The 116,394-nt window shown below is 55.1% G+C and overlaps 28 protein-coding genes and 6 non-coding genes across 34 annotated transcripts, besides 8 other annotated features; 17 read left to right on the forward strand and 17 right to left on the reverse strand.

Annotated features, from left to right (window-relative positions):
• Window positions 1-2,423: 2,423 nt before the first annotated feature.
• CYME_CMA075C (similar to RNA-binding protein QKI) lies at window positions 2,424-4,367 on the reverse strand (the record flags this gene model as incomplete). Its single annotated transcript, XM_005535012.1, has 1 exon — window positions 2,424-4,367. One exon carries the CDS (start codon window positions 4,365-4,367, stop codon window positions 2,424-2,426), a length of 1,944 nt encoding a protein of 647 aa, XP_005535069.1.
• Window positions 4,368-4,698: 331 nt separating this feature from the next.
• Window positions 4,699-5,813: a sequence feature (possible transcribed region).
• A 2,681-nt stretch (window positions 5,814-8,494) lies between these two features.
• CYME_CMA077C (aspartate transaminase) lies at window positions 8,495-9,934 on the forward strand (the record flags this gene model as incomplete). The annotated part of the gene is made up of 1 exon (XM_005535013.1): window positions 8,495-9,934. One exon carries the CDS (start codon window positions 8,495-8,497, stop codon window positions 9,932-9,934), a length of 1,440 nt encoding a protein of 479 aa, XP_005535070.1.
• A 2,305-nt stretch (window positions 9,935-12,239) lies between these two features.
• Window positions 12,240-12,500, forward strand: CYME_CMA078C (hypothetical protein; the record flags this gene model as incomplete). Its single annotated transcript, XM_005535014.1, has 1 exon — window positions 12,240-12,500. One exon carries the CDS (start codon window positions 12,240-12,242, stop codon window positions 12,498-12,500), a length of 261 nt encoding a protein of 86 aa, XP_005535071.1.
• Window positions 12,501-13,115: 615 nt separating this feature from the next.
• On the reverse strand, window positions 13,116-14,876 carry CYME_CMA079C (similar to actin-binding protein frabin; the record flags this gene model as incomplete). The annotated part of the gene is made up of 1 exon (XM_005535015.1): window positions 13,116-14,876. The coding sequence occupies one exon, from the start codon at window positions 14,874-14,876 to the stop codon at window positions 13,116-13,118; it is 1,761 nt and encodes a 586-aa protein (XP_005535072.1).
• Window positions 14,877-15,164: 288 nt separating this feature from the next.
• CYME_CMA080C (hypothetical protein) lies at window positions 15,165-15,863 on the forward strand (the record flags this gene model as incomplete). Its single annotated transcript, XM_005535016.1, has 1 exon — window positions 15,165-15,863. The coding sequence occupies one exon, from the start codon at window positions 15,165-15,167 to the stop codon at window positions 15,861-15,863; it is 699 nt and encodes a 232-aa protein (XP_005535073.1).
• Window positions 15,864-16,747: 884 nt separating this feature from the next.
• CYME_CMA081C (similar to AMP-activated protein kinase) lies at window positions 16,748-19,714 on the reverse strand (the record flags this gene model as incomplete). The annotated part of the gene is made up of 1 exon (XM_005535017.1): window positions 16,748-19,714. The coding sequence occupies one exon, from the start codon at window positions 19,712-19,714 to the stop codon at window positions 16,748-16,750; it is 2,967 nt and encodes a 988-aa protein (XP_005535074.1).
• Window positions 19,715-23,788: 4,074 nt separating this feature from the next.
• CYME_CMA082C (40S ribosomal protein S2) lies at window positions 23,789-24,616 on the reverse strand (the record flags this gene model as incomplete). Its single annotated transcript, XM_005535018.1, has 1 exon — window positions 23,789-24,616. One exon carries the CDS (start codon window positions 24,614-24,616, stop codon window positions 23,789-23,791), a length of 828 nt encoding a protein of 275 aa, XP_005535075.1.
• A 3,505-nt stretch (window positions 24,617-28,121) lies between these two features.
• On the reverse strand, window positions 28,122-29,762 carry CYME_CMA083C (hypothetical protein, conserved; the record flags this gene model as incomplete). Its single annotated transcript, XM_005535019.1, has 1 exon — window positions 28,122-29,762. The coding sequence occupies one exon, from the start codon at window positions 29,760-29,762 to the stop codon at window positions 28,122-28,124; it is 1,641 nt and encodes a 546-aa protein (XP_005535076.1).
• A 182-nt stretch (window positions 29,763-29,944) lies between these two features.
• Window positions 29,945-30,981: a sequence feature (possible transcribed region).
• CYME_CMA085C (hypothetical protein) lies at window positions 30,933-32,567 on the reverse strand (the record flags this gene model as incomplete). Its single annotated transcript, XM_005535020.1, has 1 exon — window positions 30,933-32,567. One exon carries the CDS (start codon window positions 32,565-32,567, stop codon window positions 30,933-30,935), a length of 1,635 nt encoding a protein of 544 aa, XP_005535077.1.
• A 2,286-nt stretch (window positions 32,568-34,853) lies between these two features.
• Window positions 34,854-36,092, forward strand: CYME_CMA086C (hypothetical protein, conserved; the record flags this gene model as incomplete). Its single annotated transcript, XM_005535021.1, has 1 exon — window positions 34,854-36,092. The coding sequence occupies one exon, from the start codon at window positions 34,854-34,856 to the stop codon at window positions 36,090-36,092; it is 1,239 nt and encodes a 412-aa protein (XP_005535078.1).
• A 443-nt stretch (window positions 36,093-36,535) lies between these two features.
• Window positions 36,536-39,658, reverse strand: CYME_CMA087C (hypothetical protein, conserved; the record flags this gene model as incomplete). Its single annotated transcript, XM_005535022.1, has 1 exon — window positions 36,536-39,658. The coding sequence occupies one exon, from the start codon at window positions 39,656-39,658 to the stop codon at window positions 36,536-36,538; it is 3,123 nt and encodes a 1,040-aa protein (XP_005535079.1).
• Window positions 39,659-41,875: 2,217 nt separating this feature from the next.
• Window positions 41,876-43,708: a sequence feature (possible transcribed region).
• A 395-nt stretch (window positions 43,709-44,103) lies between these two features.
• CYME_CMA089C (chromosome assembly complex Condensin II, subunit G2) lies at window positions 44,104-48,309 on the reverse strand (the record flags this gene model as incomplete). The annotated part of the gene is made up of 1 exon (XM_005535023.1): window positions 44,104-48,309. The coding sequence occupies one exon, from the start codon at window positions 48,307-48,309 to the stop codon at window positions 44,104-44,106; it is 4,206 nt and encodes a 1,401-aa protein (XP_005535080.1).
• A 1,684-nt stretch (window positions 48,310-49,993) lies between these two features.
• Window positions 49,994-50,383, forward strand: CYME_CMA090C (NADH dehydrogenase I alpha subcomplex 8; the record flags this gene model as incomplete). The annotated part of the gene is made up of 1 exon (XM_005535024.1): window positions 49,994-50,383. One exon carries the CDS (start codon window positions 49,994-49,996, stop codon window positions 50,381-50,383), a length of 390 nt encoding a protein of 129 aa, XP_005535081.1.
• A 555-nt stretch (window positions 50,384-50,938) lies between these two features.
• Window positions 50,939-53,863, reverse strand: CYME_CMA091C (hypothetical protein; the record flags this gene model as incomplete). Its single annotated transcript, XM_005535025.1, has 1 exon — window positions 50,939-53,863. One exon carries the CDS (start codon window positions 53,861-53,863, stop codon window positions 50,939-50,941), a length of 2,925 nt encoding a protein of 974 aa, XP_005535082.1.
• A 2,649-nt stretch (window positions 53,864-56,512) lies between these two features.
• CYME_CMA092T lies at window positions 56,513-58,447 on the forward strand. Its single transcript, XR_002461198.1, has one exon. It is a non-coding gene; the product is annotated as a hypothetical transcript (transcript).
• A 633-nt stretch (window positions 58,448-59,080) lies between these two features.
• Window positions 59,081-63,892, forward strand: CYME_CMA093C (ATP-dependent DNA helicase RecQ; the record flags this gene model as incomplete). Its single annotated transcript, XM_005535026.1, has 1 exon — window positions 59,081-63,892. One exon carries the CDS (start codon window positions 59,081-59,083, stop codon window positions 63,890-63,892), a length of 4,812 nt encoding a protein of 1,603 aa, XP_005535083.1.
• On the reverse strand, window positions 62,093-64,235 carry CYME_CMA094T. Its single transcript, XR_002461199.1, has one exon. It is a non-coding gene; the product is annotated as a hypothetical transcript (transcript).
• Window positions 64,236-65,225: 990 nt separating this feature from the next.
• On the forward strand, window positions 65,226-66,764 carry CYME_CMA095C (similar to MADS box transcription enhancer factor; the record flags this gene model as incomplete). Its single annotated transcript, XM_005535027.1, has 1 exon — window positions 65,226-66,764. One exon carries the CDS (start codon window positions 65,226-65,228, stop codon window positions 66,762-66,764), a length of 1,539 nt encoding a protein of 512 aa, XP_005535084.1.
• Window positions 66,183-68,196: a sequence feature (possible transcribed region).
• Window positions 67,562-69,597: a sequence feature (possible transcribed region).
• A 55-nt stretch (window positions 69,598-69,652) lies between these two features.
• On the forward strand, window positions 69,653-70,801 carry CYME_CMA098C (deoxyhypusine synthase; the record flags this gene model as incomplete). The annotated part of the gene is made up of 1 exon (XM_005535028.1): window positions 69,653-70,801. One exon carries the CDS (start codon window positions 69,653-69,655, stop codon window positions 70,799-70,801), a length of 1,149 nt encoding a protein of 382 aa, XP_005535085.1.
• A 2,759-nt stretch (window positions 70,802-73,560) lies between these two features.
• CYME_CMA099C (hypothetical protein, conserved) lies at window positions 73,561-75,087 on the reverse strand (the record flags this gene model as incomplete). Its single annotated transcript, XM_005535029.1, has 1 exon — window positions 73,561-75,087. One exon carries the CDS (start codon window positions 75,085-75,087, stop codon window positions 73,561-73,563), a length of 1,527 nt encoding a protein of 508 aa, XP_005535086.1.
• Window positions 75,088-75,536: 449 nt separating this feature from the next.
• CYME_CMA100T lies at window positions 75,537-77,099 on the reverse strand. The gene has a single exon (XR_002461200.1). It is a non-coding gene; the product is annotated as a hypothetical transcript (transcript).
• Window positions 77,100-77,229: 130 nt separating this feature from the next.
• Window positions 77,230-77,898, forward strand: CYME_CMA101C (probable maintenance of ploidy protein MOB1; the record flags this gene model as incomplete). Its single annotated transcript, XM_005535030.1, has 1 exon — window positions 77,230-77,898. One exon carries the CDS (start codon window positions 77,230-77,232, stop codon window positions 77,896-77,898), a length of 669 nt encoding a protein of 222 aa, XP_005535087.1.
• A 2,237-nt stretch (window positions 77,899-80,135) lies between these two features.
• Window positions 80,136-82,625, reverse strand: CYME_CMA102T. The gene has a single exon (XR_002461201.1). It is a non-coding gene; the product is annotated as a hypothetical transcript (transcript).
• Window positions 82,626-82,945: 320 nt separating this feature from the next.
• On the forward strand, window positions 82,946-85,366 carry CYME_CMA103C (Raf-related MAP kinase kinase kinase, theta-type; the record flags this gene model as incomplete). The annotated part of the gene is made up of 1 exon (XM_005535031.1): window positions 82,946-85,366. One exon carries the CDS (start codon window positions 82,946-82,948, stop codon window positions 85,364-85,366), a length of 2,421 nt encoding a protein of 806 aa, XP_005535088.1.
• CYME_CMA104T lies at window positions 84,520-87,509 on the reverse strand. Its single transcript, XR_002461202.1, has one exon. It is a non-coding gene; the product is annotated as a hypothetical transcript (transcript).
• Window positions 87,510-87,650: 141 nt separating this feature from the next.
• Window positions 87,651-89,111, forward strand: CYME_CMA105C (hypothetical protein, conserved; the record flags this gene model as incomplete). Its single annotated transcript, XM_005535032.1, has 1 exon — window positions 87,651-89,111. The coding sequence occupies one exon, from the start codon at window positions 87,651-87,653 to the stop codon at window positions 89,109-89,111; it is 1,461 nt and encodes a 486-aa protein (XP_005535089.1).
• Window positions 89,112-89,825: 714 nt separating this feature from the next.
• Window positions 89,826-92,522, reverse strand: CYME_CMA106C (similar to alpha-glucosidase; the record flags this gene model as incomplete). Its single annotated transcript, XM_005535033.1, has 1 exon — window positions 89,826-92,522. One exon carries the CDS (start codon window positions 92,520-92,522, stop codon window positions 89,826-89,828), a length of 2,697 nt encoding a protein of 898 aa, XP_005535090.1.
• Window positions 92,523-94,738: 2,216 nt separating this feature from the next.
• Window positions 94,739-96,613, forward strand: CYME_CMA107C (probable proline aminopeptidase P; the record flags this gene model as incomplete). The annotated part of the gene is made up of 1 exon (XM_005535034.1): window positions 94,739-96,613. One exon carries the CDS (start codon window positions 94,739-94,741, stop codon window positions 96,611-96,613), a length of 1,875 nt encoding a protein of 624 aa, XP_005535091.1.
• Window positions 96,614-100,647: 4,034 nt separating this feature from the next.
• Window positions 100,648-102,426: a sequence feature (possible transcribed region).
• Window positions 101,530-103,026, forward strand: CYME_CMA109C (hypothetical protein, conserved; the record flags this gene model as incomplete). Its single annotated transcript, XM_005535035.1, has 1 exon — window positions 101,530-103,026. The coding sequence occupies one exon, from the start codon at window positions 101,530-101,532 to the stop codon at window positions 103,024-103,026; it is 1,497 nt and encodes a 498-aa protein (XP_005535092.1).
• On the reverse strand, window positions 102,717-104,948 carry CYME_CMA110T. The gene has a single exon (XR_002461203.1). It is a non-coding gene; the product is annotated as a hypothetical transcript (transcript).
• Window positions 104,949-105,249: 301 nt separating this feature from the next.
• On the forward strand, window positions 105,250-107,937 carry CYME_CMA111C (probable transitional endoplasmic reticulum ATPase; the record flags this gene model as incomplete). Its single annotated transcript, XM_005535036.1, has 1 exon — window positions 105,250-107,937. One exon carries the CDS (start codon window positions 105,250-105,252, stop codon window positions 107,935-107,937), a length of 2,688 nt encoding a protein of 895 aa, XP_005535093.1.
• Window positions 107,938-108,332: 395 nt separating this feature from the next.
• Window positions 108,333-110,131: a sequence feature (possible transcribed region).
• Window positions 109,513-110,263: a sequence feature (possible transcribed region).
• A 154-nt stretch (window positions 110,264-110,417) lies between these two features.
• On the forward strand, window positions 110,418-110,807 carry CYME_CMA114C (40S ribosomal protein S24; the record flags this gene model as incomplete). Its single annotated transcript, XM_005535037.1, has 1 exon — window positions 110,418-110,807. One exon carries the CDS (start codon window positions 110,418-110,420, stop codon window positions 110,805-110,807), a length of 390 nt encoding a protein of 129 aa, XP_005535094.1.
• A 162-nt stretch (window positions 110,808-110,969) lies between these two features.
• CYME_CMA115C (hypothetical protein, conserved) lies at window positions 110,970-111,305 on the reverse strand (the record flags this gene model as incomplete). Its single annotated transcript, XM_005535038.1, has 1 exon — window positions 110,970-111,305. One exon carries the CDS (start codon window positions 111,303-111,305, stop codon window positions 110,970-110,972), a length of 336 nt encoding a protein of 111 aa, XP_005535095.1.
• Window positions 111,306-111,556: 251 nt separating this feature from the next.
• Window positions 111,557-113,680, forward strand: CYME_CMA116C (hypothetical protein; the record flags this gene model as incomplete). The annotated part of the gene is made up of 1 exon (XM_005535039.1): window positions 111,557-113,680. The coding sequence occupies one exon, from the start codon at window positions 111,557-111,559 to the stop codon at window positions 113,678-113,680; it is 2,124 nt and encodes a 707-aa protein (XP_005535096.1).
• Window positions 113,681-116,394: the final 2,714 nt, after the last annotated feature.

The following is a 116,394-nucleotide window of genomic DNA, read 5'->3' on the forward strand; positions in this document are numbered from 1 at the left end:
AGCGTAGATTGCACTATTCGCCTGTGCATGGAATGTGTTGACAGCGGTCGGGAGCAGCGAAATAGTGACTTTAACGCTTACATCAACATCCTTTGACCACAAAAAACGGAGATGGAGTTACAGGAGAGACCGGCAAGTTGAAAGCCAGATATAATAGACAAGGAACAGAAGTATTAGTAGAAAAAGCCGGCCAAATCTGGTGTCGATTACAAGATGAAGAGACCCAGACTTATGTAAATACGTACACGCTAGATGACTGGTTCTGCTCCTTTTGATTCTGAAAGGGGTATAGTTAGGGAGCTGCAATAGGCTGGCGATAGCTCTCGAGAATAGACTATTTGGACAAATTTGTAGATCAGAATATTTCACGCCTCAACATGTCTTCTGTGCTCAGTCGGCGCGCAGTCGACTTCTTGTAGCCCGAATATTGCCCAAGTTATCGTAATGCAGAATGATTCGACAAGTCGATCGGCAGCAGCTGCTGGCAAAGTCTGGTTGGTATCGAGCGCATTCGCTGGTATGCTCAGTGCCCTGTAGCTGAGACGACCTTCGCGTTAGCAGAAGAGTGGTAAGAAAGGTCCTCTTTTTATCCAATGTGCAGACTTTTGTGATCAGAATCCTAGTTTATCCATCGGAATGAGCATAAAATTGCGTTTCGGAGATGCACCGCGTAGGCGCGTAGTTTGGAACGCAGACTACTGCCCACAAACCGATCCGAATACGACAATACTGCGGCAATCTCTGCCAGAAACGCTGCCGACAAAATTTATACATGGAATGGAAAGAGAACAGTACTGTATGGATCAACGAGCGCTTTCCAAAACCGTTTGGCGGCAAATATTAGAGAGCATTGTCGATGATAAATTGGCTCTTCTACAGCGTATGGTTGACGCTTCAGACCGGTAGATTTTGGCGACGAAGCACATCGTTCGCAATGACGACATCCCGTGAAGTGGTTCATTATTATCTGACTCGATCGCATTATTGGCTGATGATCAGACATTCGCAGAGCACCTGGCAACCGTGCTCCGTACTTCAAAGGAAAAACTGCGGTGCGCTTTCGCTTTACGAATTTCAAAAGACGGCAATTTGCTCATGAATTCAGACACGTAGGCAGCGAATGCCAGGGAAGCTATTGAGCACCAGCGGTCGACCAGAGCGTCCATGGCTGTAAAGACTGGTGGGATGAGCGCACCATTTCGCTTGTGCAACGCTAAATTTGTGGTATGCTTGCCAGTTCGAGGACGACATTTAGCTGCTGAGCGACAACTGAGAGTCGAACGCCCGCAAGTTTCGATTCGCTCATAGCTCTAGCGCCATAGTGACATCATGTTTTGCTTTGGAACGAGCGATTGACGGCAAAGCATACGTCTCTGGCAAGAAGCGCTAACTCTTGGCGGCAATCGCCTAGGATTTTCAGGCGTCCGCATACCACTTTGAACGACTCGCAAGTCCTCGACGTTCGAGTAGACTCCGTCCAACGTTGGGTGGCACCAAACGCTTCAGATTATCCCGACACAGTAACTTCATTTACAAGGTTTATTGCGTTGTGTGTATGCAGTGGGCGCACATCGAAGAGCTCCAAGCACGGATGCTGGAACCGGAGTGCCACGTTCGGTACGTCGAGTGGTTCTGCAGAGTGAGGTATCGCTGCGAGCGCTTTGGATACCATTGCAGCTTTTCACGCAAAGAACGGATCACCCGAATTTGCAGTCGAGCTTATCCGGAGCAGTTTGATTCTTTGTCATGGAATCTTGGAGAGTACCAGGTGGCTCTGCAGAGGCCCCTGCGGGTTTCGGCAACTTGCAGGCACGCACGAGGCCCATGGGTGCCGCGCGTCCGAATCTGTGTCCTCGAGCGCGAAGGGCCACATTTATGGTCAACAAAGATAAGTGTATGGATGCCCATATAGAATACAAATTTTGTACATTCATTTTGTGCCACTGACAGCTTCATTCTCGCCTGAGCCTGTCACTGAGCACGGCATCGATTCCGAAGGCCGTTTTCGAACGTGTTTGTTTCGGATGCGATGCACAACGAGCGATCAACCCGGTGCTTTGAACAGCAAAAGCAGTCATGGGGGAAAATAAGAGGCCATGCTCCTTGAAAGATGGGACGGCTTCCGTGAAGTCACGTGCCACTTCGCAATAGTGCATCTTCTATAAAAAAAGGCCCAGGAAACACCGCTCGGAGCGGCACTAATGCCAGCTTTTTCATCACTCACAGGAGAACACAATCACACAAATTGCAAGAATCCTTTCTTTCAAGTATGGTTCTCCAAATGGTAAAAGATCCTTGCACCAAATTTTGATCACGTCGACAAAAACATACGATATGCAACCATTCATATTCGCTAGTTCCATGTCATTCGGGGATCTGGTTACCCCGACTATGCGATACTTTCTCCTCGAATACGAAATTTGTCAACTATTCATATCCGCGAGTCTCATATTACCCAAGGAACCGGTCATACCGAATATTCGATACTCGCTGTTTGTCAGGGAAGCTTCAGCGGATGCAGTTGTGATGGTACCTGGTCGCGACCCCGAAAAAGAGCCCCCAGCTCCAGAGAGCGATCGACGCGATCGCCTGCCTGCCTGAGTACCGGACTGGGCGTCCGAGCCCTGCGTTCCCGCCGAGCCTGACATCGGGCTCGCCCCAGTTGGTATCTCGTGTTCGGTTGCGGACTGACGCAGCGTCCCATTGAGCATGGCTAGTTCCCGAAGTTGTTCTCGTTTGAGGGTATCCCGGTCTTCCGGGACGGGGATCAATAGCAGTTCTACCAGTTCCTTGGCACGCTCGAGGGCGTAATCGGCCTGACTCTCCTCCATCTCTGCCTCCAGAATGACATGGAGAGGCTCACTGAAGACGTGTTCCCAGCCAGGCTTGCCGCGCACTTCATTCTCTTTGTCTTTGCGGATAGAACCCTTCCCTCGAATCATAATCTTACAGCCTGTTTCTTTCTCAAGTTTTTTCAACGTGGCCCCGCGTGGGCCTAACAACCTGCCAACAAAATTGTAGTCTGGATACTGGTCAGCTGGGACGGATACTCGACATCGCTTTTTCACGATGTTTCGGGCAGACATCTTAGTACCTGTGCCCTGGGGAAGCGCATTTGGAAAAGCCGCAGCATCCGACTGTGGTCCACCAATCGGGCCTGGTCGGGTCAGCGATCCTCCTTCAGTAGCATCCTTGAGTGTGGGATCAGACGGCAGCCCCGCAGCACTGCCCATAGCATCACCTCTCGCTTGCGTTGCCGCGAGCGAAGCGTTACCATCGCTGTTGAGGCTTCCACTGCTAGAGCATGCCAAACTGAACTGAGAGTTTCCAGATGAACTCATGCCTTGGCCCTGGCTCGAGAGTGGGCGCATTCCATCTGGAACACTATTAGCAACGCTTCGGCCGGGTGCGAGGGATTCTTCTGATGTGCTCGTTGCGCAACACTGCCGCAGAATCTCCTGAACGCGATGGATTTCTGCACACAGAAGCAGCCAGACTCTTGGCACACGTTCTTTCATGTTCTCCAATAATATTCTCTCTTGTCGCAACTCCTCTAGCACAAGCCTCGCTGCATTAGCGGACAGAGAAGTTGCCACGGGAGCCGCCCCGTCGCTCGGAAGCGCCGCAAATGAAGCACATCGGCGCGGTGGAAGCGGCGCCATTCCGCTCGATGAAGCGCTCTTAAGTGAAGTCAAAAAAGGTCGATGATTCCAAGGTTCTGCCCAACGAGGACCTGAAACACCCAGTGTTAAGTGTGAACCAATATCTCTAGTCTCGCTCCAGATATCTCGATTATCTTCCGCGGGCCACAACTCGGGAGCTCTCATTCCATCATCGTCACGGAACAAGTACGAAGGAACGCTATCCTCGTAGGTCGTTGGCAGCGCGCTAGCTCCCAACGAGCTTCTCGGTACAGGGCCGAAATTGTACGACGAATACGAGGTTACTCTGACGGGTCCGCGGGCCTCTGGCGGCACGTCCACATGGCGACCAAACCCTGATCCCGGAAAGCACGAGCCAAGGCCGTCTGGATGCGGAGCCATTCCGCCTGCGTTTTGAACAGAGACCGCTCGCGTCCAGCCGGTTGCAGCACTGCTTTCGCTTTCCGGCCCCTGCGCAGAGGTACTCTGGCCTAGATTAACGCTCGAGTTGCTCAGAGAAACCGTCGATCCCCAAGGGGTAGGCGCGGGACTCGTCAGAGACAGCTGACTTTGCAGACTTTCGAGTGACCCGGTACGCCCAGTCAGGAGAGCTTCGGGGTCCAGCGCACCAGCACCGCCCTCCCGCTTCGAGTTCTCCACTTGCTCCTCTTTCGGGACACTGTTTACCCAGAGTCCATCGACCCGCGAAAAGTGCGTGTCGTCCATCTGAAAAAGGAGGTTTCTATTTTGCTGCAGCGCGTTCACCGGTAGTGACACAGCGTAGACGCACCTGCTGCTCTCTGCGTCAGGCACGTTGCGCTGCATGGATCTGCAACGCGTGGCTGCGGGGCGCCTGCGATGCCTCCGGCGCGTTGTGCGGCGACGATTCGTCGACGCGCGCGGAGCCTAGACGCTCCTGCGAGGCGCTCTGCTGAAGCGTGCGGATCGCGTACGCAACGGTGCGCGATCGCCCATGCGTGCAGCGAATCCGCCGCCGCCGCCGCCGCCGAGCAGGCCAGACGTGTCCGCTTAGGCGGCAAAAACGGCGTTTTGCTGCAGAGCGCACTGTAGGTACAAGCATTCAGTGAGACAATGGAGATGCTGTCGCGTGGCAGACGTGAACGTGAGGTAGTCAGTTAGAGCTGTATTCCTAGCAAGTTGTTGCCCAACAACGTATACGTTGCGTGAGGCCGCGGCTCTGTCCGTCACGTTAGCGCTGTCCGGTAGCTGTGGCTGCTTACGTTCCCGCTCAGACGGAGAGACGGGGTGAGGCTCACGCCAACGCTTTTGTGCTCCGGGGCCTCTGGTTAGGTTGATGAATATGCCGTCATCAAAAATCAGCACTCGCTTTTCTTTCGGACTGGGACCTAGGACGATACGATGAAGCAGGCGGGCGACTCGGGTTAAGGCATCACCAGTGGGTACCTGTGCGCGAAGGGTGCTGGTCGAGCCGGCGATCCTCGGCGGCAGCAAAGTCGCCTGGAAACACCTGTGCGCCTTCAATAAGCTGATATGGCCCAGATCGCGCTCCGTCGCTCTGTTGATCTTTGTTAGAGCTGAATATTGCTTGAGCGTTGGGAGCTCTGCTGCCCGTTATAGACTTGTGTCCACGTCGTTCCTCCCGAAGGCTTGCGCGCTCTTCGGTTTTGTGAGAACTCTATCACCAAGCCATATGGAGCGGAGACCGTGGTGCATGCAAGAGAACGATTATTTTTAGCAACTGCCTCCAAAACCCTGATCGCCGCAAGATATACGCAAAAAGCTCCTGCCTAGGTATCTTTCCATGGGGCGTTTTTGGAAACGGGTACAAGATCGGATCGCAGCCGTGGAGTCTCGGTGCTGCAGACAGGAAAGCTGCTCTGTGAAGTTCCATGCTTTGAGGTTGCGGGCTACTGCCAATGTGAGATTTCATAGGTAAGAATTTGGTTAATGTTCGTCGGGACGTGCAGTGGTTGACCGCACTTTTGCCGCTGCAGCAAGGTCTGAACAATTGAAACAGCGCACCCTCTTTTTCCTTTTTATTTATTTTTCTCGCAAGTATTCAATAGATGGAATGTGTTCTCAAGTCTCAAGAAAGGCTGCGGAAAGACTTGATTTTGTCCCTGGTTACTGGCCAGAAACGCCTTGGCTTGTACTTCTCAGGTATTCTTCGGTCATAAAGTGGACGAGCCACTCTACCTCGACTCTCTCTTCTGAAACTCGTATATCGAAACAAAGCTTATGAAGCGCTATCTACACAAATGCCTCCTCATCTGAACATTGTACTCCAGAGGATTTTTAAGATGAATTTCAGAAGGAGCTACAGGATACGAAGTTTTCGTACAGTTCGTTCGAACGGTGATGAAGAGACACGTATCGACGTGCAGAAAAAAAGCACGCTCGTATGGGTGATCGTCTCGCCTTGAGCAACACACTACCAATGCCGCCGTGAAACCCGATATCTCATTACGGGATAGAGCGGTGCTTTTCTAAGTCGATGCGACTGGTTCCCGGATAAATGTTAGAGCTATTGAGGGGTCCTCAGCGAGCGACCAATTGGCTGCACTTACAGAAGAAACCAGCGAGAATGACGAGAACATCAGCACTAGCAGCCATTCAAACGAGTGATCGCCTAGAAACCACCAAATGGACGGGATCCTTCAACAACTCATCCTTGGTTAGAGCTTTTCGTGGCTCCTCTTTCCCACATTATTATGACCTCTTCTCAGGAAATGGTGGTGTGAGTCACTTGGAAACTTTCACGGAGTGTGCAGCTCAGCCTGGTGTTGAGCTGCGCTCTCTGCCATCCTATCCGCCCTGCTTCCTCCTGGTCGAAGGCGTCTTCCCTGCTGTTCGACGCCATGCTTATAGTCACGACTCAGTAGATGTGTCGTTCACTCCTGTGAAACCGCTCTCCATCTAATAGTTCTATAATTTCACAGGTCGTGGACAGCTCAATTGCCTCTTTGCTCTAGTGCAGGAAGGAGAGAAGTGACTCGCTTCGTTCAGAGAGCGTGCTCTAGACGGTTCAGTTTGAGAAATGGTACTTGTTGAATTGTGAATACGCGTATCGAGTAGGCGAGATTCAGTCACGCCGTCCACACAGTGCGTCTGAATCCCGGCGAAAACGGATGCGGAGTACTGGGACCATACGGGAATCATCCCGCCAACTAAATGGAACGGACAAGAAAAATCCAGACAAAGAGCCGAAGGATCTTCTCGAAAAGCGGACGAGGAAGGACAGAACCCAAAACTCTCGGAGCCAATTGATCAGTCCTGAATGGCTGTAAACGTCCTACATGAAAACCAATCAACGGATTCAATGTTCCCAAACGTGAGATGCAGGACGCCATCAGGGAACAGGTAGCTCCATAGAGTCTTTCAACTTTTGTTTCTGTTCCAATCAGGTTGCGGTGTTTAGCAGGATATCTACATGACGATGCGATATACCGTATAGATCGTAGATGAATTCCACGTATGATATATACTTTTCTGATCAGTGCCAGCAGGACTGCATCCTTCCTTCGGGTCAGTCATGCCACAGTGCTCAGATGGTTGAGGCACACTGATAGAAACAGGTACATGCGCTCCGTGCCGAAAACCGACATTCTCACAGTGTGTTTGCGGTCAATGGCAGAAAGCGACCCATCGTTCACGTTATGGAGGGTGAACGTGACAACAGTAGCCACCACGGGCGTCTCTGTTTCTCAACATCTTGTTCATGTTGCCCTGAAAACACTAGGATTCAGTTGCAAAGGAAATAACAAATTTCACGTACGGTCATCTTCTGTCAAAGTACCTACGACAGCGTTCATGGAACGTCGCAAGCGTTATGAGGCAAAGGACGTCGATTTGTTTTGTCATTCGATGAGGTTTGTTTCGGACGAAACGGTCGGAGCGTATGCGGGTATTCGTGGAGCGGCGCGCCCGTTCTTCGCACGATCCAACTCGAGAAGAACGACGACATCTTTAGCTGTTCTAGGTGCAGTGGATTCATTTGGCGGCCTCGGATTCGCACGTAGTCAAGGCTTGTACAACAGCATTCACTTTATCGAATCATTGAAGACTTCCTCGACGTCTGGTGACGTCCTTTGGATTAAGCAACATGGCATTGCACCATTTCTTTTTGCATTCATACTTTTGCCGATTCTGTCCGAGAAAAGCTGCATTTCATTCCTCCGTTCTATCTTTGTTTCAACCCAATCGAAGGAATGTTTTCTATCGTGAAGCGTAAGGATGGCTCCACTGGGCGAATCGCTGAAGCGTTCTGCAGACGGTGACACACTGGGAGCATATATCGTATTCCTTCGGCAAGTCTATCCTTTCCGGGAAAATCCTCCACTAAGAACATAAAGAAGCGTGTTCATTTCAAGAATTAAAAAATCCAAGGAACAGGCATGCACGTGAAATTCGAGGATCCTGGAGGTCCGGTGTCGTTGGGTTCGAAAAAACGAAAACCTCCTCTTCTCGCCGACCGTCGAGCAAAGAAGAGAAATTTACGAGGAAGAAGAAGAGGGTACATAGGCGAGAAAAGCTATTTAATTTACAGGATGATGACGAGACTCTAATGACACAGAGGGCTCGAGTCCTAGCAATCCTTGCAAAGGTGAGTCCACCAGATGCAATGCACGCTAGTAGTTCGCAAACTGCGACTTCTACGCCGCCGTCAACATTCGACAATATGCGGTGCTGAAGACGAGGCCCGAGAAGCTTTCGCGACGCGACTTTGTATGGCAGCCTCTCAGACTCGAAGTTTTCAGGGAGAAGCTGAAGCCGATAACAGGTGGCGGGCAAAAAAGGCTGGGAGGCGTCTGCGGCTCGGTATTATTTTACCCCACGGTCGCGGAACAGTCTCGCTCCTTTGAACTTTCTGCATGCGTATCTCTAGACGGGGTACACTTGCTCCCAGAGCACACGTTGATGACCTGGAAGCTGCCTATGGGCAACGTAAGGATGTGTGTCAGATGTGTGCGGGCAGTGTGGGGTATGGACCCGCCCCAGCTGCCCTGCAGGCGGTTTCAAGGCTTGAGGAACACCTAGGAGGTGGCTACGGTCCAGTCGCCGGTGAGTCCGCTTTATTGGCGAATCTTAGGGAAAAACTTTTCCTGCACAATGGGATAGACGTTGACGCACAGCGCGCAGCAGTTCTTGTAACTGCCGGTGCGAACCAGGCGTTTGTGAACGTGCTACTCGCGGTCGCCGATAGCGGCGACGCGGTTATTCTGTTTGCCCCCTACTACTTCTCACACTACTCGGCTGCATTATTTGCCGGCTTAAGACCGATAGTTCTGAACTCGAATTCCCACGAAAGCGTTGCCGGCGCTCTGCAATATTACTCCGAGAACTTGCTTCATTCTGAGGTGCCCAGCGTTGAAACGGTGCGAGCTGTGGTTGTTTGCACGCCCTGCAATCCTACAGGCAGCGTCTTAGATAACGCCGAGTTATGGAAGATTGCTCATATATGCGAAGCTCATGATTGGTGGTTAATCATAGATGAAGCTTATGAGCACTTCGATTTCGAGATGCAACTTTTGGAGCGGGACGGAGAACTGACCCTGACCTCGATAGTGAGCCCGTCGTGTCTCACGGGGCTACCGCAGCGAATTCGTCGTCCGTACCTTATGCATAATCGGTCAATTCATATCTTTTCTATGTCGAAGTCATTCGGCATGGCGGGATACAGAGTGGGCTATATCCTTTGTCCGCAAACGGCCCCTATTCAAGATGGAGCGGATCTGTTCGATGCACTCGTGCGGGTGAACGACACGATCGTGACCCATGCATCCCGCCAGAGCCAACTTCTGGCTCTCTGTGTGCTTCGGGATCCCGCCTGCATTAGCACGCTCCAGTCCAGGCGACTAAGAGTGCTTCTTTACGTACGGGAGCTCTACCAGTTCGCTTTCAAGATGGTCAGAGCCGGACTGATCGAGCTCACACCATCGATGATGGAGGTACTCAGAACATGCCAAAGAAACGGGCGCCCCTTTCGCATTGGCGCCTTTTACCTTTTCTGCCGTGCGTTACCGAAGAGGAATGGCTCCACGCGTGTTGCTCGAGCTAGTGATCTCGAGTTGTGCCATTTTCTCGCAGATTCATATCGAGTGCTTGTTGCACCGGGGAGCATCTTTGGCACGGATGCGCGCGAATGTTGGATACGCGTTTCTGTCGGCGCTTGTTGTTGTAATGATATCCATGGTTTGCGAGATGCGCTTCGTCGTTTAGCAGCCGGTATCGCTGCGTTTCAAGAGCAGAAATTAGCGCGCAAGGTGAGTAGCGTCGATAACGACAACTTGGTGGTATCTACAACGTTTTGATCGTGTCTGCTGCTAAGACCCGTAGCGGTAAAGATCTGGTCAAGAGCATGATCGCACAAGACAAGCCTCGCATGACCAATATCCGACTGCGGCTACTCGATCGAAAGAGCAGTAAATAAGCACATTTCTGAAAAAAAAGCACAGAATGCGCGGGCTCGACGCGAAACCGAGTTAGACGGCAGTGTAACTCGGGACGCAGCCTAATTTACTTCCAAGGTATAGTGCGTACGCTTTCAGCCATGATTATTCCGGAGCAAAAATGAAGCATGTGAAATGCGCACAAGCTGAGGCAGCCGCTCTGTTGGCTAAGCGCTTCCAAGCTATCTAGCTTCGCACAAGATCTGGAATTTTTCTCCATTAAGGCTCGCCTTAGCTCTATGCTCGAGTCTTGTAGCAAGAACTCTGCGCTTCGGACATAGAACGAGCTGACGAAACAAACACAACCTGTTGGCATTCAGAACTGAAATGCAAGACACATGTACTCGCTTTGTTCCTGCCTCGAGATTTGCACGGCCTTGCTTTAAATAAAAAAGCTCGACTTCCGCAAGAAGTAATATGATCTTACGGACACTTATATTGTTTTAAGATTCCGGATGTCTTTTTTGAGTAGCTCTCTTGGCGCTTTTCCGCTGGAAGTGTAACGTCAATGGAATCAATACCGTTCGCGACGATCTCGGACAAAAAACGTCTATCAAGCAACCGATGTCAATATTCATTGCATACGTACAAGCACCAAGTTCTCTCGTTTCATTACTTGGAGCATGCTCAATCCAAGCATGCTTGAGGTTTTCGACTTTCTGCATGGGTGGAACTCTTCGGGAACAGCAATGCGCGCTGCTGGATTGACAACGAACATAACCCGACGTCATCCCTTGCCGATTTCTGCACACGCCCATGCCAAAAGTTCACTTAATTTGTCATATCATATCATAGGTTCCGTTTGAAAGACGAATCCTCCTCTCTCTGTCTATAGAAGCAATAGAATTTGACTTCGGCAGCAGGGTTCCTCCCGTGGGATATGCTTCCAGTCGCTCTCGTCTCTGTTCTTTGCATTTTCAAGTGCCTTGAAGTCGGACGTGAGTCATTACGGGCATCGTTTCCAGTGGACATGCGTCACCGCCTTGTACGAAGGAAGCGCGGAAGACTCGAAATATCTCGATTTGTCTCGGGCGTGGATTCTCCTTCTACTATTTGTTTCATGATGGAAGAAATCGCGTTCTAGAAATCCTCTGTCAAATGCGACAACGTGCGCTCGCATGTGCGGAGGATGGAGTAATGGCTTGGAGATGGTGAAAAAACAAACGCGTGATTGTAGCATATGGCATCGAGCGCAGAGACGGAGAAGAGCATCGGCGGGGAGAGTTCTGTATTGGTCAAGTGTATGTACCTGGCAATGAAACAAGCGCTGACGCATCACAGGGCAGTTCGCAACGGACGTGTGATGCACCTGCGGGAGCCCATGACCGAAGTTAAGTGTCAACGTTGCAAACGGGGCAACAAGTCTGTACACGAACAAGATGAAAATGACGAGCGATGTGTATATCGCGGCTTCCGCCCGGGCACAAAACGCATCGACAACAGCCTGAAGCCGCAAAAGTGGGACTTGGGCGCTGTTATCAACATCATTCGAGTGGAGACAACGGAGCTGGAGTGGCAGGAGAGGCCGGCGTGTTGAAAGCGAGACAAAATTGAAAGGAAAAGAGAGCAGCAAGAGAAAAGCTGGCACGCGCTAGTTTTCATGATAGTGAGAATCAAACCAAAAATTCAGAGGGTCCACCGGAATCAATAACTGGACCCCCTCAACTTAATTCTGATATGGGTGCGTTTTCGTTTAGTTCAAAGAGTGCTTGGCCCCAATCGCTTCGGCCTCGTCGCTCGCACAGCGTGAAGTCGCGAAACATGAAAGCGTTTCCCCCTTTTTTCATGACAGTTGGAACCAGACCAAAAAATCTAGAGTGTCCACCGGAATCAATAACTGGACCCCCTCAACTTAATTCTGATATGGGTGCGTTTTCGTTTAGTTCAAAGAGTGCTTGGCCCAAACGCTTCGGCCTCGTCGCTCGCACAGCGTTAAGTCGCGAAACATAAACGCGTTTCCCCCTTTTTTCATGACAGTGGGAACCAGACCAAAAAATCTAGAGTGTCCATCGGAATCAATAACTGGACCCTCTCGAATTAATTCTGATATGGGTGCGTTTTCGCTTAGTTCAAAGAGTGCTTAGCCCCAAATGCATCAGCTTCGTCGCTCGCACAGCGTGATGACGCGCATTACATTCGGGCTTGCTCATTTCTGCAACGACTTGGTATGTTTTCGAAGGCTGGCGTGCAGAAGCAGATAGGTGCTGATGCCTTCGCTATCGGAGCTTATAAAACTGGAATTCTTCCGTCAAAGAAAACGGGTTGGAGCAGCATTTTCTTTCTCGTAGTTGTTGCGGCGACTTCTGGTTGGTACGGTTACGCTCTTGGTCGCGAGCAGGCACGTCGGACGCTCTGTCGGGAAATTTCTGAACTTCGACAGTCGCTGCAAACTTTGGAAACCTCTCAGGATCGAAATGCTCAGCGATAAGCTGCGCGTTAACAGTTCCGTAGCATTGGTAGGCTATTTTCGAATCACGTAGAACATCTGGACGACCACTGTCACGTGAGACTGCTGGAGGTGTCGAGCGCTCCTCTGCTCGTGTTGAACTTCGGAAAGGGGTTTAACGCCAAGACCAAGTTTCAGTAGATACGAGCAGCTGCATCTTTGAGCGTGTGGCTTCTTTGAAGAAATCACTTCGATTTTTTTACGGGGCCTCCGGTTTGGCAGAAGAAGCTGCAACATACCAACAGTCTGCAGTGAAGGCACAAGATCTCTGTGTGTACGGATCGCGAGGCTTCTGGAATGGCCCGGGGGAACGCGCTTGATGCTTCTTTGGACAATATTCGGTACAAGGAACCACTGCGCCATATAGATCAGACTCGGGCCGACGCCCTGTATGTGTGTTTGTCCGAGTCGTAGCGCTCGTTTTTTTTCTCGAGAATGCTGCTGCCATGCGTATCGCGGAAGGCTTCGGGCATCAGCGCTATCGCACGTAGGTCTTTTGTATGACGCTGCTCCATACCAAAGCTCAGCTATTCGTCGCCCGAGTTCGTGACAATTTTCGATTCAGAGCTGCGGATGCGACGCGTCGCGCTGGGGACCTCACTGGCCTGCCTTCCGACGCTGGTGCCGCAGACCTGCACGGGCTCCCCAGAACTCCACTGCATCGTGGGTCGGAGGAGATAAATTCTCCTCCCATGAGGTGCGACCTGCATCTCTCGGGGACACGAGTGCCTCAAATGCATGAAGCCAGTCGGAAGTCTCTGCTCCTGTGAGGAATATGCAGTTGTTGGCACTAAAGCCCGCGTGGTCATGAAGCTCCCGTACTGTCAGCCTACCGAGCGGCACAATCCAACGAATCATGTAGCCTCCTTTTCCGTGCCGTGATGTGTGCGGCTCCACTAGCATGAGCGCGTCGTCGAAGAGCACGAGGCGTCCCTCGCGTGCCTTCTTATGGCTCAGACGACCTCTCTGTATACCACCAAAATAAGCAACATTTTGCATACGGATGATTCGCCGTCCTGCAGCAATCACGCGTTGATCGCCACCGCACTCGAGACAAAGGGCGGCAAGCTTCCGGCTGTCATCTGCTAGCTCCTGCCTTTTGTTGGCCAGCTCGGCGATATCGCCAAGTCGGCGCGCTGCCTCAGTCAGTTCCTGCTCGCATGACCTGCCAGAGCCCTCACTCCTTATCTTGTGTAGCAGAAGGCTATAGCGAGTGAGACGCTGGACCGGTTTGATTAGGAAAGAACCGAGGCTTTCGCCGCGGCACAATTCCGAGCTTTCGCATCGATGAAGAAAATCTCGTATAACTGGAGCTTGGCGGAGCATTTTTTCCAGTCTTTCGCTGCGCTCAAAAAAGTCCGAACAGTACTGCGAATACAAGTGGAAGAGGAACGCTTTCGAGAGCAGGACGCGAGCGACACGATCCAGAGGGCAAGTCGCTGATGCCTTGGGCTCTGGAGGCGTTCCAAAATTGTACATGGAGGTTTGCTGCCATTCGCGAAAGCAGTCAGAGAGCTCTTGGAGGAGATCCTCATGTACCTTTGCGAGCACTTGAGTGTTTGAAAACGAATCGATGAGCTGCCGCTCGTACTCGAGAGGCAAAAGCCCCACCTTGTATGCGTCACGAATTGGGTACAGAAAAGCTCGAAGGATCGTCTGGAGGTCCGCCACATAGAGGGCCTCAGTCGCCACGAGCTCGTAAACAGCGTGCACGTAGCGTTCATTGACTCCGCTGAGTGCTGCCTTGCTTCGGAGCATCTCGTGCACAAGGGTTCCGAGTATGATACTCCGCTGCTTCTTCTCCGCAAAGATCAGGTTTCCGGTGTCTGTCGAAGAGTCATGCATGTTCATCGGCTGCAGCATCGCTAGAGGTGAGGCATCACGTAGCCCCACAAGACCACGTGGACGGTATCGAGGCTTCGAACTACACTGAGTTCCTGCACTCGCAGAACCGTCGCTATAGTACGTGATACAAAGCGTAGAGGTTCCATCCTGGAACCTCCAGAAACAGTGTCCTACGTCGAGCACTAGCTTCGGCAGCAGCGTCGATGGCGGATCATAGAAAGCCAAATAGACACCGACAAGATGTTGTTTATTCAAAGGGACATTCTGATCGGAAGACTCCAGCCACAGTGTCTCAATGAGCTCAACATGTGCGGGCGTCCAGACTGCGGCACACTCCGGCTGCAGCTTTGCGTTCGTTGGGGAGCTGCTGTTCGAATAATCAGCCTGCTTCCGCTGCTTGGAATGCTCTTGAACACCGACTTTTTCTGAATGGAATTCGTAGTTCGTCTGCTGAAAGCACGCAAGTACCCGAACTCGCTGCACCAAGCGCTGGGAAACACCTCGCCATTCCATAGAATTTTAAAAGTGGAAGAGAAAAATCGTGTTCGCGCCAGCCTACTACGTGTGCGCAAATGCCTTCGCGTTCTGTTGTAGCCGGAGCGAAGGCGCATGCGGTATCTATTCGCCTTGTGTTCCTAGTCTGCGTCGTGCTCTATTTTGACGGACGATTTGACAAACCTGTGACGCTAGACGGACGCTCCGAGACAGTCACGACCAAAGCTGAAGCTCAACTTCTTGCTCGTGCGGGTTTGTTGCAAGAAGCGCGCGCTGCAGTGTCGGCTCGGGCGGACACGTTTTTCCATGGCCAGCAGAGACGCACAGGAACCAAGTCTGCATGCTGCAGACCCAAGTATTGTGCGCCCCTGCGAGCAACACGGCGGAGTGTTAGCCGGCAGTGTGAGCAGTCACCCGGCTGCTGCGGAGTGCGCGTCGCACACACCAACCCTGGAAACAGGGGCACCTTGTGCTGCCGGAAGCGCACCAAGTGCTCCTATGACCGACCAGGGCGCTCGGTCCCCTCGTGCTGCCGACAGTATGCCAGCTTCGTCTCTGGAACGCGACGAGCGTGCAAGGCGCATCGCATGTCGCTTGCCGTCGTCAGCGATACGCCTGCCGGCCTTTGGCGAAGCCGTTTCCCGTCCAAACGCGGGATCCAGCGTCGACGCAACCGCGACCAAAGCAAGCCTACCGTCCGCCGGCGACGATGGGCTGGGGAACTCCAGAGAAGAACAGGGCACCACTTGTTCTGAACCTGACCTGCACGGAGTGCCGGAAAACGACCAGGTTGAGGTGTGCGTAGGTGGCAGAGGCATCCTGCGACCTCGTAGTTATCAGAGACAAGCACCTCAGCGCTGCGGACTTCCGGGAATGGCACCTGAAACTGCCGCGCGGCCGGATCATACCGCCCGAAATGAGCTTGAGGAGGCGCTCGCTCGCCAAAGAGCCCGACTCGCCGAGCCCGACGCTTCAGGGGATATCCATGGAAGGCACGCAGGGTAGCGAATGGGAGTAAGCTCGCGAGCTCGCCCTGCAGGGGATGCTGTCGTTCGCTCGCAAACACCAGTGGGCAGGCACTGGCGCAGACATCTGTATGTCGAGACTTGATGCGTAGGTGCTGTTCACCATACGCTGCGGTCTCATAGACGAGCAGCTCCGATGTTGCAGCATGTGCTTCTCGCATCGCTGCTGCAAACCAGCGACCCGATCCGCAAGAGCCGTGGACGTGAGCCCGGATTCACGAATACAGCATCTGCACCACGGGCAGCGATCGCTCAAAAATACAAACACACACACAAGTGTAAGTTTAGGGTTGCGTGGCGGATTCCCGCCTTGTCCGTCGATCGAATGCAGCGGGCCGGAGACTGTACATCGCTGCTACTGATGCCCGCGTTTGCACATGGACCTCGGGTTTGCCGCATCGCCATCGTCACTCGTACGGAATCACAGCTCTAGCAGATGTGCATAACGTGCCATCGAAGCTGCTGCTGCTGCTGCTGCTGCTGCTGCTGCTGCTACCCGAGCACCATTCTGAATGATGTCTATCAAGGCGCGCGTACATGAAGCTTCCGCAGCATCATCCCCAACGCGCTTCGTGTTCGAGCAGCAGCAGCAGCAGTGTGTGGATGCGGCTATACCGGTGCAGATGCATTCTATAACGCTCGGACGCGGTGACCTCGCACCGCTCTGAAAGTTACGCGGGAAATCGTGAACACGCACACGCACACGCACACGCACAATTGATGCGTGCACTGCATTAGCCGCTGATGGCTGCATGCAAATGCGCTAGGGCCCTCGCGAAACGGCTCGCAAAGGGGAATGCATTGTTATAGGAAGCACCATGATGCGTGACAGGTAAAGAGGTGGCGTTCATCGTGCTGAACATTTCATTCCGGTGCCGAAGGCAGCTGCAAATCTACGCTCTCACCGTCCAGACACTGTAGGCTTAGACTGGAGGCGCTATCCGTTGAGGAAGACGAGACAAAACTAGATGCAGCAGTGGATGCATAACGCAACGCATCGCTGCTGAAAGCTGCGTAAACCCGCGCACTGCCCGCAAACAAGCTGACGATTGGCCTGAAGGTGTCGGATTCAGTGGTTCTATCACCTGACGGACACAACCACTCGCCGTTGTTAAACACGCTTTCGGTAAGTTCGGACGGCAGCGGCACCACCTCGATGCCATTCACGAAGAATCGCACCCCCCGTTTCGAATGCGTTCGCAGGACCCCAATGACTGATTCGGCTTTCGCCAGTACGGATTCCACACTGGAGGCAGGCGCACCAAGAAAGACGACTCGGTGCCATTCAGGAAGTTTTCGCTCGGCGTTCCATCGTACGACATAGCCTTTTGTGTGGAAACCAATGCTGCCGGGTTGCCCTCCGAGAAGCGCGTTCGTCAAAGGGCCTTCTGCTTCCGGAGCGATACCGACACATGCTGCAGCTACCTCTGTTCGCTTGGCGGGTGCTCGGCTCGACCCTGACACATTGCGCCTTCGTCCTTGGACCTTAGAATCAACGATGGAACGAACGGGCTGAGGACCAGTATCAGCGTCCGCGAGTGGCGCAAATAACACCTCGAAATAGGACCCTGGCGGAACCGGCAGCAGTCCTCGCACGCTGCGATACATGCCACTGTGCTGTGGGCGAAGACTCGCGCACTGGTTTCCTGCCGATAGAACAATATCCGCAGCACAGGATTGTGGATCGAAGCCGTAACTGGGCGAGCTAAACTCTGCTCGCAAGGCGTACTGGAGCTCAAGTGGAACCCGTTTCGGCCGCATAATCGCGTCAACTGACGACGTTCGTGCAAGGAGTCCGGGTTTGGGGACCGCCTCAGTCCGCGGTTGCGTGCTATCCCCAACTCGGCATGGCGCCGCCGCCACTCGTTCCGGTGCTTCTCGCGATCCGCTCCTGTTGTCTGTACCGGCGATTTGCACGTCTGACTCGCTCATCAATAGCTGCGCATGCTGCATGCGTATTTCATTGAGGGAACTCACACGCGACATTGCACCCTCGGGGATAACGTCGCCACCGTCCCGCCCGACGGCGTTACGACGTGGCGGTCGCTGACGCGGTTCCCAGGGGCTGGACTCTGCATCCGATGCTGGGGTTTCCACTGGGATCTCGAGTTCGGCAGCGCCCTCAGACGACGTATTGTGCTCAAGAGGCAAACTACGTGCTTTTGCAACCCATGAAGAGTCTTCCCCATGACCGCTCTGGTGCTTCGTCTGCCATGACTGCACGCCGTTTGATTCACTTTCTGCTGCTGCAACTGTTACAAGATGCATGACGCGCATCGTGCGGTCATGAGACACAGCTTTTGGTGACAAACGCCCCGAAAGAATCTGGCTGGGATCGAGGCCAGACGCGTCCCCCTTACCAGCTGTCTCGCCTGTTGGGAAGACGCCTTCCACGCCGTCTCTTGTTGGCATTTGTGCGTGATCCCCATTGACAACTTGTGCCGTTGAGATATGCTCAGGGTCTCTATCCTCTTGCTGACGTTGTTCCTCGAATTTGAGAACATGCTCCAGGGGAAAAAGCTCCGTCGCCGCGCTAAGAAGGTCTCGCGCGTCGGGAACTACAGTTGCTTCGAACGGCGCATCATTGATGTCATGGTGCATGAAAGTCTTGGACGGTACTGGAGTTTCACTATCGAGATTCACTGCAGCGCTTGGGTCACAGCCGCTCTGCATTTTGCTGTCAGCTGCAGTCAACGACGCCCGGTCGCCTGCATCATGGGATGAGACTGGCAGTGCCTCGTCAACGGTTCCGTCGCCCATTCGCTGTGCTGTGTTCTGCGAAGCCGCCGTACCTTGAACATCATCTGCCCGTCCTAGGCGAGCGTCTCCGCAATCGAGGCGGCCCTGAGCCTGCTCTCGTTGAATCCCTACCAGGCTAGCTAGCGATCGAGGGCGAAGTTCTGCGACTGCGCGCGACCCCTTTCCAGCTCTTCGTTTTTCTTTGTATTCCAGGGCCACCCCGGTGTGACCTTTAAGTGCAATGCGCTGGGTGTTAGCGGATGCACTGTCTCTGGATATATTTCTCTCGTCGCCAGCATTGAGGGGCTGGATTGATAGCAAAGAGCGGTTGCCCGCTGGGCCGGGGAGGTCAGCATGACTGCCGTCAGCCCCGCCGCCGCTATCGGATACTCTCGAATTAATCTTGTTATAAATGCGCGCACAGAAACAACTCTGATCGCCGCAGAGCTCGACATTGACGATGAGGATATTGTTCACGATCCCGCGCTCATCTACGATGGTCGGCTGATCAGGAGAATGCCGCCAGACGTTGTCCACGATGAACTTGTACTGGTGCACCCCAGGAGCCAGCGGCTCCGTGTGCGTCCAAAGGCGTGGATCCTCCGTATCCCGCTGCAGTTGGCGAACTTCACGCCATTTCAAAAAAGATCCCGTAACAAGCACAGTGTTCGGGGCCGCGCTTGTGTTATGGACCCAGACGAACGTCACGTCAGTCACGAGGTAGTCGATTGCCTCCTGGGGCAGGTCAGCTTCGAACGATGCCGATATCTCTGAAACCCTTCCATACGCGCCCAGCGCTGATTGACCTGGACTTGAAGTTCCAGCATTAAAGATGTTTCCTAGTGGCACGCCGGCAGGAATCGGAGTCACGTTCCGTCGCGAGCCGAGCGCTCGACTGGGCTCTACTCCGAACTCACGCGCTCTGCCAGAGCCCGTGTGTCGCCTCGCTGTCCACGCCTCAACTTCGCGGCGCACGCGTGCATGCGATACTGACCACAGACCTGGAGTCGAGGGAGTACCCGTTGACGCAGCCGAGGAAGAGTGTGAATGTGGCGTGCGTGGCGCCTTCGAAGCTGAGGAGCGAAACTCCATGTGGTGAGCCCGTGACAACGACGCCAGCACCAGCTGCACCCCCTACTACCAAACCTGACACTTCGTCTCAGCAGCCACGACCTACTGCAGGCACTCAGCGAATAACGTTGTCTGTACTCGAAACAACGACAGGCTTCCTCGTCTTTACAGAGAAACGCTCGCAGTCTTTACCGAGATGCGAACGCGTGTCAAAGCGTTGCAGACCAGGAATGTCACGTCAAAGTGGACGCCTCCCGGATCCTGACGAAACTGTACTTTATGGTTTATAAAGGCCAACGGTGGAGAGCGGCCCTGCGGGCCCTCGACGTGCCCGCTCGGCGCATGATGTGCGTGACTGATTTCCGCGCTGGGTTACGCTCGCACTGGAAGCCGGTCATGTTGGTGTTCTATTTGCAGTTCCCAAGTGACAGCTCGAAAGCTCAGGCCCGGTGAAGTCACAGGCAGCAGAGCCAATTCGTGGGGATTTAAGGAACTACATTCTAGGTGCATGTGTGTCATAATGAAATAAAACGTGACAATTACTTAACTCGGGTGTGAGCACGAAATTTCGGAGTCCTTCCCGTAACCATGATCACATGCCTTTGCGGGTTTTTTTCTTAAACAGCTTCCTTAGCTTTTCTTCTATCCGGATTTCAATACATTGGTCGATAAACTCTCTCCAGCTCCGTTGTCATCAGTTGAAGGATGTTGATGGCAGTGCACAAGTTGCGATTTCGGCGATGACATGTGGCATCAACGCAGCTCATGCACAGGCGGAATTTGCGATTGACGCTTCGCTAACCATTTCCATCTCCTTCGTAAATAGAGACTGTGTGTCCTTTGCAGAAGTGATGCTTGGCGGCGGTCAGGCGTTCGCAAACATCCACGACACTTCCTCCTCTGAGCGCAGGCCTGTGACACGTCAGGGCTTGCTTCATCATTCGGTACACGCCATTGTTGGTTAGAGAGGGTTCTCGTCGACGCTTTCCTCCGTTCTCGCGCCCAGTATGTACCCTACGTTCAGAGGCGACTCCGCAGGCGACTACATTGTCCGCTGGACACTGAATCGCATGCTGTTCTATTCAGTGCACCATCGTCCGCGTCCTAGCACACTCGTCGTTTTCTGCGCACCCTTACCAAAAAATACCTCCGTTAGTGTGACCGGCATCAAGGCACCTTTCAAACTCGTGAGCATTTTTTGTAGCATGTTTCACTCAATGGCAAGAGTGCGTACAGGACTTTTGGGACGCTCTTGTCTTGCGTTCGCATGCTCGTCATACAATTCTTTCAAATGTCTCCTTTCGATGGGATGAAGATGACGAGCGTGCGAGAGCAGCATACGAGTGCAGCTGGAAGCCGCAGGGTCCGAGACTCGTTCTCCACAGCGCCGTCGGCTGCCACAGGGTGGTCGGACTTTACTTCGGATCTCACTGAAGCAAACGGGTACACGTTCACTCTCGCTGGGTCCAGGCAGATGCAGATCGCACGGGGAAGCAAGTTCGCGAGAGCGTGGATCTGTTTTGATCCTCGTTCATCTTCGTATTTCCCCTTCCGAGCAGATTTGCGTTTGAGCTCTGAGATCGTCGTGAATCGTGTACGACGTTCGTGGTTGACGACGGTGAATACTGTCGTGCCATCGATGCCGATGGAGAAGAGTATGCCTCGCCTCCGTCGTGTGAACATCTCCTTCCTTCTTTTTTTTCCTTCTCATTCGCATATTTGTTTGTGTTGCACCGCTTTTCGTTCCTCTCGCGGTGCATGAACGCCTCCGAATCTCCAGGCGAAAGGAGCATATTTCCCTTCATGAACCTCATGGACAGAATCGGTCCAAATCGTTCTCGATGGATTTCGTTCTGTCCATCGTACGTTTCTGGGCGGCCTTGTTCGTGGGCATCCTCCATACCGAAACAAAAAAGGCGTGAATCGAAGCGCAGGTGCGAACGATAGATACATGCGTTCGGAAAAGGAGATAATCTCATCCGATCTGGCACAATGAGACTGCACTAAAGATGCAGAAGCAGCATCGCGTCCGGAGGCCGGTTCCTAGCAGGCTGCAGAACCAACCTCTTCTTGTCGTCTCCGACCTCAATAAATATTCGACGTTCGCGCATCAAGCTCTCTATTCTCCGTGTCGATGGATGTCTGTGAAGAACCGGTCATGAAGAGATCTTTCGAGTTACCAAGGCTGGTGATCGAGTGGTCGAACTTTCGCCTCCACGTCATCGAGTCGTTCATGCATCGGTGAAGATGAACGCTCACATGGCTCAGCGTCGCCACTATTTTTTTTGACCACGCACTTTTTTGTGAAATCAAAGCCGGTTTGACTCACCAAGCGAGTAAGGGCCTCGACGACCGCAAGATCGCTCCGCTAGGGAATCGAGTACGCCTGGCGTCGATGAAAGCACTGAAACCAGGAACTGTAACCGGTAAATGCTCGAGAACACTGGGGACACGACAGGCCGCCTATGTCAACAGCGCCTGTATGAAGATCCCCTCTTTCGGACTGTAGTCGACGCGTTCGAAGCACGCGTTCTGTTTCGTGAGGTGAGCGCGTTGCTGGAGTGTAGAGAAAAGAACTGCGAATTCACCTACGCGGGCGCGATGTCTCGGCTATTGAAAGTACGTTCCGATGTATCCCATTTGCGGCTGCTCTGTTATAGATCAGCGATGAGCGCAGCTTCTCGTCCGGAAGCATACCAAATTGATGAGCTTCGTCCAGGAAAGCACAACGTCGGAGATTAACGGCATTCTCGGGGAGCAGTACACGCCTCTATTCGTGGTACCAGGATTTGTATGTTGCTCTTATGCTGTTGAATTTCCTGCCAGACCGGGTGGGCAGGGGATGTTTGCCTCTTTAAGTAAACATGCTACATATATTCATTCTTTCTGCCTTGTTCATATCTCCTCCTCATGGCTCTTTTGCAATCCACCTTCGGCAAAAGGAAACGAATTGCGCAAATTAAGCGCTGACGAGTTATCAACAGATGTATTTGATGTACTGAATCATTCCTTCACGTGTCCGGAGCCATTATCGATCGGGTTGAAACGCGGGAAATGTGCTGGAATGCACAAAACGAGTCATCCTCTATACTCTGCTCGTTTCGGAGCAGAAGCGGTTCATGGCACGGCATAGTGTCCCTGATGAAGCAAGGACCAGTAGAAAAATCCATGCTAGAGAAATACGCCGAGGAACTGCGATCCGTCTACGCTCCCATCGTGCACACCTCCGGTGATGAACGCTCAGATCCAGGCGATCGCTGCAATGACTCGACGCCGTGTCCGGTACCTGTTGTCATGCAAGCGGAAGAGACGAGAGCGTCTGGGACCACATTCCTGTCAGAGATAAAATGCTGCAGCCGATTTTTGTTTCGACGATGCGAACCAAGGGTCGATGATGCGCCACTCAAACGAAATCCATTACCTGATGTGAAACGTTCAGCCAAGCTCCCGCGTGAGGTCTTGAGAGAGTCGTCAGCGTACGAGGTTGAGTTTTTTCCATCGTCAATGTACCGCCGCGAATTGCTGCGCGTTCCCAAGCTACACTGGCATGGAACGATCGAGAGCTTGAAGCATGCGTGACAAGCGCATGCTACACGTAAGGAAAGCAGGGGGATGGAGGCTTCCATGAATGAATTTTGACACTGGTATCGGCTATTTTACGAACGCGTGTTCCAGGGCGCCGCGGAACATCTCGATTCGCATGACTTATCGATTACCAGCCGCATAGCGTCGAAGAATCCACCTCGACAAGACGACAGGGAACCCTAAAACTGCCTATGAATCCGTGCGCCGTTTCTGCTGCATTTCGAATGTGGATGCTGTATATCTGGAAAAGCTCGGGAAACAAAGTGCAAGGCAGGAGCCAGGCGCACATCAACGTCCCATTTTAACCTGACATCGGTGCAGATTGCCACGCGAGGAGCTTAGGATACGCGCTCACAACACAGCAGCAAGCATCATCTGTGGATCTGTGTTGCTTGTATCCCACGCAAATGCGACCAGGTTGAGTTACGCAGACCGAGCCAAATCGCTCTGTGTACAGAAAAGAACGAAATCCTGGCAAAAGGATTCATGAACGAGGACATACTTCGTCGTTTATGTCGTAGACTTCTCTAGTTTGGAGAGGTATACCGAGAATTGTTCCTGTGGAGGCGGCATCAATTTCGTCTCTTTCCATAGATCGGGGGTGAGGAAGCTGTATGTCTTTTTCAGTGCATCGTAAGTCGCTTTGGCGAAATTCCCCAGAGTTTTCGAGTGGCCAGTGCACTGCGTATACACGTCCTGCAAACCTGCAAACTGAAGTATCTTCTTCGGTACCTGCGCTGCCACTATACCGGTACCACGTGGAGCCGGCACTAATCGCAGCGTTACTGAGCCGGCTTTCCCACTAACCTTACACGGCACAGTGTGCGGTAGACCGAGCTTGCTGCCCCAGAAGCCGCGTCGCACGGGAACGACTGCAAGCTTCGCAGCAAGCATAGCTCCGCGAATTGCAGTCGCAACCTCCTTCGCGCTCTTGACTCCGAGACCGACGTGCCCGTTTCCGTCACCAACAACAACAATAGCCTTAAAGCGCGTTCGCTGACCCGCCTGCGTCTGTTTCTGAATAGGCATGATCTTCAATACCTCATCCTGGAGACGAGGTCCGAGAAAATAGTCGATAATTCCTGGCTCCTTAATCGGAAGCGAGAACAGGTAAATGTGCTCAAGCGATGGTATTTTGCCGTCTTTCACGAGCCGTCCCAGCTTAGTGGTCGGGATCCACTCCTCGTGCGCTGCTGTGCCGTCGCGACCGGCTGCTCGAGCCCCACCACGGCCGCCTCTGCCTCCACGCCCACCCCTACCACCTCGTCCACCTCGGGCACTGCGACCACCACCACGGCTCTCACCAAAACCGCCAGGGAACCCTCCACGTTCAGCCATGATCTTATGCACGAGTACTTGCTCGCTTAGAACACAGCAAATCCTTTGCGAGACGTGTGCCCAGCGCGACGACGAAACGCGCCGTCCTTACTGTCCTTACTGTACTAAAAAGTACATTTAGATACAGTCTCCACGGGATACCTGATCGTACGCTGATGGACCGCGACCTGCGCGATCGCTCGTCGCGCTCAGGGCGTCGTTTCGGCAGGCGCGGGGCGCTGGCGACCTGCGCGCGATCACACACGAAGCAGTGTAGCGGAAATCAGGTCCTTTTTGCAGACTCGAGCGTAAACATCCAAGTTTGCGTCTCTCCCACTGTCATCAATATAAATCTTTAGGAAACTATCCTAAGGCTGCTGCTTTTTTTCTCCTTTTTATCTCAGGCTTTTAAAACGCCTGTACCGCCCGTACGTCCAGCTACGTTGGCAGTAATCGCGGGGCGTTGGGGCAGCGCTAGAGTTGCATTTCGCCGCTTCCGGCTGTTGTCGGTGTATTTCAAGCATGGCCCGACGTAGGGATCTACGCTTGGCTTGCTACTTACCTCTTTGTCACGTACAACCTCGATTTGAGCTTCGCAGCGGTGAAACTTGGCTGGGGTCTAGTGTTGCCATTTGTCCATTGAACCGCGCATGCTTCAGGCGATGACCGTGAGGCGCGGAAGGCCCTGCTTCATGGCTCGTTACATGCCCGAAAGGGGCACGGATACCTCTTTTCGATGTCGTCCTTCGTTACAGCGCCCAGCGCCATACCCTTCGATCAAAAGCATCTTTTAGACGATCGCTACGGCGTGCATGCTGCCGGCTGCGCGAGCAATCGAACGCTGTTCCGCTCGGCACGGGATTTCTGGAACGGGATAGTGTCCCTGATGAAGCAAGAACCAGTAGAAAAATCCATGCTCGTTTCGGAGCAGAAGCGGTTCACGGCACGGCATCGTGTCCCTGATGAAGCAAGGACCAGTAGAAAAATCCATGCTAGAGAAATACGCCGAGGAACTGCGATCCGTCTACGCTCCCATCGTGCACACCTCCGGTGATGAACGCTCAGATCCAGGCGATCGCTGCAATGACTCGACGCCGTGTCCGGTACCTGTTGTCATGCAAGCGGAAGAGACGAGAGCGTCTGGGACCACATTCCTGTCAGAGATAAAATGCTGCAGCCGATTTTTGTTTCGACGATGCGAACCAAGGGTCGATGATGCGCCACTCAAACGAAATCCATTACCTGATGTGAAACGTTCAGCCAAGCTCCCGCGTGAGGTCTTGAGAGAGTCGTCAGCGTACGAGGTTGAGTTTTTTCCATCGTCAATGCACCGCCGCGAATTGCTGCGCGTTCCCAAGCTACACTGGCATGGAACGATCGAGAGCTTGAAGCATGCGTGACAAGCGCATGCTACACGTAAGGAAAGCAGGGGGATGGAGGCTTCCATGAATGAATTTTGACACTGGTATCGGCTATTTTACGAACGCGTGTTCCAGGGCGCCGCGGAACATCTCGATTCGCATGACTTATCGATTACCAGCCGCATAGCGTCGAAGAATCCACCTCGACAAGAAGACAGAGAACCCTAAAACTGCCTATGAATCCGTGAGCCGTTTCTGCTGCATTTCGAATGTGGATGCTGTATATCTGGAAAAGCTCGGGAAACAAAGTGCAAGGCAGGAGCCAGGCGCACATCAACGTCCCGTTTTAACCTGACATCGGTGTTGCGCCGCGCAGCCCTCGGACAAGCCGACGCTCTTCGAGGCAGCCCAGCGCCCTCTCGATCTACGGAGGAGAATGAGTGCTGCGCGGGCAGCGCGTACGGCATTGCAGTAAAGCGCGAACGGTCGGCACTCGGCGCCAGCAGGGTCTACGCATGCATCTGAGCCGTACACTTTCGGCAAGAGGGTTAGTCTGGAGCATGCAGACGTCCAAATGTTCATAGAAGAGCGATGTTCAGATTTCTTTCTGCCGGTCGCAAGCGTACATGCACGGGACATCGGATCCGATACATGAATGACACATCATGGATTACCATCATGCATTCGCTGGTCTTCCAGGACAAGGAACTGTTGGCACATTAGAGTCTTTCATGGCAATTGTGCTTCACCTCCCAGGTACGTGCAATCAAATGCTTTTTCGTGGTTTATAGCGGATGCTTGCAAAGTATGTTCATACGCAAAAAATCCAAGGGAGAGGTATATAGTAAAAAAGGCGAGGTACCTGGAGCCTAGGTGTTGCCGCGGTAGACAGAAAACCGAAACGAAATCCTCTTCCCGCCGACCGTCCAGCGAAGAAGAGCAAGTGACGAAGAAGCAGAAGAAGGGAGGAAATGGTCAAGAACAGGTAGTTGCCCGACGTGATGATGACGAGACAGTAGGGGCACAAAGGGCAGGAATTCGAGGAGTCCTTGCAAAGGTGAGAACAACGAAAGCCAGTATACGCATGGAATTCGTGAACCGAGACTTCAACGATGCCACCAATACCAGATGATATGTGATACTGGAGGCGAGGCCCGCGCAGCTGACGAGCGCCAATTTTGTCGGGTAGCATCCCAGACCCGAGGTATACAACCTGAGGTTGAAACCGATAGCAGGGGTCAGGCCGCAGAAGGCTGCGAGGCGTCCGCGGGTCGATGTATACAGGCACTCCACGACAGCGAAGCGTTTTCGTGCGAACGAGCATTTCGATCGAACGTTGGCCGAACATCGCGAGACCCGTTGTTCTGTCAGAAAGCTGGCATCCTGCGTTGGACACGAGCGCGAGGCACCGACGAAACGACGCATGCAATGGCCCGTAAGCCCCGAGTGCATCCCGTTTCGCTGCTATTCCGGACGCTTCGCGTCACCTGGATCGCTCCTGAGGAAGGATTTTGGGTGTGTGTGTGTGTGTGGTCAGTGCAAGCCGGGTTTAGAGTGGAGCAGTGGACGCTTCGATCACATCTGAGGAACGACGTTTGGTGCGCTCTTCATCGCAAGCCGGGGATCGTGCAGCAGCGCCGGACGCATGAAAGTCAGCTGCGGGACAGCGCGTCTGGTGCACGCGCATGAACAATAGGGGTTTGGAATGGATCGGTGGCTGCTGCCCCGGATGCGCGATTGCTATGGACATGCAGGTGATCTCCCTGATTCGACTCATCGATCCTCCAACGTTGGAAAACATGGGGCACGGCGCGCGCTACAGTCGCCACTAGGACGCGACTGCCGCCTTCGCTATCACCTACCAGCAGTCGTTCCATTGGCTTGGCATCATCGTTGCGGACTTTTTCTTGAAGAATAAGGGCGATCTTCGGGGATTACCGCGCAGCAGTGCTCATTACGAGAATGTACAGAGAAAGCAGAGCATCGCTGGGCGCGACATCACAGACACACCTGACTGCATCTCGAGTGTTCGCATCGAATCTGATCGTCATCAGAGACCAGCGTCTGGAATAGACTGGAAACGCCGCGATGACTTGACGAAGCACTCGCAACCTAGGTCATCATGACAGCGGTTGTGCATTCGTCTCCAGAATGCGTCACGTTCATCAACTGGTCTGTTGTCGCAGCGAGGACAAATAGTCCCCAATAACGTCCACGAGTAGATCGACTGGATCAGGTCCGTCGGAAGCCGCGTCGCGGCGACTGCGTCGGCCGGTGCGCATACCCCCACCCACGGGATACCGCACATTGGGGCGGGAGTCGGCGTACGCGCGACTGCTCTTCGTATCGAACGGAAACATGCGCCGATACGCAGCGGACACAGGCACCAGGTGACCTCCGGGAACCTGACGGAACTCAAAGGCCTTTTCGCGATCGGCAAAGCGGTACCAAAGCGCCGCAGCGAGGTCATCGCTTTGGTCAATGGGGTCATCTGCGAACTTCACAATCAAATTACTCGCACAGCTGTAATATGATTCGATAAGGCGCTGAGTCTCCTGCGGGCTGGGTGTAAACTCACGATCACGTAGAGCGCGTGCTGCCCCGGTCGCTAGGGAAGCCCATTCGGGCCAAATACCCAGCAAGCCGGGATCCTGGCTGCGCACCTCTTCTTGTTGCGGCTCCGCCAGGTCTCGAAAATATCGCTGCACGCCGCGAGCCGTTTGCAGCCGAGCGCTGCTGCCGAGAATCGCCGCATCACGCAGAAAACTCTCGACGATGCGCCATCCGTCTGAACCAGCTACCGCATCGAGTGCTTTGGTAGCGTCCTCGAAAAAGGGTATGCTCTTTGAACTCGAGTAATTATTATAGGCCAGAAATATGTTAGCCTTTGGCGCCAGTCCGGCTCTTTGCTTTCGATTGGGCGCCGTTGTTTCCTCTGCATGCATCAGCGCCAGTAGCTTCGCGCCGAGCGAGTGACCCATGCCCACGGCAGGGAGGCGCTCCGGCGATGCAAGCAGTCGCGAGAGAGACGCGGAGGCATCCCGGAACCGCTCCCTGAGCTTTTCCGCTAGCTGCAGATGGTCGAAGAAAAGAGTCGTATCCGGAACGGGATGGCTGGAAAACGCATCCGCCCCAACTTTCGCAGAAGCACTCGTTGATGCCTTGGAGGGCGCCACGGCCGCCGAAAAGAACGGCGCTGCGATCACTGCCATCTGGGTTCGGCGTGCAATTTGTTCAAGAAAGGGCCCATAAGTTGCCCGCGGAAACTGGCCCACCAAGAACCCGCCAATGAAGCAGATTACCCCACGAAGCGCGCCAGACGCAGTGGCGAGCTTGTCGCTCGGCGAACCCGCCGGAACACCGTCCGGGATACACACGTCGCAACCGGCGAGCACCAACCAGCGCCCTTCCGAGTCCTCGACTTTTCCATCGACACTCATCTGGAGCGAGCTGAGCCCTAGGGAACGCCAAACACGGCCAGTAGGTCGACAGGCCTCTATCGTTTCACCGTGTCCACAACGGCGATAACCGTACTGAAGACGCCTCCGGGCAGCAGATCTAGTGTTGACGCATGTGCGGCGTCTCACGCGAAATGCAGGCGACACGTCTGTAGCCCTGGCAACTATGGTGCTTGCAGAACAGCGACTCCTTGTGTGAAAAGAGCGCACGACAGCGGGCAGTACTAGAAACGCAGTCGAATCCAGCAGCAGGTCGCTTTTACACGCAGGGCACTCCGTGGAGCCACGAAGCCGTTGGACGCGTTCCGTGGTTGTCTGCTCACGAGTTTGTTGGGAGGACCCACGCATTCTCAAATGCCTTGGTTCGAAAAAACGTTCCTGGCGACTCACGAACGCTACGTGGTGTCAAGGTCGAACGCCCAGCGTCGAATGCACAAATCACTGGATATGCGTCAAACTTGCCTCGCGCCCGGGCGCCGATCGAACCGCAAAGATGCCTAACGAACGTTGGGGGCAGGGTTCGAGTTCGCAGTGCGCTAGCACACAGACAGTGACCGTTTCATAGAATGCATGCAATGCTGGAGCGACACCAGACCTCATTTCGTTGTCTAGAAGCCAGATTCGTCATCACAGACTGTTAGAGAAGCTGCGTTCATTCCCGAAAGTTGGACGGCACGGGGTCAAAGTGCGTCGACTGGAGGCAGCGTACCTCAGTGCAAACGCTCAGGTGCGTGCTTGCGCTCGGCTGCGCAGCCTTCTGGAGATCACGTGCGATATAGCATGCCGTTGAGAACGGCACGCGGCGTATCGGTCCGTGGTGGCCCTCTGAAGGACGCCTCTGTCTGGGACGCGACGTCCAGACCCTGGACACTGGACAGGTGCGTGGAGCGGCCAACGTTGCGCGCGGTTCCGCGAAAGGACTCGGGGTCTTTTCTCCTGGCAAGCAGCAAAGCGCAGATCAGCGGTCCTTGACGCGGCGTTTCGCAACTGGCGGGGGCCTTTGAGCGCTCGTAGGGTATAGCGCCTCCATAACAGTTCCCTCGCAGTTGCGCATGTCGTGGTCGAGCAACGAACGAGCTCGATGAAGTAGCAAACTTCCTCGCTGCCGACAAGCAGCACCGTACACTGCGACCAGGCGCTCAAGAGCAAGTCACGCGAGCTTAACGGTTCCGTAGAGCTAGCGGCCAGTGGGCACTCCTATGCTGCATGCTCTACTTTTACGGACACAAACACGGTCCACGGTCTGCAAGGGCAGACTAGCTGGAATAAGATGTTTGGATACACGTATCATTGACGAATGTGCGTTCAGGATAGCGGAGGGCGACCAAGGCCCCGTTGGTTGGCCTGTGCACGCTCCACACGCCGCCGTGCACAAGTCCCCTGCACGATGAGGCGTCGCGCTTGTAGATCATCACGCAATAGTGAATGCTTGCCGGATCAATTCGTTTCTTAACGACCTCGAGACTGTAGGCTCGCACGCCACCACCCCACTCTACACGTGACGCCTTTCTCGAATGGTCATGGAGACGAGGGGCTTTTTGACCGGGGACTGTCGACGCGTAAAGCCCCCATCTGCGCTTCCACTGCCAGGTTTGCGTGCAATGCGAGCTTTCTCGCGGCGCTGTCATCAAACTGGCGCCAAGGTCTAAACCGATCCGTACATGAGCTGGCTCGCGGACCAGGTCCGCTGCTTTTCTCCGAATGAGCCAATTCACCCGTGTTTTCCACAAGTCTGCGACGATCTTCGGGGGGTAGTCTCTCTACCATGGAATTGGCGTCCTCTGCAGCGTATGCTCGGAGCGCCCCAAACAGCTGACGGGCAATGAAGCGCACCTTAGCCTGCGAGTCTCTGATCGCCAAACGAATGCAAGATTCGATTTCCGAGCGAATGGCGGCATCGCTCCACAAGGAGGACGCATCTTGTCGGAGCACAGTCGTTTGTGCGGCTCGGGGAAGCGCAACGGCCGACTCGGATTTTGTACCGACCTGTAGTACGAGACAGGCATACATGCCACAACGCTCCCGAAGCACAGGATGCTGTTCAGCACCAGCACATGCTTTCAACAGGAATTGAAGCACGGGGAATAAGAAAGACGGATGCGACGCAGCGTCGCGCAGTACTTGCAGCAGTCGATGGGCGCACGCGTCTGCAGCATCATAAAAGACTTTTTTTGTGCGTATCAATACCGGAAAAATAGCGAAGCGAAAAAGGTAGAGCGCGATTTCAACGGGAGCCCGCCGTCTCGATGCGCTCGCGGATGCGTTCAGCTGATGCGTCACTGCGCTTTCTCGCTTCGATGCCGCTGCGACTGGATCGTCTCCGAAGACTGCTCTTGCCGCATCCATCTCGCCGCTGGCTGGGTTGCTGATCGATACGAGTTGCTGCGCCTGGAGGCAAATGAAGGATTCGCTGTCGGAGGAACGCACAGGGGCTGTGCCGGGCTCGCACGCTGCAGGTCGTCTCCATGTGGACCCGGATCGCAGTCCGCACGTATCATTGATCTGCTCTTGTAGCCGTTGTTGTTTTAGGGCAGCAAGCTCTCTCTTGAGAGCCTGTTTTGGCTGGCTTCGTCCGGGATCGATCATCGACGCACCGCGCATTGAGGTTTCCAACTCGTTGATGGCCGCCTCTAGCGCGGGGCCTAGGACGAATTCTCCAAACCAGCCAAGAAAATCGAGACCATCCTTCGCGAGCTGGGAGCGAATGTCCGCGCAAACCTTCACCAGTGCTGTAAGGAGCGTCTCTTGGTGGCCGTTCGCTCCAACCGCAACGGACGCTTGCTCGCAGCTCATTGCTTGTTGGTGTAGCTTCCATACAATCTCACAGAACTCTAGTGCTGCGTTCTGGTTCGCCAGTCGTGCACTACTATCGCCGACAAGTAGGGTGCGCTCTAACAGTGAGCGCAACGCGTGCAACGCAGCTGCTTGGTTTTGCCAGGGCAGAACTGCGGGGCAGGTGTTCTCGTCGTTTTCTACAGCCTCCTCAGTTTTATCAGAGGGAAGACAGGCTGAAGTCGCTCCATCGCGAGTTCCAGAATAGATGCGCTTCACAAGCTCATAGCGCTCTATTGAGATCCAAGCGTGGGTAGCGGAATCCATTGTGAGAAGTTTGAGGGTGCCGCCTGAGCACACAGCAGCATCGCTGGTGGGCATTCAAATACGCCGGGCACAGCAGCACGCGGCCGCCGTCGTCAACGATCGCCGCGCACCGTTGGGTGCAGGTCGGACTTCGAACTGCTCCGGAGAGCGGATCGCACGCGGGCGCGAACGGCTGTCAAGCATTGTCCTATTTGATACAGGATGGTACAGATCGCAGCGGCATCAAAGACGCTACGGAGCGATCGTCGGTGAGAGCGGTTTGGCGACTGCTCTGCAACGCCAGCGTACGCTTCGTCATTGCCAGATGCGCGCCATGCCGTCGGATGTCGACGCCATGGCGCGATCTCGAGGGCCGTACGTGAGCGCGGTGCGCGGTTTATCTCGATGAGTGCAGTGAAGACGTTCATCGCTTGAGGATTGGTACCGTGTTGACTCTGGACGGCGAGCGTATTGCCCAGTCAGTCCGTCTCCACTGACGGAGTGTAAACATCGAAAATTTTTCGTGTTTCGAGATCAATGCATCGAACCTGATTCCCTTGTATGTGCGATTGCGTTAGGCAGTCAGGAAGTGACGACCGTGCTTTTCCAAACGTCTTAAAGTACCACCATGAGCCTTGCACCAGAATTCCAGGTGTGAATAGCAGTTCGCTGAAAGCAGCGATGCTCTTGGAGCCACTTCTCGGATTCATGTTCGCTATCACGGCGGGTGTGCGGCCCCGGCCGCCACAGAGACGCAGCAAGCCCTTTCATTGTCCTAACAGGCGTCGGCTCGATGAAGCATTGAACATTTGGAGCGAGACAGCTGAGGCTCTGCTCTTTCGACCTGTCGGAATCAATACAATGAAAAGAGGCGACTCGCTGAGCATGTCCACGGTTGCTCCTCGGGTTTCCATTTTTTCGATATCTGCGCCGCCTGATCGGCATCCGAGTCTTCTGCTGCGCTTTTACTTTGCTCGCATGCGCTGGGGCGACATCTTACCACTGCCGCTCAAAAAGGGTTCTCCCACGGTTGCTCCTCGGGTTTCCATTTTTTCGATATCTGCACCGCCTGATCGGCATCCGAGTCTTCTGATGCGCTTTCACTTTGTTTGCGTGCGCTGAGGCGACACCTTACCAATGCCGCTCAAAAAGGGGCCTCGGTGGCGACCAAGTTGCTACCAACTGGGGCACGGCGAGAATCTCAGCCGTGCCTCTGTTGCTGGGGCTGCACGCGAGCGCTTCCATCCCAGTTTGGGTCCCAGACGCTGTCGCACCATGACGCTTGCTCTGGAAATTGCCTTGTTTTCTTGGAGTGCGCGCCCCGGTCTCCCGGTGGCATTGGCGGCACATAGGCTGGAGGATCCGGGTCAGGTGCTGGCGACGCCCCAAGGGTGCCGAGTTGCGATGTGCGCGCCCTCCAGGCCATACCAGGCCCGAAACCGAAGATTGATCCAGCATGCTCATATCCGAAACCTGCTCTTCACAAAAGCTGTTTAGCGGTAGTTTTCATAATAAGAAGCGCGCAGTATAGCCGATCTGCCATGCACATGCAATTCAAGCACGGTTGCTACCCGCTCTCGAGAATCGTTCATCCAGTGGACTTCCTTAGGGCGCGTGCCAGCACTGGAGCGTTCGGAGCGCTCCTTCGAGCTGCGTGTGGGCTCGTGCGCTACGACCGGGTGCGCGTATTCCCGCGGCCGATGCACCCGCCACACCTGGCCCCCGTGCTGCAGGGTGTATGCTACGCTTTCCAGGGTGCATTGCAACGCCTCGATGTATGTCAAATTGCATTTGAAAGGTAACGAGCGGACTCGGGTCAAACCGTCGTGTCCATACCTTATCATATACAAAGAAATGAAAGGATTTTAGGATGCGCCACTAGGTCGTTGGTTGCAGCGGTACCGATCGGGTTGGTCATCGAGCATTGCGGAACATAAAACATGGTTTTTTTTCATGGACAAAACGTTTGCTTCGGCCAGCGTTCTCCGATTGTGCACTTTTCCTTTTCTTTTTGTTTGTGTGTGGTGAGGCATCCATGAACCCCCTACTCCCAAGTTACATTACGTATACTTCTTCTCGGATATTCTGCTCATTTCATACGTCCTATCGTGTGCCGAGCCTGCCGAGCGCGTCAGCAATGGCACCTGTAGCGCCGACAGAACACGGTGCTCGCGTCGAGCCGCCGGCGTCGGAATCGCCATCGCGAAACGATTGTCCATGATGTCGCAAATCAAGATGCCATTTCGCTCGCGGCCTAAGAAACGCTCGGATCGTGCGCAGCGTATATGTGCAGGCCTTTGTTAGCGAGACTTTGGCGAATACGCGCTGGCTCGGGCGGCAGCAAGCCAGCATTTCTCGGAAATGGTAGCACAGGGGGGCCTCATATCGACCAGAGTAGGCGGTACAGGAGTTTGCCTCGCTAAGTGCTCGAGCACGACGATACATCCCCCGTTTGGTACGACAGGAAGCGGCGCGCTTGCCGTCGACGAACAATCTTGGCGCAGTGCCGGGCGTCAACTGCTCTACGCTACCATGTACGTGACGAGCTCCGGGACGAGTCGACTACAATCGAGGCGCTTCGTGTACGGCGCAGCGCGTCGGCGGAACTGTTCTCGGGTTCTAGGGACGCGTCGATGTCCTTACGAGCTGGGCGCTGGAGAAGCACGCACTGCTCGGGCGAAGCCTCTCCACGGAGGCACGAGCAACCGTATGCGTTGCGTGTCTTCTGGGATGGAACAGCGCCCGTCGTTGAATGACTCACGCATACCACAATCAACCTTTTCTCCGCGGATAGGGAAGCCCGGGGAGCAGTTGCAGGAACCCAGCATTACGCCCCTGGAAGCCGAACAGCGCCTCGTTCGGTCGGGAGACTGGCTGCTGTTTGCGGCAAGCCTCTGTACGCTGTGCTTTGGTGTCTGCCTGGGTCCACGGCGAGTACACGCCCAGCGTCACGAGCGTACTATTGCTGCAGCACTTGTTCATGGCCTAGCCACAATGGATGCTCGCGTCGTTTCCCAAGATACGAGGCGGGTATTCAAGTCGTCTACGGAGCGCCGGCCGATGGCCACGGTATCCGTCCCAAAAGCGGAAACGACGAATCAGCTCGATATAGGAAAAATGGGATATTCCCTCTACGATTTCGTGGATAAGAAGAAACTTTTCTCTTCGGATCTATCCGCGAGAACAGAGACACAACTGGAATTGGAAGAGATCGAAGACGAGGAAGTGCAGAAAGCTTTGGTGTTAACTGTTGGGCGGCTTCTGCAAACGGTTGGCGCTCTCGTTGCTGCTTACTTCGTTTACGTCGGCAGTCGGCGCTGGGAAGAATGGATGCGAGAAGAGGAACGATTGGCGACCGAGAAAGAAATCAGCTTGACTGGTACCTACATTGACCCTGCTGTACCGCGTGAGGACCTCGAAAGACGACGAAATCCCGAGTCGTCTACGCCTTCCGGCGTTTCAGACGACGACAGTGGCCACGATCCTGACACCGGAACGGGTAGCACAAAACGCCCCGGTCCTGGACCGAAACCACCGTCGACGGACCGCGGCGGAGCGCCAGACGAAGGGCTTGACCTTCTGGACGACCTGCTCGAGTAGCGCAGCGGTGCACAGATCGTTTACCTAGGCCGTTCTGTACAAAAGCTAGGCGTAGCGCCCATGCTGACAAGCGAGCAACGCACGAATTGTGCACCCAAAGAGCTTTACAGTGCAGTGAGGCTTCCTCCGCATGCCAATCACACATACGAATTCGTGCAGTCATTGCGACAAGCGGAGCGACTCGCGCATGCAGTCGCACCGCTTTGGGACTGGCGATCTGCAAGACGCTCGTTCAAAAGACAGCAGGGCGGTGCTCCTTTGACAGAACAGGACAGATCAAATTTGCAGATGGAGTACTGTGCACGAGGCCTCGCGGAGCTCCACTAGGGCTATCGCAGGCAAGACGGATTCCTCCAGCGCGAGTCGCACGCTTGAGCAGCTGCCACCTGCTACCGCATGGCAATGCTGCTCCAAAATTTGGTACCAAGTGCGGCTTGTGTCGCCTATGGCGCAGATTCGGTGCCCGTGGAGGAAGATTTGGACTTCTCGGTGGACTTGTTGCGCTTTTTGATGCTGCTTTTTGGTTGTTTCAGCGCTTCGGATTTGGCTGGCTTGCTGGCGCTTTTCTCTTGGCGTGCAGCAGCCGTAGACCCGCTTCCAGCACTTGCGCGTTTGCCGGCAGCTCCTGGGGACGTTGCCGCCGCTCTGGTCGTAGAGCTGCGCTTCGAACGAGTTTTGCGCACAGTCTTTGGTGAGTTTGGCGCAGCGTTTCCATCCAAAGCGGATGTGCGGGACTCGTTGCCAGAAGGTTCCAAAGTTTCGGAGCGTGCTTGTTTCACGGACGGCGACGCGGTCATATCCACACTGGCCGCCGAACGCTCGGGCTGCTCATCACGCCCGGTCGGACGTGGTGCAGCCTCTGCTGACTTTGTGGGCACACGCTCGGAGGCGTGTTGCTGCGCAAGCTGGTGCTCAGAGGGATGTTGTGTAATCGATTTTGCGGACGATCCCGGAGCCTCGGACGGTTCTTCGGCACAAGCTGGCGACGTTACATTGGCATCCGTACGCTGCACATCACCGGCGCCATTTCTGCGTAAAGGCAAGTCCAGTGAATCGATACTGTTTCGGGTAGAGGCCTCTGTCCATGTCGGTCCTCCACGTGCTGCGACTGCGAGCGGCGACTTCTCATGCTTGTCTGCTTCAGTCGCTGCTGCGGATTCCCGTGGTGCGTCGACGACACGCGTCTGTGGCGGCGTGTCCTGTTCGACATGTGATGGCGAGCGGAAGCGTTCAGCCTGCCTTGCATCTGGTATCGCCTGCTTTGGAGCCGTTCCAGTGGTCTGTCGTCCACCAGCGGTATGATCTGAGGGTTTTTGTTCGAAACGCGAGGGTCTTGCACTGTCCACAGGTACAGGCGTGTTCGCGCTTGCTGCTTCAGCGGCTTGAGCTGTGGCAGCTAGCGAGGCTCCTGGCAGCGTCTCTGGCGCCGTGGTAATGGGTGCTGGATGCTGCTGCTGCTGCTGCTGCTTCTCCTGGGATAGCGGATTCTCTCGAACGGCCGACTGCTGGCACGTTTCGGATGCGGAGCTTGCTCGATCCTGAGCGTCTGCTCTTGTGTGGGTTTCTGCGCCCATTATGGAGGACGATGCATTCGGTACTTTGCCTGCTGATTCATTGGACACACCGGACTTTGGCGATGAGGGCGGTGCGCTGCTTGCTAGGTTTGTCGTCGCGGATTCGATAACGTCTGTTTCCGAAACTTTCCTGTTCGGCGCTTCTGCGGTGCGCGCGCGCCCAGCTGCTGCTGTCGAAAGTGGTGCGTGTAGAGTGGCTTCATCATCACTGGACGTGGCTGATTTTTGCTTTGTTTGAAAAGCCTCGAGCGCCCTCAGAACATGAGATTCTAGATCTTTGCTCCAAGCAGCATGCACCATATCGGGATTCCACGGTAGAAAAGGGCATCTGCGCAGTGCGGTAAGCGTTTCCTGGCTCTTGGCATGCTTCTGGCGCCAGTGCCGCTCGATCTCGCACACTAACTCGCCAACGGACCCACCGTCGTGCATTTTCTTCGCAATCTGGCGAATCAGAGACATATTGGCTCGAACCAAAGCCATCGCTTCGACAAATGCCCAGCGCAGGGTGAAATCCTCCCAGTCGATTCGCTGGAGATCCGAGACGTCGTCACCAGGGCTTGAACGCTTATCCATCTGGGCGCTCAGCGTCCGAATCTGGATTCCAAGACTCTCCTTGACAAAGATTCGGGCCTGACGAGTCTCGCTCTCTATGAGTTCCTGATCAAAGCAACATTCCGCCGCAGTGCGCGAAAGCAGCCAAACTGTGAGCAAGGCTATATGCTCCTCAAGCAGAGGATTCACTTGCTCAGCATCCTTCTGGCGACTGCATTGGTCGGCAACCTTCTTGAACCATTCCAGGCAAAGGCGAGCCCGTGGGCGGAAGGCAAAGTCCGGAATTCCAAGCAGATAGGCAACCACAAAAGACGCTGCGTCGCAAAACGCCTCGCGCTCGCGATTGCCGCCTACGATGCGACGTATGCCCTTGTCCACCGTGTCGGAGATCCGGCCTTGGAAAAGGAATACGAAACGATCAAGCGCATAGGAGCCAAATAGCAACGTAAGAACGAGTGTTTCCTCGCTGCCATGTCGATGAAAAATAATAGGATCGATGATTTCTCCAAGAATCGCCAAGCTAGAAAACGCCAGAAACCCGAGCCCAACAGATGCTTGCACTAGTTCTTCACGAGGGTTCGACGGCAGCGGCGGGAGCGCACTATACGCTGCCGCACCAGCCGGATCACGACACCAGATGCTGCGCATCGAGGGCGAATTCGAGAATCGAATCCGAGGCGGCGGATGAGTATTCAAAATTCGCTCTTGTTCAATGCCAAATGCCTGGATCGCGCCGAGGTCCCATAAACGGAGCAAAAGCAAGGCGAACCCGAACCCGAAATTTTCATCCAGCGCGCGCCGGATCCGTTGGCCATCGAGCTCCACAGACGGTGCCCGAATGACCGCATCCACTAAGAGCAGAACGAGCTCGTCGCTTTGTTTTGTATCAAGATCGCGTACCTGAGAATCACGTTGCATCTCTTCCAAAAGCGCCAGTATCGAATCCAGTGACAGTGGCGTTGGCGAACTATCGCTGTAGTTGCTCGAGCCCGAACGGCTACAGACCGCTTCCAGTGCTGTTTTGTACGCAGTAGAACGCGGCAAACCTTGGAGGATCTGCTGCAGCGTGCTTTTAGACTCGTCTGCTGAGTCTCTCAAAGTGCCGGGGAATAAACCTCGCGCTTGCTCTTGGAGGCGGCTGTCTTCTGCAGGCGTTTTCGCCCAAACGTCAAAGGCGCGTCGCTGTCGAGCGCCACACGCGCGCCTCCAATCCGTACAAGACTTGCGAGACCAGGTATAATAATTAATTTGGCAGGTCCACCTGCAGAGCATCCCTCCAGAGGTGCGCGCATCATTTGAAATGCGCAGCGCCCTAGGCGCCGTCACCGTGAAGGCCACGAGCGTAGTTGGTGAGCGCCCACGTCGCGGCGTCGGCGCCTTGCTCCACAGAGACAGCGTTCCAGAAAAGTTTTTGTAGACGTTGTCACGCTTGCGGTCCATGATTCCGTGAAAAAAACAGCTGTAAACGTTCGGCAGGAGGCGTCTCGGGCGCACCTCTTACCCAGCGGTCGCACAAGCGGCCCAGACGCTGTGCAGCTATCGCCACATGAAACGAGATTCGCGCGCGCATGGACACGCGCGCTTTTCAAACTTGGACACTTGCGGACAAGAGAGATATTTCGTGTCTTCGGCATTCTCGACCAAATAAGCGGCCGAAAGTGCACTTCAACGGGATGAAAAATTATTCTATTGGGAGTAGGGTAATAGATGCTCTGGCTTACCGAATAAATCTGCCGCTTGGCTTCTTCGTTGAGAGAAAGGACGATAAGCGGGACGACTTGACCCCAGGGGGAACTTCCCGTCGTCAACTTGAAGCTGGGCGCTTTCCACCAGGACCCTAATCGCGAACGAATAAAGTCCCTCGTCTCACATTGCTTTAACCTTGTCAACTGAAAGCAAGGGGAAGCCAGCACTCTCGCGAATTTCCGAAAACTGGGGAGTCGCTCTTCCGATTCTTGACCCAGTTCACGCGATGGACTGTTTCCCTCTTACGGACACAGAAAAGAATTGGTAAAAATTGTCAAGAATCGGACGATCGAAGGGCCAAAAATGCGCTCCCTTTCATGCATAGAAAAAATTGTACGCCTGAACCATCGTCTGGACCGTCAGGAAAGGTAGCGGCTTCGAGAGAGCCATCGGCGCAAGTCTCAGGTCGATCGTTGATGAATACGATCGTCTTTGACCCTTGATGAACGGAAGGACGAACCGGAGGGAAGGACCTGTGAGTTTCGACGATGGTGGATATCTGTGGGATGACGCAGATGCTCGCGGCGCTTTCGATTCCGAAGGCGACGATCGCCACGAATCATATCCAGATGAATGCTGGGTGTCGCGTCGCTTATTATATCAAGCTGAGGTACGGAAGCGAAATCAAGGGCGTCTAGAGAGAGGGATTGTTTGTGCCGTACGAACTCAAACGCTTGCGAGTCTCGACGTTCTCCTCTTCCAGAGCGATTGAGAAGGGAAACCTGGGATGAAATTGGCGCGCTGAAATCGCGGAATATCGAAGCAAGTACTTTCCGAAGGCTTCTCTCTGACTGAAGCATCTATCCAAGACGCGTATGGCCGTTCCTCTGAACTATAAAATAATGGAAAAGAGTGCAAACACTTCGGATACCTGGATAGAATAGAATGGAACCGGCCCAATAGGTCAACGCCGCCCCAAGACGTTCTGTCTCCTGTCGACGAGGCGTCGTATCCCAATTCGTCATGTTCCTTCCAGTTACTTGATCATCATGGGCATTCTACGACGCCATGGTACCGTGGACATGAAAGAAAGCGGAAGGAAATTGAATGAGTAAATGTAGACTAAGGTTTACCAGGAAAACCTCAATATCAAAGCTGCTGAAACTATAAACAGTCTATTCGGTTTCCAGCTTCTCTCGGATGGACACGGTGCCAGTGTTCAACTGAGCGCACCGCTGCATATTTCGAGGGAAATGGGAGACGACAAAAGCTGTTCGCCTCTGAGGGATAAGCAACGTCTCATGGGCGAGAACCCGGGTCTTCCAGACGCGGTCACCTTGGTGGACACGAGTCCCGGATAAGAAACGCGTCATTACACCAGCAGAAGACACGACCAGGAGGCGAGGTTCGTTTACAGCGCAGGGGAAACGCAAGAAAAAGAACCAATGGAGAGAGGATGTGACTGCTCGTCTCCTCATTTGTGAACCGACGAAATCTGCTTTCAAAACCAACCTGAGAACGGATTTGCGTGTGTCCCCTGAACGACTGAGACAACGAGCTCGTTCTGGATACCAGTGAACGAGATGCTCCCGGTCACATGTTTGAAAAGGAACCAATGCCTGGGATCTGCACCCTCTTTTGGTACCGAATGGCGAAAAGACCGTCATCGAATTCTGGAACCAGGATGCAGGAGCCAAGCGTTCGATATCCCATCATAGATCCGGTGTGCGGAAATCGACCAAACAGAAGTTTGGGGGAATGCCGGATATGCGTCTTGGAGACATCGATGAATGCGGACGTGCCTGACGTGTTCTTGTTGCGGAATTCACCTCACGAACATAAAAGAACGATGACGAGGGCTATTTCCAATGGAGAAAAGAATGCGAAAGAAAGAAGGTCCTATCTTGCTCAGATCCACAGAGTGCTGCACTGAAAGCGAATAAGGTGCAGGGGTCTGGGAGAATCTCCCAGCCGAGGCACCACGTGGAATTGTGACGACAAGGAATGCCACAACATTCCTGAGCTGCTACAGATCAGCGTGAGACGAGGCCAACATCGTGCACCATTTCGTCACGCGATAGGAAACAAAAAATCATCGCCCAGAGGCAAAAAGCCGCAGCATCCTTCCTGACCAAAAGACTCGAGGCGAGCGACAGGTTATGTACTCCTGGGTTTCTTATATAGTAAGCGTTATATTTTGATTCAGTCATACAGGAGCAAGTGAGATGACACGACTGCCCCACAATTTTCGATCATGCCAGAATGCTCAGCGCAACTCAGTTCGACCTGCGTTAGAACAAAACGGAGACGGACCCACTTGGTTGACTCGGGCGTCCACTCAAAGGTTTCGATTTCTTCCGAAAATCATCACCATGAACCTGTGGAGGTATCTCCTGAGACCGATTACCTTTCCGCTCTCTTATCTCTGGCTTGAAATACGTCGGTTTCTCCTTAGACTCATGCATCATTCATTGCAACGGAAGGCTGATTGCAGCGCGAACCTCCTGATTTCGCCGCTTCAAACAGACGGTGATGCGTCTCATGCTAGGGCAAAAATTGCGATCTACGCATCACTTTCCATCTCCATCTTCTCTGTATACAGCTTCTGTACGCCCTTCGCAGCAGCAGCACTAGAATGCAGTGCATTGTTCCAGTGTGCCGACTACATCTCGTCGTCCGCGCACCAACCTCTCTCGCGTGAACGCTTTTCTCGTTGCTCGCTACATGCCCTTGACAGTTGCAGAAGGATAACATTGATACTCGCATTCGCTTCGACTCCGGTGTGATACCTGAATAACATATGGTTTCTCTGAACGTTCGCCTTGGCGAGTACGCTATCCGCTTCGCGCGCAGGCCTTCGGTGTTCCATTCGATCAAGGATTTGCGCAACGCGATGCTTCTTACGATGACCCAGGTACCGCGAGCAACATCCAGGCTGTAAACCAAGCGACCCAGTTTTGGTCTATCTGCGGCCACTTCGTCCGAAGCGGTAATGCACGCTCCACGAGCAGTGATTACTACGATGACGAAAGTCCAAGTCCGAGACCCCATTCCACGGAAACAGGAAAATGGGTCTCTCCGGGACCATCTCTCGAGAGGGGTATCACGCTGCTGTTGAATGCCGTTTCGTCGATACACACCAAGGGCGGATCTTGTAGCTTTCGAACAGAACAGATTATATCACGCTGCTGTTGAATGCCGTTTCGTCGATACACACCAAGGGCGGATCTTGTAGCTTTCGAACAGAACAGATTATTTGGCATGAGAGGCCCTGTGAGCCTTCTGCAACAATTTGTGAACCAGGCGTCAAGGGAACGCCTCGCGTTTTCTGTCCCTCGTGGGTCTAGCGGCACGACATGCTGCGTTCACCAGGTGATATGAAAGATGGAAAACTTGAAGAATGCATGATTTGCGCATGCTGCACGCAAGGAACCGAGAAGATAAAATCCTTGTACATTTTCAGTGGATAATGATTTCGATTAGGGCACGAACCCGTATTCGAGGGCGTGGTGAATCATGCTGTATTCCGCGGACATAACGCATTCCAATGGACGATTTGAAAGAGCGCCGCTCTGAGTAGACGACCGAGAATCCTGGAAACGCGTACAACTCTGTAATCTCTTATTGCAATGAATGGAAAATCGAGTCCGTGTATCTAACGAGGTTCGCAAAAATCGAAAAGCAAGAACATCACAGGCATTCCAGAGCTCCAGTCTGAAACGGATGCAGCGCTCGAGATCTGATCAGCTTGCTTGTCGTACCCTTGATCTACAGCGCGTCTGAGGTGGCTTGCATCAAAGTTTTCCACATGCCGAGCTCCTGCTTGTCAAGGAGAATCGTCGGCCATTCGAAGCGTCCGAGTGCAGCGCCTCATCCTCTGTGCGTATGGCTGTGTCTCTACGTGCTGGTTCTTGTTGCCATATATCGACAACGACAGTGAAGCTCGTCGAACACAACACCTCTGGTGACGGCAATGACGACAAATGAAGGTGAACCTTTCAAAGAAGTTAGCTGCAGGGAAGCAGCAGCATGGGAACGGCTCTCCAGGTGGTCCAGTACTTGCCGGGGCGCGGGTGACGCCCAGTGACACCGTCATAGCGGAAATACCTCACCAGTTCAAGCTTCAGACCGAGTTGCAGTCAATCAGTTCGCTTTGGGTGCATTTATCCGAGTTGGAGTTTCGGTTTTTTTTCCAGTTTTCAAGGCTTGAAAGCCACACGCATGCGAAGTGTTGATAAGAGCGCACGAGAGGCTGCTGAGCCTTGAAGAGCGCTCTCGATTGAACCGAATGTTTCTGCACTAAGCCTGCAGTGCACGACACAAGCACAAAGTAAGAGTAAGCGTGCGTTCAACTTGCAAAAACTGGAAGTAACGGTTGTCCGCTGAGGTTCATCCGAAAGCTCGGACAGCAGAAAGTCGACCATGCGCCCGGCAAAGACAGCAACCGGGTGGGTGTGGACGGCCTCGTCTACCCGAGTGGCTGTACCCGTTGCCGCCAGCGTCTCCCGAAGGAGGTTCCCGTAGCATGGAAGCTCCCACAGCGATGCTGGCGGGGCAAGCTCGTCGTGACTGTCACCGCAAGCGCATTCCTCTTCAAGTTTGGAGACCAAGCATGGAGTGAGGACGCTAATCAGCAGCTGCATACGTTTCCGGAGCGCTGTGCGTAAGGTACGCACCAGCGCACGGCGAACCAGCAAGTGCTCAACTGGTGACCCTGCAGCAGAGGCCTCCGCCCACGGCACCGGTTCCAGTGGTGACATCGCGCCGACCGCTTCCACGACGCTTCGCAAAGCGCTGCAAAGCAACTTGTCGATTGCGGCGTTTGCAACATCTTGCTGAGCGTGGCAGGTAGCATGCGGGAGCAGATGCCAGGCAACACGGCAGGCAGCGATCACGTTCGGTGCCATCAACTGTTCGCCAACGCGGTTTGCTGTGGCTTCATCCAGGCCCTCGCCGGCCACAGGACCGAGTGCCAGACATTCACTCAAGTACAGGGCCCCTTCTTGACGCAATGTTCCTATCGGATTGCTGTCTGTGACGTTTGTAAAGGCCCATTCGTACGCATCCAGCAAGCTTCGAATGGTTGCTGCTCGGATGCAGTATCGCGCAGGAGCTGTTTCCGACTTTGACTGTCCGCCGCTGTGATCCGAGTGCCGGGCTCGCTTCCGGTCCGCATCCCGAACGAGGCCATTGGCGATTATGAGACATCCCAGCAGCTTTGCTGCGATGACGCGCACTGCCTGCGATACCTGCTCCTTGGCGTCCAGAAAACGGGTCAGCAGGGCCTGCAGGGCCCGGCAGCTGCGTATGAACCGATGATCGCCTTCAATGTGAGATCGAAGCGCCGGCTGGAACAGCACCCATTCGCACAGCAGGGCAACTGATTCCATGGTCTGGACACTGCAGTCTGAAGCTCCATCTGAAGCCGTCTCCAGAATGCTTGTCAAGTGCGGCAGCAGAACTCGGGAGCCGAACACGTCGGCGCCGCGTCCCCAAGCAATAAGTGCCTCAACGGCAGGCACGAACGATTCCACCTGGGCCCCGATTCGAAGAGCTTCTGAAACGCTACTCAGGCATTCTTCGGAGAGATCTTCCATGAGACTTTTGGGTAGAGCCGAGAGCAACCTCCAGAAGTGCATCACGCTCCTGGTTTCCGCTCTAGCACCACCGAGCAGTGATGCTTTCTCGCTCGGAAGCGCGTCCACCAATGCGAAGAGCGTTTCCAAGGCAAGCTGCCTTTCGAGGAAGACTCTGCAGTCGCTATGCTCGCCATCGTATACTACCGCTGCGATGCTTCGATATGTTTCACAGAGAATTACGAACAAAGGCTCTACGAGCTCCTTTTCGCAGCCTCCATGATCCCTCTGATTCAGCGAGCTCTCGTCTGCATTGGGATCCTGTTGGGTCAACTCGATCACCGCTTTTCCGAGAACCGCGATGAACTTGCATATGGAGCGCACGCACGGAATGCTTATCGGAGGCAAGTTCCTGAGCCAATTCCGCGGTTCGAGCGCCAGCGGCCCCAGCGAGGCGTAAAAGTGCCATGCTGCGACCGCATCTAGACGGATGAATTCAACGCACCGAGCCAGTGTGTCCGTGTAACGCAACGGATCCACATCTTCATCCAAGTTGGCATCAAGACCAGTGAAGAAGCTCGGAAGCAGTAAGCAGGTAAGGCGGCTGTCCATGGTATCACCGGCGCTCATGTAGGGCAATATATCTTCTTGCAGGGAGCATACATCGTACCAGCGTAGAGACGGGGATCTACTGACTCCGAGAACGAGCTCTGCGGCCGCTAGCTGGACCCTCCTATTCCTGTCATGGAGACACGTCCGAAGGCCGCGTAGAAGGCCAGTCCGCAGCGTGGCCTGTGCTAAGGGCTGCTCAAGCACAAGTCGTAAAATTCCGCGGCAAACGCTTTCTCGAACGGTTGCCGAAGCAGCGTCTAGTGCAAGCTCACCGGTTAGAAGCTGAAGCAGCTGAACCCGATCAGCGGCCGGAAACAGATCCCAGAAGATGGTCAAGAGGCGGCAGACACCATCCACGGCCAGCTTTCGAACAACGGGGCTCTTATCGAAGAGTACACGCGGGAGCACAGCGAACTGTCGTGCAAGCTGGGTATCCAGGTCGTCGAGAACATCGCCGCGAGGCGAGCTCGGTGCCAGTGTCTTGGTCTGTTCGTCGTCGGAGACGTCCTGCGTGCGCTCGCTGGACTTGAGCTGGAGCAGATCGGTGTCTGAGCCATCTTCTCTCAGCAGCGGGAAGGCATCGAAGAACAAGTAACAGGCATTCTGTCGGATGCGAGGATTCGTCGAACGCAGAAGAGCCCGATAGATGATCGGCTCGTAGCAGTGTGCAAGAGCATTATCGACACCAGGCAATCGCTTCTGCGCATGAAACGCTGCGAGAATTTGCCGGCAGACTCGGGCCAGACGTGATGATTTGCTAAGGATGCTCTTCTCTGCGAAATCTCGGAGACAGAGCTGCTCAAACACACTTCTAGCCAAACCATACTGGAGATTTTCTCGGCAGGCCGCGTGTGCAATGCACCATGCTCGAAAATAAATTTCAGCGTAGTACTGACAGAGTCGCTTTCCATGCAATTCGAAGATGATACTCTCGATGAAGTGCTTATGAAGCAGTCGTGTCAAATCTTGAGAGAGGACGCCACTCAGACAGAGAGCCAGCCACTTGCGCGCGTAAGAATTCTGAACCACGAGTGAATCCTCGAACGCTGCGATCAAACTGGAGACCAGGACGTGCTCCGCTGCTTCTGGGGGATCGCTTCCTGCTTCGTTGCCGTGGGCAGTTTTGTTATGATCACGAATGTTCTCCATGGGGATACAGAAGAATGCGTGTCGGACTTGGTACAAGCGACGAATGGCGTCTTCACGAAGGCTCGCGCGGGATTGGCGTTGCTCTTTGGAGGCGAACCCGCGCGAATCCGGCAAAGCGGGGAGCGTGCATTCTAGGTAGGTTGCTGGACCCGCTTCGAAGCCGACGTTTCCATATCTACCAGCGGCAACGGCAAGGAGAAAGAGGATCATGTGCGGTCCGACGAGGTGACGATCTGCCCAGTTATGGCTCCAGAGGACCTCACAGGTCTCAGCAATGGAATCCTGGACGACTAGCGTCTCCAACGGTGCATCACGCTCGGTCTCTATTGGAACACGCTCCCGGTCGGCATTCCGCAGCTGATTTTCGCTCATTGTACCAAAATGAAAATTGTCTACAGTCGAAAATGCCGGGGCGACGTCTTGCATAGCCTCGAAGAGCATGCCCACTCCCTTCGCTTCCGAAGGCGGCGAAGGAGACGTTTTTTGTCTCTCTCGGTGCTCTGCGGTAGAATTATCAGCTACGCGAGGCAGGGAGAACATCATGTCATGCAGGACTTGCACAGCCTGAGCAAGGGCTCCGGGCAGACACAGACCGTCTTCGTGCCGATCAAGAGCTGCACTGAACTCCACGAGCGCTGTCGCTAAGTGCGCAACAGCTCCGACGCACAGGAGTCCTATCATTCGGTAGTCGTCCGCGCCGAGCTCTAGGTGAGGTGCAGAGACATACAAGCAGTTGCAGGCGTCGGCAAGAACGTCCAACAGAGCTTCGCAAACAGCCTCGAATCCGTGCTTGCGTGCGAGTCGCCCCAGCAGGAACTGCTGTTGATCAGAAGCTAGCTCAACAAAAAGGGAAACTATTGCCGGCAAAGCGCGGAGAACGCCAAAGTTCGGCTCTTCATCTTCGAGCGCTGGCGACCGAACGTGTGGAAACAACAGATTTTCCAGTGAGGACACGAGATCAGACACATCCTCCACCGCTAGCGAACCCTTTGTTACAGCAGAGCGGCTGTCGTCTGATAGACGCTTTTCTGTGACAGAAAGGTCAACGTGAGCAATGTTTCTGCTCATGAACAATTTTCTGCACGACAGCGTCCAGAGAACAGTGTGTGGACTCGGCTGCCGGTGCCCTGGCAACAGAACGCCTGAGGAAGCTGCGCACTGCGCGGAGCGCGCGTTTCAAATTCCCGGGTGCGACGCAGTACGCAAGAAGCGAAAACGCTTCTCTTCTGTGTATATCGACCCGCAGATACATTCCCGTCTCCCTGGACCGACCCTTTGCTATCGGTTTCATCTTCTCCGTGTCCATTTCAGGCCTGAGAGGCTGCACCACAAAATTAAGATCGCCTCAGGTCCTCGGGTCTCGGCCTCAGCACCACATATCTTCTTATATGGATAGCAGCGGTAAAGTCTCGGTTCACGAACGCCGTGTGTTTATTGCCGCGGCCGCTTGAACTGGCAAGTGCAAGGAGTCCCGGAACGCATGCTTTCAGTCCCATTTGCTGTTCGGTTGGCTCTCTGCGCGTTTCTAGTGCCGGAGCACTCCGCTGACTTTTCTCCATCTCGATCGTCTGAAGTGCACTCGCTGGATCATCCCTTGGTTGTTTTACTTTTGAAAATGAAAGCAGTTATTGATGCCCCTAGCTTGAGACCTATTCGGAAGGGGAATCACTTGTGCAGGGAAGAGGATACATGCCCCGGTGTGTCGTCGTGTGCTGAACGCTTCAGCGATTCACTCAGTGGAGCGATCACTCCGAATCAGGACTGAAAGCACCCCTTCGATGTCGCTGGACCGCCGAGCGTATGGAGGAGTGATAAGCAGCCCAAATCCGATAAAAGTCGCAAAAGCTCAAAGGCGAAGGCAATGGTGAAATACCACGTTGTCTAATAGAGGGGCGTCGCGAGACGTCAGGCGGAAAGTCTTCAACGATTTGGCAAATTGGGTGCTGTTGTGTTTGCCCTCCCTGCCAACTAAACTGAGGCGGTCAAATGAAGCTACTGCAGTTCGACTAGATGAGGATACCTTCGTTCTCTTCGAGTTCCATCGCACATACCACAGGCGCCCTGCTTCGCGAATACCCATATACGCTCCGAATGTTTCGCCCGGGGGAAGTCTCAACAGCTGAAAAAGAAAAGAAACCGACGTCCCTGTGCCTTTAACCGATCGCGACGTTCCAGGAAGGCTGTCGCCGTGATTTCGGTTGAAGATGGCTATGCTTGAACTAGGACTGTTTATGCGACAATATCCCTGTGGTTTGAGGACTATATGAACAAGCTGTTGAGAAACAGAGGTGCACACTCTGGCTGCGATCGTCGCTTTTTGCTTTCCGTACGTTGATCAACTAGTCGTTCTCTACCATTGACCGCAAGCAGTCTTTGACAATACCAGTTTCGCCGCAGAGCGCATATCCTTGTTACTTTCAGAGTCCCTCAAGCATCGGAGTAACGTGGTATGTCGTATCTGCAATCGGAATGCAGTCCTCCTTGCACTGTCCAGTACAGAATATATCCTGCAGGCAATTCTTCTACGATCTATGCTATACAGCGCATCGTGATTTTCATCTCCAGCTATTCACCACAGCGGAGGAAGTGAAACCGAATTGACTTACAGACTGAAACGGCGATCTAGGATCCCTAGCAGCTCCAAGAGACACATAACTCCGCACCCGTGCGCATCGCCGTAGATTGTATACCTGCCGACATTCGCTCCGTGTGACTGGATAGCACTTTTCACCGCTTGGAGCGTCGTAAGCGTATGTCGGGCTCGAGCAACGGTCGTTTACAGGCAAGTGAAGCACCTATAGCCAAGTCGGCTGTACTGTACGCAGCCGCTAAAGAAATTGGTATGCACTGCCGCGAGGAAAACCAGAGTTTTCTCCAGTGCAAAGCAGTCGAGTCCGATCCTGCCAAATGTTTCGAAAAAGGGAGATCTGTGCAAAGGTGTGTTCTGGAACTCCTGATGAGTTTGAACACGACCTGTCCACAGCAGTTTGAGGCATATGCACGATGTCTGGATGAGCAGAGTGCACCCTCGTACGCTTTTGAACGCTGTCGACGGCAGGAGGCGGCCCTGGTAGACTGCCGTCAGGCAGGGACGCTTGATAAACAGCGCGTGGAGAGCCACGAGGTGCTTCTTCGAGAGTGAGAAACCGATTCGTGGTGTTCCGAGTCATGCACGTCGTGGAGGTCTGTGGCGAAAGCCAGTGAAGGCCAAAAAACGCCGACGCTTCAACAAGCGCAGTTGCAGAGGCGAGGTTCTCCGTCGATATTCGTTCGTCCTAGTTGTACACTGCGTGACGCTTTTGCGCCCGACGATCCGGTTCCAATCTAGTGGTAAAGTTGTTCGGGCATGCCCGTGCCTATGCGTCTCTTCAGGTCCGTCAGAGAGCTTCTCAGGAAATCCCGACTGCTGAATGGCTTCCACCTTGTCACGATTTGAAGCTCACCGTATGTTCGCAACCACCAACGACGCTCTCTGGGCGTTGAGCGTCGTTTCGGAGTGGCCCAGCGTGCAATACTTTGGCCACTGACGCTGGATACCGACCTCTCGTGGAACTGGTCGCGAGACGCCAGTATCCATGCATTGCTGCAGTGACCGAGAGGCAATCGATATGACTCTGGATCCAATGATCCCTGTGTTTTAGGTTTTGTTTCAAGCTACCCGACCGGTGAACAGAGGTGCACTGCTGGTTCGTCGCGCTCAGTGTAGCTCACTCGCAGCGTCCAGACTGCTTCGTTGCAGCTCGCGCACTTGCTCGGCGCTCGATGCCTGCTGGCTTCCATTCAGGGCACCGGGATTAGCGCTCGATGTTGTTGGACTCTGGGAAACGTCCAGCGCTGCGACTGCGCTGCTCAGCTCCTGAGAAGACTTTGCTGCTCTGCTTTCGACCTCGGACACTGATGTTGGACACTCGCCTGTTTGGACGCATTGCTCTAGCGCGATGCCCTCTTGAATCGGCGCAAAGGCACAAACACTCTGGATCCAGAGCTGAACCATTTCAAACACAGATATATTCACGTACAGAAGGAGCACGCGCAGGTGCAGTGCGCGACTTCCCAACGATCGGTCTATTTTCGCGGCCTCTTCAGGGTGGCAGTACGCTCTGATGCTTCGGAGAAACGCACTCGCGCTCAGGTATGCCCAGCTGTCTTCTTCCACTGGCGTTATCGCGGATCGAAACGTAATCGCAACACCGCGACAGTTCCGTTCGAGATAGTGAGGCGAAGGGAATGCAAAGAGAAGTATCGGAAAATGGACCACCGTTGCGTCGGCGTGCTCGTCTGAGGCCCCTTCTGGAATCACTGTGGTGCTGATACGGATGATGGGACCACCAAGTTCCCAGTCAAGAATATGTTCCATTTTCAACGGATATTCCGGAGGCAAACACTTTTCCATGGCGAGTGCCATTTCCCTGCGAACGGTATCCATGAAACGATCTCGCGGAGGCTTTGTATCCGCGGCGTTCATCTCAAGCAACCCCGGAAGAAACGTCTTTGCATCTGTTTGCTTTCCATCTGGCTCACGTTCAGCTACGAAACAACTCGCAGTCTTGCGCTCCGCACCTGGGACCGTATCCATGGAGGGCTTGCTTTCCGTTTTCACCGCAACCACGTTGCCGTGCTCACCCAGAAGCGTGACAATCTTCGGCATAATCGTTGGTGTCTGTGCTGGTGATTGATTTGAAGACACCGTAACCGCTTCAAAATTGGTCTTCAGGAGCTCGGAGTCACCGCCAGTTGCGGTGACACCGGAAGTTGGCAACACGCCACCTTCTCGCCTGGTGGCTGCGTTACCAGATGGGGCGCCATATCCCAACGACTGCATCAGCCCCGCATTCAAAGACGAGTCGGACGACATGACCAGAGCGGCTCCAGCTCGATTCGGTTCTGAGTGTGGTGCTCGGCGAACATCCGCCGGCGTGGCGCTACGCAACGCATGCGGCTTGTTCGAGTCAACGGCGTCTCCGACCAAGAGGGATGCGGGGCTCTGTCCTCCCACATGCAAGTGCCCGTCTCTTTCAGTGGATAGGAACACTCTGGCGTTTGTCGACGCGTCCGACGGTGCAGGAGGCGCGGCGGCATTGCCGCAGAATCCTGCGGTGGAGACCTCGGTAGCAGTGCGGCCGGGAACAGCCGTCTGGAAAGTGGGCGCGGTGCCCTGTGCCCGTCGCTCCGTACGCCGTAAAGTGCTGGACGTGCTCCGACTGCGTCCTGCTACATCTTGAAGAAGCGCCACCCAGCGCTGCACATAGCTTCGCGCCCGCTGGATCTCGGCAAGCGTCGGGTATCGTGTGCTCGTGAGGGTACTGGGGTTCATCTGAATCAAATTCAAGACCGCTTGGATGTTCTCCATATGTCGTTCCCGGAGGAAAGGATCGGTCTGTTTTTGCAGCGCAGTGCGTATGATGCCCAACGCACCTCGAAATACCTGACCCTCCCGGGCCTGGAAGTCAGCGAGCTCCGCAAAAATTCGCGTAGGCGACTCGTGCACTTCATTTTCCATAGCATGTCCAGATAATGGACGAGTCATATTCGGGCTTGCAGCAAAGAGGGTTTCCGGTGCTCCAACCGAGATTGATCGTCTTAGATTTGGGCTTGACATTTGCGCGGAAACGCTTGCAGCAGCCATCGAAAGCGATTTCGAGATTGCGTAGCGTGCAGCTGCCTCACGGGCAGCATTCAGTGCAGCAATAAAGCGCACATACAGGACTTCGCGCTGTGCCGTGCCGACAGCCATCGCTGCTGCAAAAGCAGCAAAGACGATAGGGTCGTTCGGAAAGACTTGCGCCAGCCTTTCAATCACATGCGGTGGCAGCGCACCAAATCCATGCGCCCGAAGCTCTTCAGGCATCTCTTGGTACGCGTCAAGAACTGTCCGAATGACCTCTTTCTGCTGTGGATTGAACAGATTCGGTGCCAAAGGTGTGTTGGCTCGTTTGAAATTCGTCGTCGATCCACTGATTCTGCCGCCAATCGGCGCTGCACCGGTTGCCGTTCCATCTGTGCGGGAAACCTGGGCGATCTGGGCAGCTCGTGCCCCGTCCACAGAAGAAGAAACCGAGAATGAGCATGGAGAACGCTCATTGTCTGCTGGCGGAGCAGACTGCACAGATTGCACGCGAGCTTCCATTCCAAACGGAATACTCGTCATGCTCTGTGTTCGTGGTGGCCGCGTCTCACGCACAGTCGGAGCAGACGAATTCGAGCAGGCGCTCCTGGCTCGCTTTCGCTGCTCGTCGAGCTGCACTTCCGTCGCGTCCACCGGGTGCTCTTGCCACTCGTTCAAACGTCTAGGTAGAGGCGCCATCAGTAGTGTATCTGATGACGCCTGAGCCGGTTGCTGCTTCGCCGGCCTAGAGGCTGGTGCACCCTGTGGCGCCTCAGCGTGGCCGCCCACAGCGCGTTCAGCATTCTGCAGACCAACCGCTATGCGATGAAGGTACTCCTGCTGGGATGACGCTCGCGCAAACTCACGCTCCTCAAAGGTAACCGAACGGGCCCACAAGTCCTTCTCCGAGACGCCCTCAACGAGCGCTGCAAGGCGAGTGAAAATATGTTTCTGTACGCTAGCCCGCTGCTGCGGAGTTAGCGACTCTCGCCAGTTTCGCGACGCGTCTGCAGACATCACAAGCCGGCCTAGCCACAAAACTAGCAGGTTTACTCCTGAAGCGGACTTCAAGAATCGCACCCGCAGCCGTCTCTACGAAAAGAAAACAATCCTTTTCTTGGCAGCGAAACGAGTCCTCTACAAAACGCCGCGCTCGCCGCAGCACACCAAAATCCAAGCAGCAGCTCGCAGCACACGCCTAAAACACACCGGAAAACAGGAAATCAATGTCAACAGGGTATGCACGAAGCACGATGGAAATAGATCCTGCAAACCCGTGCCGAAAAGTGCGACCACAGCTCTCGGGCTCTGCAGCTGGCAAGCAACCCGAGGTAGCGGTGCTGGCGGCCGTCGGCCGGTATGCAACTTCACCGCCTCAGCGATGCAGGTAGATCGGCAGCAGCGATGGCGCTCGCGCCGTTGAGGGTGCCCGCGCGCGCCCGCATCGGATGCGCGTGCCGCAGGTGCCGCGTGAGATCGCCACGCCGAGGCGCGTGCGCGCGCGCCCTGGGAGATGCCGGCTGATTTCGCGTTTCTCCATGAGCAGGTTTCCGACAGAGCAGGGGTACCAGATGATGTGATGGATCGCGGCGCTCGGGCGAGCATCTGTCTTTCTAGATACCTCCAAGTTCTATGATTTGTGCTTGCTCGTAAAGAGAATGGTTATTTTTTGCGGCCCATTGTTCGCTGAGCTTGTCCGGTTTGGTGATCGGCGGTATGCGAAACCGGGTCAGATGAACACGGAGCAGTGGACAGCTCGTTATGTTGTTGCGTTGAGATTTGTTTGCGTTCGTTTTTTGGGTGTGCAGCCGCGGTAGTACAAGAGCGGCAATGGGGGCTTACGGATTGGTACGTGGTTTGAAGATTCCTGGGTGTCGTTTCCGAGAGGTTGCATCGATGCTTTTCTGCTGGGATTCGGCACGGCGTCGGAATCAAGATCATTCGCGATGCCCTCGAAAAAGAGTTCGTCAAATAAGCGGTACCAGTATCCAATTTATAAGTGCAAACTTCAATTCTGATGCTTTCCGGATGTAAAGCATGGTCCAATCTTGCATTCTGCGAGTTCTCGACCTCTCTGGTACAAGGCAACTCGGATTCGCAGCCATTCGCACAGCTCGATCGACGCGGCGAAAAGCCCGAGGTCGACCCCTGCAGGCCTCTGCAGGTGCTCCTGCTGAAAGCGCACTGAACTCGTCACGGCAAATCATCGATTTCGTTTGGAAGACGAATTCTACTGCTTTTACAGTTATTGACGATGCTGTACTCCACATCGGCGTGGTACCTCTCACAGGGACGAATTCTACTGCTTTTCCAGTTATTGACGATGCTGTACTCCACATCAGCGTGGTACCTCTCACAGGATATGCATTCAGAAGCTTTCGCCTCTTGTATTTGCATAGAGAAAGGTATTGGACGCGGACTCGAATCATCGGAGCGAACGCTTCCAGCGGAGCATGCGTCGCCGCTTTGTACCGAGGGAGCGTAACAAGATCGGAAATTTCGCGACTTGATCTGCAGTCTGGATTCTCTTTCTGGTACTTGTCTCGTCATGGGCAGTATCGCTTTGCAACAATCCTTATTCGAATGGAACAGCGTGGCCTTGCGCATGGAGCAGAAAAAGTCCTCGACGAGTGCAGCATCCAGAGGAATACCGCTATGGTCAGGTACGACACCTCGTGCGGAATCCTCGGAAGGCATCGAGCAAACTCTGGTTTGCCAGTCAAGGGCATATATCTAGCTATGAAAGAAGGGTTCACGTGCCACAGGTCGGCGCCCGGACGTACAGATGAGGTGCAACTATGGGAAACCTTACCAGAGCCAGGTGCCGCCGCTCCGATAGGCACGCCGAGCCTCTATACGAAGGATATGAAAAAGGCAAGCGAAGCGGAGAGTGTAACTACCGCCTCTGCATGAAATGTGTGCGCACAGCTGAAAGCGGCGAAATCATGACTTTAATCCTGCAACCAACATTCTCCGACTGCTGACTGCGGAGCTGGAGGAACAGTTGCGACCGGAGAATTTACAGCCGGAGATGTGCTCAGTGGAGGCGAAACGTTTCGCAATCCTAGAGTGCGAATGTATATGCGCAACTTCAGACGGCTCACAGCTTTTTTTCGACCGCCCCCCTGGTATCAATTTCAGCTTCTCCTTGTACACTTTTAGCCTGAGAGGCTGCTCCACAAAGATGGCTCGCGTCAGCTCCTGGGGTCTCGTCTTCAGCACCGCGAATCGTCTGATATTGATGGCAGCATTGAAGTCTCGGATCACGGACTCCATGCGTTTCTTGCCGCTGTTTAAAAAAACTAATCCAATTAGTACTCGTGCTCCTGCCCTCTTTGCCACTGCAGTTTCGTCATCGTCCCGTCGGGCGACCACCTTTTCTCGCCTATCTCTACGCTTCTTCTTCTCTTTGATCTTCGTCGCCTGCTCTTTTTCTTTCGGTGGTCGCCGAGAAGAGGATTTTTCGATTCTTTTCATGCAGCCGGCAATGACGGCCCTGCAGGATCCCCAACTTGACTGTCCCTACTTTTCCCTTGGGATTTTTATGTTCAAAATTGAACGCACTTCGAGCTGGTCTGCTGGAAACCGCGAAAACGCATTTCATTCCACGCACGTGGGCGTAATACACAATTGAGTCCAACGACTGTCATCGAGGAGGGCTCGTCCAGCTTCTCTCTCGATAACTTGCCTCGTCAGGCGGCAGGTTGCAGGAGTTCCAGATGCAAGGCTGCCAGGTGTCCCCATTCGTTTGGAATTTTCGATGAATTCTTCGTGCGCCAACTCATCTGGTGCACTGGACAGAATATGGAACATGGCTTGATCGAAGAATCAGAAACGTGCGCACAGGCTTTCCCGAGCACCTTGAGATGTTGCCGCGCATCGTCGGCGATTGGAACCTGTGAAGCGCCCGTTGCCAAAAAGCATCAATTCGGGGAAAGAAACTCATCTCCAACCGACCTGGATAGATAGAGAAGAAAACGTTTTCTGTGAGCGTGAATCTCGGCTTGAGGAATCTCGTGGCTGCCGAGGTACTTGGCAATCAAGAGGACGGAGCCAAAGAACGCAACGGAAACGAGACGAAGGCGCCGAACATTTCCCTGACTTGGTATCAACGAGTCGGCCATGCTGGACGCTTCAAGAGATGCCAACGACAGGAATGACGGTTTCAGGACTATTACTGAACCGCTGCGCACCCTGTCGAGCAGAGACGATCGCGTTGTTTGCTTTATTCAGGGCGTACAAGAGACCGCGCTTGGGTAGCCATCGGTTTCTGTTGTACGGAGACAAGACGCGGGCATTCGTCAACTTGTGCAATGCGTTGGAAAGGAAATGAACGACAAGTCGCGTCGTTCGGTGCTGGGCTCTATCGCTGGACCTCCCCTAGCCCGGTCATATTTACTCGTGCTTCCTGTACGAAAGCTTAGAGTTCGTGCAGGAATCGATGCTGTGCGATTCCCATGGATGCGTGCAGAGCGAAAGAAGAGCATCATGAGCACGCGTCCACGCTGGAGCACATAGAGAAGCAGAGCCAGATGCATTCGATGGTGTTTGGTACGCTGACAGAAAGTCAGGCGGCGAGGTCATCAAAGCTACGAAGCTTGAGATGGGATGACTCCAACAGCGATCGTGCCCGCAAGCGCTTTCTGCATCGAAACCAAAAGCGCCTCGGTCAACATCCGGAAATGTCTCATGCTCCCGGAGCGTCCAGTTGCGTTACATCGTGCAAAGTTTCCAGGGATCGTTTTGTACTTTGTGCAGGTATTGCCCGTTACCGCTGAAGACTTGAGATGAGAAAATCAGTGGCCACCAGAGATGGTATTTGATTCTCGCTAGGGGCAACAGAATTCTATACGAAGTTTGAGAGATTTGGCAATGCTGACGCCCTGCAGAGAAGCTCCGGGAAAGGTATCCCCGGACAAGTGGTGAACGATCATGGTGTCCCGCTATTCGATCTACCGAGTATTTGTGGCAGGAAAGGTCATTCATGCATATCTGGCAGGGCCCGCCGCTCTCGACATACTCGTGTCTGAGACGCCATTGCGGCGTTGATCTAGCCGCTGCGACATATGAAGTTTTTTTGCAATACTCCCGTCATGCGTGCTGCTATTCGGCGCCACATTTGGCACCGGACACGCTACCGATTCTCTCAGTCATCTTCGGTACCAGGGTGACAATCTTAGAGTTCGAATGCGCGCGAACAGATCTCAAGGAAACTTGGATGAACACTGGCGCATGTGCTGCTCAAGGCTGTCGCTCGCAAGGGGACTCCTGAGCCGTCCAGAATCTGCAGCAACTTCGCTATGATGAAACGTCCGCCGCCGCCGCCGCCGCAACAGCAGCCAGCATCTGGAAAGAGCTCTATATCCAGAGCGTTGGTAGATTACTTCAGCGTCTAATTCTTCGAGCAGGACTGCTCCTGGGTGGGCGAAATAAAATAGCGTCCATGGAGCAACTGACGTCCCTGGGCGCTTACCGGCAAGGAGCGTTCCCGTCGAACCCGGATTCGATTCGTTGATCTGCCGCCGATAGAAGGCACACGGCAATGACGCCCCCAGCCTGGTATCGCATGGAGGAAATAGTCTGGCAACTAAAATAGGCATATTGTCACCGTATCTCTCTGTTCAGCGCTCACGCACGCTTCCGCGCCGCACCCAACACGCAAAAAGTGTCGTGCATACGACCATGTTCGAGGATGCACCGAATTTCTTGAGCGACCCTTTTGTATACGTCGCGGAAAAAGCAGAAGCGCCTCCAACCATTGCATGACTATCGCGCCAGCCAGGGCACTGCCGGATGCTCTATCGCCTCTTATTGCCGCACCACGACGCTTCCAATGACGCCACACGACAGCCGGCGGAACACCACTGCGTGCAGCCGCCGCACGTGAATACTGTAAATTCCGAAGTGGAACTGTCTTTGTTTCTCTGCATATCGATCATTATCTCCCAGTTTGTGTCTCCAGAGTCGATTCAGTGATTCTGCAGCATCGATAAACTACGGCGAGCGCTTTTCGCGGATGCAGCGGCGCACCAGACCCGCTGCTGGGCGCTTGAATTCCGAACGCAGGCGCGCATTGGCGGCACGCACACACGCACGTAGACACGTTTCTTCCTCCGTGCGTGTCGACTGCAACACGCACGCTCTTTGTTACCTGATTAGGAACTGTTTCAAGAGTACGCATCAAAAAAAGAGACTGCACCAGGTCTAATGTTCAAGTAGACGGCTTGGGTTTCTATGCCGCTTGTGCCGGAGTTTCGAGTGATTTTCAGGTGCTCGAGCGCCGTGCGAACTATGGAGGAACTTCGTGCATACCTCCGCGAGCGCAGACACGCTGAACTCTTTGGGTTTCTGAATCGCCACGCTGGTGTAGATGATGCTGGTAATCTTGTAACGGTGGATGCTGGTGGCGCCTCCCGCAGCACTGGTGGGTGCGCGGGTACGTTCCCTGAGGCGCTTCGAGAACCGGACTCAAAAACTACTGCTCGAGGGGGCGCGCTCCAAGCAGAATCTTCTGGACAATTACTTAACCTTGATTCAGAAATGAAAAATAGGGAATTGGAGTCGCAGCGCTTCCAGAACAGTCTATCCGCTGCTGGTACGCTTCCACCCGATGGTGGAGTCTCGAGCCCGAAAGCCCGCAGCGTGTCGGAGCGCCCAGCAGCGAGACTGGTGCGAGATCCAGCACAGCCGTATCGCGGAGCTTCCCAGCATGGCGCGCATGGTGTTAAGAACATTCCCGAAAGTTTGGACCCGAGCCAGCCTGACGATAACGAGCTCTGGCTCGTGTCGGAGCTCGGGGCGTCCAGTAACGACGAGCGAACAGTTCGTAGTCACGACAGTGTATCTGAGGTGCCGGACCCGCCCGCAGCAAAGAGCAGGCCGGATGAAGGGGCGTTCTCGATGAACCTGAGACCTGGAAGCCAAACACACATGAAAGCGCTGCGAGCCTCCGACGTAGAATGGGTCTGTGAGCGCCGTTCCTTGAAAAGAGGTCCCATTGCAGGGAGCGATTCCGGCGATTTGGTGATGAATTATGATGGGACAAGAGAGCATGAGGCGAGCAATGCGACAGTTGCGTTCCCTGAGAGTACTCATGGTGGAACGAGATCTCCTGTATCGGGCACCAGCTCAGACGAGGATATATTTGAATCCATCCTCGGGGAAAATCGGCAGTACACGTTCTCTGTTCCAAAGCGTGCTCGCATTCGGTGCATGGAATTGCCGGATATGGATGAAATCCTTAGTTCGTTACGGGAGGCGGAGCCTGTGAGCGCTAAGTGTGAGACAGACCAACGGGAACGAAGCGAGGCGAGCGTGTGCTCGGGAACAAGTCACTGTGGCTCACCCAAAGCAGCAGTTTCGCCAATCGACGGACATAGAAACGTTGTCAAGCCCCTAGGAGATTCTACCAAATCAAATGTGCTGCCCGCTGAAATAGATTTGCGGGATCAATTGCCAAATAGTGGAGCGGTTCCTGCGACGCCGCATGCACCGACAACATTTGGAGGCCGCACGTCCTTTGTCTCACCGTATGTTGCGCCCAAACAACAGCATCCTCAAAGGACAGCAAGTCCAGAAAGTGCATCGATGCGGTCACCAGGGAAGGCCGCACTGCCAGAGACAAAGCACTCGAGCACTCGAGTGATTCCGCATGCTACGCGTCATGGTGAATCGCCAAGCAGCCCGGTGGTGGTGTGCGACACCTCGTCAACGCTTCCCCGTGAGTTGAATGAGTCCAGTGGAACAATCGCATCTACTGATCATCGCCGAGAGGGTCCAGGATCAGATCGGCCCAGTGCTCCTGAAAAGATGCGTTCTGAGCCTTCTGCTCTTCTTCTGAAAAAGCGGCAGGTTGCCTTAGAGCGGCTTATGCGATTGGAAGACGAATTTCTCGAGACCATCGATGCAGAACAAGCTGAACGGCTGCACACGCTCATCGAAAAAACGAAATCAGCCATACAGCATATTGATCGATGTCTCGGGAATGACGTTGCTACGAAGAAAGCAGCAAGCTGCATACCGAATCCTGACGTAGATTCACAATCCCAGCGAATGGCGAGCTTAGCGAACGCTGCGGCGCTCTCGGCCAGCGGTGCTCGCCCGAGCGGAACACATGACGCAGAAAACGCGTCTCCCGCGAATCCCGCAAACAGCTCATCTGGCGAGAGTGCGTTTCGTTGCAGCGCCTCCACTAAGGACGTCGTCACGTTAACGGGACTGCGAAGCGAGCGCTACGGCTCCATGGCAGGTGCATCAGGAGCAGCGCCAGCTTGTGTCGGCAAGATTGGTGAGACCTCAGATCGTGCTGTCGACGCAGCCGAGGTTCACATGGCCATGACTGACCATTACCATGAAGAACAGCCCGTATCCAGACTTTACGACAAATCAAGTGTACCTGTAATCGAAGGCAGCACGGGGGCGCCCGCTGTCCCGGTCCAAATGACAACATCAGACGCAGTGGATCTCGATGAGGTCTTCGAAGCGGCCTGTGCTCAAGCTTCTGCCGAATTTGCTGGTGATAACTATCCGTGGTCAGCACAGCTGCATCACAACAACCGTGTTCAGTTCGGTAATCAGGGATTTCGTGCCAATCAGAAAGAGGCAATCAATGCGGCCATGTGTGGGCGCGACGTTTTCGTCCTGATGCCCACAGGGGGCGGCAAGTCTCTCGTCTATCAGCTGGCCGCGACGCTCACGGGACCAGCGGGCTGCGGTGTTACTGTCGTGGTCTCGCCTCTGAAATCGCTTATCATGGATCAAGTGATGCGTTTGCAGGCGCTGCGTATTCCATGCGGTGCCCTGTGCGGCGCGACCTCGGAAACGGAATCTCGAGAGCTTATGCGTGATCTTCGCAGCTTGCATCCAAAGACTCGGATTCTTTACGTGACTCCCGAGAAAATAAGTCTTTCGGAGGCGTTTCGGTCCATACTCGATTGGCTTGCCTCTCGAAAACTTCTCGCTCGATTCGTGATCGATGAGGCGCACTGCGTGAGTCAGTGGGGCCACGACTTCCGCCCCGACTACAAGCGGCTTAGTCTCTGCAAGCAACGTTATCCGTCCGTCCCGCTGATGGCTCTGACGGCCACAGCGACAAGAGAGGTGCGAGAAGATGTCAAAGTGCAGCTAGGCATCCCACGCTGCGTTACTTTCAAACAGAGTTTCAATCGGCCGAATATTTCGTACGAGGTTTATCTCAAGGGGCCTCGTTCCAAGACTGTGGAATGGATCGCCGAGTTCATCCAAAATGAAATGCCGCGCGGTGCTTCAGGCATTATCTACTGTTTTAGTAAGCAAGAGTGTGAGGATGTAGCGAAAGCATTGCGACGCCAGTTTCGCATCGCAGCGGAGCACTACCACGCTGGTCTCACGGACGAGAGTCGCATTGCGGTCCAGCAACGTTGGATGAGGCGGGCCACGCAGGTCATTGTCGCCACCATTGCCTTTGGCATGGGCATCGATAAGCCGGATGTGCGCTTTGTCATTCACTACACCATGCCAAAGAATGTTGAGGGCTTCTATCAGGAAAGCGGGCGCGCTGGGCGCGACGGTCAGCCCGCCCGCTCTATTGTACTCTTCTCTCATGCGGATCAGCGGCGGCTGATCGGCATGATCGACAAGAACTCGAACGGTCTCACGAGAGCGGCGCTATCGCTTCAGAAAGACGCTGTCAAGAGAATGGCGGCCTGGTGTCTCGACGACGTCAGTTGCCGGCGCGTGACAGTGTTGGCTCACTTTGGCGAACGCTTCGATCGTCGAGCGTGCAGTCCGCCGTGCGATAACTGTCGGAACCAGGCTCCCTGTCAAATGGAAGACTGGACGGCTACGGCCCGCGGTGCGTACCAACTGGCGCAATGGATGCAGGACGTGCGGCGGATAACGCCAACTTCGGCCAGGATCGCCTCTGGTCTGCGAGGTTTCGAATCCTTTCGTACTACCGTAGGCGCTTCACCGGACGTGGATATACCGGGTTTCGGGAGCGCCCCGCCTGGTGCCAACGACAATGACATCTTTCGTCTACTCGCGGAGATGGAGCGACTGCACATTCTCCATGAAGAGGTCTACCACAACGAAGTGCACGGTGGCGTCTGCGGTTGTTTGCGTCCAGTACCGGGGAGCCAGTCTCCGATTGTGCACGATTTACTATACGGTAACGAACGGCGTATTTATCTGCTTGTTCGACGGGGCAAGCACGGCCTTCAGGCGATCCGGCTGCGTTCAGAGATGGTGCGCGCTACTTCAGGACGCAAGCGGGGCGTCGCATCTGCAACAGGTGCCACCGATGCCTTCCCAGAAGACACCAATGATTCGGTATCGATCGGGAACACCACCAAGTCGCACGCAGAATCAGTTCGAAATCGTCTTCTGGAGCTCCGCCGAAGCTGGTGTAAGCAGCACAAGGGCCTGCGGGCAGACTCAGCCCTTTCGACAACAGAGATCGACAGCATTGTGCGTATAGCACCAAAGAGTTTGACAGAACTTGCAGCTCTACGGCGCCGTTCTCGTAATCCCGATCGCCAGGTCCCCGATGCCCTCGTTTGGCAAGCCATTCATGGCGACCAAAGCGACTCTGCTGTGATATCTGGCGACGGCATGTTGCCTCGCGACGCGCTGCCTGGCGCATCGAGTCGACATGCGCACCCAACTGCGAGTGCCAGCGCTCCCGGAGTACTGTTATCCGACGAGGATTCCATAGATTCCGGTGATGATGTAACAGTTGTTGGTGCTCGCTCTGCGTCCATCGACAGTCCAGCGAAGTCGGCGACGTGCATCCATCGGAAGAACGGGCAGCGTTCAACAGGGCGCCGCCAGAGTCATCGCACTGGTCACGCCCCGAAGGCGGCGCTGGCGCAGCGTACGGGGAAACGTCCCGCACGGGTCAATGAACGAGGACCCAGGTTGTCTCGGAGCCAGGAGTCGTGCCCCGTGGGCCGGTTTCAGCGCAGTGGCGGCCCCAGTCGCAGAAAGCCAAGTCGCACAGAGGCGCTCGCATCCAGCGACTACGGCAGTGCCGCCCCGTGGACTGGGAACGAGGCCATGCCCCTGTGAGGTGCCAGTAGCTGTCCCTGCTCGGCGTACCGCGGTACGCCGATCCTCATCACCAGGCCTTTACAGTCGCTCGAAATGCAGGGTGCCTGGCGGGTGAGGCAGGTGCCTCGCAGCAACGTACCAGTTTGGTTGGCTTTTGTCGTGAGCCCGCCGAGGGACTGGGCTTGAGCGCTTAACCGACCGCAGGTGATGGCGTTGCGGACGCAGCGCAGCTGTGAAACCCGTACGCCACTGTAAACGCTACACCGTATCCGTGTCCCCGGAAAACACTTGTGTGGTGTCTCTCGACCTGTGAGGCGTCCTCCAGCGGAACCGTGTTCTCAAACGGTTCGGCGTTGCGCATGGCGAACACGCTAGTGTCGCTCCAGTGGATGCAGCTGCGCGACAACGCGCTTCCAGAGCCGTTCGCGAAGCGTTACCCCCGTTTTTTATGAATGTGCAGTTTTCGTCTCACGAATAGACATGGGCAGCGAACTGAGAGCTTTCACGATATTCCGGCTTTCCGCTAGAGAGTTTCCTCGGAAACCTGCAGATAAATAATGCACCATCGAAACACCTTTCTTGAATCAGGGATCGTTTACACCCGTCAAGTTCCCCGATCGTGCACCAGCATTCACCAGCCAGGCAGCAGAGCATCCTCCAATCCCGAAGCAGACCTCCGAGTTCCAAGATTGCCACTGCCACAACCGCCCCCCAGACTCGTATTCGAAGTCCATGGTCTGTTCATATGATCACTTGAGCGCCAACTGGCAGTGACGCGCACCCTTTTTCATGTCCGTAGCTCTGCACCAAACACATCACGGAAATAGAGTTGCTGCTGTATGCAATCTTCGAGGGCATGCTCTCAACGCATCTACGGCGGCGGATGTGCGTGTCGAATCGCCCGAGTGGACACGCAGGCGATCGTTCAGCGCTGTGACTGCCGAGCCCCGGTGCTCGCAATGACGAACAGCGCGTACAGTCGGGCATTCTAGTGTATGTCTCGATGTGCTGTGAAACGAACAGCACACCATTCCGCACAGGGCTTACCATCGTCGATTCTGGAGTTCGTGCAAACGCTCCGCGACACCAATGAATCATGGAATCCCGCGCCGGGCGTGCAGCAGGCGGCACGCATGGCTGCAGCGCTGCCCGCAACCGGCGATGCCGCTGATCGCGCCTCGAGGCAGCGGTGGCAGATCGCGCGAGCCGCCCGCCCTGCACAAACGTCGCCGCTCTGGCTGGCGCACGGGCCACTGGCGATAAACAATGCGAATTTTGCCGGCGACTAGAACTCCTGGTGTGTAGCGGCTGCGTTCGGTCCGCCCAGCTATCGCCGGAAACAGTGTTGAACATGACTCGAGGAAGGGTGACTCTTGAACTTTTGAAGGATGAGAAAGCGAGAAATACGACTTTTTCGAAGCGGAAGAACGGATTATTTAAAAAAGTTCTGGAGCTGAGCGTGCTCTGCGACTGTGAGATCGGCATTGTGATTTTTAACCACAACGGGAAGCTAGTGGAGTACAGCAGCAAAGGTGAAGATAGTCTTGTTGACTTGATTAGACGATGGGGAGCGTACACAGGCACCGTTGAGTCGAAAAGCAACCTCACGGCACTGCAGCCTGCAGCTGGGCGCTACGAGCAGCTGTGTCCCCGCTGGAACGTGCACCCGGTGCGTTCGGAGGTCGAACCTGCTCGCGTCGCTCGGAGCGAGGGTTCCCCACGAGCGCCTAGACTCAGGCCTCGTTATTCTTCGAAAAATAATGACGTGGTCAGCGCCGGTGAACCAGGCAACCAACCAGATTCACGTTCTTCGACACAGGACGTGCTTGTACCTAGTATGGCGAACGATGACCAGTTTGTTGAGTGTGAGTCTCTTAGAAAGATGTGTGCCGAGGCAGATATGATGCAGGACCTGCGGCGTCAGTATGAACGATATCGGGAACGGATCCTGCGTTGGTCGGGCAAGCGCCGGCGTGGTGCGCAGTCGACCGAGCACACCACATGTAGCGGTAAACGCTGCCATATCGAGAGCGGGGACGATGACTCGTCGAGGTTCCCGTCTGCAGACCTGGTCGATTTGCTGAAAAGTGAAGATACCCGGCCTTCGGGGGCAGCAACGGAGGAAACTGGATCCCCAGCTTCCCGGAAGAAGCGCTTTCGGCCAGAGGCGCTGTCGATCGAGGTGGATCCGCTGGGTATGGCCTTCAGCGGCGCGAATAATGAGAAACAATCGACTGGCACCTGGGATCAGACCGCTCTTCGACCGGGTTTCTTCGCGTCCGACGAGACTTTACGCAACCAGACGCCATCGGTAACGTTTCCAGAAGCAAGCACCAGCGGCAGAGGACCGGTTCTTGAGGCACCGTTCTCCGGCCAATTGTATCCTTCGGCGGGCGTTGGGAGCCAGCTTTCACCGCGGCTCTCGTACCGCTCGCTTGTGTCGTCATATCCAATTCTGGTTCCATCACCTGCAGGATTGCCTTCTACAACAGGCTTGGGCGTCCCTGGTGTGATGATACCCACACCAACTGGAGCCAGTACGAGGCATGTGCCTGGTTGCCCTCAGGGAGGCGCAGGCACTGGCGCCGCCACAGCCACCGGAACAGAAACCGGAGGACCGCCATCCCATCCGCGTACGCAGCCGGCGATGTTGAGTCCAACAGCGCTCATTTTCGAGCAAATGGGACTCGCTACTCCACGGGAGTCAGCCTCTTGGGGCGGCTACAATGGGACCTGGTTTTCGTTTGTTGGTACTGGTTCTACTCCGCGGATGGGCGCTTATATGGAGCGCGCCACTGGAACAGGAAATCAGAGCACCTCTCCGTCGCAACCATTCTCGGCATCCAACGATGCGGAAAAGAATGCTCTCGATAGCCCGGCTGGGACGTAGCACGCCCACATCGATGCAGCGTTGGATGGTGCTGTGTCTCTAACCGGGGCAAAGTGCGCCAGCGATGAGGCCGCTTCTCTGTGCTCGGAACTCAGTATCCAGGGCTGCGACCCGGACGCGACGCCGTCTCACGCCACGAACTTGTTTCATTGATTTATGGAGCTCTGCAGCTCCGCTTTTGGACGTGTAGCGTGCAGGGGTCTCTCTCTGCAAGCCACTTTGAACCTTTTGCTTGCATTGGAAAGAATTTCCGAACGGATCGATGCATATGATCGTTCGATGGGATGATTAAGGCGCCTCAGGTGAATCCAGTGGAAGCCTGGTGCAGTGATTGCGTGGGAGGAGCCGACGCCCCCCGCTCCCCGCAGCCTCGCATATCCGCTGAATTCAATGCTTCTTTGCCCGATGTCAAGAAGATTGACCTGGGCTCTAATGCTTACCTCTGAGACCAAGCGCCTGCGCGACTGTGTGCCTGTGCATGAATGCATGCGTACCCCCAGTGCAGAAATGTCAGGCACCGAACCTTGCTCCAGTGGCAAGGCCTATGCCTTTTTTGGGGCACCCGATTGTCCCAGGGCAATGACCGAGATGAAGGCGAGTGCCCAAGTGAGCATCCTCGTCATCGCATGAAGTCGCTGAACACTTGCTCAGTGGGAGATTGTGCTCGCGTCCGTCTTCTATGCCGCTTACACTCGTGTACGAATGGAATGGGACAGGTGCCCGATCAAGGCCGTATACGCGGTAAAGATTTGGTCTCTTTCCGTTGCCATCAACACCAGCGTTTCCGGGGGGGTTTCCTGTGACTCGTTTCGTCTGCTCCCTCGTACCTCGGGTTTTCAATGCACTGGTCGTTCCGGTCTCTCAAGCGCTATCGCTAGCAGTCAAGGATGTTGAGAGCGGCGTGAAGGTTCAGATCTCGCCGCTTCTCACTGTTATCGACACAGTTGGTATACCTGCGGTAGCTGCGATCTTCGCTTCGCATGCCGCTTTCATCTTGTCTATATACAGTCGCGGTATGCGCTTCGCAGCGGTGGCGCCTGGCCTGGTTCAGGCGCTCTGATACGTCGAGCAAGCCGCTTACTCCGCGAGCCGGCTGGTGGCTCGTGAACGCCTGCTTTATCGCTCGCTAGGCGCCCGGGACGCGTAGCGAAGAGTCCCGCTGATGCCCGCCTGCGATGCAGCGCCCGGTGGGGTACCTCTTGCGACCAGAAGCTTCTCGTGAGCGATCGCTTTCGAGCATGCACTGTTTGCTGCACAGGTAAGCGCGCGCGCTTCCATTCGGTAGAGCGTTTGTGGCACGTGGTGTTGTTCCCGGTAAGCGAAAGCCGGACTCCTAGTCTAGGCAGGGGAACAAGCCGAGATACTCCGATCCGACTACACACGCCTCGTGCGAACCGGAGACGCGCTCTCCACGGGGAACCTTCGCTGCGCTGACCCGAATCCTGGTCCAAGACTCTTTGCGCTTCGAACGCGCAAGTCACGGGATCCTCGGTCAGCATGCGCCATGCGAGGTATCATGCTGGTGTCGAATGGCAATTCGTTGAAGGGTCTAAGAATCAGAGGGCTTGCGCTTCGAGTGGAATCGATTATTAGGGAGAGGAATGCTCGGCGGACACTTGGCGTGAGCTCGTGAAAATGCCTGCAGAGGAGCGTGTCGAGTATTTTTCGGCACCAGTACAGCGGCAAGAAAGGCTGTGTCCAGTCGTTGCCTTGAAACAGGAAGAAGGGAAACGTGAGGCATGCTCTATGTGAGCGATCTACGCGCAAGCCAGTAGAAGAATCGAGGCCAATGCGCTTGTACTGTTCAATGATATTGGACGTTTGACGAACGCTTGCTCGAAAGCGCGGTGGACCATGCTGATTCAGGTACTGTGAAAAATTGCAGATGCACGGGGTCGAAAGAGGCACTCGGAAACCTCCGCCGCTAATCCTAGAAAACCGTTTGAATTTGTCGGGCGCAATTGTTGCACTCCGAATGCGGAGGCTGTACATCGGGAAGAAGATGTTTGGAAAACGTCGAAGGGCACGAACACAGCGAGCAGTTCAGTATTCCATATGATTCGTCCACAGATGTAGGGAAGTGTTGCACGTGTCGCAGAAACAGCATGCACACCGTAGCATCGCCCACGGGTCAGCGTCTTCGTCGCCCTGGCACCGAACAACCCCGGCTCTCTTGATATGACAGAGGCAACCACGAAGGCATTTCATGACCGCCATTGCCACTGCGAGCGTACCAGTTGCAACCGCGACTATGCGCGTGTGCTTCGAGCGAGTCCGTCTAGGTCACCGCCGGCACGATAGCTCTCAACGAGCTATTGTGCGGAAACCTCGTGGCAACGAGAAAAGCTCTGCCCTGAATTGTGTTTCGGCAGACACATTATTTTCCTCATTTATGTATTTTTGTCTAGTCTCAATCATTTCCAAATGCAGGAAAGTAGACAGGTAGAAGTGTCGTCACTTCCAGTGCATATCACCTGGAGGAGTTCGCTCGACGCTGCGCGAATCAGTGAATGTGCTCGAGAGCACATGACTCCTTCATGTGACCATCTGCAATGCCGAGCGTGTCTCACGAACGTGTGTCCATTCGATGCCATGCAACCCGGTGCGCCTGCACGTATTCTACATGAACCCGGCATTGCATGTTTTTCATTTTGAAATAGAAGCATCCACCTAGAAAACGAATCCTCATCTATGTCAGGAGAATAGTTCGGGAAACTAGCATTCTTTCTTATCAGCAAGCGATTTTGTCATGCTGCTTGGGATTCGGCTGGAACAAGGCACCGGCGACGACGCAGCAATGCTGCTGGAAAACGGCCACCATAAAGATTTCCGTATAAACGGGAGCTCGGAGAAGCTTGAGGGGCGCGTCTCTGCAACTGTGCGGAACCATGGGAACGGATGATAGCGATACCCTTACAAGTGACGTTCAGTATCAAAAGCCGCAATCAGCAGTGATTCCGAACGGTACAGAACCAGCTGACGCTGACACTCAACTCTCTGCCTCGTCGAAAGAGGAAGCACTATGGAGGGCGAACGTGTTACGGCCGAGCAGAGATCTGGAGCTACTGCGGAGCGCTCCTTCTGTACAGGGTCCCGACTTTAACACAGTCAATAGTGCAGATGATGTGGTGAAATCCTTTGCAACGATAGGATTCCAGGCTACTCAGTTCGCACGCGCAGTTGACGTTGTTCAACAGATGCTCCGTGACGAGCGCGGTTGTGTCATTTTTTTGGCGTACACTTCAAACCTCGTCAGTAGTGGTGTTCGTGACGTGATCCGGTACCTCGTGCAACACCGCATGGTCGACGTCCTTGTGACAACAGCAGGAGGTGTCGAGGAGGACCTCATCAAGGTTCTGGCTCCGACCCTCATCGGCGACTTTCGCTTGCCTGGGGCATTGCTGCGAGAGAACGGCCTCAACAGGATAGGCAATTTGCTTGTACCCAATGCGAATTACTGTCTTTTTGAGGACTGGCTCATGCCACTGCTTGACAAGATAGTTGATGAAAGACGAATATGGACGCCCAGCGAGTTCATCCATCGCCTCGGCCAGGAGATACAACACGAGTCGAGTATCGCCACCTGGGCTGCACGGAACGGAGTGCCGTATTTCTGCCCAGCGATTACGGATGGCTCGCTCGGTGATATGCTCTTCTACCATACATATCGGAATGAAACTCCACTCATCCTAGACGTTGTCGGCGATATCCGGAAACTGAATCGACTCGCGATTCACGCCAAATGCACGGCGATGATCATCCTCGGTGGCGGTGTCGCAAAGCACCACACCTGCAACGCAAACTTAATGCGCAACGGAGCTGACTATGCCATCTACATTAATACTGGTCAAGAATATGACGGAAGCGACAGTGGTGCCGCTCCAGACGAGGCTGTGAGCTGGGGCAAAATCCGCGGCTCCGCTGAAGCGATCAAAGTTTTCGGTGATGCATCGATATTGTTTCCGCTCCTGGTATCACAGACGTTTTGCAAGGTGCCCAGGCAACATCGACCGGACTTTGATGAAATCTCGGGGTAGTGGGCCTCGAAGGGTGTCCGTTTAGATCATGCAGGGTCAACGTGCACATCTGCGTCGCATGGGAATGCCGTGGAATGCGGCATGGATTGCGGGAACACCGGCCCTGTTCTCGCGCTTTGCACTATTCATGTCTTCGCATTGTCCTAGGAGCTACAATGCTAGGTTAGATTTTTTCGATCTTTACGAGAAAAACTCTGTCTCTGAAAGGCACGACGGCAGCATGGTTCGTGAAAGTGATGAATGCCGCAACGCAGCTCCGATTTCCAGTCTAAAGCAGAGAGACCGGTGGAATCTGGTCCTGTCCACGGTGACTTTGTGCCAGTCAGTGCATAGTATTCACATCGACGCTTTCACAAACATGAAGGGCATCATTTTTGCTCGGTCTGGGTCATACCAATGACGCATTACGGAGCGCATCGCACTCTGCGTCAGCGTCGGAGCTGTACTTGGCTGCAGCGATTGATTGCCTCGTGACTCGCCTGGACTGGCTCCTGTTGCCACATTCGGTCTCAGTGGAAGATTCTCGGAACGCCCCAGGCGTTTTGTGTGTAGTGCGAGGTCCGGTTTGCCATGCGAGAGGACGTCTCGGAAGGAGACGCCTATGCGCAGCAGCTGCCCCAGGGTGATGCCGTTCTTAAGAATACCGTTGGGAGTTCTCGACGCTGGCCCCAGCGTATTCGACTTCAAGCATCGTCAATTAGGCAGCATATGTGTGGCAGATGAGCATATACCCTGGAATGGAACTCGTTTTCAGCGACGTACGATTGCGTATGGGGAGATGAGCACAACCGGACCCAGCCTGGTCGCGATCTAGAGTGCACTCGAAGTGTTCCAGCACAGCGGTTCACCAGCATGCTTGCGTTGGATAACCAGGCGATTGGAACTGTTCGTTAAACATGATGGACCATGTGTGCTATGGGTATTACAACCGTAAAAAGCGTCTGAGTTTCGAACCGAACCGGAGCGACCGCAGCTGTCAGGATCCCGTCCAAAAGTTGGCCGGATACGGCCCAAGGGAGAGCACCCCGCTGTGCTGCACATCCCACAAGCGGACACTCTTCAAAGGGCAGTGTAACCGGTGGGTCTATGGAGACTGACCGCGGTGGCGACGCACTCAACTTTGCAACGAGTGCGTATAGTAGGCCGTCCGGCCTCTGGCTTCTTGGACCATGCTTCTGTTCCTGGGAGAGCTCTCTCTGGGAGTTGGCGCAAAGCGATAGCATCTCGTGAATAGAAGTATTTCCATGCGTTATCGCAGCAAGCGCCCGTATATCTATGGATCCTGGTTAGCGTGTTGCACTCTGTTGGGATAAAAACTTCTCATACAACATGCAGGGCAAACTCTAGTCTTGTCGGATAGGGACGGAATACTGAACTGCTCGCTGTGTTCGTGCCCTTCGACGTTTTCCAAACATCTTCTTCCCGACGTACAGCCTCCGCATTCGGAGTGCAACAATTGCGCCCGACAAATTCAAACGGATATCTAGGATTAGCGGCGGAGGTTTCCGAGTGCCTCTTTCGACCCCGTGCATCTGCAATTTTTCACAGTACCTGAATCAGCATGGTCCACCGCGCTTTCGAGCAAGCGTTCGTCAAACGTCCAATATCATTGAACAGTACAAGCGCATTGGCCTCGATTCTTCTACTGGCTTGCGCGTAGATCGCTCACATAGAGCATGCCTCACGTTTCCCTTCTTCCTGTTTCAAGGCAACGACTGGACACAGCCTTTCTTGCCGCTGTACTGGTGCCGAAAAATACTCGACACGCTCCTCTGCAGGCATTTTCACGAGCTCACGCCAAGTGTCCGCCGAGCATTCCTCTCCCTAATAATCGATTCCACTCGAAGCGCAAGCCCTCTGATTCTTAGACCCTTCAACGAATTGCCATTCGACACCAGCATGATACCTCGCATGGCGCATGCTGACCGAGGATCCCGTGACTTGCGCGTTCGAAGCGCAAAGAGTCTTGGACCAGGATTCGGGTCAGCGCAGCGAAGGTTCCCCGTGGAGAGCGCGTCTCCGGTTCGCACGAGGCGTGTGTAGTCGGATCGGAGTATCTCGGCTTGTTCCCCTGCCTAGACTAGGAGTCCGGCTTTCGCTTACCGGGAACAACACCACGTGCCACAAACGCTCTACCGAATGGAAGCGCGCGCGCTTACCTGTGCAGCAAACAGTGCATGCTCGAAAGCGATCGCTCACGAGAAGCTTCTGGTCGCAAGAGGTACCCCACCGGGCGCTGCATCGCAGGCGGGCATCAGCGGGACTCTTCGCTACGCGTCCCGGGCGCCTAGCGAGCGATAAAGCAGGCGTTCACGAGCCACCAGCCGGCTCGCGGAGTGAGCGGCTTGCTCGACGTATCAGAGCGCCTGAACCAGGCCAGGCGCCACCGCTGCGAAGCGCATACCGCGACTGTATATAGACAAGATGAAAGCGGCATGCGAAGCGAAGATCGCAGCTACCGCAGGTATACCAACTGTGTCGATAACAGTGAGAAGCGGCGAGATCTGAACCTTTACGCCGCTCTCAACATCCTTGACTGCTAGCGATAGCGCTTGAGAGACCGGAACGACCAGTGCATTGAAAACCCGAGGTACGAGGGAGCAGACGAAACGAGTCACAGGAAACCCCCCCGGAAACGCTGGTGTTGATGGCAACGGAAAGAGACCAAATCTTTACCGCGTATACGGCCTTGATCGGGCACCTGTCCCATTTCATTCGTACACGAGTGTAGCGCTGTACACCCGCGTATGCTCTCGTCATTATGCTCGCACGCGGTCCACGCGAGTAGGCTGTACAGTTCTCATGAAAGATTTCGGTAAAGCTTCCCGAATTCCAGGGACCGCAGGCGTTATGGCGTCAAAGAGAATCCCTTCGCGATGCGCAACAAGATACCCAGCGGCTTCTGCATAGCTGCGAACCCAGAGAACCCATGGCGCCTCATCTGAGGCCACGCGCTGGTGGCGAGTCAAAGCTCCATCATCGCGTACCTCTAGGACGTTCACGGGAAAGTCCCAGGGAGACCCATTCAGGCAGGTCGTGTTCTCTTTGACTGCAACGACAAGCTTGCCGCGTTGAAGCGTTGCCTGCACTGCGGGACTGCTTAAAGCATTGCTGGGCGTCACCAATGCCGCTACCTCATCTATCCAGAGTGCATATGTGCTCTTTTCGCGCTCTACTTCATCTTTCAAAATGAGGCGAGGCGCACGTGCTAAACCAGCAAGTACGCAGGGCAGGAAGGTATGGCCGAGTTCCTCTGCTGCGGCCTTGGGGTTGCAACGCTCGGCGCTGAAATGCAACTCGTTTAGCGCCGGCGCATGAGCGCAGGGTACTTTCAACGCCGTCGTAACCGTACGCGACAGTGCAGCCTCCGCGCCAGCAATGGGATCCACCCCCTTCCCTTGACGATATCGTTCGAGCATTTCTCCTGCGTTCGCGATCATATCTGGGGGAAAGTAGCAGATAATTGCCAGCGCATCGCAGTTGTGGGGCGGTTCGAGTAAGCTCGCCGCCGCTTCAATGAGCGTCCCGGGAGCGTCCACCACGCCATAGCTGGATCCATCGTCGTGCAGGCCGCATCGGAACCTTACGGGTTCCCGCGTGACGGTATAGGCGGTTACCTGAATACCCAAGGTAGCCCGAGCGGCGTCACAGACCTGGAGGTGGCGCTCTAGGAGCGTCGACGGCACCGCTCTATCAAACACGACGCCAATCCGATTCGCAGTACCGCGCTGCGGCATGAGCCCCCAGAGGCCTTCACAGAACCTATCCAGGGCGTATCCTTCAACGTAGAGCGCATTCGGAACCGCCCAGTAGAGCATGGCTCCGTTCAGTACGTTTGGATGGGTCACGAGCGTATCGCAGACGCCCGCGAGTAGTCGACAGGCGGGTAACGCGTCACCGGCAAAGCCACCGATCCTAGCAGCGGTTCCGGTCGGCACGATCATGACGGCATTGTAACCGTCAAAGCTGCAGAGCAGACGGCGCGCTGTAGTGTCCCGGCACTGGCGGGGCGCGAGGCACCACGGTTGTTTGCTTTTCGGGGCAGCAACGAAGGCGTTTCGGTTGCTTTTTCCCGACCGAGACGACGCGAAATTGAGTGCGCTGCGAATACTAGCCACACCTGTTTGGACCGATAGTGCCCTTATTCTATGACAGCTCCCGACGACGCCACAGTCACTACTCAATGACGCGTTCCAGCGTTCAGATCCAGCGAGAGATCGTACCCCGTTGTTCACGACTGCCGTCGAAACGAAGGCGCCCTGTCCCGCGGCAGCGAAACGTACCATAAGAGCCTGTGTCAGATTCTCAACGAGCAGCTCGTGCTAGCACAGCGAGCACCCGAACCCCACTAGATGAGACCACTCGAGTGGCACTCTATCCACAAGGGACCCGGCTCTGAACGGAGAGCACCCAAACTCGATAACCAGATACAACTCCAAACCGACACAGTTGCAATGTAGATGCATCTATCTCGCACCGATCGATGCGTCCGCGTTGTGCAATGCATCCCTGGGTATGTGTTTGTGTGTTTGTGTGCTCATCTGCAATGCCCGCATTTCATGGGATACTGGATTTGGTCATCCTTTCCCGCTCAAAGCATCGAGTGCAAGCGGACATCAACACAGCTCTGTTGAAACGCTGCATCTGGTGCTGTTGGTGTACCCATCATGCCGAATAACTCCGAATACAGTCATTATGTTCGGTGCTGCAACTGCAGTAGAGGCACTTGCAAACAGTATCTGTTTAAGAGTCAACTAGTTCGATTGGTGACCTCTTGAGGCAGCATCAGTCACAGAAGCAGGCAGAGAAGATATCCTGTTGGGAAGCGGGTGATCCGATTCGAGTCCGCTTCGCAGCGGCTGTCGTCTTTGGCATTGCACAGAACGCCGTGCCGTGCTGTGTTCCCACGCCGAGCAGTCTTAGCTTTCCCGTATTGGTAGGCAACAACAGATCGAAGCGCCGCGGTTACTACAGAAACTCGAGACGTGCTCTTCACTCGCATGCTCCAGTCAAAAAAAACATCTAGCTAGAGCGCCTTTCCGGTATTAAATCTGCTTGACAGCCACCGCATTCATTCCTGACCCGTGCTTATCGGGATGGATGCGCTGTGGTCGCCCGCAGCAACCTGCTTCCACACAGAACCTCAAGCTGTTCCCCAAACCAACGGGATGAAGATCTCCTGCGGGAAAGCGCACATACTGGGACCCGGATCCGCATGGAATTTCCGGTTCGCTTCTTTGCGTCAAACGTTCACCACTTACGACGAGAAGACATGGACTTGTTTTCAGTTATTCTTATCGCAAGCTGCGTCGCGATTTGCGGAGATCCCGGCGCGTGTACTATGGCCAACAGCTGCCAGATCGGCAGCGGACTATCGGTATCCTGGCACACATTGCAGTCTCACTGCGAAAAGACTGCAAAAGACGGATTGCTCAAGTGGAGAAGAACGCTGCCACCGAGGTCGCGAACTTGTTGGACCCAGTCAATGCCGGCCTTCTCCAGCCAGGCTCTACCGCAAAAGTAGATACGCCGACTTTGCCACTGATCGCATGGGTACAGACGATCAAGAATACCGCCTCGCGTCGTTTCGAGCACCCGTTTGCCTCCTCGTGTCTCGATAACAGGGGTCCGCCGCAGAGCGAACTCACAGAGTGCCCTGCGGACCACTTGGTGCAACTCATACGGGAACGAAAGATACCCGGTGGGGTAGTAGATGACCAAGCGTTGTGCCTCAGCTGGTCCTCCGGCTCGTTTTGAGTTCACAGAGGAGGAAGCCTTTCGCTTCTTCGCCATAACTGCACTATACGCGTGCAACTCTGAGTCGTGTGGTTAGACGTTGGACCAGCAAGTCCGTTCCAGCAAGCCAAGGCGAGGTCTACGCAAAGGAAGACGTGCTTCGCGCTTTCCGAGCCCCTTGGCGACCTATTGGGCTCCAAGAGTTGCGTGCCTTGCGCGATCAGTTTCCGGAGAGAGCGCGTCCAAGTCGCCCGGCCCCAGAGGAGAACACTTCGCAAACACCTGCTTCGCGAAACCACACACCCTGGTAACCAGGAAGGAAGCGCGCCCCTTGTACGTGCAACCTTGGAGCAGTGCGCCCCAGCCAGCTCGCAGTCCTATTCGTCACGTTTCCTCAAAGAACAGTGACCTGTGAAACACGTTCCTCCCTTGAAAAGGCTCCGAATCCTCCAAGTCGGCTGAGACTGCTACGTTTACCGCAACCCGCAAAATAGCTCAACGCTTTCGTAGCGCAGGCAATGCGCTGAATCGTCCGCCTCAGGTCGTCAAGGACGCCTCACTTGGATGCCAGTAACTAGGATGGCATCGAGGATTTCCGGGGCCTGGCGGCGACCCTGGGCCGAAACATATCTGGCTCTGTTCTGAGCAGCTTTCGTTGAACAGTGCGCCCGCTGAACAGTCATAGTTGGAGGATGCTTTCTTTTTTGGACTGGGGATCGAGCTTCCGCTCGAAAAAAGTGTCCTCCAAGGATCAAAATGATAACGCCGGTTGGCCGCCGAGCTTTCCACAGTCGCAGCTGACTTCGTTGCTGGGTACGGCTCCCGCACGCGAACGACTGCGCTCGTTGCTGCTGGAACGACAGCAGCTCCAGCTGGCTATTCGCCTTCCGGAAAGTGAAAGCGTCGACGATTGGATCGTTTTACACTGTATCGACTTTTTGAACTTGCTGAATCTTCTCTACGGAATGGTCTACGTGCACGCTTGCACACCGAATACGTGTCCACGAATGACCGCAGGACCGGCATACGAGTTTCTCTGGCAGCGCTCGGACAAGCGGACAATGGAGCGCTTGCCGGCCTCCAAGTATATTGAACTTGTGCTTTCCTGGGCAGAAGAGGAGCTTCGGCGCCTGATGGCGGGCAGCGCAAACCGCAAGAGCTGCCACAAGCTGGCACAGCGTTTCCATCGGATATTCGCCCATCTCTACCATCACCATTTAGCAGACTTGCTTGATATGGACGCTATCGCCCATTTGAATACATCATATCTTCATTTCTATTTTTTTATCAAAGAGTTCGACCTCGTGGGCAGCAAGGAATTGGAGCCTATGCGAGCGTTGACTGAATGCTTGCTGGCGTAAACCTCGTACCTAATGGAATCGGAGCTGAACCATTCTGCTATCTGGAAGCGTACGTGACGCCAATAAGCGCTTTGCTTTGAAAACAAATACAAATCAGTATACGAGCCTCCTGGAAAACTTGTTTTTTGAATTCGGTCGGATTGGCGGAAGCAGGATTGACGGATACCTGGCTCGGCGGAAGCGCTACGTCCGTGCGCTCTGCGCGTTGCGTGTACTCAGTAGTAGTATCGAAGAACAGAGCACCATTTTTGTTCACCAATCACTCAGGAAATCTGTTACCCGTGTACATAGATGGCGCGTCAGACTTACTGGATTGACGAAGCGTACCAAAGCGCAGCCTAGCTCGAGGCGGGAATCTCATGCTCTCCCGCCTATCCACTGATTCTTTTTCATCGAAAATCCGTAACGTCTCTGCACGATACCCGCATTGACTAGTGGACGATTCCAATAAAATTTCGCTCGACGCAAACCCGCGACACGCTCCCGATGCATGAAGCATTCCAAGATATCGATCATGGCATCGAAGACTTGGCGCGAAGAACGGGTTTCCGCGCATAGTTGCTGGTGGAATCACACCAAAGCAAGCCGCTTATCTTCGAATGACTCGGGATCTGACGTCGGGTCAGCGTAGCACATACCACCTCGTAGATGCGGATCTGCTTCACGCACTTCTTCTGTGTCTGGTTCACCGTGCAACGCTGCTCGTGACGCGTATACTTTGTCCAAAAGTCATCCATGGGGAAAGTATAGAAGCCATTCCTGGACTCGATGTATGCATTCGTTCAGGGAGCAAGCATGCGGCATCTCCGCGGAACAGAATGTCCAGCGTCATAGGCCAGAACCGAGTTACGCGGCTTCTCAGGCATTTGCTTTCCAAACTCATTGAAGAAGCTCGCAAATGCACGCGTCTTGGATCGGTGCAACCATACCCGTTGGCGAGCACAGCGAGGTCCGGTACACTCCTGCCGAAAATCGTTTGAATGAGCCAATTGAACGCTAATGTGCTCTGCGGATACAGCGTCGAAAACATCCCGTTCTATTCGAAAACGTGTTGAGAGAGCGTCAAGATAGGTCCTGATGCCGTCCTTCTCCGAGCGGGAATGGCTGCTGACGCCGAGCATGCTCGAGTCGCTAAGACCCGGAGCCATGGACAAGTTGAGCAGCTTCCGTGACATTCCATTCAAAAGCTCCGGGAATGCCGTCTTGATTCGGTAGCGTGGTGACGGCCGAGGTGTTGTTACGCCCGCGATCCACGCCCAACACGACATGTTTATCTTTATGTACCTTGAACGGTTGAAAAGGGTTGCGTTGCCGGGCTCATGTCGAGCTCTCCCTAGTTTCAGTAAGTGCATACTCATTGACAAGTCCTCTTTCTACATGGTTCCTGTGAATTGCTTTCCATTGGCCCCGTGTTAACGAGAACGCTCGATGAGCCCCGCCAGTGCACTTCGCAAAGTCGTTCGATTGCTTCGTTGTTGCTCGCAGAGCCCAGCGATAGCTCACCGTTCAGGCCATCGTGGACAATACTCCAGCGTTTATGATGCTAGACTGGGACTTGCTTTGGCATAAAGAGACTACATCGACCTGAAGCGCATGGGGGCAATGTCGCTCGCATTCGCAGAATGATGCCGCTCTGCCCTGAGCGACTCTGTTCAGGAGCGCGTACCGGCACAATACGCAAGCACATCGGGCATTACGTTCGAATCATGCTTTGGATACGACATTGGTCGGCCCGAGTCCGGGCGCAACCCGAAGGGTTTCCAGCATCTTACGCGACGCCTGCTCTCTCTGTGTGATATCGCTTCGGAGTACGCGAACATCACGAGCTCTTCCACATCAGCATCAACACCACCAGCACCTCGCTGGCCGCCTTCGACATCCCAAGATTCCCTTGCTTCAGTTCCGAGTTTTCGGGCAAGAATGGCGTGCGTACACCGGCCACAGCCTGTGCTTCATGAAGCGCTTGACATTGACCCTGCATCTGAGTTTTGAGATTGGTCGTCTACTCGCTGGCACAAGCGCTGTCGACTTTTCTCGATCCCCAGAGTGGGCACGGCAGGCCAGCAGGGCGCGCTGGCAAGCTGGTTTAGCACCTTTCTGATCCAATGGTCAGGCTATGCTGCATCTTGGGTGCCCGGGGCATCAAGTACGTTGGCACACGAGGGTTCCATTGAAAAATTCCAGAGCATTGTAGGCACCTAGCTGGATTGCGTGCAGATTCCCCACGAACCGTTGCTTGACGAGCAGCGTGCATGCGAGTGGAGCTCGGCGAGTGCCCGTCTACAGCGAAGCTTTAGGATCCCTAATGACTTGGTGCACCGTTCTTTGTGGAAGATGCTCATCGAAGATCTGTTCGAGTCGCGAGGCCTTGGCAACGGTTCCAGATTGATCGGGTCGCTTCGACACTTTTTTCATTCCTGTCCGACCTGATCTTCTTTGGTGAGGATATTTCCATTCCGTTTTTCGTGTTGTGGTACTTCCTCTCGTCCACAGCGCTGCATAGCATAGATATGGACGCCACATGCCATCGTTTTCATTTCCGGGACTCAGATGCACTGGCTGGACAATGAGACCCCAAATCGCATGCTCTACGTATGCCTATTCTATTCCTCAGGTGCATTGTCGTCATCGGCTTTGGTACGAGCACGCTCAGCGACCGAGGCGAGCCATTCTGGTTCCTCGCACTCACGACTGGACAAGCAATACTGCAGTTCAGGGCTGGGAAAGACCGAAAGCGATTTATCGAGGAACGTCATGTCGCAGATGCGAACGACTTGTCCATGAATCCATCATCGTGAAAATGGCGTACAGCATCATATAAAACGCTTCCGAATGCATACGATAAGAAACGCAAGTTGCGACAAAGAGCAGCTGAACGCCAATCTCGGTTGCGTACTCCTGGACGACTTTTGAGTATTGAAAAGCAAACTTATCTGAAAGCTGGTCACATGAATGCGGTAACGAGGAGCCACCAAGTGCTTCGACGACGGACATGGTGTTGAACGGTCCAGTGCATTTCGCGAGTGGTACGCTACCAAACCACTGAATTGCCCCTGAAGCTAATGCTGGCGAAATGCGCATTTGTCCCTTTCTTAAAAACAGCGGTTGCCCTGGTCGAGTACCCCATTCTCCCGAACCGAGTCGCATCGAGTGAAACGAAAATCCACGCTTCCTGGAATGAACGTTCGCGTTTCAGTGCGAAACTGACAGCGTGTTGTTCGACGCGCGACTCCCTCGCGTAGAGGCGTACGTCTGTTGCGTTATCCATCGGTGTCACACCGCTGACATTCGAGTCAACGATACGAAATCTTTGCATCCTATTGTCTCTTTGGTAGTATTTCTTAGAGAATCAGTCATTGGAATGGACTGACGAGGTGGTCAGTCATGTGCATGGAGCTCTACATATTCTAGTCTGGGTGCCAAACGTCTAGGATGGAGGCAATGAGAAAGCCGGTGTATTCCCCCGCATCCACTAGAATGACGGACTTGTCAAATTGATGCCGATTTTCGATTGACAACAATGACATTCTAGAATCTTTGCGTGACGTTTCCCCAATGTACAACGTGCATTCCCATGCTCGAATACCTGGGCGAAAAGCAAAACAAATACAAAAAAGGCGCCCTGATACTGGTATTCCGGAATTCGATGCCCATTCACTCACGTGAGCCGCAGGCGTACCCCGAGAGGCGACGGCAAAACAATTCCAGGGTCTGAATGCACCATAGTTTTGCTCCTTTCGAAGCTGCAATCATCCGATTACATATCCTATTCGAAGACGCGACTGCACAGTGATGGCAAAGCGAAGCAGCCCCCGAGTCTCTGATGCGCTCCCCCGTAGTGCATCTGGTGCTGCCTTTCGCGTCTCGGTTTCCAGCATGTGCAACACCAACAACACCAACAACAATACTATGGTAAAAGCGTTTGCTGGCTCGCTCACTTGTACTTAGTTGTTCCATAGCAGTCCATTCAAACGTCTCGTCGCCAAACGCAGCAAGCCCGAGACACGAGCGACCACGGAACTAGTCCACAGGGAACCGGTTTCACGTCTGGTGAAAGCGTCACCAGTGGCAGCTAGCGCCAAGGGGGTAATTGATGCAGTGCCTTGCACTGCTCCACGCTCTAGTCGTATGCGGCTCAGAACGTGACTTGCACACCACAAACCAATCGGGTAAAGAAGGCTTGCACGGTGGCGCGCATCTCCGTGACTTGTCTCGGAGCACGGACTTTTTCAGTACGCTTGCGAGTAGGATCACGTGCCGGCCAGCGTCGTACTCTCCGTGCCTGGTCAACAGGAACGCGCTCCAGCAGCGATCAAGACGCCCGAGGCCCGCTTACCGAATACCTCGCTAGCGAGTTGCGGCACCAGGTTCCCCGAACCTGCGATCAGGGCTTTGAACCGGAAATGTCTCCCTAATGGCATCAAACTCCCGTTAGGATACCGCAACCGAATTTCTACAAGGTCAGAAAACTTTCACCCTAACCACCACTGGCGAACTAGCTGTCCAGTCACTGGAGCATACGGCACCGCACCGTGCAGACCAGCGAGTAGTTTGCACCTAGTTCCGGGAGGCAAGCACAGGAACCGACGCTACAGATGCCGCTCGTTCCCGAGCTTTCTCGAATCCAGGCCCTATGAACACTGTCCCACACCGTGCATCGGTCAGTGCACTCCCTATGCAACAGCAGTCTCTGACTGCATTCCAGTGAAGTTGCGGACTTGTCGGTTATCGTACGACGTTCGCTGGCGGTATCGACACGGGGCGGTGCTGCGTTGCGAACGCTTCAACGCAGTGCCCGACAGCGTTCCAGCTAGGGGTTTTCTCATCGGTTCGGGTTTCAATCGACGACTTTTGTTACGAGCGCGTTGTGCATACGCCGAGAGTCGTAGACCTGCGTACACACAACGAGCACCGCTGCGTCACCGCGGACTGCGAGGAGGCAACGAGGCCTTGCAGGGACCGGGGGAAGCCCCAGGCCTCAGTCGCCGGCCCAGCAGCGGTACGCTTCGCTCGGGACACACTGGGCACCTGGACTTTGGATGAGGAAATGCCAGCCGAAGAACAGCACTACTCTTTACATGGACAACTTCCAGGCTCAGTGATGAGCTACGTCTTTCAGCTGGCCGGGGACGCCCTCACAGCGAACCCAGCTGTTCCGCTGCACCGCTATGTGCTCGCAGCACAGCGACTCATGCGTGAAGCTGACCGCCAAGGTGCGATGGGCAACCTCCTCATACGGTCAGTCTTACTGGTGCGTTTCGTTCAGCTCGTTACCAAGACGATGCCGCAGCACCCGGCCTGGTCACAGGAACCAAACCGAGCACTCCGCGAAGCGCTTCGACAGGACGCCAGAGAGGTGCTCAACGACCTCGAGCAACTTCGTGCGACGCTGACGGCACAGTGGAATGAAAGCGCCACCGCACCGTCACACACAGAGGTGATGTGTGCGGTTTCAGACACACACGCTACCGCAGACAAGCTCGCCGAGGATGAGCAGGCATGCACTGCGGCATCGTCGTCGTCGTCGTTGTTGCCACCAGCACCAGCACCAGCACCAGCACCAGCACCAGCACCAGCACCAGCACCAGCACCACCATCTACTACTACTACTCCTCCTCCTCCTGTAGCAGTGAATGGATACCAGCAGTCGGGAATCGATGGAAGCATCGGTGCCGCGGCGGGTGCGGCAGCCCGTGCAGCAGCGCTTCTTGCATCTGGTCAATGTGAACAGGGCAATGACGAACAAACAGTGTCAACAGCGGTACTGCCGGGGGTTCCTGCAAACCACAGAGCGCACGTGAGCGCACAGGCACCGGGGATTGCTCAACAAGGCGACCCGAGCTGGTTCGAAACACCCCGGGGACGTGCCTACACGGAGCAGCAGTTGCGAAGCCTCATGTCACGCACCCACTTCATTCGCGACATGTTTTGTGAGACCTGGCACGTTGACCCAGAAGAACGAAAGCAGCGGATGATCTTTTACCTCCTACAACATGCGGATATTCCACCGCATGGCGCAGCGCTGGAAGTCGCGGGTACGATCCTGAACGAGTATCTCTTGGTCACAGATTCGCCACGATTGCCTGGACCAGCAAACCCTGGCCCTGGTGGCACAACAGGCTGTCGAAGCGCACTGGAGCAGACGACCTCACAGATTGGTGTCGACGACAAGTACCGTGGATCGCTCGCCACAGGAGCACCGCTGCCCCACGGCCTGCTCAACAGACATCCCCGAGCACGTGGCGGTGCAGCGCCAGCCCTGCAGCGCGATCATCATGAGCTGCCACAGGCGGACGTCAACGCCGTAGTCGAGCGCCCTCGGCACTCTCTGAACCGAATGCAAGTCTTCGCGGATGGCGACACGAATCAGCACAGCGCTGCAACGGAAACGGCAAGTTTCAGCACGGCCTTCAGCATGCAGTGGTCGATCGATTTCAATGACGTGATTGTTGGACCGAAGATCGGCTCTGGGGGTTACGGTGAGGTCTTCGTGGGCAGGTACCGAGACCAGCTGGTAGCTATTAAGCATCTCCAGCCGGTGGATGGGGTCGACTCCGCGCAGCTGCTGCGCTCCTTCCAGGACGAAATGATGCTGATGAGCAAACTTTCGCATCCTAATATTGTCCGTTTTATCGGAGCCTGTATCACGCCTCCGAATCTTTGCATCCTGAGCGAATACGTACATGGAGGCACGCTGTATCGCTTACTCCAGAAACGTCGCCAGAGACGACTTGATCCGAATACGGGTGAACCCACCGGCGAGACCGTGGTGACGAGTCATCTGCCCTGGTGTGGGATTCTACGCATTGCCCTGGGAATAGCGCGTGGGATGCGGTACCTGCACGCGCAGAGGCCTATAGTCGTGCACCGGGACCTCAAGTCTCCGAATTGCTTGGTGTTCTCGGCGACCAGTACAATACAGGATGAAGGTGCCGGGGACACGAACGCGGTGCAACGTTCGGCGCTATCGTCGCCGCAGGCCACCGTGCAGGTGTATGGCGGTCCGATTCGTTCGGATGAGGATTTTGCGGAAATTGATGTGAAGCTCATTGACTTTGGACTCAGCAGGACGCAGCTCAGGTCGTATATTTCGACCGGAATCGCGGGAACTCCCGAATGGATGGCTCCCGAGGTCATTCGCCAGGACCGGGTCAGTGAGAGCGCTGATATATTCTCCTTCGGTGTTATACTGTGGGAGCTGGTGACTGGACGCAAGCCCTGGGAGCATCTGACGCAGACCCAGGTAGTCTATCGAGTCGGTTACCTGGAAGAGGTGCTTCCGATGCCGCCGGAGACGCACCCGAGCCTGCAAGCGCTCTATGCAGCGGCTTCACAAATGAACCCCGCTAGTCGACCAAAGTTCACAGACATCGTTTCGAAACTGGAGCAGCTTTGTAGAGAGAGTGGTGTCTGCACGGAAACCGGTGAGCAACTGATGCGTCGTCGCCAGTTTCAGGAAATGACGTGAGTCGAACGAGTCGACTGAGTGCCAGCGCTCTGGGCCCGAGTCCTTTGACGGAGCATCATTGCTTTGAATCTGAGCGGGTCCTGATTCCAAACACGCGGTTTGCAGGAAACCCGGGCTTCCGTCGTACGACGGCGGGTGAACTCGCTGCATCTGAGCATCTGTTGACACCATCGTGCAGATCATTGGGGAATCATGTGATGAACGCGGTCAGCCGATGAACGCAGTTTCCTTTTCGTTCGCCGGGGTGTGCCTCGAGCATTTCCTCTGTGACCCGGAGGCGAGACTGCGTACGGACTGGGATTTCGCAACACACACAGAGGCCTGGAGGCCTCGTCTCGATATGCCCCAACGAATCGCTCAATGGTGCTGTTGGCGGGAATGGATGCTAGCGCGGCAGTTGGACAAGCGAGCAGCGTGCTATCTCCCAGACGTAATCACGAAACCAGTTGGACGTCCCGGATATCCAGATGCCAGTTCCGAATGCATCAACCAAAGGTTCTGTCTTCGTCTGGAACGCGAAGCGGCATCGGGACATACGCTCAAACAGCGTGGAGTGTAACGCAGTGGCCTGCAAACGCGCGCTTCTGCACCTGCGCTCCAGCGCAAGTCCACGTGAGCACTAACCCGAAGTTTCAGATGTATGGTCATCTCCGGACGAGCGTGTACGCTTGATGCGAAGCTTTGGATCAGGAACAGAGTGCGCTTCGCTCGTCTACAGTGGTACAAGTGAGACTCGCGGAACACATCGGAGTCCACGTGAGCACTAACCAGAAGTTTCAGATGCATAGTCATCTCCGGACGAGCGTGTACGCTTGATGCGAAGCTTTGGATCAGGAACAGAGTGCGCTTCGCTCGTCTACAGTGGTACAAGTGAGACTCGCGGAACACATCGGAGTCCACGTGAGCACTAACCCGAAGTTTCAGATGTATGGTCATCTCCGGACGAGCGTGTACGCTTGATGCGAAGCTTTGGATCAGGAACAGAGTGCGCTTCGCTCGTCTACAGTGGTACAAGTGAGACTCGCGGAACACATCGGAGCGCGGGCGATGCCCTAAGCGGTGCTCCCCATGGCGCCGCTGGTGTTTTGTCTGCAGAATCCGTTAGAAACAAGCGTAGCACGTTCTTGAGTGCACATTCAGAGGCATCTGCAAGGACGTTGTTGGCATCGTCATTCTACATCTTGCTCGCTCGCTGGACAGACTTTCAGGTGCGATCCAGGATGCACGGTTCCGTTCTGGGGCTGCATCCTCGGCATAACCATGGCTCCCAGACAGCAACGAGCGAAGCTCTGAACGGGCATATGGACATTAGCGCTCGTTATGCGCTCTCCACTGGTGCTTTCGATCGGTCCCCTGGTGACGCACCATTGACGACGCTAACCAGAATACGCTTGTCGCCATCGATGACTCATTGCTGGTCCGGAATCACCGCTCACCGAACGCGAATACGCTGTATCCACACCAGATGATCAGCGTGACGGCCAGGAACTGGGTCATGCTCGGCAGTATCGTTTCAATCACGCTCAGCTGTTTTGAGTCGCAGCATCTTCGAATTGCGACGTAGGGCTGTCTTTATGTACTGACTCGATTCACACAAGTTGCAAACAGGAAGAAGATGAAATGTTTGCTTCGCCAAATAGTAGTAAAACGCCTTTCTATTGTGGTGAATGTCCAGGCAATACGCTAGTTCGTCGAAGTTTCCTTTGATGCCTGTTTCGGTCACGTTGGCTGCTCACCGGAGGCCAGCACGGTACCGTCCGAAGCGACGCCGAGCACCAGCGGTGCCGCTCTACGCGTTACCAACCGGCTGTTCGTCGTGGACTTGCACGCGAACATGCCACGTGATCTGGAACTTGAACGCGTTCAGCGCTTCATAGCTGACACGCGAACATCAGCACCGATCAGCTGTGTTGTCTATGCGGAAAGAACAGGCTATCGATCGGTACGCTCGAGCTGCGGCACCCTCGAAGCCAGTGAGTGCTCAGCGCGTCCGCAGGGGCCGCCTCTCAGCACGGGTGTGCTCCATCGCTGATCCCCAGGCACATATAACCTGAACAAAAGCAGCACTTCTAGCGTCTACTCTTGTATTGATGGGTGTTCCGTCTTGAGCAGTGAGCGTCGTCACGAGCCCCTAACACAACCTGGTGAAGACGACGTTCCGCAGCGTTCGCAGGTCCCTGGAGGCGTCCCGCAGAAGCCAGCGTGCGTCCCGACAAGCAGAAACGCCTCCTGGGTCTTTGTTCGACTTTTGCAGGAGGTTGCCAGGCCTCGTTGAACGGGGGCGATGTTCTGTTTGACGAGCGCCCATCCAGGTACACAATGGGTACCTCAGTCTATACAAGCGTGTCCTGGACAACAACCTCGGAGAAGAGCGCCGTGTAGAGAGCGCATCGCTGGACTGGTTGTGAGGCCCCAGCCGCAGCGGCAAGCGGTTGCCACGGTGCTACGAGCCGCTTCCCGTGGAGCATTCACCGGTCCGGGGTTAACTGAATGCACCTTCCTGGTGCATTCATTGAACGTCACCAACGTCCAACAGCGAAATCGAACTGCGTCACGAGCGTCCGCCAACACGTGCCGGTGTTGTACCGGTGCCGTAGAGCCTGTCGACGAGCCGAGCGCCCGTCGTGATGAGCCCAAGCGCTCACCGGGAACACCACCTTTCACTGACGCTCTGCGTACGCGTAGCTTTCTTGGTCTATCGTCGCTGACACTAGCCCGGCTTGCACTTGTTGGTACAACGCTGGTCTGGGCTGCGAACAACGTCCTGGTGAAGAAGCTCTATCGACTCGGCTTGCAGCCGGGCATGGTTACAGCAGTGCGGTTTTCGCTTTCGGCTTTGGTCTTGTCGCCGTTTGCAACCTGGCAGGCTTTGCGACCTGCCCTCGGCCTATCTATGACCTCTTTTGCTGGCAATGCTTCCTTAGCGCTTTCACTTCGATTCACGAGCACGGGCAGGGCCTCATTCTTCGCAGCGATGTCGGTCGCTGTGACGCCGTTGTTAGAGTTGCTGCTCTACGGCAGTCCACTTCGCCCAGGTTTCCTGACAGCGTCTTCGCTCTGCGTCATTGGTGTTTTCCTCATGTCCAGGGAAAGTCTGCTGCAAGTCCGACTTGGACAGCAGACAGGCCTCGCCAGCGAGACTGGGGCTGGGCTCGCCTCCTGCGGTGCGCTCCGCGGAGACATGCTGGCGCTCTTGGCGGCTTTTTGGTTCGCACTCTATAACGTTCGACTCAGTCGAGAAGCGCCAAAGCACCGCACGGAAGCATTGAGTTCCTCACTTCGAGTCTGGACGGCTTGTTTCTCGACAATCTGGGCCTGTTTCGAGATTGTGCTTGGCAAGCATGCAGCACCCACAGGAGCGCATTCCTCCGCTAAGGTCACTGTCGACGGCGGTTCTGGTGCTCTGCTCGCTACCTTGAGTATCATTCGCGAAGCGGTGCGTTCCCTGTTTACCCGCCTCCATCAAGGTGGAATCACAGCTTACCTCGGCCTAGCTGCGCTAGCAGTGCTCGTGATTGTTGGCGCCTACTTTCAGGTCTATGGGCAGCAGCGCATCTCAAGTCAAGAGGCAGCGGTGCTGTATACATTGAATCCCATATGGGCTGGATTGGCAGGGTATCTGTTTCTGGCGGAGACCTTCACTTTGGAGCAGGGGCTGGGCGGCCTATGCATTCTGTTCGGCTGCCTTGCTGCACGACGGCAGCAGCAGCAGCGCTCGCCTGTGACGAGCATTCCCAGAAAGTAAACGCTGAACGACTGCATGCTCCGTTCTTGGTCAACGTTAGTATTACTATTGTTGTTGTTGTTGTCGTAGCAGCAGCAGCAGCAGCGCCGCTCGCCTAGTCCACGTATTCCGATAAAGTCAACGCTTCGCAACTCTACCCTGCGCCCGTGCGTAACCGGGTTGCTGCAGCAACAGCGGCAGCAACAACTGGCAATGCCACGCGCTCGAACGTGGCGAGGCAGTTCTGTTCCCGATGAAACGTATGAGCGACACACACTGCTATACTGGAAAGTTGCGTTTATGTCGCAGCCGTGCGTTGGTCCTCGGAATGCCGTCGTAGGCGACGCCCTCAGACAACACTCGGGACGATGTCGTACGAACCAGTGAACAGCACTGCTCGATGCTGAGACAACGACTGATTCGGAACAGTACGTCTATCGCATGCGCTGTGTGGAACGGGTAACTGGAATCTCCAGTTGGAGTGCGCTTCTCTGTGTGTCATCGCTTTGGAAGTTTTGGGAACAAGGCTCTATGCATGCCTCTCCCTGGACATTTTTTCGACGCACAGGTGCTTTCGATACCCGACACACTACTGTGGAGCACGTTAGTCGCATCCTCAGGGCTCGGGGCCGCACATGTGAACGTGCCCAGGTCGCTTGCCACTCCTACGGGTTGCATCGTTCCTCTGCTTGCCAGTCAGAAGAAGTAGCCTTCGCTCGGCTGGGTCAACTTGAATCACCAGTGCGTACCGCTCTGCGCTGACTTGTCGACTGCCCCAGGCATCGACGTGGCTGACGAGTGCGTCTGGAGCAGTTTGAGCGCTTGACGTGGCTTCTCCTCAGGTGCACCCCGGTTACATTCGAACGTCTCGGAACGCAGCGCATGCGTCGGCAGAGAGTCCGACACTGGTTGCACCCGACGGTAGAGGAGCAGCTCGTGCAGCGGAGCCTCCTCGGTTATGACGCACGGGCCGAGCCAAACGGTGTCTCGGTTGTTGATGTCGACGTTGTCAGGGGATAACGAGCTTTTCAAAGTCGAGCACGCCGAGTCGATTCGCCAACGACACCAGTAACCGGTCGGTAAGTAGACGCTTCGTCGACGCTGACCATAGGCGAGGACGGGTGCCACCAGCAGGTCTGTACCGATGAGGTATTCGTCGTCAACGCGGCTCGCGACTCCACTTAGCGGATGATCCGCGGTAAGGCGCTCATCCCAGCAGACAGGACGCACGATAGGCTCATCGTTCTGGAGTAGCGTGAGCAGGAGCGGAACGATGGACGTTTCGCGAAAACGCAGGTATCTCCGAACGAGGTCGACGACGGTTTCAGAGAGTTCCGGATGAGGTGGTAGCAAGCGATCGAATAGTTGCGGCTGCAGAGAGAACTGCACACAAGGCATGGCGATGCTGGCTTGCAACCATCGAATATAGAGCTCTCGCAGCTGAGCGGGATCAGTCTCCAGAGCGACCTCATCTGCATTACCATAAGCGTTTCCACCAATCATGTCGGGCATCACGACTTGGACGCCCAGTACGCTGACGGTCAAGGCGCCTGTGACGACACTCTTCAGGCCGTTATCGGTGCCCCATTTAGAGGATTTGTCGAAAAGGCGAACCACGACGGGCGCGAAGAGGCTATCAAACCAGGAGGTACGCACCTCCGCAATAGGGAAACTTGAAGCCATGGCAACGTACTGACGCGTGTACTCGTTCTGCTGGAGTACTGCATCTGCGTCCAAGGCATCGCAGCGGAGAAGAGCGCTTGGGACAAAGGCACCTTCGCCGGCGTCGAACTTGAAGCCGTCGATTCCAGTTTCGTGTTGGAGTTGGCGGAGCTTGGACTGCCACCAATCCCGCGCTTCCGGTTTAAAGACATTGAGTAAATGACCCTGGCCTTGCCACCATTCTACTGGCCGTTTACCGTGGCCGAGAAGGAAGCCGCGGTCTCGAGCTTCGGCAAAGTTGGTACTCTCCTCGGTGATAAATGGCGGGATCCAGAGCGTTACGAGAAAGCCGCGGGCATGCAGGGCATCGACCAGTTGTCGCGGTTCCGGGAACTTGTTCGGATCGAAGCTTGTATCGCCGTAGTTTCGCTGCCACTTATCGTCTATCTCAATGATACCGCCCTGCAGGTCGAGCGAACGTAAGTTATCCGCCATAAGCATGACCTTGGTCGCGGTGACGTCGGCTTTCATTTCGGCCCAGGTAGACCAGATCACGCGCTCGATGAGGGCAGTGCTCTTCCAGGAGCGCTGCGGTGCGCCAAACCAGCGACGCAAATGAGAAAACGTCTGGTCCAGTCTTGGTTCTGCTGCAATGAGCAGCTCAAGTTCTAGACGCTTTGCTCGCGCGGACCAAGCACAGAGCCGCTGGTCACCGCGAGTCGTGCCAGGCTGCTGCACGGGCGGGCACTGACGATGCGGTCGCTGGCGGCTGCGTCTCGTCTCGGCGTCCAGTACGGATGAATAGATCGGTATATAGACGTCCGTGGTGAACTTTTCATGGGGTATCGCCGGCTCCACCTGGGCATTCGACGAGACGTGTAAATCAAATGGAGGGTGCGGCATCACAACCGCTACCCCGGTTGAGGACAGGAGCACGGGAGAGAGCACCGAACCGACTCCACTGGGTGCATTGTCCCAGGTCACAAATGGGGTCGGCGGTAGCATTGCGTCCGACAGAGGCCACGTCTGATTTAGGAACTCACCTAGGCCGTACACCACCTTACCCTTAGGCTCGTTGAGCACATACGACCAACCGAGCAGTGACAATGGTTTCCCAGCACCTGCAGCCTGTTTTCCTGGTTCAGTACGCTCGGCTGTGAGACAAACGCGACAATCTTGACGGTCGCAATGCACTGCAATGGTAACCTCAACAACGTCATCGGGGTCGGCTGCGTCGTGGTAGCGCAGACGAACACCAGCAGCTCTCGTTCTTTCGTTACATACGACCTCATTGCCGCCCTCGAACGCCAGTATTTTACGCTCAAATCTAGAGTTTCCGTCCTCCAAGCCCCAGAGCAACGAGCCGGTAGCGCAGAGCGCACCGTCTCGATATATATGGTACGTTGCAAGCGCCACCGTCACGCGTACAAGCAACTCGCGCGGCTCGTGCCGCAAAATGTACCACTCACCCGCACGCTCGGTAACTTTGAAATAGTTGCCTTCATATACCTCTTCTTTGACTTGAGTTTGCAGTACATTGGACTGTACCGCACGCGACAGCAGTGCGGCAGCGCCCACAGCGGAACTCAGTGTCCGGGCAAGCACGGTGCCGCCTGCAAACGCAGCTGCAACGTTCGCAGCTAACACGTCCGAGTTTCTCGGCAGCGACCCGCAATGCTCTAGTTTCTGAGCGTCGCCCTCCTGAAGTTTTTGGAAATCCTTGCTCAAAGCGTGCGCAAACACTGGTATCGAACGTGATACACCTTTCATATTGGGAAAGCGTCAAGCGTACGAATGCTGGAATGCCACTGCATGCTCCGGAAACGTGAGGCGCAGCGAGCGCACGCGATGCCGGAATTTCGAATCGCCTCGGAAGGCGTCCGGCGGCGTCCATCGCAGCAGACACCCAAAACGGTACCATTCTGTACATATATACACACAAGTGGATCAATGACATCGAGCGATGGCCAAGTCGAATGCAGCTGCGATGCGCTGGCTGCATCGTAGGCGAGCATCATGGAGGGCGGTTTTCCGGCGAATGACGAACGTCCTCTGCACAGGCAGGTGCATGTATCCTAACGAGCGATGTGCACGTGGTAATGCTGCTGCACCTGAATAATCCAAGTAGTTGCTGGTGCTGAATCGTTGTTGTTGTCGTTGTTGTTGTTGTCGTCGTCGGAGTGGTATATCCGTGTATGGGTATCGCGAGGCAAGCGGTGCTCGAGTCCGGCGCGAAGATGCAGCTCAATCGCCAGCTGTTGGTGTATCCTGTCATGAATCGTTTGCACGACAATCGAGTCAGTGTAGAACGGCAAGGGTCTGCTCATTCGGGAGTACACACGAACGATTGGGATTCGTTCCGCTCGGGTGCCAACAGTGGCCTTTAAGGGGCCTTTATTCCACAAATGCTGTGTTCTCCTCTGTCTTGTATTTGGCTTTGCATACGCTGGTCTGCGACGCTCCTTCAGCTTCGTTATCAGCAGTCGATGGGTGTCGAAAGCGGCGTTCAACGACCAATGTCGGTGCTTCCGCCTGTTGTCGACGCATTGCATGCAGGTGCACCAGTTACGATGCACACTTTGCTTGGCATTCTCGTCTCGTTTGAGCACGGCATCTGTGCACGCTTCGCACTGGTGGCACTCGACCGTCATTGGAGCTCCTCGAATGCTCACGAAACCTCCTTCTTCGAAGACGACCTCCAGGTGCGACGGGACTCGCTCCACCGCTCCTTAGGTGGCCCCGACGGGTATCGGGGGCTTCACGCGATAGACGTCTCCGTTTCCGCTGCTGAGGGATCCCGTCGACGATGTCGTTGTCCGCTGGACACTTGAGCGCGCGCTATTCCATTCGACAGAGTAATTGTGGAGCGCGATGCTTCATACGATGAAACAGGTGTCGAAGAGAATATCCAGGCAGCAGAGCAAATCCAGAGACTCAGATCCTTGTACGCTCCCTCTGTAGCGAGCGGTGACACACACTCCACTGACACCGGGCTCGCTGCGTAGACTCAGGTCCGAGTCCAGGGCCCTGTCCCCGTGAAAGCGGAACAGACGGGAGCCCCTGGAGACGTCTCTCATGCGTGGTACCATGCTGTTGTCGAATGCAGTTTCATCGACAGCGGAGAAACCGAGCGTGATTTGATATTCGACCATGATCACTTACTCTAGGTGACATGTTCAGTGAATGTTCGACGTAGCGTCCTGAGGGAGCTTTCCAGAGTCGACGTCGAGCTTCTTTCCCTGGGAATCGAGCGACACGAATCGCAGCGCCCGCAAGTGCCCTTGAACCAGAGAGATCGGAAACTGTCAGCATGCGTCATTGGCGCCTGCTCCACACGGGCAAAGGAAAAACCTGGAGGCCTCTGCATACGAACCGGATAATCATAGCGATTGGTGTACGAGCCCTGGTTCGAGTGCTTTGCGAATCACCTTGAGTCTGGTATCGTCACGAATGCCAGCGGTGAGCAGTCGATGCAGCCAGCTCGTGAGAACGACCGTGACACCTTTGACCATTTACCAAACTCGTAAACTCTTATTACTGGACTTTGAATCTCGAGCCGGTGCACGTTGAGTTTGGAAACATCTAGAGTCAGGAACAAGCGAGCAGTTCAGGGCTCCGTATCTAGTCTGCTACATGTCAGCGCAGCATCCTTCTCAGGTGGGTGCAAGTGCCGGCTGCAGGCATACGGCGTATGCGTTACAGCTTCCGTGCCGTGCGCTCTATTCTTGAAGCGAATGGTATGCGCTATCTCTGTTCAGTGTCGTCTCTGATCTGGGCAGCTGCTGGATTCTAGTGCGGACGCCACAGAGCCTTGCACCGTACCCAGGCTGTTTCGCACTGGCGGAACTGCCGCTAGAGGAGGTGCTTGTTGGAGCGCGCGGCACTTGGGCCTCGCTTGCTGAACCTGCTGCAGCTGGAGTGCACTCGGTGACTCCGCAGCAGCAGCAACGTCAACAGCTGCAGATAGGCAACTACATCAGAAGGAAATGAGCAGTTCCGTGCGCTATGGGGCACTGCGGACGCTCCAGGGCGTAGCGGCACGTGGTGCGCACACTGCTGCTTTTCGCCAACAGTGCGGCGACCGAGGATCGCTTCTACGTGCCCTGGGGAAGCGCGCTGAGGCACCCGTCGCACAAGGCTGTAAGCAAACACGCAACGATGCAGAGTCTTGGCCTCGAGGTCTCGCTCGTGGCCCCGGCCGGGCGTTCTTTAGCAACCACACCGGCTACCAGGACGCGTACCGACAGCAGCGTGCTTCCGAGGTCGCCGCCGCAGAGGAAAAGGAGATGCTGCTGCTGAGGAAGCTCAGACTAAAACTTACGAGGCCGGTCTCGCAGGCAACCGGTCATACGCATCCACATCTCCTGGACATAGACCAGGTTACACCTGGTATTCCACTCGCGGAGTATCGAGCGCGACGACAAGCACTGGCAGCGCTCATGCCGCCACATTCGCTGCTCATTTTACCCGCTGCTCCAGAGCAGTTTTACTCAATGGACGTTCCACATCGCTACCGTCAACACACGGACTTTCTGTACTTTACGGGGTGTCTGGAACCGCAGGCTGCACTCGTGGTCTACAAACCGCGCTCTGCTGCCGTTGACGCCTCGGCCATCGAGCCGGGCCCTCAACCGGATGCACTGCAAGCTGAGTTTCTCCTCTTCGTCCGCGCGAGAGACGCATCCCGGGAGCTCTGGGATGGCCCCATGATTGGCATTGAAGACGCTCCGGCAATGTTCGGCATTCCCAATGTGTACCCAGTGGAGCGCCTGGGCGCTCTCGTTGCCGAGATTATGCATGGTGGCGAGCCGACTCCGCCGTCACTCTTCTTTGACGCAAATGTGAATTCCGAGTTCACGAAACGTGTGGGTACCGCTCTGGCACCCGACAAGTCCATGGAATCCGCCGCCGGCGCCGCCTGGCAGTCTTTTGCGTCGCGTCTGTGTTCACCGGTGCCTCTGACGCAACCGCTGCGGTTGTTCAAGTCACCGAACGAGCTCGCATTGATGCGTCGTGCCGCTGCAGTTACAGCGGATGCATTTATCGACGCGATGCAGCGCACTAGCGCCGGACTTGGTGAATGGCAAATCGCTGCGCGCATGGCCTATACCATGGGGTTTCGTGGCGGCCCCAGCGCTCGCCTTGCGTTCCCCATGGTGGTGGCATCGGGTCCACGAGCCTGCACGCTCCATTATACGGAGAACGCAGCGCTACTGCAAAAACACCACATGCTCATGGTCGACGCCGGCGTTGAACTGCATGGCTATTGCAGCGATATCTCTCGTTCGTGGCCTGTCGATGGCCGGTTCCGAGGAGCTGCCAAGACCCTCTACGATATGCTGCTGAGCATTCACGAGGCTTGCTTGAAGCTCGCGCGGGAGCAAACGCACCCATCGCATACCGCTGGTGATGTCGCCGGTGAATGCCGAGCGCCAGCGGCCAGCCTGGAGCACCTTCACCGAGTCTGCGTTCGGATGATTGCGGAGAATCTGTATGAACTAGGGTTTTTCGGCCGACGACACCGGGTAGATGAGATCATCGAGCGCGGTCTCTACGGACGGTACTTTCCGCATGCGCTCGGGCACTATCTGGGCATGGATACACACGACACTCATCAGTTGAGCAAGGCGATTCCGTTTCGAGCTGGCATGGTGATCACTGTGGAGCCCGGCGTATACGTCCCGGTGGCAGATGGTGATGCACCAGCAGCCTTTCGAGGTCTAGGCATGCGCATCGAGGACGACGTGGTGATTCGCCCGGGCGGAGCCGCCCCGGAAATCCTCTCCGCGGGGATTCCTCTGCAAGCGCGAGATATCGAGGCGGTTATGCGTGAGATAGCCACGACAAGCGCGCACTATTGAAGCTAGTTTGGATCGCTCGGTAGACGCTCTTCTATCGAATGATGGAATACTCCATGATTTTGGGCCAGTTGCTCAGGAAACGCCTAGTCGGTGTATGGATGCGGCGCTGGAGCCTTTCTTGTACGCTGAAACGTACCATACCGAGGCATTGCCTGTGGCAAGCGTTCGATTCCACCTCTGCTGGCCGCTGCTATTTTTCCAACGGGATTCTGAGGTCACGTAGCACATTGCCCGCCCAGAGTACGAAGCGACGGTCTCGAAAGTTTGCTCTACAAAACGCTGCTCGACGCCCCGAATCCATGAGATACTTTTGAATGATGATCGAAGCGTTCAAGTCGGGGTGCAGAGCATGCCAGCGCGCATCGTTGCTGGTGGAATCATACCGCACAGAGCCTCTGAACTTCGATTGTCTCGCCAACTGACGTTTGTTCCGTCGACCGTAAACTGTCTCGTGGACCCGTCTCTGTTTCATTGTTGTCTTCTCTGTGTGCCCCAGCATACATCCCGTGCTCGTGATACCTGTAGGTTATCCAGGACGCATCCAGGGGAATCGTGCACAACCGATTCTTGCTATCGTTGGTCGCTCTCAGCCAGCAAGCAGGAGTGCACTTGCTGCGTGGACCAGGATGTATAGCGCAACGCGCGACTAGAAACCGACGTGACTTTTCGGCCAGTTGCTTTTTTTTAACGTACTGAATAAGTTGGTAGAGGCGCGCTTCCCGCCTCCGTTCATCCGAAATCGTTGGCGATCGAAAGCGTGGTCTCGTGGATGCCTGCCAGGGATCCAGTGCATGAGCCATTGACAGGCTCATGGACTCTATTTGAGAAAAGTGTACAGTGCAGCTCGCTCTGCTCCGTATGTCGCTCAGAGCGTCGATACGGGTCCAGACGTCTTCACTAGACTTTTTGGTATGCCATCTGGTGTCTGTCGGGCCTGCTGCTCAATTGTATCGAGCCCGGGAAGCGTCGAGTGGCCCCAGCTGCTCTCGGTTCACCTCTTTGACGCCGTCGTTTGGATTTGGAGGTACAGCGACGGAGAGGACGTTGTCCAGCCTGCGATCGAGTCCCATTGCAACGCGCTTATCTTCGATGAATTTGAACGGTTGAAAATGGGTATCGTTACGCGTCTAAGGTTGAGGGTTTCGCGCTCCTCATGAGGTGTATACTTATTGATATTCTCTCGCTCTTCATATTCCCTGCAAACTGCTTTCCATATTCTCCCTGGGAACAAGAAAATATGAATGTGCTCCGCCAATGCACTTCCAGAAGTTTAATGAATGCTCCTTGCAGTAAAGCATGATGTGCGGCGATGGAACGGGCCTTGAAAGGATCTCTGGAATAAAATCGAAGTCAAGCTTGATGAGGATCGGGCGCTCGGACTCGGGAATGCGTCTGCTTTGGCTATGGAGGGCTCTTCTTTAGATCTCTTTGCAATGTACGGCGCAAGGTGGGCGTCATGTTCCGAGCATCCTTTGGATATGACGCATCTCTCTGTGTGCGAGGCGGGACCGTACACTATGAGCTTGGACGAGGTGAGTCGACTCTCGCTCTGGTCGCAGCATGTGTTCAGAACTCGCTACCATCCCGAGCGCTTCTGGCACCACCAGCTCGACACTTGCCTCCGTCGACGCACCGCAAGTGCCTTGCATCAGAGCCCACATTTTCGGACCAGGATTCTGAGGGTTCGAAGCTCACAGGATGCATCTCGTGAAGCGCTCGAGACTGAACCGCAATTAAGATCGGATGTTGAGGTTCGTTTGATACGTTTTCACAACGGCGTTGTAGATATACCGATCGACGACGTTTTGTGAAGACGCATCAGGTTTATTTGGGGAAAGCGTGTCCACAAAAACGCGGATCCTACGACCAAGCGCCTCTGCAGCTCCAGTACTGCGAAGCGGTTGTGTTGCCGCACTAGGGTTGAATCGAAAAATTTCAAAGGAATGTCGACAGCGGGCAGCCCGGTTCCCCAAACTGAAAGGAACAGTTGCTTGATGAGGTCCGTCAACGCGACGGAGGCTAGAGAGGACTTGCTCGGGACGGAGGAGGAAGCGGCTTCGTCGATAGTTGTGTCGTGCATCTCCATTTTCGTGCACATTCTGTCTGTTGGGATGGTTTACTGCGGCGATCTTGGCCAACCTTCCTCACCGATGTATATCCGCTCTGACAGTTTCCTCTTCTTGGTTCACCTCGTCATGTATTCCGAACGATTTCTGGCTTGATTGTCCGTTTTTTTCTCGTAGTTCTTCTCTGGCATCTCCTGGACTCGGTGGGATGACATGCATGTGGGCGCGATACCCCATATCCACTTGTTCTTCGGGATTCAGACGTATTGGGTGAATGTTTGGAACGCAGCTTGCTTTCTCCGTTGATGCGCGTACGGGTTTTCACCAAAACATTCTCGTCATCTTCAACGTCAAGAATACACCCATAGACCGAAGCATGCATCTCCGCTCCCTCGCAGGCGCGAGCAAAGAAGCAACAGCATCTTTCAGAGCAGGTGGAGTTCGAGCAAAACCCGCCAAACAACCTCGATGTCTCAAATGCGAACGAATTTTCTATGGATCCCTGAGCGTACAACCGGCTTTTGACGATAGAAAAGGCTCGTTGGAATGAAGTCGACCCAGGGCGACAGGCTGATTCGAAGGCCAGCTCAACGCCAATGCCAGCTGCGAGCTCCTTGAAAGATTTCGAGTCGTGCAGAGAGATGCTGTCGAAGAGCAGGAAGTACGTAAACAGTACTCTGTCACGAAGAATGCTTTGATCAAGGATGAGGCGCTGAAAGATGCTGTCTGTTCGGTGGTTCACTGGCGAATACACCACTGAATCGCCATCAGGGCGGTTGGTGTCGTGATTCTCGCTTGCCGCTTCCTTACGAACAGTTATTTGTTCGAGCTGAGAGCCCACATACAGGTCTAGACCGTTTCCGCCGAATCAGGTCTCATCGAGTTGGACGAGCATTCCAAGTCCTGTGATGAGCGTTCGGGTTTTCGGTTTGCAGTCGGATGTGTGCTGGTCAATACGCGATCGTCTTCCACAGAAGCGCGCCTTTGATATCGTCTATGCAAGCCTCTTTATCATCGTTAAATTCGATGGCAAACAAATTCACATGTTCCACCTTCCTTCCCAGTGCTGTCTGGAGAGCGTTTGCTTTCGACTCGTTCGACACGAAGAGGATCGTGTGGATCGAGGTTGATACCCCTCTGTTCGGAATGCACCATGTTCAGGGCACGGGCTGTGCGAAAGCTCTTCATCCATCCGTTGCTCGCAGAATGACGGACTCGTGGAATTGAGATCGATTCCTGCAAGCTAACGGTGATAGCCTACATTCCTCCCGCGACATCTCTTCAGCCTGCGAGAAAAAAGTCCCATCGCCCAGTACCCGCGACAGAAAAGAAACAAAACAAATGAAGCGAGCTGGTACCGGCATTCTAGGATTTACTGCCCGCAGATCGAATGAGCATAGCAATCTCTGGGAATAAATGTATCGTTCAGAATGTAATGGAGTATGCTCATACGAAGCAGACTAGCTTGCTTTCGTTGTCTTTTCTCTGGCACCAGATCGGATGACGTGAACACGTCTGTTCCGCAACGTGCTGGAGCGCGGCCATCGTCTGGACAAGGCATCTAGACATGTCGCTCTGGATCCAGAGACGGTACGTTTGTACGTTCACGACCGCGTAGGTCGATCCGTTTCGCGGGCGAACGTCCGCAAGCGCATCGCAAAGCCGTTCCATGTCCATGCGATGCTCACGAACAGGACTGGTACCCGCAGGGTGGTCGCATTCGTCCAGTCATTCTCGCCGCAGGCATCACTGCTCGAGGCGAGCTAGCACCCGGACGGTTCTGTGGATGAGCAAAAACCTGTTCCTATGCTCGTGAGAAAGTTCATACATCCCGGGGGCTTGCCAGACTCATTGATGCACTCTACTTGTAGCAGACTAGATACGGAGCCCTGAACTGCTCGCTCTGTTCCTGACTCTAGATGTTTCCAAACTCAACGTGCACCGGCTCGAGATTCAAAGTCCAGTAATAAGAGTTTACGAGTTTGGTAAATGGTCAAAGGCGTCACGGTCATTCTCACGAGGTGGCTGCATCGACTGTTCGCCGCTGGCATTCGTGACGATACCAGACTCAAGGTGATTCGCAAAGCACTCGAACCAGGGCTCGTACACCAATCGCTATGATTATCCGGTTCGTATGCAGAGGCCTCCAGGTTTTTCCTTTGCCCGTGTGGAGCAGGCGCCAATGACGCATGCTGACAGTTTCCGATCTCTCTAGTTCAAGGGCACTTGTGGGCGCTGCGATTCGTGTCGCTCGATTCCCAGGGAAAGAAGCTCGACGTCGACTCTGGAAAGCTCCCTCAGGACGCTACGTCGAACATTCACTGAACATGTCACCTAGAGTAAGTGATCATGGTCGAATATCAAATCACGCTCGGTTTCTCCGCTGTCGATGAAACTGCATTCGACAACAGCATGGTACCACGCATGAGAGACGTCTCCAGGGGCTCCCGTCTGTTCCGCTTTCACCGGGACAGGGCCATGGACTCGGACCTGAGTCTACGCAGCGATCCCGATGTCAGTGGAGTGTGTGTCACCGCTCGCTACAGAGGGAGCGTACAAGGATCCAAGTCTCTGGACTTGCTCTGCTGCCTGGATATTCTCTTCGACACCTGTTTCATCGTATGAAGCATCGCGCTCCACAATTACTCTGTCGAATGGAATAGCGCGCGCTCAAGTGTCCAGCGGACAACGACATCGTCGACGGGATCCCTCAGCAGCGGAAACGGAGACGTCTATCGCGTGAAGCCCCCGATACCCGTCGGGGCCACCTAAGGAGCGGTGGAGCGAGTCCCGTCGCATCTCGAGGTCGTCTTCGAAGAAGGAGGTTTCGTGAGCATTCGAGGAGCTCCAATGACGGTCGAGTGCCACCAGTGCGAAGCGTGCACAGATGCCGTGCTCAAACGAGACGAGAATGCCAAGCAAAGTGTGCATCGTAACTGGTGCACCTGCATGCAATGCGTCGACAACAGGCGGAAGCACCGACATTGGTCGTTGAACGCCGCTTTCGACACCCATCGACTGCTGATAACGAAGCTGAAGGAGCGTCGCAGACCAGCGTATGCAAAGCCAAATACAAGACAGAGGAGAACACAGCATTTGTGGAATAAAGGCCCCTTAAAGGCCACTGTTGGCACCCGAGCGGAACGAATCCCAATCGTTCGTGTGTACTCCCGAGTTAACCAGGTACCCCGCTTCCATTTCCTTCCGACATGGGTTATTGTGACCTCGAGCTGTGACCAAGTGTACGGCACGATCGTGCTGACCATCGCGATACATTCACTTTCACATCGCTCGGGTATTCGTTTAGGACGACTGCATCCTCTCGCTGCATTGCAAACAGAGAGAATTGTTCTTTTGCTGCACATGTTTGCGCACACTGTTCAAGCACCCAGAAAGCGACTTCATCAGACGCTTTCCGCTGTTATACCCGGTGAGCAGTGGGAGCGGCTCTGCCGCAACGAAGGCGTCTACCCGGGGACACTATCGCGGTACGAGCCTGCTCGCGTGAGTCTAGTTGGTACTCCGCGACCAACGGAACTGCATATCACGCCCAGAGCCGAGGACAGGGACTCTGCTTGGGTTATCCTCCGCAAACCCGGCGATCGGGATGCAACGCAGTTCTACTCACGCGCGCTGGATGCGTCTACGCTGGCACAACAGGGCATGGTCTACGCCCAGGACGGCTCTTTCTGCTCGGGAAGCGTGTTGGTGCGCTCCGGGGAAGGTGGCCTCAGTGCGCTCATCGTTGAACAGAACATAAACCACTGGGAGTCGGGGCGTATCGCAGCAAGACGACGCGTCGTCGTACATTATAGGGGCCGGGAGCTCTCAGCGCTTTCGCTTTATCGCGAGCTGGACCAGAGTGACTATGTAAGTGAGCGACCGAGAGCTAAGGATTTTGTTCGCTTGCTTGAAACAGGAACAGGAGCATGGCAAGGTCGAGCAGCGTACGTCTATGCCCGTGATCAGCGGAAGGATGCCCACTTCAACACGGACGCCAGTTTGAGCATCGAGGAGCTTTCAATGGATGGTGTTGATGCTGGTGTTCCAGCGGTTGTTACGCGAGTCGCTGCACCCGGTTTCGAACGCGTCTCTCGGGGGCGCCTCGATGAGAGCCAGAACAAAATCGTTTTCGATCCTATTCATCCGAATCTGCAGTATCAGATGCGTTTTCTCGGGAGAGATTGCACAGTATTAGCACCGCATGCCGTGCCGCTCGGTCAAGCGTTTCTCGTAGAATTCGCGTGGCTTGTTCGACCTGGTCTTCGAAGAAGAATCGTCAGGCAGTATGACTCCGATGGCATGTACGAGGGATCCGTCTTCATCGAGGAAATAAAGCAACCCTAGTTGAATTCGGCATGGCGCGTTACGCGGGCTTGTAACAGCAGACACCAGTCGCGTGCACGAGATGCGCACCAGCTTTTCGGCTGGACGTTTTGACGTACTTGACACGGTTTCAGGTCGTTTTCATCATTCATTTGCTGACGTGACGAGTGAGGGCTTCTCGGACATTGTAGCGGCTCATGGCTCTGGTGCACGGAGCACACGTACCCCGGAGCTCGGCCATGCTGCGTAACTGTGGCCGTTCGCGCGCCGACGCTTCGAGAATCAGGGTACTGCTGCCGACGAAGTTTCTCTGGTTCGGTGCGGATTCGACGAGTGGCGACCTCGGGGACGACACTCGGCCTGCTCAGCTTCATTAGAGACTGTCTTGAACACTTCGCATAGACCTGGAAGTTTTCCACATGGCGAATCACTTTCTACGCAGATACAGAGAAGCTTTTGCGCTGGATCTGGTGTCTCTGGCATGTTGCGGAAACCTTTTGCCGCACTCCACTGTAATTGATTTGGGCGTCCTTCCAAGATGCGTTTTCCGTGGTACCATCATCGGTTCAGGGCCGCAATGCGAACCAGCTGAGAAGCAGGCACGAGAAATCCCTCAATATGCGCGCTGGCATAGCCTGTGTACTGTGCATCGTGCAGCAGCGGCTTTTGGACACAGTTCCAGGGAGCTCCTGCTCGGAGATGATGCTCCCAAACGCACACACTAGAGCTCGCACGAACGGCGCCATGGACAGCAAGACAACCGATCGAATCACGGAGAAATAGGGTTGTTCACGAGGCACACCAACAGTCATTAAAGGGAGTCTTTCATCAAAGGTGGTCGAAACAGATTGTGCGCTGGTGTCCTGTCCTTGTCGTTCCCGCCCGCGCGATGCGACATTGACACCCCTGAGGCGTCCCGCTAGGTATCTAGTGCTTGTCCGCGCTGTATTTGAGATCAAGTTCCTCTCCTTGTGCTGTACAGTCTGAAATCGCGTTATCAGAGACAGTTAGAGATGAAAGTGCAGGAATCGAGCAATGCCGGGGGTCCCATAGCGTAGCTCCGTCCTGGTCATGCCTACGGTTGAGGAGCAGGCATCCAGGCAGCTGCCCTGTTACTTGTCGCATGCTTTATTGGTGTTACGCACGACGGGTGTTGCTACGCCCTCTTCCAACAAACGACATTGCAAGCGTTTCATCGAGTAGACTCCTTGGATATGTGACGCTCCATGGCTGTGTTTCCATTGAACGACATTGCAAGCGTTTCATCGAGTAGACTCCTTGGATACGTGACGCTCCATGGCTGTGTTTCCATTGAACGACATTGCAAGCGTTTCATCGAGTAGACTCCTTGGATATGTGACGCTCCATGGCTGTGTTTCCATTGAACGACATTGCAAGCGTTTCATCGAGTAGACTCCTTGGATACGTGACGCTCCATGGCTGTGTTTCCAAGTGAGCCCGATCGCTAGAAGACTGCAGCGTGAAATGCCAAGCAGGGAGCCGCTCCTGGAGCGCTGGCTCTGGCTAATGTTCGAAAGCAGCTTTCGTCTACTGTTCGGAAGACTGCTTCGACGAGTGCTTGCACTCGCACTCCCACGCAATCGCTCTAAGCGAGTCAGCAGCCCAGAGAGGTGCCGGACCAGGGCCTAGAGCCCGCCTTTACACACGGAAAGAAGCGCTCCTAACAATTTGTTCTAGAAGGTGCTCCATGAGCACGTCGTTCTTCTACACGAAACCCCGGGTTGGCCGCTTTCGCGTTCATACAGGGCTTGAACGAGACTCGCGCCCTTGTACACGCGTAACGCGTCAGCTTCCGAGGAAACTTCTGCTCGATTCCAAGTCCTCACCTCGAGGCGTATGCTAATCACGTGGGTAGTCTCGTTCGATGCGAAGAATCTCAACCGTCTCGTACCGAGAAGCACCGCTACAGAGTCGGTAACACTAGTCCAGTACGGATCCATCCTGAACGCTTTTTACGCGTTGCGCCTGTTATTTTTTTGCTTGAGGGTTTTGGCTCGCAACTACTGTGTTTTCGACACGCTGGCCTGGGGAGCGAAGGTTGTGCTTGGTACCTGCACCCTGCCCGATATACAAGGCGATTGCAGCTGTGCGAGTCCTCGCAGGCGTAGAGTCTCCCGTCCATGCGACGGAAAGCGTGCCTCTACACCTGACTAGGTACTTGCGGGGAGTTTCGGAACAGCGTCGACGCCCGTGGACCCAGGTTAGGCGTCGTTCTGAAAAACCATGATGCGGTATAGTGCTCCGCTGCGGTTGCAGCAAAGCTCGAACACATCCAAGCGTAAGAAAAGCGTGCTAGCGGGTCTGATCACGAGTCACCTCGGCAAACGAGGACTGGCTGTGATGTCGACGCGAAACGTGCTGCTGCTCACCACGGGCTCAGCACTTGCTAACGGATCCGCGGTTCTAGTACAAGCCCTGGACTCAAAAGCAGATACTGACGCCCTCACAGCGTCCTACTCGGCGTTGACGATAGGCGACGAGGCGAAAGCACCTAGCCAGGAGTTCAGCGCGCAACGATCGGTCTCTGTGTTGCTCTGGTTCGACGACAACGTCGCTCCGAATGCCCTGGTTGTAGACCCGGAAACCTATCGGCTCTTGAGCGGTCCCTCGACCGAGCGGGACGCTCCATGCCCGCCGCTAGCACGACTCGCCTACCTGGATGCAGGAGCGAAGCCATCGACATTATCCGTATCGGAACTGGCAGCGATCCCGACCGCTCGAAGCATCTACTGCACGATGGAGGAGACAACGGCAGCGCTGCTGCGACAGCGAGTTGATCCTTCGGTCGACATACGCACCGAGCTCGTGCGACACATACGCTGGAGCGCCGCGGGTCGTCTGCTCTGCCAGGGCGGCTGGCTCGTTGGTGTACCTTTCATGGGCGTTCTCTTGAATATCTGCATTCGGGGCGTGAACATCCGGTTATCCCAGCGAAATGCAGCAATGATTGCGGACAGCGACGCAGCAGGTGTCACTGGGGAGACTCGCGATGGTTTCCAGCTCGACGCGCGTACTCGTATCATGCTGCAGACGGAACCGTTGCGGACGTGCTCTGTGGAGGGCGCTCCAGCGCTACACACAGAGCACGCTTGCATGGAACGGTCTTTGAACGGTAGCGCAGCGCATTCTCTTCCAGAAGCTCGCCTTGAAACAAGTACACACATGTTGTGGGACACACTCCCGGGCAACGCTGAGGCACGAGCAATACTCCTCCGCGCCGCTTTGGATCTCTTTCGTGATGCCGCCCGGGATCACGTATTCCGTATTGAGGGAATACTTTTATGTGGACCCAGCGGGATAGGAAAAACCACCTTAGGACAAGCGCTGGCACGCAAGTTGCCTGCCCACTTGGAACTGCTTCGTTGCGCAACGCTCGCGGGACTCGGAACGCGTCAGATCCGACACCGCTTCGAGGAGGCCATTGAGTTGGCCATCATGGACGCGCCCAGTGTGCTACTTATCGATGACCTTGACGCCCTATTGATGCGTCGAGATGCGTTAGATGCATCCGAAGAGGTCGAACGCACAAACGCGATGCTTCTGCGCTTTTTCATGGACCTCCGCTCACACGAAAAGCGTCTGGATATCCGGTTACCTGATGGATCAGGAGCGGTGCTGGTTGTTGCCACCGTTCGTGAACGCGCCAGTGTGGACCGCGTCCTTGGCTCGAGCGGCTTCTTTGGTCTAGAGGTAGCGCTGCGTATGCCGGATCATTCAGAGAGACTCGAAATCCTCCAGAACCTGACGAGCGGATCGTGTCCGGATGCCTCTGCCGTTCTTCCAGAGGTAGCTGAGCAGACACGAGGCTTCACAGCAGCCGACTTGACGGCGCTCTGGAGGCATGCGTCGTTTGCAGCATGGAGCCGACGCTCGGCAACGAATTCCGATGCAGACGCTGTAGATGCGTCGACCGGTGAAGCGCCGCACCCTAGCTCAGCTGACTGGCGAGAAGCGCTGGTCGTCACTCGACCCAGCTTCGCACCAGACTGGTCGTTGGAACGGCCTGTTACGCGCTGGTCCGATGTTGGTGGCCAAGCGTATGCCAAGCGCGTGCTGCAGGAGACCTTGGCGCTCCTGCAGGGCAGCGCGAAAGCACTGGAGGCACGCGGATTCCGCCTGCCCCGCGCCATCCTGTTGTACGGACCTCCGGGCTGCAGCAAAACGCTGCTCGCTCGTGCTGCCGCCGCTGAGAGTCGTCTACCCATGCTGATGGTCCGAGGCCCGGAACTCTTCAACAAATACGTGGGCGAGAGCGAAAAGGCAGTGCAACGCGTATTCCAACGTGCTCGTGCCGCCGCTCCATCGTTGCTCTTCTTCGACGAAATTGACGCTCTGGCCACGAATCGTTCCCGAGCGGCTTCCGACGGATCCACGGGAGCAGAAGAGCGTGTTCTTGCGCAACTCTTAACGGAACTTGACGGTATTGATCCACTCCGCGATGTTGTGGTGCTCGCGGCAACCAATCGACCGGATCTTTTGGATGAGGCGCTTCTACGACCCGGTCGCTTCGACCGGTTGGTATACGTGGCATTACCGGAAACGGAGGAACGTGAGCATATCCTCGCGATTCATCTGGGGAAAGTGCCTCTCGCTATGTCAATGCAAACCTGTGGTTCAGATGCTTCGACCGCTGCTCCCGCAACATCTCGAGAGAGGCTCTGTGCGGAGCTCGCTGCTCGCACCGAAGGCTACAGTGGTGCCGAACTCGCTGCGCTTGTCCGAGAGGCATGCCTGCTGGCCATGGAGGAGAATCCAGCGAACGCCGACTGCATCCAGCCGTACCATCTGCTGGAGGCGCTGCAGCGTGTTCGCCCGCGAACAGACCCGAACCTGTTGCGTGTATATGAGCGCTTTCAGGCAACACCACGGGGTCAGCGCTCCTTGTCCAGACTGAAAGCATCCAGCAGATAGGCGGAAACGCTCGCGCTGTACACCGTTGCAATCCTGTACCGCTTGCTGGGTCATGGTGGATCCGGCTTGGCGCCGGTATCATGCGCCAGAGGCAGCAACGCTGTGAATCCTATCCTCATTGGTTGCTGCTCCTCCGCATCGGGAGCGTCTGTTCAGATCCAAGGCCCCTAGCACCTCATCGATTGGAAATGCACCGTCCATATATTTATGAGCAAGTTTGCTGTAAGGGCGCTTTCTAGCCTACCGCCGAGAATTCCCGCTAGCCGTCCCTTGGAGCACCGTATCGTAGCGCTCACTACAGACTCGGCAACAGGGAGCAAGGTCAGTGCTCGTGGTAGCGGTTGAAGACGGCTGCGCTGTAGACGCTCGGCGAGCCTGCAGCGGTGGTTGAAGCATCTGCTGTTTAGGGTCGAGCGTGGACGGCCCCGAGTGCTGCTTGTCCTTGTGCAAAATCGCTCTGAACGAAGCGCTATTCGATAAAGATGGCGTTCTCTTTCCATGTATTCACTGGACGGCATCCTCGGGCGTACCATGTACAGATAATCTGGAATGACGCTGGTAGACGGCGTACTGACCTTGTTCCTGCCCGCTCGAATGATGCGCTGCAGACGTGAGCAGGTTTGCGTATGCTCCATGCGCCGTCACCGGATACGTTGCGTGCCCCGGATGACGCTTCGATACAGAGGATGTGGAGCGGGTAGCTACTCGCACCCGAGTGGAGCAAACGTCAAGCAAGCTGGGACGCAAGCTGTTGTCTCTGCGCTTCGCCGTCATGCTTCCGCTACTGGATGCGCTGTGCGCGTGACCTACTGGCATGCGTTGGGCGGTGGTGTTCACACCAGTGGTGCATGCGTTCAGAGAAGCAGCACCCGCACGAATGCGTTGTCACCAGCGGACCCTATCTGAAAGGTACCACGGAAAAGCGTACGAGTACGTTGGTGCGATTTCTGTTGCAAGCATGAGGACGCTTCTGGTGCGTTCCGCACAGCGTGATCTGCGACGCTGCGAGCCGCTATTGGTATTACCGACATGGAGCGCGCGCGCGCTCTCTTTCATTCACTCTCTGGATAGTCCGTGCCATGCCAGTGAACATCTTCACGATCACGTGAAAGCAAGTTGCACCGGCATCTGTGCAAGGTCTCCACGGGTGACGAGAATCGCTGACGCGGTTGTCGCTCGCTTGAATGCAGGATGTCTCGCACCAAACGCATATGTATGATGGCTGCATACAGAGAGCTACCTCTGGACAAGGAGCGCGTTCTCAAGACTGCTCGTCGCTTTCAATGCGCGCAGCCTACAGCGCCAACGACCGTAGATGGATGCCATACTCGGATGGTGCTGCAGAGACTTGAACTGTGAGCACACGTCCTCGAGCTGCGTTTTTGTATCGGACACTCGGTAGCGGCTCTAGTGTAGCGTGTTATTGAATAGCATTTGCTGTCGTGTTCATGCATCAAAGCGAGCTAGTGCACGACCGATCTCGGTACCGTCTGCGCTGGCTTGCAGAAGCAGCGCCACGTGTGCGGCAGGCCCGCACTGTAGTTGCTCCGTTTCTCGAAAGGATCCCTGTTCATCATGATATTGCTGACGGCGGTATGATGGGTGCACGCGATGACCGGAAAGAGGGATGTTGGCGCGAACGCCTGAGGCATCGCGAAGACGCTGCGCTTCGTGAGCAGTCCATTGCACTGTGCACGCTCAAAAGATGCATTTCGCAGTGAGCCAACGCGGCCCCTAAAACTCTATGGCCGCACTCAGTGGTTGCCACTGGCCTGACGCAAGCAACGACGCTGTTTGTCTGTACCGGTGTCACAGAGCGGAGCAGTGACGAGAGGCTATCCGCCGCGCCGTCGATGCAAGGGCGTGCGTTCGATGAGCATACATGAGGCAAAAAAGGGTTTTCTGCTCCCTGTCGAATGTGACGGTGAACGGTGCACCAGCGGTTTCATATTACTGGTGCTACCTTTATCACCGCGAAATGCAGCAAGTCACCTGTAGCATTCAACCGATATAGATTGCATGCAGAGCAGCGCGGCGAAAGCAGGGTTTCTCGCTGGATCCTGCGGTCGCGATGCACTCCTTGCGTGCCCCAAGTCACAGCCCAAGCATTTGGGATCCGTTTTCACCAGGAACGCGCTCTGGTCCCATAGATGCACTCGTTTTTGAAAGTAGATGACCTCATCATCGTCGACACGACGAAACGAAACCGCACACCGGGGTACACGACGTCGAAGGCCCTCGGTGGAGCGCGGAAGGCTCGTCCAGTGCGAGCCTCAACGTCACAGAATAGACTACTCATTGCTGTATAAAGATATATATTTTTGTATTTATCATGCCTGCGGAGGCGCCGCCGTCGGCGACCCGCGTCGACCGCTCCGCCACCCCGCTGGCATCCTCATTCGCATTCATTCCACACGCGACAAGTCGACTGTGCACAGGAGCGGTTCCCGCTTGGACAGGCTCTTCATTACTGTACCGTCATGGATAAGGGGGCTGTGATCATACGCACGCGCAAGTTCATGCGCAACCCGCTCCTCCGTCGGCGGCAGTTTGTTGTGGAAATCCTGCATCCAGGGCGCGCCTGCGTCTCGAAGAACGAGACTGCGGAACGAATAGCCCAGATGTATAACTGTGATCCCCAAAACGTTGTGCTGTTCGGGTTTCGGTACGCTTTTGGAGGCGGTAGAACCACTGGATTTGGGTTGATATACGACGACCTGGACTCGTTGCTCTCCATTGAACCGCGATATCGTCTTGTGCGGAAAGGTCTAGCCAAGGCGCGTGAGGGAAGTCGCAAGCAACGCAAGGAGCGCAAGAACCGAGCGTTACGTGCTCGCGGCAAGGTAAGAGCGAAAATTCTTTATGGATAAGAGCAAAATCAGCAGCAGTAGGTGAGACGCTCACGAGGAACCCTATACGACAGTTGCCGTTCCGCTGGTGACGAACTCAATTTCAGTACACCTCGATCGACATTGTCCGTCAAGGAACATAGAGAGAACGTGCTACCGCTATCGCCTATTGTTTTGACACTGTCAGAGACGAAACCCTGCGTCGTAAAGCTGCACGATAAACTTGCCAGTCATCCCAGCAGCGGCCACCGCTACAAGACCACTCGGAATAAACTTTTTGCTCCGCAAGTATCTACTGAGCATGCTAACAGTGAGCAACGCCGAGAGTACTGTTGCTATAACCGGTTTCTCGGGCTGCATGTTCGCGGCAACCGCGATGCCGGTGCCAAAGCCCACGCCCGCTACCAGCGACGGTGTCGAGCGCTTCCGTACGTAGCCCGCGACGCCTGCGAGTGCCACCGCTATACCAAAACCTGTCGCGGGTTTATCGATTGCATCCCAGTCGAAGCGGTTGACCATCCTGACCCCAGTGAATAGTCTCTGGTTTGTCCCCAGGGAAAGCAGAGCGTGCCGGAAGCGTTCCCAAGAAGTAACGGCACCTGCGCACCGCTACACTGTCTGTCTGTCTGCAGTAGCGACGCCCTGAGCGCCTGCCGTGGACGCCCGGCACACGACAGCCGGAACGAGTACGCCGCTCACAGGGCGAGTCCACGCCTTGTGCGTAAATGTTTGGTTACATCTAGATCCACTGCGAGGAAGCGTTTCCAATCATGGGAAGAAAACGTGTGAAGCGTTCACAGCTTTCTGGCGGTCATGGCGCTGGGTCCGACGATGCGCTGGTACAGCGTCAGCTCCGGGTCGAGGGCACTGCCGGTGTTCTCAAGTTCCAGAGCAGCGATGCACAGTACGCGCTGGCCTCCTGGTGGCTTACACAGTGGAAACAGGTCACGCGTAGCAAGCTGGACGCAAAAGGAGGTAACGCGCGAGACTCGATTCTAGAAAAACTGTGCAAACTGGCAAACGCGGAGCACCTGTGGGAGCAGCCACCGCTCGAGACGTCCGTCAGTGCCGCGGACTGGGGTTCGCTCTTTTCCCAGATGAAGAACGATCCAAAATACTTTTCCTCAAGCGTGTATACGGCGCTAAGTATGTGGATGCAGCGAGCAATGACGCGAACAAAGGCGGCCGATTCGAGCGAGCTTGCGACGCTCGTCGAGACACTGACTTGTTGGGCGACCTGCGACGCACGCGCTCTGGTTCCTCTGCTTGCGTACTTTGCAGGCACCGCAGTGGATGCTACTGACGACCGGCTCCAGCATGAGCTACGTGAACGCAGTTGGTCGATCCTAACAGCGGACACGTCGAGCATGGCCGAGCGACTCCTTGCCACCGAGGCCCTGAGCATGCTCGCCATCGCGGATCCCAGTGCCTTGTTGTACAGGGCGTTGGATGCTCTTCATGAACTGGAGGAGCGTGCCCTGAGTCGGTGCTCTGAAACCCCCGAAGCGCCCAGACATGACACAGATGATGCCGAGGCGGCGTTCACAGTCGCGATCATGCTCAGGGACAGGCATCGCGCCCTGAGCAGGTTGGTCGCCCAGCTGCTTCGGCACTGGCATCGACTATCCGAGGCACCGTTGCACCTGCCCGCACGGCACCTGTCCTTCAGGGCTATCAGCGAGGATAGCATCAACGTTTACAATGACGTCAATGGTGCGCTGCCGCTGCCACTGGAGCTATGGCTGCATGTACGCCCAGCATGGCATCAGGATATCCTCCTGATCTGGGAGGCATCCTTGGAAAGGTTCGGCGTTGCAACGCTTCCCGTGGTAACCAAGTGGCTCACCGACGCGGTGCGCTGTTGCCCAGGGAGCTCCGCATTGCACCGCCTGCTTTACCAGGCGTGTTGCCGAGTCGGGATCGCTGCAGCACCGTCTGTGGAACGCTACTTGGTGACGTATGTGGCAAAGCGTCTTACGAATCTGAATGAGAGCGCAAGCTCCCAGACGAGCTGGTGCAAGCTCATCATCGCCGTTTATCGATCCCCAGCAGCGTGTGCGATGCTATCGTCGGGTATCACGCAGGCGTTGGCAGAGGCGCTTCGCGTTCTCCTTTCCCAGAATGACGTCGCTTTTAGGGAGCAGAAGACCTGGGCGGCACGAGCACTTGTCGTGATGGCGGGTACAGCGCGGGATGCACACGCGCTGGAATGGGTTGCCCGCCGCATCCAGCGCGATAGAGCGTTGCGGCACGAGGCAGGGGCGCTTTTCGAGGCGCTCTCGCATCCACGCGGCTTTCCGCTCGAGTCGTTTGCAACACAGTCGATTTTACTCGATGCAAAGCACCAGAACGGGGAGCAAGAGGCTAAGCGGAGACCCGCTCACGGGCTGCGTTCCACTCCGGCGCTGCCTGCAAGTCGCGGCGGGGCGCATACCGACGAGCCGGACTGGCGTTTGCAGGTCCCGGGCCAGTCGGACTCGGTGCGTACCCGGCCAACCGCGGATGCCGCTCTAGCGTCAGACCAGAGCAGCGACCTGAAGGCGGCGGCATTGCTCGATGCGACTCCGTCGTCCGCACAAGGCGAGAATCCTCTGCACCCGGAGACGCTTTTCGCGAGCGTGCGCCAGCCGACCCGAACAGAGGTACCAGCGGTGCAGGTATCATGTGCGGTAGACGAGAATTTGTATGATCAGGGGAGCATGGCGTTGTGCGGCAGCGAGCCGCTGAGGTCAACGTCGGATACACTGGAGGACCACGATGGTGCGAGCGACAGCGCTTCGGCGTCGTCGATCGAAGCGCTCGTTCAGCGGGTTGTGGATGCAAGCCCGTCACCCAGCCCTAGCTCAGAGCAATGGAGCAGTGACGACGATTCCGAGGCATCCTCCTGTTCCTGAGGAGGAGCCTGCAACACTACATCCATGAACCGGATCGACAACGCCGTGTGTTTATCAGCAGCACTGCATGCAGCAAGCGGATGTGTGCTCCGCATTCAAGGTGCTGCGAGGACGCTTGTTTTCTCACGGAAATGCCGGACGCTCCATGCGTATGGACCCTGATATCGACGCACTTGATCTGTGGTTAGATGTATCCAGAACTAAGCGTCTCCGGATGTTGCTTCATGTCGCACAGGCAATTGTCCGTTGGTGCATCCAGTCCGGAATCCGTTGATCCCTGTCGCTGATATGAGAAGAGGCATCGCGGATGTGTTTCGGAATCCGGTACGGTCGTCTGGAATCATCATCAGCTGCAACAGATAGACCCAGAGGTGCATCGTGCAGGACGGTACCTGGATCGCTTCCAGAGCCTACGACACGCCGTCGACGCGAACTCGTTGCGCTGATATCCGCAAGCGTTTCGAGACCGTTCTCGATGACCTCAAGTGCGATGGTGACGACGACAGCTCGTACACCCCCCGAAGGAACACCATCCAACGCGCACAAGCTCGACACTGACCGTGATCACTGTGCACCGAGACCATATTCAGACACAAGCTCGGCGCGTATCGTATCGACTGCATTGATATGAACCGGACCATGCATCATCGTCGTGATTCGCATCGTGAGGCAGAGGTCCGCTCCTGAGCGTCCCATCGTCCAGAAGATGGTGCACTAGGCGCTCGACGATGACGCAGGAGTCGCGCATCCGCAGCGGCGACTCCCTGGTCCTCGCTGCATCTTCATCGTATGTGTGTGTTTGTGTTTGCGTGAGCAGCACAGCTGATGCCAGCGGTGTTCTGTGCGTCCGACGCACTGCCCAGCATCCGACACGTTACGAGAAGTGGGTACGCTCATCGTGTCATGTCGCCAGTAGGTGTGCCGTTGCTTGGACTCTTTCTCAGACGCCTGGGGAAATGTTTCGTTCATCGTGAAAACGGGACAAGATATGGCACTGCTTCGCATGCAGCCAAGGCAGCCGCGGATATGGCCGCAGCAATGCATGAGTCGCTCGTGCCTGTCGGTTGCTTCCGCACAGCGACTCGCGAGGTGCTGCTACCACAATGACGTTGACGCTGATGATGACTCGAAGAAAGGCACATGGGAACGATCCCTCGGGCGTTGATCTCATTTCGGTCTGGACACGTTCGGGGTGCTCGGAGGATCGTTCGGAAGTGACGCTTTCTGTGGGATACGCGGACGCCAGCGACAACGGCAGCAAGAGTCGCACGCTGGAGGCGGCCGCCTCTTGATGATAGCATCCCCTGTGCCGTGTCCTTCTAGGAAAACGAAACGCACATGCGATATCACGACCCCGTTACACTCATTGGAAACTCTAGTGGAACGGATGCACAAATCTCGGTCGTGGACACCAAAGTCTTCTTTTCATTCCATTGTCGTCAAAACGGACGTTTGTAGGCTCTTTCTGTGACATGGTTCGCTTCCCCTCATGTATCGAAGGCTTTCATCACATATCGATCCCGCATTTGCGTCAAGCGCCGGTGTCAGTAGTCGAAGCAAGTTCACGGCAGCGTCCGAGTCTCGATGACGCTGCTTTCAGTTGGAGCCGACGCCTTTCATGCACAGGCGGTCGTTACGACCTACGCTTCTCTCGCGCTTCTCATCTTCTTTGCTTGGAGCCTCTTTGCGCCCGTTGGAGCGTCGATACTCGACAGTGATCAAATGTTTCTGGTTTCCACCAGATAACCTCCAGCGGGTGTCGTGCTGCGGTGCATGAACGCTTGCGTCAGTGCTCGGCATACGCCTTTGACTGGTACCGGTGGCTACCCTGGTTGTCCTTTTCCGGTCCCGCGTCCGATGGTCTGCCGTACGATTACGGGCTTCTCCTGGTCGATGCGCTTGTCGCGTACGCTCTCTGCTGTACGAGCAGCTGCAAGATATTCCATCCAATTCGGAATTAGTGGAACGCAGTGTTATCCATGGTCGAGTGAGCACCGAAATGAAAATCCAGCAAGGAGAACAAGTCGAGAAATATCGATCCTCGTACGCGCCCTTGTTGCAAAGCAGTGACAGACACTCCACTAGACGCGATTCCTGCAAGTTCGCAAGTTCGAGTCCAAGATTCTTCTCCCATTCAAGTTCATGGAACGGAATCCTCTGGGAGCATATCTCGTGAGAGGTATGATACTGGCGTGGAATCGCACTTCGACGATTGCGAAAAACGCGAGCAGGATATGTACCCCAAACAGCATTGATGTTTGTTCCATGTGTCCAATGAAGCGATCATTCGGCAGCTGCTCTTGAAAACGTCGTCGATGGACGACGTTGCGAATTTTCCATCTTTAATCCAGGAACGTGAACCAGTAAGCCCAAGCGTTTCTTGGAAACGCCAGTATCGAAAGTTTTGAAGCAGGCACAACACAGGCATGCCGCACGTCAACGACGGAGACCATTGGCGGCTTATGTGTCATATTTTAGACAACCATATGCGTTCTTTTACGGACTCCTGATGGAAAACGTCACGAAACATCTTGGTTCCGGTGACGTCAAGAACACCAGCAGCAAAGCGTCGAAGGTGCCACTCCAGAAAAACAAAGCCACCGAGAATCCAAAACCAACATACGCATCCGAAAGCCCTCTGTTGCGGTACTTCAGTTCACGGCGCTGTTCATCTAAGGAGCTGTGCGGAAACGCAATGGAATAACAGGAAAAGA

The sequence above is a fragment of the Cyanidioschyzon merolae genome, chromosome 1 (genome assembly GCF_000091205.1).
Source record: "Cyanidioschyzon merolae strain 10D DNA, chromosome 1, complete genome".
Classification (NCBI taxonomy): Eukaryota; Rhodophyta; class Bangiophyceae; order Cyanidiales; family Cyanidiaceae; genus Cyanidioschyzon; species Cyanidioschyzon merolae.